We start from the raw sequence: 144179 nt of genomic DNA on the forward strand, positions 1-144179 counted from the left end.
TGTGTTTTTTGCTCTGTTTTGTTGCCCACTCCCAGGCTTAGACAGCACTGCGGAGGCGGAGCAGCGAGACGAGTCAACCAAACAGGCCCCACAGACAGTATTCAAGGAGGAGGTTGGTGATCAGCTGGTTGGTTGGTTTTCTTCCTTCTCTTTCTTATACCTTTAAGTTGGTAAGTCCTTTGAATAGTCGTGTGACATTATCATCTATATCCGGGCAGGGCCTTCATAACTAATAATAAGAAATTTAATTAATTATATAGAATGGAGCAGGTGATGTTTTACTGTTGCGAGATGTGGGAGCCGGTTGTCCCTATTGAGAATCACGGTGATTACATCTGCGACAATTGTCTGCTGCTAGAGGAACTCAAGTTCCATGTTATGGAGCTTGAGACCGAGCTTCAGACACTGCGACACATCAGGGAGGGGGAGAAGTTCCTGGACTCTATGTTTCAGGAGGTGGTCACACCTATGAAGTCAATTACTGCAGATGTAGTCCGTGGTCAGGGACAGGACGGTGTGACTACGAGTGAGGAAGGTACAGGGATCCAGGATGTAGTGTTGAAGGAGACGCAGCCCTTGTTCTTGTCCAGCAGGATCGAGGTTCTTACTCCCTGTGAGGGCGGGAGCGGGGACTGCAGGGAGGATGAGCAACCTGGCCACAGCACCGTGGTACAGGGGGCCATTCAAGTGGAGGGAGTAAAAAGAAATGTTGTAGTGGTAGGGGATAGTATCATTAGGGGGATAGATAGGGTTCTCTGCAGCCAAGAGCGGGAGTCCCGAAGGCTGTGTTGCCTGCCCGGTGCCAGGGTTAAGGACATCTCTTCTGGGCTGGAAAGAAACTTGGAGTGGGAGGGGGAGGATCCAGTTGTCGTGGTCCATGTTGGTACAAACGACGTAGATAGGACAAGGAAGACAGTTCTGTTAAAGGAGTATGAGCAGCTAGGGGTCAAATTAAAAAACAGAACCTCAAGGGTAATAATCTCTGGGTTATTACCTGAGCCACGAGCGAATATGGCTAGGATAAATAAAATTAAAGAGTTAAATGCGTGGCTCAAATACTGGTGTGGGAGAAATGGGTTTTGCTTCTAGGGACACTGGCACCAATACTGAGACAGGAGGGAGCTGTTCTGTTGGGATGGACTCCACTTGGCCAGTGCTGGGACTAGAGTCCTGGCGAATCATATAACTAGGGCTGTAGAGAGGGCTTTAAACTAATTAGTGGGGGGGAGGTTTCTAGAGAGCAAACAATAGAAATGACAACAGAGAAGCTCATAGACTTAGGTAGCAGTGGGGGAATTAAAAAACAGAATGTGTCAGGAAGGGACAGAAGGTATGGAGTAAAAAGTAATGTACTAAAAAGGGAAAAAACAGGAACTAAGTGTTACAAAACATATTTGAAAGTTCTTTATCTGAATGCACGTAGCATTCTTAACAAAACGAATGAGTTAACGGCACAAATAACGACATATGGGTATGATCTTGTGGCCATTACAGAAACATGGCTGCAGGGTGACCATGACTGGGAATTAAACATACCAGGTTATTTAACAATCAGGAAGGACAGGCAGGAAGGGAGAGGAGGTGGGGTGGCTATGTTAATAAAGGAAGGAATCACTATAATACAGAAAAATTATATTGGGTCAAAGGAGCAGGATAGTGAAACAGTTTGGGTGGAGACAAGGAATAATAAGGGGAAAAATACACTAGTGGGTGTAGTCTATAGGCCTCCGAACAGTTGCAACTCTGTTGGATGGAGTATTAATCAGGAAATAGTTGAGGCTTGTAATAAGGGAACAGCTATAATTATGGGGGATTTTAATTATCATATTAACTGGACAAATCAAATTGGGCAGAGCAGCCTTGAGGATGAGTTCATTGAGTGTATTAGGGATGGGTTTCTTGAGCAGTATGTAACTGAACCGACCAGGGGGCAAGCAACCTTAGATTTGGTCCTGTGTAATGAGACAGGATTAATTAAAAATGTCCTAGTAAAGGATCCCCTTGGAATGAGTGACCATAACATGGTTGAGTTCCATATTCAATTAGAGGGTGAGAAGGTTGGATCTCAAACAAGCGTGCTGAGCTTGAATAAAGGAGACTATGAAGATATGAGAGCAGAATTGATTAGAGTGGACTGGGAAAATAGATTAAAGGGTAAGACGGTACATGATCAGTGGTGTACATTTAAGGAGTTATTTTACAACTTCCAAAAAATATATATTCCACTGAGGAAAATAGGGTGTAAAAGAAACGATAGCCATCCGTGGCTAAGTAAAGTTATTAAGGATAGTATCTGACTAAAAACAAGGGAATATAAGGTAGCCAAATCTTGTGGGAGGATGGAAGATTGGGAAGTCTTTAAAAGACAGCAAAAAATAACTAAAAGATTGATTAAGAAAGGGAAGATAGATTATGAAAGTAAATTAGCAAAAAATATAAAAACAGATAGTAAAAGTTTCTATAGTTATATAAAAAGAAAAAGGGTGGCTAAAGTAAATGTTGGTCCCTTAGAAGATGAGACCGGGAAATTAATGGTGGGAAACATGGAGATGGCATAAACACTGAACAATTATTTTGTATCAGTCTTTACAGTAGAGGACACTAAGAATATCCCAACACTGGACAAACAGGGGGCTCTAGCGGGGGAGGAACTAAATACGATTAAAATCACTAAGGAAGTGGTACTTGGTAAAATAATGGGACTCAAGGCGGATAAATCCCCTGGACCTGATGGCTTGCATCCTAGGGTCTTGAGGGAAGTAACGGTAGGGATTGTGGATGCATTGGTAATCATTTTCCAAAACTCACTGGACTCAGCAAAGGTCCCAGCAGATTGGAAAACTGCTAATGTAACACCCTTATTTAAAAAGGGTAGTAGGCAGAAGGCTGGAAACTATAGACCTGTTAGCCTAACATCTGTGGTTGGTAAAATGTTAGAGTCCATTATTAAGGAGACAGTAACGGGACATTTGGATAAACATAATTTAATAGGACAAACTCAGCATGGTTTCATGAAGGGGAAGTCATGTTTGACAAATTTGCTGGAGTTTTTTGAGGAAGTAACATACAGGGTGGATAAAGGGGAACCAGTGGACATAGTGTATTTAGACTTCCAAAAGGCATTTGACAAGGTGCCACACAAAAGATTATTGCTCAAGATAAAAAATCACAGGATTGGGGGTAATATTCTGGCGTGGGTGGAGGATTGCCTCTCTAACAGAAAGGAGAGAGTTGGGATAAATGGTTCGTTCTCAGATTGGCAACCAGTAACTAGTGGTGTTCCGCAGGGGTCAGTGCTGGGTCCCCAACTCTTTACAATCTATATTAACGATTTGGAGGAGGGGACCGAGTGTAACATATCAAAGTTTGCAGATGATACAAAGATGGGATGGAAAGTAATGAGTGAGGAGGACATAAAAAACCTGCAAAGGGACATAGACAGGCTAAGTAACTGGGCAGAGATTTGGCAGATGGAATACAATACTGGAAAGTGTGAGGTTATGCACTTTGGCAGGAAAAATCATAGAGCAAGTTATTATCTTAATGGCAAGAAACTGGAAAGTACTGTAGTACAAAGGGATCTGGGGGTCCTGGTGCACGAAACTCAAAAAGTTAATATGCAGGTGCAGCAAGTGATCAAGAAGGCCAATGGAATGTTGGCTTTTATTGCTAGGGGGATGGAATATAAAAACAGGGAGGCATTGCTGCAGTTGTACAAGGTATTGGTGAGACCGCACCTGGAATACTGCATACAGTTTTGGTGTCCATACTTAAGAAAAGACATACTTGCTCTCGAGTCAGTACAAAGAAGGTTCACTCGGTTAATCCCGGGGATGAGGGGGTGGTCATATGAGGAGAGGTTGAGTAGATTGGGACTCTACTCATTGGAGCTCAGAAGAATGAGAGGCGATCTTATTGAAACATATAAGATTGTGAAGGGGCTTGATCGGGTGGATGCAGTGAGAATGTTCCCAATGATGGGTGAAACTAGAACTAGGGGGCATAATCTTAAAATAAGGGGCTGCTCTTTCAAAACTGAGATGAGGAGAAACTTCTTCACTCAGAGGGTGGTAGGTTTGTGGAATTTGCTGCCCCAGAAAGCTGTGGAAGCTACATCATTAAATAAATTTAAAACAGAAATAGATAGTTTCCTAGAAGTAAAGGGAATTAAGGGTTACGGAGAGTGGGCAGGAAATTGGACATGAGTCTAGGTTCGGAATGGTCATGGCCCTGTGTGTAGTGGAGTGGGCCCAGGGGCCGTGTAGCCTGGTTCTGCTCCTACTGTGTTCTAATTCTGTTAGATTTCAGGAGATGGTTTTCTTCCTGTTCCTGGCTGGGGTGGAGATCGCCTTTACAGAAGGTAAGTACTGTAGAAAATATAAGGACAGAGTGATCTCCTGGAAGAATTTCGATCGCCTAGATGGGTCAGAGAGGAATTTCCCAGATTTTTGTCTCCCAAATTGGCCATTGGGTCTTTATCTGGTTTTTCGCCTCTCCCGGGAGATCACATGGGTTCGGGTGGATGCAGAGTGATAGAAGATTTGAGGTTAGGATCAGATCAGCCATGATCTTATTGAATGTTGGCGCAAGCTCGAGGGGCCGATTGGCCTACTCCTGCTACTATTTCTTATGTTCTTATGTTCTTATAGCAGAGTCAACTGTAGTGTAGGTGTAGTACACCAATAATACCGGAGCAGTGCCAACACTAGTTTAAGGGTAGTACACCATTAATACTGGAGGAGCAGATTCAACTCTAGTTTGCGAGTAGAACTCCAATAATACTGGAGCAGTGTCAAATCTAGTGTAAGTGTAGTGCACCAATAATACTGGAGGAGCAGTTTCCACCCTAGTGTAAGTGTAGTGCACCAATAATGCAGGAGGAGCAGTTTCAACTCTAGTGTAAGCGTAGTTCACCAATTATAACGGGGGGAAAGTGTCAACACTCGTGGAAGTGCAGTGCCCGAATAATACCGGAGAAGTGTCCACTATAGTGTAATTGTAGAGCACCATTAATAGTGGTGGAGCAGTGTTAACTCTAGATTAAGTGTAGTTCAACAATAATACCGGAAGAGCAGTGTCCATTGTAGTGTAAGTGCAGTGCAGCAATAATACAGGAGGAGCAGAGTCCACTCTACTGTAAGTGAAGTGCACAATTATCCTGGTGGAGCAGTGTCAACTGTAGTGTTAGTGTAGTGCACCAGTAATACCGCAGGAGCAGTGTCAACACTAGTGGAAGTGCAGTGCAACAATAATACTGGGTGAGCAGTGTCCACTCTAGTGTTAGTGGAGGGCACCAACAATACTGGAGGAGCAGTGTCAACTCTAGTGTTTGTGGAGTGCACCAATAATAGGGGAGGAGCAGTGCCAACACTAGCGAAAGTGTAGTGCAACAATAATATCGGATGAATAGTGTCCGCTCTAGTGTAAGTGTATTGCACCAATAATACTGGAGGAGCAGTGTCAACTCTAGTGTAAGTGTATTGCACCAATAATACTGGAGGAGCAGTGTCAACTCTAGTGTAAGTGTACTGCACCAATAATACCGGAGGAGCAGTTTCAACTCTAGTGTAAGTGCAGTGCACCAAAAATAACAGAAGAGCCGTGTCAACTCTAGTGTTACTCGAGTGCACCAATAATACCGGAGGAGCAGTGCCAGCTCTAGTGTTAGTGGAGTGCACCAATAACACCGCAGGAGCAGTGTCAACTCCAGTGTAAGTGTAGTGCACCAATAATACCAGAGGCACAGTTTCAACTCTACTTTAAGTGTAGTGCACCAATAATACCGGAGTAGCAGTGTCAACTCTAGTGTAAGTGTAGTGCACCAATAATATCGGAGTAGCAGTGTCAACTCTAGTGTAAGTGTAGTGCACCAATAATACCGGAGGAGCAGTTTCAACTCTAGCGTCGGCGGGAATCTCGAGCGGCAGCAGCGGGGCTATAAAAGTCCCAGAGACCAGGTAAGGCCTCACAGCGTCGGCGGGAATCTTGAGCGACAGAGCGGGGCTATAAAAGTCCCAGAGACCAGGTAAGGCCTCACAGCGTCGGCGGGAATCTTGAGCGGCAGAGCGGGGCTATAAAAGGCTCCAGAGACCAGGTAAGGCCTCACAGTTTCGGTGGGAATCTCGAGCGGCAGAGCGGGGCTATAAAAGGCCCCAGAGACCAGGTAACGCCTCACAGAGTCGGCGGGAATGTCGAGCGGCAGATGGGGCTATAAAAGACCGCAGAGACCAGGTAAGGCCTCACAGCGTCGGCGGGAATCTTGAGCGGCAGAGCGGGGCTATAAAAGTCCCAGAGACCAGGTAAGGCCTCACAGCGTCGGCGGGAATCTCGAGCGGCAGAGCGGGGTTATAAAAGGCTCCAGAGACCAGGTAAGGCCTCACAGTTTCGGTGGGAATCTCGAGCGGCAGAGCGGGGCTATAAAAGGCCCCAGACACCAGGTAACGCCTCACAGAGTCGGCGGGAATGTCGAGCGGCAGAGCGGGGCTATAAAAGTCCCAGAGACCAGGTAAGGCCTCACAGCATCGGCGGAAATCTCGAGCGGCAGAGCGGGGCGATAAAAGTCCCAGAGACCAGGTAAGGCCTCAGAGCGTCGGCGGGAAACTCGAGCGGCAGAGCGGGGCTATAAAAGTCCCAGAGACCAGGTAAGGCCTCACAGCGTCTGCGGGAAACTCGAGCAGCAGAGCGGGGCTATAAAAGTCCCAGAGACCAGGTAAGGCCTCACAGCGTCGGCGGGAATCTCGAGCGGCAGAGCGGGGCTATAAAAGTCCCGGAGACCAGGTAAGGCCTCACAGCGTCGGCGGGAATCTCGAGCGGCAGAGCGGGGCTATAAAAGTCCCGGAGACCAGGTAAGGCCAACCAGTCTCCAGTCTGGGAACTCGGAGGGAAGGAGAGAGGTAAAATGTAATCCAAGTGTGACGTCACCAGAAAGCGGGTAAGTGATTGGTTGGTAAGTATTTCTCCCTTTTTAAGCTTAAATCTCTTTGGTTTATAGTTTCTAAGGTGTAATAGTCACCATCTAGAATCGAGGCAGAGGGTATTTAAGAATAATATTAATAATTTTAATTAATTACATAGAATGGGAGATCAGGTGATGTGTTGCTGCTGCAATATGTGGGAGCTGGTGGACACCATTGCTGCTCACGGTGATCACATTTGCAGTAAGTGCTGGCTGCTCGAGGAATTCCGGCTCCTTGTTGAAGAGCTGGAGTCCGAGCTTCCAACACTGAGACACATCAGGGAAGGGGAGAGTTACCTGGACTCTGTGTATCATGAGGTATTCACACCAATTAGATTAATTAATTCAGAAGTAGTCCGTGGCCAGGGTCGGGATGGTGTGACTAGAAGTGAGGCAGGTACGGGGATCCAGGAGGTAGTTTTGGAGGAGCCGCAGCCCTTGCAATTGTCCAACAGGTTCGAGGCTCTTACTCCCTGTGAGGATGGGAAGAGGGACTGCGGGGAGGATGAGCAACCTGGACACAACACAGTGGAGCGGGGGGCCATTCAAGTGGGGGGAGTTAAAAGAAATGTTGTAGTGGTAGGGGATACTATAGTTAGGGGGATAGATAGAGTTCTTTGCAGCCGAGAGCGAGAGTCCCGAAGGCTGTGTTGCCTGCCCGGTGCGAGGGTTAAGGACATCTCCTCTGGACTGGAGAGAAACTTGGAGAGGCAGCGGGAGGATCCAGTTGTCATGGTCCATGTTGGTACCAACGACATAGATAGGACAAGGAAGGAGGTTCTGCTGAGGGAGTTTGAGCAGCTAGGGGCCAAATAAAAAAGCAGAACCACAAGGGTAATAATCTCTGGATTATTACCTAAGCCACGAGCGAATTTTGCTAGGACAAATAAAATTAGAGAGTTAAATGCGTATCTCAAAGACTGGTGTGGGAGAAATGGGTTTTGCTTCCTGGGAGACTGGCACCAGTATTGGGGCAAGAGGGAGCTGTTCCATTGGGACGGGCTTCACTTGGCCAGTGCTGGGCCTAGAGTCGTGGCAGATCATATAACTAGGGCTGTAGAGAGGGCTTTAAACTAACTAGTGGGGGGGGGGAGGTTCCTAGAGAGCAAATAATAAAAGTGACAACAGAGAAGGTCATAGACTTAGGTAGCAGTGGGGAAATTAAAAACCAGAGCGTGTCAGGAAGGGGCAGAAGGTATGGAGTAAAAGGTAAAGTAATAAAAAGGGCAAAAGCAGGAACTAAGTGTCACAAAACATCTTTGAGCGTTCTCTATCTGAATGCACGTAGCATTCGTAACAAAATAGATGAGTTAATGGCAGAAATAATTACATATGGGTATGATCTTGTGGCCATTACAGAAACATGGCTGCAGGGTGACAATGCCTGGGAATTAAACATACCAGGTTATTTAACGATCAGGAAGGACAGGCAGGAAGGAAGGGGAGGTGGGGTGGCTATGTTAATAAAGGAAGGAATCACTGTAATACAGAGAAATGATATTGGGTCAAAAGATCAGGATAATGAAACAGTTTGGGTGGAGGTAAGGAATAATAAGGGGAAAAAAACACTAGTGGGCGTAGTCTATAGGCCTCCGAACAGTGGCAACTCTGTTGGACGGAGTATCAATCAGGAACTAGTTGAGGCTTGTAATAAGGGAACATCTATAATGATGGGGGATTTTAACTATCATATTAATTGGACAAATCAAATTGGGCAGGGCTGCCTTGAGGATGAGTTCATTGAATGTATTAGGGATGGGTTTCTTTAGCAGTATGTAACTGAACCGACCAGTGGGCAAGCAGCCTTAGATCTGGTCCTGTGTAATGAGAAAGGATTAATTAAAAATGTCCTAGTAAAGGATCCCCTTGGAATGAGTGACCATAACATGGTTGAATTCCATATTCAATTAGAGGGTGAGCAGGTTGGATCTCAAACAAGCGTGCTAAGCTTGAATAAAGGAAGCTATAAAGGTATGAGAGCGGAATTGAGTAGAGTGGATTGGGAAAATAGATTAAAGCGTAAGACGATACATGATCAGTGGTGTACATTTAAGGAGTTATTTTACAACTTCCAAAAAATATATATACCACTGAGAAGAAAAGGGTGTAAAAGAAAAGACAGCCATCCGTGGCTATGTAAAGAAATTAAGGATAGTATTCGACTAAAAACAAGGGCATATAATGTAGCCAAATCTAGTGGGAGGATAGAGGATTGGGAAAGCTTTAAAAGCCAGCAAAAAATAACAAAAAGATTGATTAAGAAAGGGAAGATAGATTATGAAAGTAAATTAGCAAAAAATATAAAAACAGATAGTAAGAGTTTTTATGGTTTTATAAAAAGAAAAAGGGTGGCTAAAGTAAATGTTGGTCCCTTAGCGGATGAGACCGTGAAATTAATGGTGGGAAATATGGAGATGGCAAAAACACTGAATGAATATTTTATATTAGTCTTTACAGTAGAAGACACGAAGAATATCCCAACACTGGACAAACAGGGGGCAAAAGGGGGGAGGAGCTAAACACGATCAAAATCACTAAGGAAGTGGTACTCGGTAAAATAATGGGACTCAAGGCGGATAAATCACCTGGACCTGATGGCTTACATCCTAGGGTCTTGAGGGAAGTGGCGGTAGGGATTGTGGATTCATTGGTAATAATTTTCCAAAACTCCCTGGACTGGGCAATTGTCCCGGCAGACGGGAAAACTGCTAATGTAACATCCTTATTTAAAAAGGGCAGTAGACAGGAGGCTGGAAACCATAGACCAGATAGCCTAACATCTGTGGTAGGTAAAATTTTGGAGTCCATTATTAAGGAGACAGTAACAGGACATTTGGATAATCATAATTTAATAGGATAAAGTCAGCATGGTTTTATGAAGTGGAATTCATGTTTGACAAATTTGCTGGAGTTCTTTGAGGAAGTAACATATAGGGTGGATAAGGGGAACCAGTGGATGTAGTGTATTTAGACTTCCAAAAGTCATTTGACAAGGTGCCACACAAAAGATTATTGCTTAAGATAAAAATCACGGGATTGGGGGTAATATTCTGGCATGGATAGAGGATTGGCTATCTAACAGAAGGCAGAGAGTTGGGATAAATGGTTCATTCTCAGACTGGCAATCAGTAATTGGTGGTGTTCTGCAGGGGTCAGTGCTGGGTCCCCAACTCTTTACAATCTATATTAACGATTTGGAGGAGGGGACCGAGTGTAACATATCAAAGTTTGCAGATGATACTAAGATGGGAGGGAAAGTAGTGAGTGAGGAGGACATAAAAAACCTGCAAGGGGCATAGACAGGCTAAGTAAGTGGGCAGAGATTTGGCAGATGGAATACAATACTGGAAAGTGTGAGGTTATGCACTTTGGCAGGAAAAATCGTAGAGCAAGTTATTATCTTAATGGCAAAAAACTGGAAAGTACTGAAGCACAAATGGATCTGGGGGTCCTGGTGCACGAAATTCAAAAGGTTAGTATGCAGGTGCAGCAAGTGATTAAGAAGGCCAATGGAATGTTGGCTTTCATTGCTAGGGGGATAGAATATAAAAATAGGGAGGTATTGCTTCAGTTGTACAAGGTATTGGTGAGACCGCATCTGGAATACTGCGTACAGTTTTGGTGTCCATACTTAAGAAAGGACATACTTGCTCTCGAGTCAGTACAAAGAAGGTTCACTCGGTTAATCCCAGGGATGAGGGGATGGACATATGAGGAGAGGTTGAGTAGATTGGGACTCTACTCATTGGTGTTCAGAAGAATGAGAGGCGATCTTATTGAAACATATAAGATTGTGAAGGGTTTGGATCGGGTGGATGCAGGGAAGATGTTCCCGATGATGGGTGAAACTAGAACTAGGGGGCATAGTCTTAGAATAAGGGGCTGCTCTTTCAAAACTGAGATGAGGAGGAACTACTTCACTCAGAGGGTGGTAGGTCCATGGAATATGCTGCCCCAAAAAGCTGTAGAAGCTACATCATTACATAAATTTAAAACAGAAATAGACAGTTCCCTAGAAGTAAAGGGAATTAAGGGTTACGGGGAGCGGGCAGTAATTTGGACATGAGTCTAGGTTCGGATCGGACATGGCCCTGTGGGTAGCGGAGCGGGCCCAGTGGCCGTGTAGCCTGATCCTGCTCCTATTTTGAGTGTCTAATTCTGTTAGATTCAGGAGATGGTTCTGTGATAGTGGATTGGCAGTTAGGATCAGATCAGCCATGATCTTATTGAATGGCGGAGCAGGCTCGAGGTGCCGACTGGCCTGCTCCTGCTCCTATTTCTTATGTTCTTATGTAAGAGTAGTGCACCAATAATACCGGAGGAGCAGTGTCAACACGAGTGTATGTTTAGTGCACCAATGATGCTGGAGGAGCAGTGTCAACTCTACTCTAAGTGTAGTGCACCAATAATACCTGAAGAGCCGTGTCAACTCTACTGTAAGTGTAGTGCACCAAAAATACCTGAAGAGCCGTGTCAACTCTAGTGTTACTCGAGTGCACCAATAATACCGGAGGAGCAGTGCCAAATCTAAGGTTAGTGGAGTGCACTAATAACATGGCAGGAGCAGTGCCAACTCTAGTGTAAGTATAGTACACCAATAATAGCAGAGGAGCAGTGTCCACTCTAGTGAAAGTGTTGTGCACCAATAATAGCGGAGGAGTCGTGTCAACTCTCGTGTAAGTGTAGTGTACCATTAATACAGGAGGTGCATTGTCCACTCTCGTGTAAGTGTAGTGCACCAATAATCCCAGAGGAGCAGTCTCAACTCTAGTGTAAGTGTAGTGCACCAACAGTACCGGAGGAGCAGTGTCAACTCTAGTGTAAGTGTAGTGTACCATTAATACCGGAGGAGTAGTGTCAACTCTCTTGTAAGTGTAGTGTACCATTAATACAGGAGGTGCATTGTCCACTCTCGTGTAAGTGTAGTGCACCAATAATCCCAGAGGAGCAGTCTCAGCTCTAGTGTAAGTGTAGTGTACCATTAATACCGCTGGAGCAATTTCAATCTCGTGTAAGTGTAGTGCACCAATAACGCAGGAGGAGCCGTATCCACCCTTGTGTAAGTGTAGTGCACAAATAATACTGGAGGAGCAGTGTCAACGCTATAGAAAGTGTAGTGCACCAATAATGCCAGCGGAGCATTGTCAACTTGACTGTAAGTGTAGTGTACCATTAATACTGGAGGAGCAATTTCAACTCTCGTGTAAGTGTAGTGCATCAATAACACAGGAGGAGCCTTATCCACTCTAGTGTAAGTGTAGTGCACCAATAATACCGGACGAGCAATGTCAATGCTAGTGAAAGTGTAGCGCAAAAGTAATACAAGAGGAGCAGTGTCAACACTAGTGAAAGTGTAGTGCACCAATAATGCCAGTAGAGCCAGGTCAACTCTAGTGTAAGTGTAATGCACCAATAATACCGACAGAGCAGCGTCAACTCTAGTGTAAGTGTAGTGCACCAATAATGCAGGAGGAGCAGAGTCCACTCTAGTGAAAGTGTAGTGCACCAATAATGCAGGAGGAGCATTGTCCACTCTCGTGTAATTGCAGTGCACCAATAATGCAGGAGGAGCAGTGTCCACTCTAGTGAAATTCTTATGGCAGGTAAATCTGGTGTAAGACCTTCTGTTACTAGCATAAGTGTTTAAATAAATAGATTTTTTTAATCAATTATTTAAACTTAAAACACCTGTAAAATAAGTTTAGGTTATTTTAGCCCATGTAAAACGTTTAAAATTATTTTTCAAAAATTTGAACATTTATTTTAAATATTTAATTAAATTGTATTTTAAATACGTAACTTTCTTAATTATTTGGTATGTCAATATATTTTTTATGTGATCCCCATTCATGCTTATGGGGATTCCGAAGGTGCAGAAACTCCATACGCAAGAATTGGGATCCCCTTCTTTCATTGGTTCGGCCGGCCCACATGATACGTGGGCCTCTACGCATGTCCCGGTGCAGAGGCCCAGGAGCACGAGTATCCGTGGATCCTGAGGCAGGAGGCAGGCGCAAATTTTAATTGCGGATCGGAGGCATTTCCCCGCGGGAAGCTCTGCCCATTCATTTCTTTTTACAATTTTTATATTAACAATCAAGTGAAGGTTCCATTTATTTACCTGACTGTTTTTCAGCTTCAAACCCACAGTCCCTTATTGCTGATGTTCAGGAGGCTTTCCAATAAATAAAAACATCAACAAAAAATAAATAAACAGCTATGTCCTGGCTCGGTTAACAATGTGGATATAAGTAAAAATCAGCCCAGTCGTTTGCTCTCCGACATTCACTCATGTTAGATAGTGAGGCCGGTAGTAAAGACATTAACTGCAGATGGGGCCTTGAACCCAATGCCTGAGATACTCAGGAATTCTGGGAATAGCACTGGAAGATCCAACCGGTCAGCAAGTGACCGGATCATCCAAAGGCACAAAGGCTGCACTCAACCCAATGGACATGGGCTCGAGGTCTGTTACTATAAATGACACATCAATCAATTGGTAATCATTAATGGATTGAGACTCGTGAAAGCATTTGGAATCGGCAATAGCTGGTAATCCAACCTAGCAAAGATTCACAACTTAATTTTATCAACAAGAGCTAATTGGAAACAAAAATTATATTCAAATGCACGTAGGCTGGTAGTTTTGCAAAGAATAATGTTTGTTTCAACGATGATATTGTCACAGTGATTTCAAGGACTACACTGATGAAAGTCTAAGGCAATCCTGTTCTCTATACTCTTCCATAACAGGCGATATGTGAAGATAAAATTCATATATATATATAAGTGGCATTGCTGTTGACCGTGCAGGTTTTCCATTGCATCAAGCATTTGGTTTGTCAAACCCATCAGGCTTCTTCTGAAGCTTGACCCGGCGAGGTTCTCATCTGACTCCCCTGCGACCATACCCCCATAAAGTTGGCAACTGTGGTGTCCCTTCCACCCTGTGTAGCGGCTGCCTGCTCATGCCCGGTGCATGCAACTGAGAGCATCCCACTTCTAAGCTAGACTCTATGTTGCGTAAGGTGACGGCCTTTGAACTGGTGCCTCTGACAGTGGTAGTCATTGATGCAGTGCATTCTTCCCCACAGTCCTCTTCTGTTCTGTCCTCCTTCTCTGGAGGAGGAGGTGGTTGATGCTCTTCTCCAACCTGCTCCACGGGGTGCGGTGGTTCCGGCTCCTGGGCGCCTGCACTGAGAAAGTTGGAAGGGTTAGCGTGGAACGCGTGTGGCTACTATAGGAGGATGTGTGTGATGAGATCATATGAAGCTCGAGAGGATCAGTTAGGGTGATTCGCGATCAAGAATAGTTGTTCATCTGCAAGGAAGTTGCAGTGGTCACACACCTCTAGGCGAGATGCCCCCGGCTCTGCCTTTGGACACAGTGTCTTCCACTTCCTTCCCGATCACGGCCAGCACGGCCTCCTCAAGGGGAGTGTTATCATTAAGTCCTGCTTCCGTTCCCCTTTCAGGTCCGGCTGTCGCCTGTTACGTAAGATTTAAACATGATAGTCAGAGTCATCATGGCACAGAAGGAGGCCATTCAGGCTATCGAGTCCGTGCCACCTCTCTGAAGTGCTATCCAGTCAGTCTCATTGTCCCGCTCTATCCCCGTAGCCCTGCAAGTTTTTTTTTCCTCAAGTGGCTATCCAGACTCCCCTGGAAAACATTGAGTGTCTCTGCCTCCGCCCCTTCGGTCGGCTGCGAGTTGCAGGTCCTCACTACTCGCTGTGTAAGAAAGTTTTTCCTCACGTCCCCCCTGTATCACTTGTCCAAAACCTTAAATCTGTTCGCCCTAGTCCTTGTACAATCAAAAAGTGGGAAAAGCATTTCCCCGTCTAGCCTATCCAAACCCGTCCTAATTTTGTACACCACGATTAAATCACCCGGCAACCTCCTTTGCTCTAATGAAAACAAATCCAGCTTCTCTAACCTGTCCTTGTAGCAAAGATATCCCATCCCCGGAACTATTCTAGGAAATCCCCACTGCACCCCCTCAAGTGTCTTTAAATCCTTCCTAAAGTGTGGTGACCAGAACTGAATGCAATACTCCAGTTGTGGCCTAACCAGCGCTTTATAAAGGTTCAGCATAATTTCTCTACTTTTGTACTCAATACCTCTGTTTATGAAGCCCGGGATCCCATATGCTTTGTTAACCAATCTCTCAATATGTCCTGCCAACTTCAGGGACCTATGCACTATAATCCTCAGTTCCCTCTGTCCCTGTACACTCTTTAAAACTGTGCCATTAAGTGTATATTGTCTTTCCCTGTTCCTTCTGCCAAAATGCATCACCTCTAACTTCTCTGTATTAAATTCCATCTGCCACTTGTCTGCCCATGCTGCTAGCATTTCCATGTCCTGTTGCAGTCGATTGATATCATCACTACTTGCTACACCCCCAAATTTGGTGTCATCGGAAAATTTAGTAATTCCGCCCTGTATTCCAATATCCAGGTCATTTATATATATCAAAAAAAGCAGCGACCCCAGCACTGACCCTCGGGGAATACCACTGTCTTCTATCCTCCAGTCTGAAAAAGAGCCATTTTCCACAACTCGCTGTTTTCTGTCCTTAAGCCAAAACCTTATACAAGCTGACACAGATCCATCTATTCCACGAGCCTCAATTATGTTAACCAGCATCTATGTGGTACTTTTTCAAACGCCTTCCTAAAATCCATGTAGACAACATCCATTGCATTCCCTTCATCGATCCTTCCTGTTACATGATCAAAAAATTCAATTAGATTAGTCAAACACAATCTGTCTTTTACAAATCCATGTTGGCTCTCCTTAATTCGCTTAAACCTCTCCAATTGACTGTTAATTTTTTCTTGGTTATTGTTCCTAAAACTTTGCCCACCACTGATGTTAAGCTGATCGGTCCGCAGTTACTAGAATTATCCTTGCAACTTTTGTTGAACAATGGTGTATCATTTGCCACTTTCCAAACCTCAGGCACCTCCCCCGCATCTAGCGAAGACTGGAAGAGAACGAATGGTAATTCTGAATGAGTGTATTGGCAGGTGGGAGTGATGCCTTTCATGGTTGAAGAACTGTAAGATGTGAGTAGTGCCTGTGAAGAATGCAATTGTGTGGAGTGTGTGAATGTTAGATTACAGTTATATGGTGGATGAAGTGTGTTCAGTTTGTGATGCTGGTGGTGGTGTTAGTTATTCAGAATTCTTTCTGATATGGGATCTTACCTTTACCACTTTTATCAAGTCATTAACTTTCATGTGGCACTGGAACCACCTCCTGGGCGATTACATCCCACATGCGCAGCATCAGCTGTCTCTCTGGTTTTCTTCCCTATTGTGGATAGATTACACCCCTCCTCCTCTCTACCTCTTCCATCAGGAACTCAAATGCAGCATAGGAGACACTCGGCACCTTTCTTCTTGCTCCATGCTCGGTGCAATTCCAACCATCGGAGTCCAACACCTTCAATGGGATTGAGTGAGTGCAGGCTACATATACAGCTCCAGGAAAATTGCATCCAATCAGTGCTTGACTGCTAAACTTACAATTGTCACTTTCAGTGCCTGCATGCAGAATCAAATCATGATAATCATCGGCCCATATTTTCCGATGCCTACGGGTGTGCACGGGCTGTTTTCACACCCGTCGGGACATCGGAAATGCCGTTTTCATGCATGCGAAGCGCTTGCGCTGAAAACTGGCATTTCCCATTTGTCAATAATGCTCTTCAACGATCGGACGCCTGCCCTAGAAAAGGGCATCTGCGGGGGGGGGGTGAGTTCCGCTTTCGGCAGAACCACCACCAGCTGAAAATTTAGGAAAGCTTATGCCTGGTTAAAGAATGTGTAAGGCCTGCTTTTACCAGCATAAGATTTGAAAAAAGTTTTTTTTTAATTCGCTCATTTATCATTTTAAAGCACTTTTAAAAAAGGTAAATTTATTTTTAGCCCCGTAAAAAACTTTAATTACTTTTTTTCAAAAAACTACATTTTTTTAAAAATATTTAATTTAATGTAATTTGAACTCATTTTAAAAACGTGATGGTGTTTCTTTAATTCATTTAATGCTTTGGTGCCTTTTTCGGGTGCTCTCCCTTCATAGATTTGAGAGGTCTGTCTGTCAAAAGTATGAAGGGAGATTCCCTTCTCCTATTGGCTGGCCTGGTGCCCGTGATCCCAGGGATGCTGGCGAATTGCATGCGTCCCTGGACGTGGGCCCTGCGCATTTTGACTTTGGAGAGGCCCAGGAGCGGAAGTGTCCAGATTTCGGGAGCCCTCAGGTAAGTTCATAGATTTTATTCTGATAGGAGGTATCGGCACGCATGAAGCCTCCTATCGGAAATCAGGGGCCTTTAATTAATCCAAAAATTGTGTGCTAAATCCTGACTTTCAAAAAAGCATTTATTATTCGCACAGCACCGGTTTAACGTCTGTTTTCATGCTGCGGCCAAACTAACTCCCTGTATAAATACGCTGTGGTGAATACACTACCGCCCAAAAATGAATTTCTACTAGAAAAGCGACTAAATTTCTAAGGAACAGATGGAACAGCATTTTCTATATTTTGTTCTTTATTATAGATTTAGCAATGAATAAATACCTCGCATTATTATTTATTAACTTTCAAAACCTTTGTAAATATCTAGCAATCAACAGAAAAACAATTGGCTCATAGGGTAAGTATAAACAGCAAGAATACACTTTCGATATAATATTGACGTTTAATAAACATAACATTGCATGTATGGTACAACTTGTCAGTCAATAATAAAAAAAGTATTTCATTGCTTCTTCAGAATCTGAGTGTGACACATTTTGTGGCGTTCTGTCCAGCTCCGGGAGTCAATCCGTTTTGACATCCACCCGCACACGAGCATTGGATTTCAGCAGTTATATTTCTCCGTCACTTTCCCTTGATATAATATCAGACAGGCTGCAGCACAGAGTTAAATATTAAAAAATACATGAATAAATATAGCATGGATGGTGGCAGCAGAAACAGACAAACTTTCTCTCTCTCCTACAGCATTCTTCAGTGACGTAATTTCAGGGAACACTTAACCATTATAAAATAAAGTGTTTCAGGAGTGGGATTACTTTCACGGGAACCAGTTAGTCAGGTGAAGAAGGAGGAGAAGAATGTGAAGGAGAGGAGATGAGGAGGAGAAACAGAAGATGAAGCAGAAGAAGAAGCAGAATGAGGAGCAAAAGGAGGAGAAGGAGGTGGAGAAGAAGGAGGAGAAGAATGCGAAGGAAAGAAGAGGAGTAGGAGGAGAATGAGAATAAGAACGATAAGAAAAGGAGAGAAGGAATAAGGTGAAGAAGAAGAAGGAGAAGGAGAAGAAAAAGGAGAAGAAAAGATGGAGTAGATGAAGAGTAAAAGGAGAAACAGGTCACAAAAGCAGAACGCTATCATTCTTTCGGTTGTGAACTGACCTGTAGTGCATTCCCTGCAGTGTAAAAAGAACAGCAAGCGAGTGGATCCCCATAAATTACTTAAAACACACTCCTTCCACTGGATAGTGCACAGCCTATATTAACATCCTATCACATGATGAACTATTTTACTCTCTCCTCATGGTTTGTGTTAGCAGAATCTGGAGATATGAAGCATCCCCGAACTGCACCAGTAGCAGCCAGAATGAAAACGTCTTTCAATTATTCTCAATTAACCCATCCTCCAACGCAACAATCGTCTAATGCCCATTAGTCTGCTGTATAGACTGAACATCTGGCTCACATGTGGCTATTCCAATAAATATATAAGTAATACAATAGCAAAATACTGCAGCTGCTAGAAATCCGAAATAACAACAGAAAATGCTGGAAAAACTCAGCAGGCCAGGCAGCATCGATGGAGAGAGACATAGAGTCAATGTTTCGGGTCGAAACCCTTCTACAGAACTGAGAATATATAATATAAAACTGAACTTGAAGAAAGGCAATTTACCAGATTTCAAATTGATTCTTTTTGTTTCGCGAGGTTCTCGAGCTGAAGACTGGACGTATATGTGAACGAATTCATTCTATCTCTGTGATTTTCATTCGAATTGAGTTGCACAATTTTCACCGATTGGTTCTTGTAGAGTGCGGAGCAGAGTTCCTCGATACAAGTGTCTGTGAGACCGTTGTTGTTCAAACTGCATTACAAAGGGACCGGATGTAACGTCGTGATTTAGAGCAAAATTGATTTTTTTATACAAGGGGCAACAGAAAGCAAAAACAGCAATAAATCTGCAACAGGACTAGGGAAAGAGATCAGATACGGAATGAATCTGACAGACAGATGCAACATTTCTACCCAGTAAAACAGATTTTACTTACTCCAGTGATTCTATTTTGCAGTCCGCTCTCCGCAATGCTTCACATAGTCCATGCACTCCTGCATCTTTCAAATTATTGTTGTTCAGGCTAAGGACAGAAAAATACAATTTAGTGATGGGGTCTGAAATGATTAGTATTTCATTATATGTAGATGGATTAGAAATTAATGGCTTTATTAAAAGAAAAAACATTAGGAGCAGATTCCCCTTTTCAATGTTTAAGCATAAACCAGCCTTTAAGAAGTACGACTGTGTTCTGGTTATGTTATTCGAAAAATAATCCAAGATGCCTCGGATAACCATTCAGCGGGCGAATGCCGAGGCAGTATCCCGCTCTGAACCCGCATTCTGGTGAGTTTCTCATGTGCCAGCTCTGCCTGTGCATTGCAGACCCGGCATCAAGTGGCGGGTAAGCCAATTGAAATACATAAGAGGGTGTTTAAAGGCATACAAATCCTGAAGGTTAAAGCTTCACAAATTGGACAGTGAAATCGTAGCTTCTACACCACTTTTGCAGCTGTCACACATTCACAGCATTGGCGAGTCATCGGAAACCAGGCACACTTACCTGACGCGATTTCTGTGCGACTGGAACTTCCTGAAAAAGTTGGGAAAATGTTAAGCAGCTGGTAAAATGCTGCTTACATGCCTTTAATATATATTTATTGGAATAGCCACATGTGAGCCAGATGTTCAGTCTATACAGCAGACTAATGGGCATTAGACGATTGTTGCGTTGGAGGATGGGTTAATTGAGAATAATTGAAAGACGTTTTCATTCTGGCTGCTACTGGTGCAGTTCGGGGATGCTTCATATCTCCAGATTCTGCTAACACAAACCATGAGGAGAGAGTAAAATAGTTCATCATGTGATAGGATGTCAATATAGGCTGTGCACTATCCAGTGGAAGGAGTGTGTTTTAAGTAATTTATGGGGATCCACTCGCTTGCTGTTCTTTTTACACTGCAGGGAATGCACTACAGGTCAGTTCACAACCGAAAGAATGATAGCGTTCTGCTTTTGTGACCTGTTTCTCCTTTTACTCTTCATCTACTCTATCTTTTCTTCTCCTTCTTCTTCTTCTCCTTCTTCTTCTTCACCTTATTCGTTCTCTCCTTTTCTTATCGTTCTTATTCTCATTCTCCTCCTACTCCTCTTCTTTCCTTCGTATTCTTCTCCTCCTTCTTCTCCACCTCCTTCTCCTCCTCCTTTTGCTCCTCATTTTGCTTCTTCTTCTGCTTCATCTTCTGTTTCTCCTCCTCATCTACTCTCCTTCACATTCTTCTCCTCCTTCTTCACCTGACTAACTGGTTCCCGTGAAAGTAATCCCACTCCTGAAACACTTTATTTTATAATGGTTAAGTGTTCCCTGAAATTACGTCACTGAAGAATGCTGTAGGAGAGAGAGAAAGTTTGTCTGTTTCTGCTGCCACCATCCATGCTATATTTATTCATTTATTTTTTAATATTTAACTCTGTGCTGCAGCCTGTCTGATATTATATCAAGGGAAAGTGACGGAGAAATATAACTGCTGAAATCCAATGCTCGTGTGCGGGTGGATGTCAAAACGGATTGACTCCCGGAGCTGGACAGAACGCCACAAAATGTGTCACACTCAGATTCTGAAGAAGCAATGAAATACGTTTTTATTATTGACTGACAAGTTGCACCATACATGCAATGTTATGTTTATTAAACGTCAATATTATATCGAAAGTGTATTCTTGCTGTTTATACTTACCCTATGAGCCAATTGTTTTTCTGTTGATTGCTAGATATTTACAAAGGTTTTGAAAGTTAATAAATAATAATGCGAGGTATTTATTCATTGCTAAATCTATAATAAAGAACAAAATATAGAAAATGCTGTTCCATCTGTTCCTTAGAAATTTAGTCGCTTTTCTAGTAGAAATTCATTTTTGGGCGGTAGTGTATTCACCACAGCGTATTTATACAGGGAGTTAGTTTGGCCGCAGTATGAAAACTGACGTTAAACCGGTGCTGTGCGAATAATAAATGCTTTTTTGAAAGTCCGGATTTAGCACACAATTTTTGGATTAATTAAAGGCCCCTGATTTCCGATAGGAGGCTTCATGCGTGCCGATACCTCCTATCAGAATAAAATCTATGAACTTACCTGAGGGCTCCCGAAATCTGGACACTTCCGCTCCTGGGCCTCTCCAAAGTCGAAATGCGCAGGGCCCACGTCCAGGGATGCATGCAATTCGCCAGCATCCCTGGGATCACGGGCGCCAGGCCAGCCAATAGGAGAAGGGAATCTCCCTTCATACTTTTGACAGACAGACCTCTCAAATCAATGAAGGGAGAGCACCCGAAAAAGGCACCAAAGCATTAAATGAATTAAAGAAACACCATCACGTTTTTAAAATGAGTTCAAATTACATTAAATTAAATATTTTTTTTAAAAATGTAGTTTTTTGAAAAAAAGTAATTAAAGTTTTTTACGGGGCTAAAAATAAATTTACCTTTTTTAAAAGTGCTTTAAAATGATAAATGAGCGATTTAAAAAAAAACTTTTTTCAAATCTTATGCTGGTAAAAGCAGGCCTTACACATTCTTTAACCAGACATAAGCTTTCCTAAATTTTCAGCTGGTGGTGGTTCTGCCGAAAGCGGAACTCACCCCCCCCCCCACCCCCCCGCAGATGCCCTTTTCTAGGGCAGGCGTCCGATCGTTGAAGAGCATTATTGACAGATGGGAAATGCCAGTTTTCAGCGCAAGCGCTTCGCATGCATGAAAACGGCATTTCCGATGTCCCTACGGGTGTGAAAACAGCCCGTGCACACCCGTAGGCATCGGAAAATATGGGCCGATGATTATCATGATTTGATTCTGCATGCAGGCACTGAAAGTGACAATTGTAAGTTTAGCAGTCAAGCACTGATTGGACGCAATTTTCCTGGAGCTGTATATGTAGCCTGCACTCATTCAATCTCATTAAAGGTGTTGGACTCCGATGGCTGGAATTGCACCGAGCATGGAGCAAGAAGGAAGGTGCCGAGTGTCTCCTATGCTGCATTTGAGTTCCTGATGGAAGAGGTAGAGAGGAGGAGGGGTGTAATCTATCCACAATAGGGAAGAAAACCAGAGAGACAGCTGATGCTGCGCATGTGGGATGTAATCGCCCAGGAGGTGGTTCCAGTGCCACATGAAAGTTAATGACTTGATAAAAGTGGTAAAGGTAAGATCCCATATCAGAAAGAATTCTGAATAACTGTAACACCACCACCAGCATCACAAACTGAACACACTTCATCCACCATATAACTGTAATCTAACATTCACACACTCCACACAATTGCATTCTTCACAGGCACTACTCACATCTTACAGTTCTTCAACCATGAAAGGCATCACTCCCACCTGCCAATACACTCATTCAGAATTACCATTCGTTCTCTTCCAGTCTTCCCTAGATGCGGGGGAGGTGCCTGAGGTTTTGGAAAGTGGCAAATGATACACCATTGTTCAACAAATGTTGCAAGGATAATTCTAGTAACTGCGGACCGATCAGCTTAACATCAGTGGTGGGCAAAGTTTTAGGAACAATAACCAAGAAAAAATTAACAGTCAATTGGAGAGGTTTAAGCGAATTAAGGAGCGCCAACATGGATTTGTAAAAGGCAGATTGTGTTTGACTAATCTAATTGAATTTTTTGATCATGTAACAGGAAGGATCGATGAAGGGAATGCAATGGATGTTGTCTACATGGATTTTAGGAAGGCGTTTGAAAAAGTACCACATAGATGCTGGTTAACATAATTGAGGCTCGTGGAATAGGTGGATCTGTGTCAGCTTGTATAAGGCTTTGGCTTAAGGACAGAAAACAGCGAGTTGTGGAAAATGGCTCTTTTTCAGACTGGAGGATAGAAGACAGTGGTATTCCCCGAGGGTCAGTGCTGGGGTCGCTGCTTTTTTTGATATATATAAATGACCTGGATATTGGAATACAGGGCGGAATTACTAAATTTTCCGATGACACCAAATTTGGGGGTGTAGCAAGTAGTGATGATGATATCAATCGACTGCAACAGGACATAGAAATGCTAGCAGCATGGGCAGACAAGTGGCAGATGGAATTTAATACAGAGAAGTTAGAGGTGATGCATTTTGGCAGAAGGAACAGGGAAAGACAATATACACTTAATGGCACAGTTTTAAAGAGTGTACAGGGACAGAGGGAACTGAGGATTATAGTGCATAGGTCCCTGAAGTTGGCAGGACATATTGAGAGATTGGTTAACAAAGCATATGGGATCCCGGGCTTCATAAACAGAGGTATTGAGTACAAAAGTAGAGAAATTATGTTGAACCTTTATAAAGCGCTGGTTAGGCCACAACTGGAGTATTGCTTTCAGTTCTGGTCACCACACTTTAGGAAGGATTTAAAGACACTTGAGAGGGTGCAGTAGGGATTTCCTAGAATAGTTCCGGGGATGGGATATCTTTGCTACAAGGACAGGTTAGAGAAGCTGGATTTGTTTTCATTAGAGCAAAGGAGGTTGCCGGGTGATTTAATCGTGGTTTACAAAATTAGGACGGGTTTGGATAGGCTAGACGGGGAAATGCTTTTCCCACTTTTTGATTGTACAAGGACTAGGGCGAACAGATTTAAGGTTTTGGACAAGCGATACAGGGGGGACGTGAGGAAAAACTTTCTTACACAGCGAGTGGTGAGGACCTGCAACTCGCAGCCGACCGAAGGGGTGGAGGCAGAGACACTTAATGTTTTCCAGGGGAGTCTGGATAGCCACTTGAGGGAAAAAAAACTTGCAGGGCTACGGGGATAGAGCGGGACAATGAGACTGACTGGATAGCACTTCAGAGAGGTGGCACGGACTCGATAGCCTGAATGGCCTCCTTCTGTGCCATGATGACTCTGACTATCATGTGTAAATCTTACGTAACAGGTGACAGCCGGATCTGAAAGGGGAACGGAAGCAGGACTTAATGATAACACTCCCCTTGAGGAGGCCGTACTGGCCGTGATCGGGAAGGAAGTGGAAGACACTGTGTCCAAAGGCAGAGCCGGGGGCATCTCGCCTAGAGGTGTGTGACCACTGCAACTTCCTTGCAGATGAACAACTATTCTTGATCGCGAATCACCCTAACTGATCCTCTCGAGCTTCATATGATCTCATCACACACATCCTCCTATAGTAGCCACACGCGTTCCACGCTAACCCTTCCAACTTTCTCAGTGCAGGCGCCCAGGAGCCGGAACCACCGCACCCCGTGGAGCAGGTTGGAGAAGAGCATCAACCACCTCCTCCTCCAGAGAAGGAGGACAGAACAGAAGAGGACTGCGGGGAAGAATGCACTGCATCAATGACTACCACTGTCAGAGGCACCAGCTCAAAGGCCGTCACCTTACGCAACATAGAGTCTAGCTTAGAAGTGGGATGCTCTCAGTTGCATGCACCGGGCACGAGCAGGCAGCCGTACACAGGGTGGAAGGGACACCACAGTTGCCAACTTTACGGGATATGGTCGCAGGGGAGTCAGATGAGAACCTCGCAGGGTCAAGCTTCAGAAGAAGCCTGATGGGTTTGACAAACCAAATGCTTGGTGCAATGGAAAACCTGCACGGTCAACAGCAATGCCACTTATATATATATATGAATTTTATCTTCACATATCGCCTGTTATGGAAGAGTATAGAGAACAGGATTGCCTTAGACTTTCATCAGTGTAGTCCTTGAAATCACTGTGACAATATCATCGTTGAAACAAACATTATTCTTTGCAAAACTACCAGCCTACGTGCATTTGAATATAATTTTTGTTTCCAATTAGCTCTTGTTGATAAAATTAAGTTGTGAATCTTTGCTAGGTTGGATTACCAGCTATTGCCGATTCCAAATGCTTTCACGAGTCTCAATCCATTAATGATTACCAATTGATTGATGTGTCATTTATAGTAACAGACCTCGAGCCCATGTCCATTGGGTTGAGTGCAGCCTTTGTGCCTTTGGATGATCCGGTTACTTGCTGACCGGTTGGATCTTCCAGTGCTATTCCCAGAATTCCTGAGTATCTCGGGCATTGGGTTCAAGGCCCCATCTGCAGTTAATGTCTTTACTACCGGCCTCACTATCTAACATGAGTGAATGTTGGAGAGCAAACGACTGGGCTGATTTTTCCTTATATCCACATTGTTAACCGAGCCAGGACATAGCTGTTTAATTATTTTTTGTTGATGTTTTTATTTATTGGAAAGCCTCCTGAACATCAGCAATAAGGGACTGTGGGTTTGAAGCTGAAAAACAGTCAGGTAAATAAATGGAACCTTCACTTGATTGTTAATATAAAAATTGTAAAAAGAAATGAATGGGCAGAGCTTCCCGCGGGGAAATGCCTCCGATCCGCAATTAAAATTTGCGCCTGCCTCCTGCCTCAGGATCCACGGATACTCGTGCTCCTGGGCCTCTGCACCGGGACATGCGTAGAGGCCCACGTATCATGTGGGCCGGCCGAACCAATGAAAGAAGGGGATCCCAATTCTTGCGTATGGAGTTTCTGCACCTTCGGAATCCCCATAAGCATGAATGGGGATCACATAAAAAATATATTGACATACCAAATAATTAAAAACGTTACGTATTTAAAATACAATTTAATTAAACATTTAAAACAAATGTTCAAATTTTTGAAAAATAATTTTAAACGTTTTACATGGGCTAAAATAACCTAAACTTATTTTACAGGTGTTTTAAGTTTAAATAATTGATTAAAAAAAATCTATTTATTTAAACACTTATGCTGGTAACAGAAGGCCTTACACCAGATTTACCTGCCATAAGAATTTCACTAGAGTGGACACTGCTCCTCCTGCATTATTGGTGCACTGCAATTACACTAGAGTGGACAATGCTCCTCCGGTATTATTGGTGCACTACACTTTCACTAGAGTGGACTCTGCTCCTCCTGCATTATTGGTGCACTACACTTACACTAGAGTTGACGCTGCTCCGTCGGTATTATTGGTGCATTACACTTACACTGGAGTTGACCTGGCTCTTTTGGAATTATTGGTGCACTACACTTTCACTAGTGTTGACACTGCTCCTCCTGTATTACTTTTGCGCTGCACTTTCACTAGCATTGACACTGCTCGTCCGGTATTATTGGTGCACTACACTTACACGAGAGTTGAAATTGCTCCTCCAGTATTAATGGTACACTACACTTACAGTCAAGTTGACAATGCTCCGCTGGCATTATTGGTGCACTACACTTTCTATAGCGTTGACACTGCTCCTCCAGTATTATTTGTGCACTACACTTACACTAGAGTTGACACTGCTCCTCCGGTATTATTGGTGCACTGCACTTTCACTAGTTTTGACACTGCTCCTCCAGTATTTTTGGTGCACTACACTTAAACTAGAGTTGAGACTGCTCTTCTGGGATTATTGGTGCACTACACTTACACGAGAGTGGACAATGCACCTCCTGTATTAATGGTACACTGCACTTACACTAGAGTTGACACTGCTCCTCCGGTATTATTGCTGCACTACACTTACACTAGAGTGGACACTGCTCCTCTGCTCTTATTGGTGTACTAGACTTACACTAGAGTTGACACTGCTCCTGCCATGTTATTAGTGCACTCCACTAACCTTAGATTTGGCACTGCTCCTCCGGTATTATTGGTGCACTCGAGTAACACTAGAGTTGACACGGCTCTTCAGGTATTTTTGGTGCACTGCACTTACAGTAGAGTTGACACTGCTCCTCCGGTATTATTGGTGCACTACACTTACACTAGAGTTAACACTGCTCCTCCGGTATTATTGGTGCACCAAACATACACTCGTGTTGACACTGCTCCTCCGGTATTATTGGTGCACTACTCTTACATAAAAACATAAGAACATAAGAAATAGGAGCAGGAGCAGGCCAGTCGGCACCTCGAGCCTGCTCCGCCATTCAATAAGATCATGGCTGATCTGATCCTAACTGCCAATCCACTATCACAGAACCATCTCCTGAATCTAACAGAATTAGAGACTCAAAATAGGAGCAGGATCAGGCTACATGGCCACTGGGTCCGCTCCGCTACCCACAGGGCCATGTCCGATCTGAACCTAGAGTCATGTCCAAATTCCTGCCCGCTCCCCGTAACCCTTAATTCCCTTTACTTCTAGGAAACTGTCTATTTCTGTTTTAAATTTATGTAATGATGTAGCTTCTGCAGCTTTTTGGGGCAGCATATTCCATGGACCTACCACCCTCTGAGTGAAGTAGTTCCTCCTCATCTCAGTTTTGAAAGAGCAGCCCCTTATTCTAAGACTATGCCCCCTAGTTCTAGTTTCACCCATCATCGGGAACATCTTCCCTGCATCCACCCGATCCAAACCCTTCACAATCTTATATGTTTCAATAAGATCGCCTCTCATTCTTCTGAACACCAATGAGTAGAGTCCCAATCTACTCAACCTCTCCTCATATGTCCATCCCCTCATCCCCGGGATTAACCGAGTGAACCCTCTTTGTACTGACTCGAGAGCAAGTATGTCCTTTCTTAAGTATGGACACCAAAACTGTACGCAGTATTCCAGGTGCGGTCTCACCAATACCTTGTACAACTGAAGCAATACCTCCCTATTTTTATATTCTATCCCCCGAGCAATGAAAGCCAACATTCCATTGGCCTTCTTAATCACTTGCTGCACCTGCATACTAACCTTTTGAATTTCGTGCACCAGGACCCCCAGATCCATTTGTGCTTCAGTACTTTCCAGTTTTTTGCCATTAAGATAATAACTTGCTCTATGATTTTTCCTGCCAAAGTGCATAACCTCATGCTTTCCAGTATTGTATTACATCTGCCAAATCTCTGCCCACTTACTTAGCCTGTCTATGTCCCCTTGCAGGTTTTTTATGTCCTCCTCACTCACTACTTTCCCTCCCATCTTAGTATCATCTCCAAACTTTGATATGTTACACTCGGTCCCCTCCTCCAAATCGTTAATATAGATTGTAAAGAGTTGGGGACCCAGCACTGACCGCTGCAGAACACCACCAATTACTGATTGCCAGTCTGAGAATGAACCATTTATCCCAACTCTCTGCCTTCTGTTAGATAGCCAATCCTCTATCCATGCCAGAATATTACCCCCAATCCCGTGATTTTTATCTTAAGCAATAATCTTTTGTGTGGCACCTTGTCAAATGCCTTTTGGAAGTCTAAATACACTACGTCCACTGGTTCCCCTTTATCCACCCTATATGTTACTTCCTCAAAGAACTCCAGCAAATTTGTCAAACATGACTTCCACTTCATAAAACCATGCTGACTTTATCCTATTAAATTATGATCATCCAAATGTCCTGTTACTGTCTCCTTAATAATGGACTCCAAAATTTTACCTACCACAGATGTTAGGCTAACTGGTCTATAGTTTCCAGCCTCCTGTCTGCTGCCCTTTTTAAATAAGGATGTTACATTAGCAGTTTTCCAGTCTGCCGGGACAATTGCCGAGTCCAGGGAGTTTTGGAAAATTATTACCAATGAATCCACAATCCCTACCGCCACTTCCCTCAAGACCCTAGGACGTAAGCCATCAGGTCCAGGTGATTTATCCGCCTTGAGTCCCATTATTTTACCGAGTACCACTCCCCCCTTTAGCCCCCTGCTTGTCCAGTGTTGGGATATTCTTTGTCTCTTCTACTGTAAAGACTAATATAAATATTCATTCAGTGTTTTTGCCATCTCCATATTTCCCACCATTAATTTCCCGGCCTCATCCGCTAAGGGACCAACATTTACTTTAGCCACCCTTTATTTTTATATAACCATAAAAACACTTGCTATCTGTTTTTATATTTTTTGCTAATTTACTTTCATAATCTATCTTCCCTTTCTTAATCAATCTTTTTGTTATTTTTTGCTGGCTTTTAAAGCTTTCCCAATCCTCTATCCTCCCACTAGATTTGGCTACCTTATATGCCCTTGTTTTTAGTCGAATACTATCCTTAATTTCTTTACATAGCCACAGATGGCTGTCTTTTCTTTTACACCCTTTTCTTCTTAGTGGTATATATATTTTTTGGAAGTTGTAAAATAACTCCTTAAATGTACACCACTGATCATGTATCGTCTTACGCTTTAATCTATTTTCCCAATCCACTCTACACAATTCCGCTCTCATACCTTCATAGTCTCCTTTATTCAAGCTTAGCACGCTTGTTTGAGATCCAACCTGCTCACCCTCTAATTGAATATGGAATTCAACCATGTTATGGTCACTCATTCCAAGGGGATCCTTTACTAGGACATTTTTAATTAATCCTGTCTCATTACACAGGACCAGATCGAAGGTTGCTTGCCCCCTGGTCGGTTCAGTTACATACTGCTAAAGTAACCCATCCCTAATACATTCAATGAACTCATCCTCAAGGCAGCCCTGCCCAATTTGATTTGTCCAATTAATATGATAGTTAAAATCCCCCATAATTATAGATGTTCCCTTATTACAAGCCTCAGCTAGTTCCTGATTGATACTCCGTCCAACAGAGTTGCCACTGTTCGGAGGCCTATAGACTACGCCCACTAGTGTTTTTTTCCCCTTATTATTCCTTACCTCCACCCAAACTGTTTCATTATCCTGATCTTTTGACCCAATATCATTTCTCTGTATTACAGTGATTCCTTCCTTTATTAACATAGCCACCCCACCTCCCCTTCCTTCCTGCCTGTCCTTCCTGATCGTTAAATAACCTGGTATGTTTAATTCCCAGGCATTGTCACCCTGCAGCCATGTTTCTGTAATGGCCACAAGATCATACCCATATGTAGTTATTTCTGCCATTAACTCATCTATTTTGTTACGAATGCTACGTGCATTCAGATAGAGAACTCTCAAAGATGTTTTGTGACACTTAGTTCCTGCTTTGCCCTTTTTATTACTTGACCTTTTACTCCATACCTTCTGCCCCTTCCAGACACGCTCTGGTTTTTAATTTCCCCACTGCTACCTAAGTCTATGACCTTCTCTGTTGTCATTTTTATTATTTGCTCTCGAAGAACCTCCCCCCCCCACTAGTTAGTTTAAAGCCCTCTCGACAGCCCTAGTTATATGATCTGCCATGACTCTCGTCCCAGCACTGGCCAAGTGAAGCCCGTCCCAACAGAACAGCTCCCTCTTGCCCCAATACTGGTGCCAGTCTCCCAGGAAGCAAAACCCATTTCTCCCACACCAGTCTTTGAGATACGCATTTAACTCTCTAATTTTATTTGTCCTAGCAAAATTCGCTCGTGGCTTAGGTAATAATCCAGAGATTATTACCCTTGTGGTTCTGCTTTTTTATTTGGCCCCTGGCTGCTCAAACTCCCTCAGCAGAACCTCCTTCCTTGTCCTATCTATGTCGTTGGTACCAACATGGACCATGACAACTGGATCCTCCCCCTCCCACTCCAAGTTTCTCTCCAGCCCAGAGGAGATGTCCTTAACCCTGGCACCGGGCAGGCAACACAGCCTTCGGGACTCTCGCTCTCGGCTGCAAAGAACTCTATCTATCCCCCTAACTATAGTATCCCCTACCACTACAACATTTCTTTTAACTCCCCCCACTTGAATGGCCCCCCGCTCCACGGTGTTGTGTCCTGGTTGCTCATCCTGCCCGCAATCCCTGTTCCCATCCTCACAGGGAGTAAGAGCCTCGAACCTGTTGGACAGGAGCAAGGGCTGCGGCTCCTCCAAAACTACCTCCTGGATCTCCGTACCTGCTTCACTTCTAGTCACACCATCCTGACCCTGGCCACGGACTACTTCTGAATTAATTAATCTAATTGGTGTGAATACCTCGTGATACACAGAGTCCAGGTAACTCTCCCCTTCCCTGATGTGTCTCAGTGTTGGAAGCTCGGACTCCAGCTCTTCAACACGGAGCCAGAATTCCTCGAGCAGCCAGCACTTACTGCAAATGTGATCACCGTGAGCATCAATTGTGTCCACCAGCTCCCACATATTGCAGCAGCAACACATCACCTGATCTCCCATTCTATGTAATTAATTAAACTTATTAATATTATTCTTAAATACCCTCTGCCTCGATTCTAGATGGTGACTATTACACCTTAGAAACTATAAACCAAAGAGATTTAAGCTTAAAAAGGGAGAAATACTTACCAACCAATCACTTACCCGCTTTCTGGTGACGTCACACTTGGATTACATTTTACCTCTCTCCTTCCCTCCGAGTTCCCAGACTGGAGACTGGTTGGCCTCACCTGGTCTCTGGGACTTTTATAGCCCCGCCCTGCCGCTCAGGATTCCCGCCGACGCTGTGAGGCCTTACCTGGTCTCCGGGACTTTTATAGCCCCGCTCTGCCGCTCGAGATTCCCGCCAATGCTGTGAGGCCTTACCTGGTCTCTGGGACTTTTATAGCCCCGCTCTGCCGCTCGAGTTTCCCGCCGACGCTGTGAGGCCTTACCTGGTCTCTGGGACTTTTATAGCCCCGCTGCTGCCGCTCGAGATTCCCGCCGACGCTAGAGTTGAAACTGCTCCTCCGGTATTATTGGTGCACTACACTTACACTAGAGTTGACACTGCTACTCCGGTATTATTGGTGCACTACACTTAAACTAGAGTTGAAACTGTGCCTCTGGTATTATTGGTGCACTACACTTACACTGGAGTTGACACTGCTCCTGCGGTGTTATTAGAGCACTCCACTAATACTAGAGCTGGCACTGCTCCTCCGGTATTATTGGTGCATTCGAGTAACACTAGAGTTGACACGGCTCTTCTGTTATTTTTGGTGCACTGCACTTTCACTAGAGTTGACACTGCTCCTCCGATATTATTGGTGCACTCCACAAACACTAGAGTTGACACTGCTCCTCCAGTATTGTTGGTGCCCTCCACTAACACTAGAGTGGACACTGCTCACCCAGTATTATTGTTGCACTGCACTTCCACTAGTGTTGACACTGCTCCTGCGGTATTACTGGTGCACTACACTAACACTGCAGTTGACACTGCTCCACCAGGATAATTGGTGCACTTCACTTACAGTAGAGTGGACTCTGCTCCTCCTGTATTATTGCTGCACTGCACTTACACTATAATGGACACTGCTTTTCTGGTATTATTGTTGAACTACACTTAATCTAGAGTTAACACTGCTCCACCACTATTAATGGTGCTCTGCAATTACACTATAGTGGATACTTCTCCGGTATTATTCGGGCACTGCACTTCCTCTAGTGTTGACACTTTCCCCCCCGTTATAATTGGTGAACTGCACTTACACTAGAGTTGAAACTGCTCCTCCTGCATTATTGGTGCACTACACTTACACTAGGGTGGCAACTGCTCCTCCAGTATTATTGGTGCACTACACTTACACTAGATTTGACACTGCTCCAGTATTATTGGAGTTCTACTCGCAAACTAGAGTTGAATCTGCTCCTCCAGTATTAATGGTGTACTACCCTTAAACTAGTGTTGGCACTGCTCCGGTATTATTGGTGTACTACACCTACACTACAGTTGACTCTGCTATAAGAACATAAGAACATAAGAAATAGGAGCAGGAGTAGGCCAATCGGCCCCTCGAGCCTGCTCCACCATTCAATAAGATCATGGCTGATCTGATCCTAACCTCAAATCTTCTATCGCACAGCATCCACCCGAACCCATGTGATCTCCCGGGAGAGGCAAAAAACCAGATAAAGACCCAATGGCCAATTTGGGAGAAAAAAATCTGGGAAATTCCTCTCTGACCCATCTAGGCGATCGAAATTCATCCAGGAGATCACTCTGTCCTTATATTTTCTACAGTACTTACCTTCTGTAAAGGCGATCTCCACCCCAGCCAGGAACAGGAATAAAACCATCTCCTGAAATCTAACATAGAATTAGAACACAGTAGGAGCAGAACCAGGCTACACGGCCCCAGGGCCCACTCCACTACACACAGGGCCATGACCATTCCGAACCTAGACTCATGTCCAATTTCCTGCCCGCTCCCCGTAACCCTTAATTCCCTTTACTTCTAGGAAACTATCTATTTCTGTTTTAAATTTATTTAATGATGTAGCTTCCACAGCTTTCTGGGGCAGCAAATTCCACAAACCTACCACTCTCTGAGTGAAGAAGTTTCTCCTCATCTCAGTTTTGAAAGAGCAGCCCCTTATTTTAAGATTATGCCCCCTAGTTCTAGTTTCACCCATCATTGGGAACATCCTCACTGCATCCACCCGATCAAGCCCCTTCACAATTTTATATGTTTCAATAAGATCGCCTCTCATTCTTCTGAACTCCAATGAGTAGAGTCCCAATCTACTCAACCTTTCCTCATATGACCACCCCCTCATCCCCGGGATTAACCGAGTGAACCTTCTTTGTACTGACTCGTGAGCAAGTATGTCGTTTCTTAAGTATGGACACCAAAACTGTATGCAGTATTCCAGGTGCGGTCTCACCAATACCTTGTACAACTGCAGCAATACCTCCCTGTTTTTATATTCCATCCCCATAGCAATAAAAGCCAACATTCCATTGGCCTTCTTGATCACTTGCTGCACCTGCATACTAATTTTTTGAGTTTCGTGCACCAGGACCCCCAGATCCCTTTGTACTACAGTACTTTCCAGTTTCTTGCCATTAAGATAATAACTTGCTCTATGATTTTTCCTGCCAAAGTGCATAACCTCAGACTTTCCAGTATTGTATTCCATCTGCCAAATCTCTGCCCACTTACTTAACCTGTCTATGTCCCTTTGCAGGTTTTTTATGTCCTCCTCACTCATTACTTTCCATCCCATCTTTGTATCATCTGCAAACTTTGATATGTTACACTCGGTCCCCTCCTCCAAATCGTTAATATAGATTGTAAAGAGTTGGGGACCCAGCACTGACCCCTGCGGAACACCACTAGTTACTGGTTGCCAATCTGAGAACGCACCATTTATCCCAACTCTCTGCTTTCTGTTAGAGAGGCAATCCTCCACACACGCCAGAATATTACCCCCAATCCCGTGATTTTTTACCTTGAGCAATAATCTTTTGTGTGGCACCTTGTCAAATGCCTTTTGGAAGTCTAAATACAATATGTCCACTGGTTCCCCTTTATCCCCCCTGTATGTTACTTCCTCAAAAAACTCCAGCAAATTTGTCAAACATGACTTCCCCTTCATGAAACCATGCTGAGTTTGTCCTATTAAATTATGTTTATCCAAATGTCCCGTTACTGTCTCCTTAATAATGGACTCTAACATTTTACCAACCACAGATGTTAGGCTAACAGGTCTATAGTTTCCAGCCTTCTGCCTACTACCCTTTTTAAATAAGGGTGTTACATTAGCAGTTTTCCAATCTGCCGGGACCTTTGCTGAGTCCAGTGAGTTTTGGAAAATTATTACCAATGCATCCACAATCCCTACCGCTACTTCCCTCAAGACCCTAGGATGCAAGCCATCAGGTCCAGGGGATTTGTCCGCCTTGAGTCCCATTATTTTACCAAGTACCACTTCCTTAGTGATTTTAATCGTATTTAGTTCCTCCCCCGCTAGAGCCCCCTGTTTGTCCAGTGTTGGGATATTCTTAGTGTCCTCTACTGTAAAGACTGATACAAAATAATTGTTCAGTGTTTATGCCATCTCCATGTTTCCCACCATTAATTTCCCGGTCTCATCCTCTAAGGGACCAACATTTACTTTAGCCATCCTTTTTCTTTTTATATAACTATAGAAACTTTTGCTATCTGTTTTAATATTTTTTGCTAATTTACTTTCATAATCTATCTTCCCTTTCTTAATCAATCTTTTAGTTATTTTTTGCTGTCTTTTAAAGACTTCCCAATCTTCCATCCTCCCACTAGATTTGGCTACCTTATATTCCCTTGTTTTTAGTCGGATACTATCCTTAATTACTTTACTTAGCCACGGATGGCTATCTTTTCTTTTACACCCTATTTTCCTCAGTGGAATATATATTTTTTGGAAGTTGTAAAATAACTCCTTAAATGTACACCACTGATCATGTACCATCTTACCCTTTAATCTATTTTCCCAGTCCATTCTAATCAATTCTGCTCTCATACCTTCATAGTCTCCTTTATTCAAGCTCAGCACGCTTGTTTGAGGTCCAGCCTTCTCACCCTCTAATTGAATATGGAACTCAACCATGTTATGGTCACTCATTCCAAGGGGATCCTTTACTAGGACATTTTTAATTAATCCTGTCTCATTACACAGGACCAAATCTAAGGTTGCTTGCCCCCTGGTCGGTTCAGTTACATACTGCTCAAGAAACCCATCCCTAATACACTCAATGAACTCATCCTCAAGGCTGCTCTGCCCAATTTGATTTGTCCAGTTAATATGATAATTAAAATCCCCCATAATTATAGCTGTTCCCTTATTACAAGCCTCAACTATTTCCTGATTAATACTCCATCCAACAGAGTTGCAACTGTTCGGAGGCCTATAGACTACACCCACTAGTGTATTTTTCCCCTTATTATTCCTTGTCTCCACCCAAACTGTTTCACTATCCTGCTCCTTTGACCCAATATCATTTCTCTGTATTATAGTGATTCCTTCCTTTATTAACATAGCCACCCCACCTCCTCTCCCTTCCTGCCTGTCCTTCCTGATTGTTAAATAACCTGGTATGTTTAATTCCCAGTCATGGTCACCCTGCAGCCATGTTTCTGTAATGGCCACAAGATCATACCCATATGTCGTTATTTGTGCCGTTAATTCATTCGTTTTGTTACGAATGCTACGTGCATTCAGATAAAGAACTTTCAAATATGTTTTGGAACACTTAGTTCCTGTTTTTTCCCTTTTTAGTACATTACTTTTTACTCCATACCTTCTGTCCCTTCCTGACACATTCTGTTTTTTAATTCCCCCACTGCTACCTAAGTCTATGAGCTTCTCTGTTGTCATTTCTATTGTTTGCTCTCTAGAAACCTCCCCCCCACTAATTAGTTTAAAGCCCTCTCTACAGCCCTAGTTATATGATTCGCCAGGACTCTAGTCCCAGCACTGGCCAAGTGGAGTCCATCCCAACAGAACAGCTCCCTCCTGTCCCAGTATTGGTGCCAGTGTCCCAAGAAGCAAAACCCATTTCTCCCACACCAGTATTTGTGCCATGCATTTAACTCTTTAATTTTATTTATCCTAGCCATATTCGCTCGTGGCTCAGGTGATAACCCAGAGATTATTACCCTTGAGGTTCTGTTTTTTAATTTGACCCCTAGCTGCTCATACTCCTTTAAAAGAACCGTCTTCCTTGTCCTATCTACGTCGTTTGTACCAACATGGACCATGACAACTAGATCCTCCCCCTCCCACTCCAAGTTTCTTTCCAGCCCAGAAGAGATGTCCTTAACCCTGGCACCGGGCAGGCAACACAGCCTTCGGGACTCCCACTCTTGACTGCAGAGAACCCTATCTATCCCCCTAATGATACTATCCCCTACCACTACAACATTTCTTTTTACTCCCTCCACTTGAATGGCCCCCTGTACCACGGTGCTGTGGCCAGGTTGCTCATCCTCCCTGCAGTCCCCACTCCCGCCCTCACAGGGAGTAAGAACCTCGATCCTGCTGGACAAGAACAAGGGCTGCGTCTCCTTCAACACTACATCCTGGATCCCTGTACCTTCCTCACTCGTAGTCACACCGTCCTGTCCCTGACCACGGACTACATCTGCAGTAATTGACTTCATAGGTGTGACCATCTCCTGAAACATAGAGTCCAGGAACTTCTCCCCCTCCCTGATGTGTCGCAGTGTCTGAAGCTCGGTCTCAAGCTCCATAACATGGAACTTGAGTTCCTCTAGCAGCAAACACTTGTCACAGATGTAATCACCGTGAGTCTCAATAGGGACCACCGGCTCCCACATCTCGCAACAGTAACACATCACCTGCTCCATTCTATGTAATTAATTAAATTTCTTATTATTAGTTATGAAGGCCCTGCCCGGATATAGATGATAATGTCACACGACTATTCAAAGGACTTACCAACTTAAAGGTATAAAAAAGAGAAGGAAGAAAACCAACCAACCAGCTGATCACCAACCTCCTCCTTGAATACTGTCTGTGGGGCCTGTTTGGTTGAATCGTCTCGCTGCTCCGCCTCCGCAGTGCTGTCTAAGCCTGGGAGTGGGGAACAAAACAGAGCAAAAAACACACCCTCACCTCCCACATATCCGAACTCTCCCACTTAGCAAAACTACAGCACCACTCAATGCACAAAGCACTCCGTGCACTGCACTAGCTCCTCCCCTTTTATACCCGGATTCTACTTCCGGTTTAAACAGCCCAAGAGTTTAAAATACCCTTAAAAAATTAAACTTACTTCAAATAATTGCATTCTTAACACACTAAAATTCACAAAATACACTTAAATGTTTTTTTTCCCACTTAGCAAAACTCCAGCACCACTCAATGCACAAAGCACTCCGTGCACTGCACTAGCCCCTCCCCTTTTATACCCGGATTCTACTTCCGGTTTAAACTGCCCAAGAGTTTAAAAAACCCTTAAAAAATTAAACTAACTTCAAATAATTGACTTCTTAACACACTAAAATTCACAAAATACACTTAAATGATTTTTCTCCCACTTAGCAAAGCTCCAGCACCACTCAATGCACAAAGCACTCCGTGCACTGCCCTAGCCCCTCCCCTTTTATACCCGGATTCTTCTTCCGGTTTAAACTGCCCAAGAGTTTAAAAAAACCCTTAAAAAATTAAGGCTCCTCCGGTTTTATTCGTGCACTACACTTACACCAGAGTGGACACTGTTCCTCCGGTGTTATGGTTGCACTAAACTTTCAACAGATTTGACGCTGCTGCTCCGGTTTTATTGGTGCACTACACTTACACTGGAGGCGATCTTCCACCTCGATTACCAGTGGTAGTTTACAGTTACACTAGATGCTCCTTTGGTTCTCTTGTACCATGCACATACATTAGATGTGGCCGTGCTCCAACGGTACTAGTGGTGCTCTGCAATTAAACTAGATCTGACCATACTCTTCTTGTACGAGTGGCATCCTTACACTTATACGGGAGTTCATCATGCTCCTGTACTACTAGTGGTTCTTCTAGTTGCACAAGAGGCGATCATGGTCCTCTGCTACTATTCATAGCCTTTCCTTACACTAGAGCTGGAAATTCTTCAAATGTACTCGTGCTAGCCAACACTTAAACTAGCAGTGGTAGTGCTCATCCAATATTAGTCGGACCACTAAATGTAAACTAGAAGTGATCATGCTCGTCCGGTACTAGTCAGACAGTACACTTGATGTAACAGTTCTCCAGTACTAGTGGTACCTTGCACTAGAAGTAGCATTTCTCCAGTATTAGTGGTACCCTACACTAGATGTGATCGTTCTCCAGTAGTCGTGGTACCCTACACTAGCTGTAGCAGTTCTCTGGTACTAGTGATGCACTACACTGGATGTAGCAGTTTCTGGTACTAGTGGTCCCCTAAAAATATGTAACAGTTGCCCAGTGCTAGTGGTACCCTGCACTAGATGTAACAGTTCTCCGTTACCAGTGCTACCCTACACTAGATGTAGCAGTTCTCTGGTACTAGTGGTACACTATACTAGATGTAACTGTTCTCCGGTACTAGTGGTAGCCTACACTAGATGGAGCTGTTCACCGGTACTAGTGGTATGTTGCACTAGTTGTAACAGTTCTTCAGTAGTTGTGGTACCCTACACTAGATGTAACTGTTCTCAGTTATTAGTGGTACCCTACACTAGCTGTAACAGTTCTTCAGTAGTTGTGGTACCCTACACTAGATGTAACAGTTCTCAGTTACTAGTGGTACCCTACATGTATACTAGAGTTGACCATGCTTCTCGGGTACCAGTATTACCCACTTAAAGTGATGTGACCGTTCTCTTCTGGTACTACTTGTACCCTGCACATTCACTCCAACTTACCATACTGCTCTGGTAGGTGTAAGCTACATGAGCGATGAACATGTTGTTCCTGTACTAGTGGTACACCACACTTACACTAAAGGTGACTATACTCGTCCAGTGCTAGTTGTCTCCTACGCTTAAAATGTATTACAAAGTATTTGCAGCAGGGAAACAGGCGTTCAGGTCCATCAGGTCCATGCTGGTATTTTTGCTCCACACGAGCCTCATCCCGTTTTCATCTAACCCCATCAACATATCCTTCTATTTCTTTCTCCCTCATAAGATTATTTAGCTTCCCCTTAAATGCATCTGTACTCTTCTCCTCAACTACGCCATGAGGTGGCGAGTTCCACACCTAACCGCTCCCTGGTTAAATACGTTTATCCTTAATTTCCTATTAAATTTATTAGTGACCATCTTATAACTATGGCCCTTATTTCTGTTCTCACCTGTACGTGGAAATATCTTCTCTACGTCTCCCCTATCAAACCCTTTCATAATCTTTAAGAACTCTATAAGGTCACCCCTCGGTCTTCTCTGTTCTAGAGAAAAGAGCACCAGCCTATTGAATCTTTCCTGCTAGGTGAGTCCTGGTATAATTTTTTTTATATTTTGCACTTTTTCAAGTGTCGGTATAACTTTTTTATAATATGGAGACCGGAATGTACACAATACTTCAAGTGTGGTCTAATCAAGTCCTGAACAATTCTAAGATAACTTCTCTGTTTTCAAATAATATCCAGCTAGACAGGAACCCCAGTGCTTTCTTTGCTTTTATGGTCTTATTCTCCGTATCGCTACTTACACTGATTTGTGTATCTGAACACGTAGGTCCCTGTGTTCCACTACCACATTTAGGGACTTATTTTCCAAGGAGTATGTGTCCTCCTTATTCTTCCTATGAAAATGTATCACCTCACATTTATCTATATTAAAGTTCATTTACCAATTACATACCAATTCTCCAAGTTTATTAAGGTGGTCCTGTATTTTGTCGCAGCACTCATCAGTATTAACTTCACCCCCCTCCCAATTTGGTGCCATCCGTAAGTTTTGAAATTGTATTTCCGAATCCCAAGTCCAAATCTTTTATTGAAGTGGTGAACAACAGTGGCCCCTGCATCGATCCTTGTGGATCATCATTCCCACCATTTACCATTCTAAGTAACTACCTTTTACCTCTACTCTCTGTGCTCTATTTTGGAGACAGCTTGCTGTCCATTCTGCTACTTGTCCTCTGACTCCATGTTCTGATCTTAATCATGAGTCTACCATGCAGTACCTTATCAAAGGCTTTTTGGAAATCCATATATAGTACACCTACTGCATATCTCTTATCTACTCTTTCTTTTACTTCGTCAAAGAATTCCATAACGTTGGTCAAGTGTGCCTTTCCCTTTTGGAATTTATGCTGACTACTCTTTATATTTTCAGTTTCTATATGATTTTCTATTACATCTTTAATAAGGATTCCATGACCTTTACTATCACCAGCGTTAAGATAAATGGTCTATGTCCAAGATATGTTCTATCTCTTTTTTTACATGTAGAAATCCCATTAGCTGTCCGCCAGTTCCCTGACACGATTCCCTGTACTAATTATTTTCAATATATAGGTAGTAGTGCATCTGTTAGCTATTTCAAAACTTATTTTAACGTGTGTGGATGCAATCCATCCAGACCAGCGGTTTTATCCTCCCTAAGTTTGATTAGTTTATTAATTATCTCCCCCTTTCTATCTAAAATGTCTTCATATTTTTTTGATCAATGTCATGTCCACCATGATAATCTCTCTGGTAACTAATGAGGCAAAGTCGTTGGCCTAAAAATTCGTCTCGGGCAGTGGCAAAAGAATGGGCACTACCGAATTGGTCACCTGGTATACGCGGCGCCTGATATTCAGTTCCATTGACTGAAATAGAACTGAATATCAGGTGCTGTGTATATCTGGCGGCCAATCCGATACCACCCGCTTTGCGCCACCACCTGAGATGAATTTCCAGCCCAATTATTTAATATTTCTGTTGCCATTACCTATGGTTATTTATGTGTATGTAGAATACATTACAATTGCATTTTATATTCCTTGATAATTTAATTTCGTAGTTTCTCTTTGTCTTTCTAGCTTTTTTTTGACTTATTTCCTAAGCTTTTCAAATTTTCATCTTCCCTTTTGCCATCCTCTCATTCTTTATCTATATTCTTAGTTTATGCCATTTGCTTTAGTTTCAGTTTTGCTCTTACTTATTTATTCATTCATGGTGTGTCGTTACTGTTAGTTTGTTTTTGCTTTTTAGAGTGATATATTTCTCCTGGACACTATTGATCACAGTTTTAAATGTTTTCCACTGATGTTCTATTTCTATGTTTGTCAGTAAATTTTTACAGTTTTTTGTCCCTCGTTCCATTCTCGTCCCCTTAAAATCAGTTGTTTCCGAAGATTTTATTTCCTTCTGAATCTTTATTTTGAATCTTTTTATATTGTGATGGCTATTGCCTAGATGTTCCCCTCCCCTCACCGCTCTTATCTATTCTGGTGCATTCCCCATCAGTGGTCCCTCTCATTTTAGACTTTTTATATACTGTGTAAAAACGGAGCCCTGCACACATTGAAAAAAAACCTCCATTCCCTGTATCCCTTTCACTACCTCTTATTGCCAGTTTATAGGGATTAGTTAAAATATCCCATGATTATTATTCTATGTCCTTTACTCATTTCACATATTGCTTACTATTTATTACTCCAACTCCTTTGGCTCTCAGTATACTCCTATTAGCGTGATCGATCTCTTGTCTTTTATTGTAGTCAATACAGATTCTGTTTCTAACCTCTTAGTTGCATCCCTTGTGTCTATTGCAATTATGTTATTTCTACTTATTGGAGCTACCCCATGCCCTTCTTCCTTCCCTTTCCTTTCTGATTATGTTATAGCCAGCAATATTTAATTGACAGTCCTGTTCTTTATCTAGTGATGTTTCAGTTATTCCTACCACATCTGGTTCCTCGCTATTGATTATTGCCTCCAGTCCCTCGTTTTATTTTGGATGCTGTGTACATTGCTGTACAGTTCGTCTTTAAGAGCTGTTCCTTATACTTTATTGTAACAGTCCATTTATACTTGGGCTTTATAACTGTAATTGTTTTCTGACCGTTTGTGTTAACGTGTTCCTTACCTTGGTCTGACATTTATTCTCCTCTCTTATGTCTCTTGCCTTCAGACTAATGTTACTTTCACCAGATTCCTCATAAGAACATACATAAGAACATAAAAAATGCAGCAGCCTGTATCCTTATCCATACAAGTAGAAAGTACATTGTACCTTTTAGAAAAGAACAAGTGTCTTTCTGACATCCATCACATTTGGCCTCTCGAGTTTGCTCCGCCATTCAATAAGATCATGGCTGACCAGATCTTGGCCTCAACTCCACTTCCCTGCCCGATCCCCATAACCATTCCCTCCATCACCATTCAAAAATCTGTCTATCTCTACTTTAAATGTATTCAATGACCAAGCCACCAGAGCTCTCCGGGGAAGAGAATTCCAAAGCTTCATGACTCTCCGTCTTAGTAGTTTAAAGTCCTATCGACAAAGCTGGGACACTGGTAACATGTACATTCAGTTGGATTCTGTCACATCGGTAGAGATCCTTCCTATCCCTGTGCTGATGTCAGAGTTCCATGAATGGGACCCTTCCATCCTGCACCAGACTTTCTGATATGTATTCGACTTCCTGATCTACCTATCCATAAGAACATAAGAAATATGAGCAGGAGTGGGCCATTCGGCCCCTCAAACCTGCTCTGTCATTCAATAAGATCATGGCTGATCTGCCTCAACTCCACTTCCCTGCAATATCCCCGTATCTCTTGATTCCCTTAATATCGAAAAATCTATCGATCTCTGTCTTGAATATACTCAACGTCTGTGCTTCCACAGCCCTCTGGGGTAGAGAATTCCAAAGATTCACCACCCTCTGAGTGAAGACATTTCTCCTCATCTCAGTCCTAAATGGCTGACCCCCTTATTCTGAGACTGTGGCCCCTGGTTCTAAACTCTGCAACCAGTGGAAGCCTCCTCCCTGCATCTACCTTATCGAGCCCTGTTAGAACTCTGTATGTTTCAATAAGATCACCTCTTATTCTTCTAAACTCTCGAGAATATAGGCCTAGTCTGCTCAATTTCTCCTCATAGGACAAACCCCCCATCCCAGGAATCAGTCAGGTGAACCGTCGTTGCACTCCCTCTATGGCAAATAAATCCCTCCTTAGGAAAGAGAACAAAATTGTAAACAATACTCCAGGTGTGGTCTATGTCAATTAGCAAATGTCTCAGGTCGTAATCCTGATATAACATCCGTGAGGTCCTGTTTTTTAAATTCAGTTTCAAACTTCTTATATTCCCTTAGCAGGACCTTCACCATTTCTTCCATATTTTTTAAAAATTCGTTCACGGACAAGGTCAGCATTAATTGCTCATCCCTAGTTATTCTTGAGAAGGAGGTGCTGAGCTGCCTTCTAGAAATGATGCAGTCAGTGTGGTGAAGGTAATGCCGGGTGATCAGTCCGCTTTGTTGTCAGTATACTCCTTTGCAGCGGTTTGATACATGTTAAGCCATTCCAGAGGGCAGTTCATGGTCAAGCACATTGCTTTGGGTTTGGAGTCACATATAGGCCAGGTAAGGACGGCAGATATCCTTCACTAAAGGACATTAGTGAACCAGATGGGTTTTTACAACAATCCGGTAGTTTGGTGGTCACCATTACTGATACTACGATTTTTATTTAAATAACTGAATTTAAATTCTCGAGTAGCCATGCCAATCATGGACCACGACAATGGGATCTGCCCCCTCCCTTTCTAAGTTCCTCTCCAGTTGCTCTGAGATATCGTTACCTGTGCACCAGGTAACCAACATACCCTTCTTGACTGCAGAGGCTACCAGCTCTCCCCACGATTATCATATGCCATGTAACTGCAAACGTTTTACTTTGCCCATCCACCCCCCCTAGACTGCCTCCTGCTCTACTTTGCAGTGGTTTGCATTCTGGACGTCCATCCCGCAGCCTGTATCCTTATCCTCACAAGTAGCAAGTACATTGTACCTGTTAGACAAGGACAAGTGACTTTATGACCTCCATCTCTATTTCCCCTTAGGCCTCCTTACCCTGCTGACTAACAGTCGCATCTCCTCTTTCTGCCCCTGTACTTTCCTCTGAGTTGTGAGTGCACACTGGAGAAAAATATTCAAGAATCCCTTCCCTTCCCTTATATGCCGGAGCATCTCTAACTCGCACACCAGCTCAAAGACTCTGAGGCAAAAGCATTTACTGCAGGCCCAGATTCGGGTCAGTCTTGCTGTCCACATATCACAGTCCCGATACAAAACCTGAACTACCATTTCTAGTTTATATTTATTTATCAGTAATATTTTAGTTCTAGATATAATACATTAACTTGAGATCTAGATTACATTTAGATATTTTGAATTTATCTTGATTTTGGATGAATTTGTAGCTAATTAACCTTGTTTCTTTGTTAAGTAGCTTCTTTATTTAATTACTTCCGCAACTCCTATTTATTATATATCAGCTATTACAGTATATTTCTATATATTAAATTTTAATTTCTGAAATTTGTAACCCTTGAATGTTGCTAATCCTCCACTTAGTTAATTTGAACCACTTCGATCTGATTAATTAGTTGAACACTGTTTTAAATTAAATAATAAATTAAACACATGACTTGATTATAAATAAACGAATCACTTTGCTGTAATTTCTCGGGTTCCACTGCTCCTTTGAAGTCACATTTTCAAATTCAGAATCTTTCTTGCATCACAGAGACCTCACATCACAGTCACTTCTCCTGCTTCGCTAGCGCTTCTTGCCATGAGTTATCATCTGCTCCTATGTCCCCTGCACATCACAGGCCATCCTGACTGTAACACATGTCATGGCTCCTTCATCGTTGGTGAGTCAAAATCCTGTAATTAACTTCTCAGCACAATCCAAATAGCTTCTTCAGCACAAGGATTACAGCGGTTCAAAAAGGCCAAATAGATATATATCTGGGGTAGATGGAGACGACAGATTGAAATAAAAAGGATCGAGTGATCAACAATAGACCAGTTTTCAATATGGAGATGAGTGAGCAGAAATAATGGAATATTGAAGAGAAGCATTAGGTGGCTGCTGGCCCGATATTGTAGGTACGATTTCTCTAGTCAGGAACTGCATTCGGTGAAGCTAATATAAGATGGATTCTGTAGGTTATGGGGAATTATGCACGTATTTAGTGTGATGTTGGAGTAGTTTGAATAACTTTGATGTATCTTTGTGAGGGATGTGGAATCAGGCTTGCAGCAGGATGGAGAATGACGTAGGGACGTTAACCAGACATTGAAGAGGTGGAAGGGAACTGACAGTGAGAATCGTAAGCAATTAGGAAGGCAAATGGTATGTTGGCTTTCATTGCAAGAGGATTTGAGTACAGGAGCAAGGATGACTTACTACAGTTATACAGGGCCTTGGTGAGACCACACCTGGAGTACTGTGTGCAGTTTTGATCTTCTTACCTAAGAAACGATATACTTGCCATAGAGGGGGTGCAGCGAAGGTTCACCAGACTGATTCCTGGGATGGCAGGACTGTCGTACGAAGAGAGATTGAGTCGACTAGGCTTGTATGCACTAGAGCTTAGAAGAATGAGAGGGGATCTCATTGAAACGTAAAAGATTCTGACAGGGCTAGATAGACTGGATGCAGGGATGATTTATCCCCTGGTTGGGGGGGGGGTCAAGATCAAGGGGCCACAGTCTCATGACACGGGGTAGGACATTTAGGACCGAGATGAGGAGACATTTCTTCACTCAGAGGGTGGTGAACCTTTGGAATTCTCTACCGCAGAAAGCTGTGGAGTCCAATCACTGAATTTATTTAAGAAGGAGATAGATAGATTTCTAGACACAAAAGGCATCAAGGGGTATGGGGAGAGAGCGCAAATATGGTATTGAGATAGAGGATCAGCCATGATCGTATTGAATGGTGGAGCAGGCTCGAAGGGCCGAATGGTCGACTCCTGCTGCTATTTTTCGATGTTTCTATTTATGAAGATCCGGAAGGCAGGGGCAGAATCTAGCAATGTGCAGGAGGAAAGCAAGGCAAAGGGGAGAATTAGGATGGTAGCAGTTGGAGAAGGAAGGAATTCAGGAGCAGGATAATTGGGAAACCAGACATGAAGCACTGGAAGGAGAAGCTCGAAGGGAAAAAAGCGTCTTGCATTGAATTAGCGTCTTTCACGACCTCGGGACATCCCAAAGCTCTTTCCAGCCAATGAAATACAATTGTAGTGTAGTAACTGTTGTAATGAAGGAAATGTGGCAGCCAATTTGCGCACAGGAAGCTCCCACAAACAGCAATAATGTAATGAACAGAAAACTGATTTTTTTTGTTATGTCGATTGAAGGATAAATAGTGTCCAAAACTCTGGGGATAACTATACTGCTCCTCTTCAAAATAGTGCCATAAGATATTTTACGTCCATCTGAGAGAGCAGACAGGGCCTCGGATGATCCTCTCATCCGAAAGACGGCAAGGCCTACAGTGCAGCACTCGATTAGCACTGCACTGAAGTACCAGCCTAGATTTTTGTGCTCAAGTCTCATGGAGTTGGAGTTGACCGCACAACCTTCTGACTCCGACGCGCGAGTGCTCCCCACTGAGCCACAGATGCCACTAAGGAAGGAGGAAGGGGAATCAGACACAGAGGAGTCGGGATATATATCACTATGTTTTAATCTTCATGTTAAAAGCAAATGATAATTAGGAAAATAATTTAAATTTCAGAGTTTTTCCGTCTCATAATGAATCCGCTGTGCGATATTTTTTTAAAGAATAAAATGAAAAGGTGAATTTACAATACCACGAATAAAAGTCAACTGGCAAATGATTCAAAGAGTTTGCTTGCTTACCGCACACATTTTCAGTCAGTGAAACCTGAAGCCTGATACTCATGGGGGTGAACGCCATGATGATCGAGGCCCAGACTCTTACTTATTAACTTGAGACTATCGCCCGGATTTTATAATCTTTGCTATGTTTCTAAAAAATGACCTTCAGTGGAAATTAACCTGTTAGCAATCATGTGACGGGAATTATAGAACTCCACTGCAATCCAGATCAGGAGTGAAAAGCCTAATACCAAGATTAATAGTGCCAGGATCAGCATGAATTAAATGCATGCAGCGTTAGAATCGGTTCAAACAAACAGCTAATGTTCGAAAGGAAGGTAATACCAATCTTTAACGTGTTAACTCAGAGAGCTCACTGTGCCCTTCCCTCTGGTGTTTGATTCCAATAAACTAACAGCAATATTTGTCCCTTGCTATCTTTGCCCTTTTATACTCTGATAATAAACAGGTTTTATGTTGAGCAATGTCATCGAATTTATGACATTGAACTGGTTCCTACTACAGAATCCAATTTTTCTGTGGGATCTTCAGAATCGCAGTTGGAAGAGATGAATTTAGTCATTGTTACCACACCAAGAATCTTTGACTTTGGTTAAAAGATTAAATTCATCACAAGGATTCAAACAGAATGAGAACGTATGTGATTCTGATCGAGTCCAGCACCAGAGAACAGGGCGGGGAGGGATTGTACTGATCAGGCTGAAGGTCGTGTTTATGAGTGTGATATATAACTGATCTTTACCCAGGGTGTTTGCAATAACCTGCAGAAAGCACAACGCTAACTTACCCAGACTCTCTGGAATCAGAATCAGGAGCCGCAGCACAAGGTGAGGACGCAGAATATACTGAGCACAATTATAGTGTTTCAATGTAACTGAACTGATCCATCACCATTTATTTGTGCAGGTGGTCAATGATATTGAAAAGATGAAGTATCAATAATGGATCAGGTAAGAAATTATGTTTTTTTTTAGGAATTGACTACTTGCCATAGAGTCATCTAATATAATAAAACTAACAAATGTAATCTCACACACTAACATTCTGCCTTTGTAACTAGCATTGAAATGTATTTCCACTTGATGAAACGCTTATGAACAAACAACAACAGCAACAACTTGTATTTATATAGCGCCTTTAAAGTAGTAAAACGCGCTGCACAGGAGTATTTTAAGACAACAAATTTGACACCAATCCACGTAAGGATAAATTAGTGCAGGTGACCAAAAACTTATTCAAAGAGGTAGGTTTTGAGGTGCGACTTAAAAGGTAGAAAGAAAGGTAGAGAAGTGGAGAGGTTTAGGGACGGAATTCCAGATCTTAGAGCCTCGGCAACAGAAGGCACGACCACAAATGTTTGAGCCATTATAATCAGGGATGCTCAAGAGGGCAGAATTTGAGGAGCGCAGATAATTCGGGGGTGTTGTGGTGCAGCAGGATGTTACAGAGATAGGAAGGGGCGAGGCCATGGAGGGATATGAAAACAAGGATGAGAATTTTGAAATCGAGGCGCTGCTTAACCTGGAGCCAATGTAGGTCAGCGAGCACATGTGTGATGGGTGAAGGGGACTTGCTGCAAGAGTTAGAGATCGAGACTTTGCACCATGCTACATATCCTCTCAGCCGCTCCCCTCGTGTTTTAAGACCTTTTACAATAAGGTGACAAACCAACTCTTGTAATAGAGGTACCCGTTCACTTACACTAGTGGTGACCAAGCTCCTCTCCTACTAGTGGTACCCCTACACTTACACTAGTGGTGACCAAGTTCCTCTTTTACTAGTGGTATGCCTTCACTTACACTGGAGGTGACAAAGCTCCTCTTGTATTAGTGGTGCCCCTACATTTACACTAGTGGTGACCAAGCTCCTCTTTTACTAGTGTTACCCCGTCACTTACACTAGCGGTGACAAAGCTCCTCTTGTATTAGTGGAACCCCTCCACTTACATTAGAGGTGACAAGGCTCCTCTTACTCCAGTGGTAACCCATCACTTAAACTAGAGGTGACCGGTCTACTCTTGTACTAATGGTACCATTTCACTTAAACTAGATGTGACCAAACTCCTCTTCTACTAGTTGTACGCCCTCATTTACACTCGTGCTGACCAAGCACCTCTTGTACTTGTGGTCCCCCTACAATTAAACTAGAGGTGACCAAGCTACACTTGTAGGAGTGGTATCTGACAGTATCACAAGAGGTGACCATTCTCCTCCAGTGTAGTGGGACCATTCACTTACACTAGATGTGACCATCTCCTCTGATATTAATGCACAGGATCACTTACACTACATGTGAAATTGCTCTGCTACACTTACACTAGTCGTGACCAAGCTCCTCTTGTATGTGTGGTCCCCTACACTTAAACTAAATGTGACCAAGCTCCTCTTGTTATAGGGTACCCCTTCACTTACACTGGAGTTGAACAAGCTCCTCCGATACCACTGGTACCCGGCACTATCACAAGAGGTGTTCATTCTCCTCTGGTATTGTGGGTCCGTACACTTGCACTAGAGGTGACCAACCTCCTCTTGTACTAGAGGTACCCATACACTTACACTTATGGTGACCAAGCTTTACTTGTACTAGTGATAACGGTACAGTTACACTAGAGGTGACCAAGCTCCTCTTGTACTAGTGGTGTGCCTACACTTACACTAAAGATGACCAAGCTCCTCTTGTACGAGCCATCCCCGTACACTTACACTGAAGGTGAATAAGCTCCTCCGGTACCTCTGTTACCCAACACTATCACAGGAGATGTCAGTTCACCCCCGGTATAGTGGGACCATACACTTTAACTAGAGTTGATCATAGAAACATATAAACATAGAAGACAGGAGCAGGAGTAGGCCATTCGGCCCCTCGTGCCTGTTCCACCATTTAATGAGATCATGGATAACCTCGCCTTTAGCCACATTATACTGCATCCACCATGCATCTGCCCAATTACCCAACCTGTCCAAATCATACTGGAGTTTCTCTGCAAACTCCTCAAAGCACACATGCCCACCCAGCTTTGTGTCGTCTGCAAATTTGGAGATATTACATATAGTTCCCTCGTCTAGATCATTAATATATATTGTGAATAGCTGGGGTCCTAGCACCGATCCCTGCGGTACCCCACTAGTCACTGCCTGCCACTTGGAAAAAGACCTGTTTATTCCAAATCTTTGCTTCCTGTGTGCCAACCAGTTCTCTATCCAAGTCAGTACCTTATCCCCAATCCCATGTGCTTTAACTTTGCATGCCAATCTCTTATGCGGGACGCTTTTGAAAGCCTTCTGAAAGTCCAAATACACCACATCCACTGGTTCTCCCTTATCTATTCTACCAGTTACATCCTCAAAAAATTCCAGTAGAATAGTCAAGCATGATTTACCTTTTGTAAATCCATGTTGACTTTGCCCGATCCTGTCACTGTTTTCCAAGTGCTCTGCTATTACATCTTATATAATGGACTCTAGCATTTTCCCCACTACCGATGTCAGGCTTACCGGTCTGTAATTCCCCGCTTTTCTCTACCATCGTTTTTAAATAGTGGGATCACATTAGCTACCCTCCAATCCATGGGAACTATTTAGGAGTCTATAGAATTTTGGAGGTTGACCAGCAATGCATCTAGTATTTCTAGGGCCACTTCCTTAAGTACCATAGGATGTAAATTATCAGGCCCTAGAGATTTATCGGCCTTCAATCCTGTCAATTTCACTAACACCATTTCTCTACAAATACTGATTTTATTCAATTCCTCCCTCTCATTAGACCCTATGTTCCCCGAAATCTCTGGAATGTCATTTGTGTCCTACTTTGTGAAGACAGAAACAAAGTATGTATTTAATTGGTCAGTCATTTCTTTGTTCCCCATTATAAATTCCCCTCATTCTGACTGGAAGGGACCTATGCTTGACTTCACCAATCTTTTTCTCATCACATATCTATAGAAGCTTTTACAGTCTGTTTTTATGTTTCCTGCAAGCTCACTCTCATATTCTATTTTCCCCCTCTTAATTAATCCCTTTGTCCTCCTTTGCTGAATCATAAACTTCTCCCAATCCTCAGTTTTGCAGCTTTTTCTGGCCAACTTATATTCCCTCTCCTTGGATCTTATGCAATCCCTAATTTGCCTCATTAGCCATGGTTGACTCACCTTTTTTGTTTTATTTTTATGGCAAAAAAGGGATGACCAAATTCTGTAGTTCATCCATGCGGTCTCTGAATATTTGCCATTGCCTATCCACCATCAACCCTTTGAATGACATTCCCCAATCAATCCTACGCAACTCGTGCCTCAGGCCATCGTAGTTTCCTTTATTTAAATTTAGGACCCTAGTCTCTGAGTGAACTACTTCATTCTCCATCTTAATGAAGAATTCGATCATATTATGATTGCTCCGACCCAAGGGGCCTTGTACAACAAATTTCTAATTAACCCTTTCTCATTACATAATACCCAGTCTAAGATGGCCTGATCTCCAGTTGGTTCCTCGAGATATTGGTCCAGGAAACCATCCTGTATACACTCTAGGAATTCCTCCTCCACAGTATTGTTACTAATTTGGTTAGCCCAATGTATATGCAGATTAAAGTAATCCTTGATAACTGATGTGCTCTTATTGCACGTGCCTCTAATTTCCCATTTAATGCCATGCCCAACCTCAACATTACTGTTTTTGGGTCTGTATAAAACTCCCACTAATGCTTCCATATTATTGTGTTAATCGCCTCTTTAACCAGCAATGCTACCCCACCTCCCTTTCCGTTTTGCCTGTTAATCCTGAATATTGAATACCACTGGATGTTGAATTCACAGCCTTGGTCACCCTGGAGTCACATCTCCGCAATTGCAATTACCCCTCTTGTACTAATGGTACCCCTACACTTACACTAGGAGTGATCAGGTTCCTCTTGTACTAATGGTACCCCTACACCGACACTAGAGGTGACCAAGCTCCTCTTGTACTAATGGTATCCCTACACTTACACTTGAGGTGACTAAGCTCCTCTTGTATGTGTCAACTCCCTACACTTACACTAATGGTAACCAAGCTCCTCTTGTTCTAGTTGTACCACTTCACTTACAATAGATGTGACCAAGCTGGCCTTGTACAAGCGGTCCCGGTACACTTACACTAGAGTTGGCCAAGCTCCTATTGTACTATTGGTACCCCTTCACTTACACTAGTGGTGACCAAGCTCCTCTTGTACGAGTGGTAGCACTACAATTACTCTAGTGGTGACCAAACTCCTCTTGTACAAATGGTCCCCCTACACTTACACTAGAGGTGACTAACCTCCACTTGTACAAGTGGCACCTGTACACTTACACTAGTGGTGACCAAGCTCCTCTTGTACATGTGGTCCCCCTACACTTACACTAAAGGTGACCAAGCTCCTCTTGTACTAGTGGTCCCCCTACATTTACACTAGAGGTGTCATAGAGTCATAGGGCTAGATTTTCAGTATAGACAGTTTTGGGGCGCTAACCTTAGCGCCCGCCCGAAGTTAGCGCCCGCCCCAAAGTAGCGCCCCGTTGCTGGAAATTCAGTGGCTTCGCCCTAAGAGGTTGGTGGAGTGCTAAAAGAGGCGTTCCACTACTATCTTTAGGCGCTAAGCCGGCGGTGCAGAGCGCAGCGCCTGAGCTCGGGCGCAGCGCACGGCAGACACTCTGGTGCCAGTGAGCTCTTAAAGGGGAAGGGTGCATGTGTTTTTGTAGTAGTAGTAGCAGTAGTAGTAGTAGTAGTAGTAGTAGTAGGATGAGGACGAGGACGAGGAGGAGGAGGAGGAGGAGGAAAGCATAAATACACCGTTCACAACAACACACTGGATCCTTCCACACAACAAATGCAGACTGCCGTTTATAGTGCAGGAGGAGTGCCCTTTAATTTGCGCTCCCCAGGGTGTGTTGCGTTCCATTTTACAAACGCTCTGGACGCCAGCCGCAGAATGGGGCGGTCCGACTGAAGTTTGGATTCGGGGCGGCCAAAGGGCGCTGCACGAGGATGTGACGTCATTTTCTGCGCGCGCATCCGGGTGGCCGCTAAACTTTGCGCCGGCGCTAACGGGCAACTTAATTTGGGGCGGGGCGCAAACTGCGCTGCGCCCGGGCGCTACACGAAGAGCGCCCGAAAATCACTTCTCTTAAGGCGCTAACTGCTGGCGCAAGCAACTGAAAATCTAGCCCATAGAGTCATAGGCCTAGAAATTGAGTTGATGCCGCGCCAGGGCTTTTGCACCGGAAATTTAGCGCCGGCACTAATTCCCTTGTGCGCGCCAAAAATTCAGTAGCGCCGCGCCCAGATGGCTGCCGGCGCTACTGGCGTGCGTGAGTGCCTCCCAATGGGCGCTGAGTGCCGAATTGCGGCGCTAATCCGGCGCTGCGGCACCCGATGCGGTGCGGCAGGCTGGGTAAGTGCAGGCCTCCTCCTCCCGTTAAGGAGGCGCTGCCTTCACCCGATTACTGGCCGTTTGATTTTTTCAAAAATGAGCCCGGCACCTCGGACAAGTGCCGGGCTTGCAGGCCAGATGCATCTGTTCCGCGGGGGGGGTGTGGAGGAGTCCGGGGAGGGAGGTGCGGGCAGGCGGCCGGCGGGAAAGCGTCCGGCCGCCGCGCGACCTTAATGCGCCGGTGCTAACTTGTGTAAGACTCGGTTGCCAGAGTCTTAGTTGCGGCTGCCACGGGCGAGGCGGCCGCAACTGAATTTCGGCGCTGGGGCCCGTCGGCATGGCAACCGGGACGCTGCGCACACCGATGATGTCATCGGTGCCGGTGCAGCGCTACCGGTGCAACGCTGCTTTAGGGCCCCAGGGAATTTTTCAACTGGCCATAACTCTGGCGATAGTCCCTCTAGCATCTCAAAAGCGGCGCTAAGGCTAGTGAATTTCTAGGCCATAGAGTTTTACAGCACAGAAAGAGGCCCTTCTGCCCATCGAGGTGACCAATCTCCTCTTGTACAAGTGGCACCTATACATTTACTCTAGTGTTGACCAAGCTCGTCTTATTCTAATTGTACCCCTTAACTCACACTAGATGTGACCAAGCTCGTTTTGTACGAGTGGTTCCTGTACACTTACACTAGAGTTGACAAGCTCCTCTTGTACTATTGGTCCCCCTACACTTACACTAGTGGTGACCAAGCTCCTCTTGTACTAATGGTACCCATTCACTTACACTAGAGGCGACCAAGCTTCTCTCATACCAGTGATATCCGACACTATCACAAGAGGTGCCCGTTATCCTCCAGTATAGTGGGACCGTCCACTTACACTAGAGGTGACCATCTCCTCCCGTATTAATGCACAGATTCCCTTAAACTACAGGTGATAGTGTTTCAGCTGCACTAGTGGTAACCCTAAATGTACATTAGATTTGATGAAGCTGTTCCAATACAAGTGGTCCCCTACACTTACACTACAGGTGACCGTGCTCCTCCAGTATTAGTGGTACCCCAATATTTAAATAGAGTTTCTCTGGTAAGGACCCACAACAGAGTGAGCACAATTATATCATGTTAATGCCGCAGAACTGATCCAGTGTTGTTCATTTGTGCAGGAGGTCATTGATAATTAAAAAATGAGGTACCAATAATGGATCTGGTAAATAATTAATTTGTTAGTACCGAAACATGCATATTGGAGGCATGTATTTTACTAACCCCAAGCAGGTGGCTGATCCCCTCAGCTGAGGAGATTAGAGGGTGATTTGTCAGACTTGATAATTGGTTGATGGAATAAAATGCTTTGGGAACGGACAGAGTAGTTGGAATCAGATTCTCCCAGTGACTGGGGGTGGGGTTCTAGAACAAGGCAGCAGAGGCATAAGATTAACTGTAAGATATTTAGGATAGAGAGTTGGATTCTGTTTAAACAGAGGGATGTCAGGCTGTACAATGCACTATTATAGTTAATGATTGAAGCAGAAAGCACGTCAACATTTAAGAATACATTACACGTGTGGTTGAAGGAATAAAAAGATTTGGGAACGGGGCGGTTTCATGGGATGAAGACTACCAGTTGTGTGGAGAATAAAGACCAACACGCACTGTTTGGACTGAATGGCCTGTTTCTCTTCAGTAATGTCTATTTAGTTCTATGTAACATACTTCACACCCCGTGTAAAAAAAATCTGCAAACTGACTAGCAGCACTCTCGAACGAATGTGCAATTTGTCACAAAACGTGTAAAAATGTTTGATTGACTGTAAGGACAGCACGATGCACACGTGAATGGCGGTGGCTGAATTGTGGTCCTTGAAATATGTGAAATGGTGTTTCAGACTTACATGGATAAAATTAATTTTGGCGCTCTGTGTGAAATATAAATGCATGAGTGATTTTTTTGAAGGTGGCAGTTCCTATTATAAATATTTGTCATGGAGACACGGTGAAAAGTGCGTGCAGGAATAAGATGTGTGTGTTGGTGTATGAGTTTGTGTGTGTACAGGTGTATGTGTATTTGTATGTGTGGGTGTTTGTATACGTCTGTTTGTTTTGTCTTCTGTGTAATGTGTCTGCTTGTGTTTTGTGTGTGTATATGTGTGCTGAATGTGTTGTGTGCATATGTTGTGTGTAGATTTGTGTTTTGTGTCTCTTTTGAATGTGTATGTGAGTTTTGTGTGTTTTGTGTGTCTATGTCTGTGTTGTATGTATGTGTTTATGTTTGCGTGTGTGTGTTTTGTGTGTGTATGTCTGTGTTGTATGGGGATGTGTTTATGTGTTGTGAGTGAGCGTGTGTGTATATGTATATGCGTGTTTTGTGTGTAATATGTGTGGATATGGCGTGTGTGTTTTGTATGTGTTTGGTGTTGGTGTTGCGTGTGTCTTTGTTGTGTTTGTGTTTGGGTGCATGTATGTGTGTTTTTGTGTTTGTGTGTTTGTGCCTGTTCATATTTAACAGAGACAATCTTCATCAAGATAATTCTACTGACACTTAACAGGGCAAGCAGAGAAGGTTTTATCGCTTAATGATTTTAAAAATATTTGTCACAATCTTCAGCCATACTGAGACAGTTCTTTTCATAGAGCAGGATATACAACTATTGAAGTTGGCGGATGCGTCTGTGTTGATTCCGATCCAGCATGAATATCACTCATTGAGCGTGACACTGAAATTAGGACAGAGAAACATCAGTGAAAGGTAATACATTATTCGATAATAACAGGCAAAGTTGCACCAGATCCTGGTGAAATCTATTCGCATCTACTTCATATTTGTGTGGTGCTTGCGACAGTCATAGAAACATAAGAAATAGGAGCAGGAGTAGGTCATTCGGCACTCGAGCCTGCTCCGCCATTCAATAAAATCATGGCTGATGTTGAATCTCAACTCCGTCTTCCCGCACTATCCCCATATCTGTTGATTCTCGAAATTCTAACGATCTCTTGTCTTGAATAGACTAAACAACTGAGCATCAACAGCCCTCTGTGGTAGATAATTCCAATGATTCACAACCCTCTGAGTGAAGAAATTTCTCCTCATCTCAGTCCTAAATGTCCGACCCCTTATTGTGAGTGTTGCAAGAATGTTAGTGGAATAGCTAGGAATTTTCATTTCTTGCCTCTGTATCCCATCGGGGGCAATCGTATGCTTCCTGTCATTATATCAACAAAGTTGCAAACATGGCTCCAAATGGAGAGCAACGTCTCATCCAGAAACAATTATCTCTCTCATTCTTTCTTTGTACTGACGCAGCCCATTTTTGGCATTCAGAACCTGGGTGGATCAGTTTCATCGGTTTATCACTGATAATCTCATAAAAGCTAGTAATATGCGTTATTGTATGCAACAGGTACAAGTTTGCACCCAGCTATCGACGTGATGCACATAGAACAGGTTATAAGGCAAAAAATGCGGATTGCTTTTGCAGAAGTGTGGAATAATGGGAATATTGCTGATCACCCTGTCCTTTGAAATCACCACCCATATGGCGATGGTGAAAATCTCCAAATGTTGTCCTGATCTAGATTTTGAGAGGAGCAGGAGGCAGTTGCAAGAAACGCATCTAGGATGTTGTTGCATCTCTTTCATTGGTCGAGCCACTGCTTATGTTCCTAACCTGAGCCTATAATCATTTTATAATATGCAAATAAAACTATTATTGTCTCTATTACACATTTTGTTGCCAATAGCAACAACGTGCCACCCACGTTGAGAATTTATTTCAGTGAAACCAAGATTAGATCATTATTATCAATGTACACTTTGATCAGTAGTTGGAACATGCAGAATAAGCTCATATCAATCCACCACTCCCTCAATCTGCGCAATAAACAATGAACTTCCTTTTCCCTACATTTTTAACATAGTATAATAACCAATTTAACCAGCATTTCTTTCTGAATCTGTGTGGCAGAAATAAAAGGACACCGAGCCACTTAAGAGTGACAAAAATAAACTTTCGGTAGGGTAAGGACAAACTTGGGCAGAGCACATTGCATTCGATCAGTTGGTTGGTCCAAAACCGGCTACTCCGTCTATTTCTTCCTGTTCATTTCGATCTAATGAGGCTGATTTTATTACTTAACGATAGTGTAAAATGGACACTATCTAATGGGCCTCTCATTACACATCTCTCCCGATTTTCCTTATCGTTAAATAAAATTGAACGAGGTGTATGACCAACATCCAATTGTCAAATATCGCCCGTTTACCAGTATCGCCAAATGTTAAAATTAACCCGTAAAATTGGGTGGGGCATATAAAGGTAGTCCCGTTTAACCAAACAGTAGGGCATTTAAACTGGTACCTTAGCTTTGCATGGGTGCGCATAGGTCTACTGCAGTCAGAATCGCCTCCTTGAAGGAACTCTACAGTTGCCGCCTCACCCAACCTTAATCAAACCTGGCAGGCCAAGTCTCACAGGACATCTCAAGCACATGATCATCGTCTCAATAAATTTGGAAACTTTATTTGGATTTAAGTAGTCTCTCTCTCTCCAATTCATGTTATGTCCTTTGTGATCAAATTGTGATCACTGGTACTATGTGATAGTGCCTCCGCCTCTTTCTCGACCTGTCTGCAGCCTTTGACATGGTTGAACCTGAAATGAGCTTCCAACCACAGATCCGTACCATAACTGAGACTGCATAAATCCAACTCTCTAACATCGCCCATCTCCACCCCTGCCTCAACTCATCTGCTGCTGAATCCCGCCTCCATGCCTTTGTTACCTCTAGTCTTCACTGTTCGAACACATGGTCTGAGGAGCGAGTTGGGTAGGATTGAGTGGGGAATGGCGCTCAAAGGGTTGACGGTGGATAGGAAATGGCAAACATTAAAAGACCGAATGGATGAGCTACAGAATTTGTTCATCCCAGTTTGGCATAAAAATAAATCAAAAAAGGTGACTCAACCGTGGCTAACAAGGGAAATTAGGGATAGCATAAGATCCAAGGAGAGGACATATAAATTGGCTAGAAAAAGCAATAATCCTGAGGATTGGGAGCAGTTTAGGAGTCAACAAAGGAGGACAAAGGGATTAATTAAGAAAGGGAAAATAGAATATGAGAGTAAGCTATCAGGGAACATAAAAACTGACTGTAAAAGCTTTTATAGATATGTGAAGAGAAAAAGATTAGTGAAGTCAAGCGTAGGTCCCTTACAGTCAGAATCAGGGGAATTTATAATGGGAAACAAGGAAATGGCGGACCAACTAAATACATACTTTGGTTCTGTCTTCACAAAGGAGGACACAAATGACCTCCCAGTGATGCCGGGGAACATAGGGTCTGATGAAAGAGAGGAACTGAAAGAAATCAGTATTTGTAGGAAAATGGTGTTAGAAAAATTGATGGGACTGAAGGCCGATAAATCCCCAGGGCCTGATGGTCTACATCCCAGGGTACTTAAGGAAGTGGCCCTAGAGATAGTAGATGCATTACTGGTCATCTTCCAGAACTCGATAGACTCTGGAACGGTACCCATGGATTGGAGGGTAGTTAATGTTACCCCACTATTCAAAAAAGATGGTAGAGAAAAAGCGGGGAATTATAGACCGGTAAGCCTGACATCGGTAGTGGGGAAAATGCTAGAGTCTATTATAAAAGATGCAATAGCAGAGCACTTGGAAAGCAGTGACAGGATCGGACAAAGTCAACATGGATTTACATCATGCATGACTAATCTACTGGAATTTTTTGAGGATGTAACTGGTAAAATAGATAAGGGAGAACCAGTGGATGTGGTGTATTTGGACTTTCAGAAGGCTTTCGATAAGCTCCCACACAAGAGATTAGCGTGCAAAATTAAGGCACATGGGATTGGGGGCACGGTATTGACTTGGATAGAGAACTGGTTGGCGGACAGAAAGCAAAGAGTTGGAATAAACGGGTCGTTTTCTGAGTGGCAGGCAGTGACTAGTGGGGTACCGCAAGGATCGGTCCTAGGACCCCAGCTGTTCACAATATATATTAATGATCTGGATGAGGGAATTGGATGTAATATCTCCAAATTTGCAGACGACACAAAGCTGGGTGGGAGGGTAAGCTGTGAGGAGGATGTCGGGAAACTCCAGTACGATTTGGACAGGTTGGGTGATTGGGCAGAAACATGGCAAATGCACTATAATGTGGATAAATGTGAGGTTATCCACTTTGGTGGCAAAAACAGGAAGGCAGATTATTACTTGAATGGCAATAGATTGGGAGAAGGGGAAGTGCAAAGAGACCTGGGTGTCCTTGCGCACTAGTCGCTGAAGGTAAGCATGCAGGTGCAGCAGGCGGTTAAGAAGGCAAATGGTATGTTGGCCTTCGTAGCAAGAGGGTTCGAGTACAGGAACAATGATGTCTTTCTACAGTTGTACACGGCATTGGTGAGACCGCACCTTGAGTATTGTGTGCAGTTTTGGTCACCTTACCTGAGGAAGGACGTTCTTGCCATGGAGGGAGTGCAGCGAAGATTCACCAGGCTGATACCTGGGATGGCAGGAATGACGTATGAGGAGAGAGTGTGTCGATTGGGCTTATACTCACTGGAGTTTAGAAGATTGAGAGGGGATCTCATCGAAACCTATAAAATTCTGTCAGGTCTGGACAGACTAGATGCAGGAAGGATGTTTCTGATGGCCGGGGAGACCAGAACCAGGGGTCAGAGTCTAAGGATAAGGGGTAAGCCATTTAGGACTGAAATGAGGAGTAATTTCTTCACCCAGAGAGTGGTGAACCTGTGGAATTATCTGCCACAGAGGGCGGTGGAGGCTAGTTCATTCAATATATTCAAGAAAGAGTTGGATATATTTCTTGAGGCTAAAGGGATCAAGGGATATGGGGAAAAGGCAGGGACAGGGTACTGAATTTGGATGATCAGCCATGATCACATTGAATGGCGGAGCAGGCTCGAAGGGCCGAATGGCCTACTCCTGCTCCTATCATCTATGTTTCTATGTTTCTTTGTTTCCAGGTTGGCCTTCCAAGTTCTCCCCTCCATAAACTTGAGCTTAATCAGAACTATGCTGCCCATATCTTAACTCGTACCAAGCCCCCTGTGCTCGCTGACCTACATTGGCTCCCAGTCAAGCAACGCCTCCAATTTTCTTTTCTCATCCTTGTTTTCAAATCCCTCCATGGCCTCGCCCCACCCTATCGCTGTATTCTCCTCCAGCTCCACATCCCCTGAAATATCTAATTCTGGCCTCTTGCGCATCCCTGATTTTAATCACTCAACCATTGGTGGCCATGCATTCAGCTGCCTAGGCCCTAAGCTTTGGAATCAGCTCTCTAGACCTCTGCGCCCCTCTACCTATCTTTCATTCTTCAGGAGTCTCCTTAAAATCTACCTCTTTGACCAAGCCTTTGGTCATTTTTTCCCCTTTTTATGGGATGTGGGCGTCGCTGGCAAGGCCAGCATTTATTGCCCATCCCTAATTGACATTGAGAAGGTGATGGTGAACCACCTTCTTGAAGCGGTGCAGTCTGTGTGGTGAAGGAGCTCCCACAGTGCAGTTAGGGAGGGAGTTCCAAAATTTTGACCCAGCAATGATGAAGGATCGGCGATATACTTCCAAGTCAGGGTGGTGTGTGACTTGGAGGGGAACTTGCAGGTGCTGGTGTTCCCATGCGCCTGCTGCCCTTGTCCTTTTAGGTGGTAGAGGTCACGGGTTTGGGAGGTGCTGCCCTAATTTCTCCTGTTATGTGCCTTAGGACGTTTTATAGCATTAAAGGCATTATATAAATACACGTTTTTGTTGTTGTACATAAATCTAACCCATCTTTGTGCTGGAGATTTCGGCCTAGAAATTCAGTGCCCTTAGCACCGATTTTGCGGCGCTAGAGGGCCTAGCGCTGCAATTGGCGCCGGTTCCTAAATTGCCTGGGGCCCTTCCGCGGCAGTAGACCGGTAGCGCTGCGCCGGCACCGATGACGTCATCGGTGTGCGCAGCGTCCCGGTTGCCGTGGTAACCCGGCCCCAAGCCGAAATTCAGTTGCGGCCGCCTCGCCAGTGGCAGCCGCAACTAAGACTCCGGCAAACAAGTGCTGCCGGAGTCTGCGCCGGCGCTTTAAGGAGGCGCGGCGGACGGCCGCTTTCCCGCCGGCCGCCTGCCCGCAGCTCCCTCCCCGGACTTCTCCCCCCCCCCGGAACAGATGCAAGCCCGGCACTTGTCCGAGGTGCCGGGCTCATTTTTGAGGAGATTTGCGCGGGCCGCGGCCGGGTGCAGGCAGCTCCTCCTTAATGGAAGGAGGAGGCCTGCACTTCCCGAGCCTGCCGCACCGCAGCGGGCGCCGCAGCACCGGAATAGCGCTGCAATGCGGCGCGTTGCGCCAGTTTTCAGGCGCTAAAACCCTTCAGTAGCGCCGGCAGACGTTTGGGCGCGGCGCTACTGAATTTTTGGCGCGCGCAAAGGGACTTAGCGCCGGCGCTAACTTCCGGCGCTAAAGCCCTGGCGCAGCGCAAACTCAATTTCTAGGCTTTGATCTTTGCTTCTACACATAATTAAATCGATGACCTTTTCTCTTCTTCCTGGCTCCTTTTCAAACTAAATCATCAATGATCTTTTATTTTCCCTCGAATATCCTTCCCTTTTTTTACCAATATAGACATTTGTCCAATATTTGCGGTCGGAGGCTTCCCAAATTCATCTGGTGGTCCGGGAGGTTCGTAGATTTGCACTGCTGGTCCACTCTCGGTATGCGCGAGTACAACCCCACACATCCCAGGAGTGCATGCGGGTCACAAGCACCTCTGGGATCAAGTGGGTCAGCGCAACCAATAAATGAAGGGAATCCCCATTCATAATTAAGGGGATTTTGTTTGTGCGGAACCTCCATAAATATGAATGGGGATTACTGAAAAAACTTCACGAACACATGAGATAAATTTTAGAAAGTAATTAAAATTAATAAAAATGGGTTTTAATTAAAAATTTTAAACAAAAATGTATATTTTTGGAAAACAAAATTATGTTTTAACAGGTCTAAAAATAAACCTAGCTTATTGGACAAGGTTTTTAATGTATAAATGAGTGATATCATTTTATTTATCTATTTTTAAAAGCTCTTCCGCTGCTAAAAGCAGGCCATACCCCTGCTTTTACCAGGCGTCAGAATGTCAAGGGCATTCACTGTGCAGAGTTTGGGCAAATAGACCAACTCTCTGTCCGCGGTGGTCTTTCTCCCGGGGATGCTGATATATCTGTCAACAGAAATCTTTAAGCGTATGTGCAGTGCATGCCTAAATCCGCCACTTGTGCGCCCCTACGGGCACATTCACACTTCGTACGCACCCGTAGGGGCCGCAAAATATGACCCAATATTTCCCCAGCCAAGTCCTGGTATATTAAATTTCCAACTACTAAAGTTTGTTCCTTCCCAGTTGTCTTCCTTATTTCCTCCACTGCTTCAGCTTAAAACTTTCACCCTCACCTTGGAGTCAATACCCTACCCCCAGCAATAGCTGCCTCTGTAAATATCTATTAACTCTACTTAAACTGATCTGCGACCTCCCTTTCATTTCTATTATCTTTTGTCACTTGTGGCTCAATAGAGAAACTGCCACATCACCTGCTTTTCTCCTGATATTGTCTCTTCTAAGCATTAAACAACGTTCAAGAAATGAGGTCGATTGATTGAACCATTCCATCATGGCCGCGTGAAGCTAATCATGTCCAATCTATCAGCCCCGTAAATACATTCCAGGTCACAGACTTTATTTGTCAGACATTTTGCATGAATCCAAGTAAAGCTCCATTGTTTTTAATCTCACGTTTATGTTATTAACATTCAAGATTTTTTTTCTCCAAACTTTGGGATCAAATTTAGTAAACGTTAATTTATGTTTTCACTGGCACACCTCAACGTTTGCTCCATTCGGTATGGGGCTTTATCTCCAACACCCACCACTACCACCCCCGCAGCTCATTGAAACATTCCCCCTCCACTCTTTCTATGCTGCCTGCCAACACCTTTTCGCCCACGTTGCTTTAGGTGGAGCCCAGTATCCTGTATAAACCACTACCCAACCCCTCACTCCCATTTGAATGGTGAACTAAATTCTCGATTCTCTACGCCTTAGCTTTAACCACGAGTTGGCCTGCCTGATTACACCAGTCTCTCTTCACTTACACTTGGCAAGCATAATGTTAATGACATCGCTCTAAATTTAGTATGATGGAGCACAGTCAATACGAGCACATAATAAGGATTGTAAAAATATGGAACGTGTGAAGTTTTTGAAGTATTTATTAAAACCTCTCCAGCCCGGTTACATCCAGTGAGATCTGGTTTACGAGCATTATTGCTGAATATCTGAATCTTTGTTTTAAAACAAGAAGATTTCCCATGTGGAGACATCATGGCTGAGAAACAAAAATGGACATCCTGGCGACCAAAAAGATTGTTCGATCGCACTCGTCAAAATGAAAAGGGCGATGTAAACACCAAACCCGATGATGTCAGTGAAGGGTGGCACACGCGACCAGGCCATCAAAAGCATGACACTCCAGGAGGAATGGCTCAAAATCGATTTCATTTATTCGGAAAGAACAAGAGGCATAAAGAAAAGGAGGACAAGCAGAATATCCCTGCAGGAACTGACAGGAGCACCATGACAGCTGGTGCCACGGTTAAAGGTCTCAACACAGAAATGGACCCAAGGGTTCCCACTGGGACCGCATCTCAGACCAACACACTTACAAAGGTCAGTCCTGTCAGTATCAAGCCTGGACTATTCCCACAGAACCAAGAGGAATATGCTGTTACAGAATCACCGCTCAGCACAGATACTTCCAGTGACATCAGCCCCACACACAAAGTGAATGAAGATCTACAGCCGGGGCTGCAAGAAAATGAAGCCAGCGGATATGACAGAGTCACGCACACATCCGGTGAGATTACTCTTTGTGTTGAACTGATATATCCGCCAGTATTTAAATTTAATCCAGTGATCTTCAAACTGTGTTTTAAGTCTCTTCTCATTCTGTTGTGGCTTCCTACTTATCTGAGATTGTTAACATTTTTATTATAGCCAATGATGTAAATTATCCTCTAAATGGCACATGAAGCACTTTCGTGAAAACCCGGAACATGAGATCTGTCAAGAAATTCTGGACAGATCCAACGCATTCCTGTGAAAAGGGCATTTGCAGGTGGAGAGTTGGGCTATTTGCCCAAATCCTGCGCAGCGAATGTCTGTGAAATTCTTACGCCTGGTAAAAGCTTAAGTTTAAATGAACATTAAAAAAAATTTCAATCATTTAAACATTAAACAACCTGTGCCATAAGGTAATGTTATTTTTCGCCCAGTTAACACGTTAATGTTTTTTCAATTACATTTTTGTTTTAATTATATGGCATTATAATATATTTTAAATATGTTATTTTTTATTTATCTGACATGTAGATGTATTTTTTTGGTTATTTCCATAATAATTTCCATACTTCATAATTCACTCTTGTATCTCTACCAAATCTTACACTCAATCTTTGTCCGGCAGCAACTGTTCTTCTGAGATAAATGCCCAGCATTTGCGGTCGGAGGATTCCCGTGGGGAAATTCATTCAATTTTAAATAAAATGCCTGCATACCTGGTGGTCTGGAAGGTACGGAGACTCGCGGTCCTGGGCCTCTCCAAGTACCCGCAGGTAGATGCCCACATATCATAAGCACCCCGGGATCACGTGGGCTGGCCAAACGAATGAAAGAAAGGGATCCCCATTCTTGCTTATGGGGCTTCCTTATGTACATTACGCAATACCTATAACCATGAATGTAAATACCCCAAAAAATACATCTACATGTCAGATAAATATAAAATTACATATTTAAAATATATTATAATGCCATTTAATTAAAACAAATATGTAATTGAAAAAAATTAACGTTTTAACTGGGCGAAAAATAACATTACCTTATGGCACAGGTTTTACAATTTTTAAATGATTGGAAGTTTTTTTAATGTTCATTTGAACTTAAGCTTTTACCAGCCGTAAGAATTTCACAGGCATTCGCTGGGCAGGATTTGGGCAAATAGCCCAAATCTCCACCTGTGAATGCCCTTTTCACAGGGATGCATTGGATCTGTCCAGAATTTCTTGAAAGATCACATGTTCCGGGTGTTCACGAATGCGCTTCATGTGCGAAAACCTGGAAATTGTTCAGAACTTACAGGCACGTTCACATCTTGCACGAAGGCATAGTGGCCGCAAATTATGGTCATTAAATCTATGACGCCTTGGGTTCTCTTATCGAAGAATGGACATACATGGTTTAGAGGCGGTGCAACAATGGTTCAATAGATTGATCCCTGGGATGAGAAGGCTGTCCTATGATGGTGATTGTGTAGATTAGTTATATACTCTCTAGAGTTTAGAAAAATGAGAGGTGATATAATTGAAGCATGCAAGATTCTGAAAGGGATTGATAGGGTAGATGCTGAGAGGTTGTTTTCACTGGCTGGAGAGTCTTGAACCAGGGGGCATCATATCAGGATTAGGGGTCAGCCATTTAAGACCGACATGAGGAGGAATTTCTTCACTCAGAGGGTTGTGAATCTTCGGGATTCTCTTCCTGAAATGCCTGTGAATGCGGAGTCGTTGATTATATTCAAGGCTCAGATCGATAAGCTTTAGGACTCTATGGGGATCGGGTGGTAAAGTGGAGTAGAGGTCGAAGATCAGCCATGATCTTATTGAATGGCAGAGCAGGCTCGAAGGGCTACTCCTGCTCCTAATTCTTACGTTCTTGTGTAATTATAGGTCTTGCTGAGCTCAAAGTTTCGCCAGTTTGTCTGTGCTGCTAACTCATAGAAATCCTCTGTTAGACCTGGTAAATCTGGAATAAAATGCTAATATCCGTAATGGTGACCATGTAACTACCGGACTTTTTAAAAATACCATCTGGTTCACTAATGTCCTTGAGGGAACGAAATCTGCCATCCTTACCCGGTCTGGCCTCCAGCCACACAGCAATGTGGTTGGCTCTTAACTGTCCTCTGTAATGGCCTAGCAAGCCAGTCAAGGACAATTAGGGATGGGCAATAAATGCCGGCCTAGCCAGCGACGCCCACACCACGTGAACGAATATTTAAATAAAATCAACTTTATTGAAAAAAAGTGTCAGCCACATCTATCTCTCAAACCTCCTGTGCGTGCCTTGCCAAAACTGTTCCTTAACTTCTGCACATATATCACTTACGGAATAAAGAGCTGATTATGTAAAGCGTGACATTTGGATTATATATCTGAGAATGTGTTCTGGAGAAACAATTGAACTTCTATTTCCTGGAATGCTTTCAAAATCACGACGAAGTTGAGTATGTTACCGATTTATGCATGTACATAGAATCATCGAATCATAGAATCCTTATATGAGGAAGGATATTCTTGGCATGGAGGGAGTGCAACGAAGTTTCACCAGACTGATATCTGGGATTGCAGGAATAACCTATGAGGAGAGATTGGTTCGATTGGGCTTATATTCGCTGGATTTTAGAAGAATGAGTGTTGATCTCCTTGAAACTTATAACATTCTAACAGGACTGGACAGACTAGATGCAGGAAGGATGTTCACGATAGTGGGGAGTCCAGAACCAGGGTTCACAGTCTAAGGGTAGGGGGTAAGCCATTTAGGACAGAGATGAGGAGAAATTTCTTCACCCAGAGAGTGGTGAACCTGTGGAATTCTCTACCAGAAAAGGCAGTTGTGGCCAATTCATTAAATATATTCAAGAAGGAGTTAAATATATTTCTTAAGGCTAAAGGGATCAAGGGACATGGGGAGAAAGCAGGGACAGGGCACTGAGTTTTGATGATCAGCCATGATCTCATTAAATGATGGAGCAAGCTCGAGGGGCCGAATGGCCTACTCCTGCTCGTATCTTCTATGTTTCTATAGAATGGTTACCGCCCAGAAGTAGGCCATGCGGCCCGTTGAGCCCGTGCTGGCTCTCTGCAAGTGCACTTCATCTAATCCCACCCCTCCACCCTTTCTCCATAGCCCTGCATTTTTTCCCCTTCAGGTACTTATCCAATTCCCTTTGGAAAGCCACGATTGAATCTGCACTCCACCAGGCAGTACGTTCAAGATCCTAACCACTCACAGTGTAAAAAGATTTTTCTCATTTCGCCTTTGATTCTACTGCCAATCACCTCAATTCTGTGTCCTCTGGCTCTCCACCCTTCTGCCAATGGGGACAGTTTCTCTCTATCTGCTCTGTGGAGATACTTCATGATTTTGAACATCTCTATCAAATCTCCTCCCAACCATCTCTGCTTGAAGGAGAACAGCCCCAGCTTCTCCAGTCTATCCACGGAACTAAAGTCCCTCATCTCTGGAACCATTCTTGCAAATATTTTATGCACCCTCTCTCAGGCCTTCACATCCTTCCTAAAGTGCATTGCCTAGAAAAGGACACAGTACTCCAGTTGAGGCTAAACTAGTGGTTTATAAATTTTCATCATAATCTCCTTGCTTTTGTACTCTATGCCTTTTTTATGAAGCCCAGGATCCCGTATGCATTTATTCTCTGCTTTCTCAACCTGCCCTGCCACCTTGAACGATTTGTGCACATACACCCACAGGTCCCTCTGTTCATGCACCCTGTTTAGAATTGTACCATTTAGTTTATATTGCCTCTCCTCGTTCTTCCTAGCAAAATGAATGACTTCACACTTTTCTGCATTAAATTTCATCTGCCATGCGTCCACCCATTCCACCAGCCTGTCCACGTCCTCTTGAAATAATTCACTACCCTCATCACTGTTCACTTTTATTCATCAGAAAATTTTGAAATTTTGCCCTGTACACCGAAGTCCAAGTCATTAATATATATTAAGAAATCCAGTGGTCCTAGTACAGACCCAATGGGAACGCCACTGTGTACCATCCTCTAGTCTGATAAGCAACCGCTCACCACTGCACTCTGTTTCCTGTCACTTAGCCAATTTCGTATCCATGCTGCCACTGTCCCTTTTATTTCATGGTCTTCCACTTTGATGTCAAGCCTATTATGTGGCAGTTTATCAAACGCCTTTTGAATGTCCATGTACACCATATCAACCTCATTGCCTTCATCAGCCCTCTCTGTTACCACATCAAAACTCAATCAAGTTAGCTGAACACGATTTGCCTTTAACAAATCCGTGCGGGCTTTCCTTAATTAATTCACACTTGTCAAAGTGACTGTTAATTTTGCCTCGGATTATCTTTTCTAAAAGCTTCCTTACTACCGAGGTTAAATGACTGGCCTGTAGTTGCTGGGTTTATCCGTACAAATGTTTTTGACAAGGGTGTAACATTGATATTTTCCAGTCCTCTGGCACCACCCCCATATCCAAGGAGGATTCGAAGATTATGGGCCGTACCTCCACATATTCCACCTTTCCTTCCCTCAGCATCTTAGGATGAATCCCATCGGGGGCTGACACCTTATGTTCTTAAGTTCCACTCTATAGTTCTTGCAAATCTCTTTAATTTCCCTGCAAATTTCCTCATCTACATACACCACCACTAGTTGTCAGCCTATAGAATACATCTAGTATTCTATATATATTCCATGATCATATAGGTTCTGAGTGTTTCTGTTGATTATTCCCTACACAGCCAGATGTTGACCCAAGGTTTGGGGAGGGCATGGGCAAAAGTGATTTTCATTCTCTGATTCTACAGTAGTTTACATATATTCCTTTTTATTTCCATCATTGAGGAGCTGGGCTGAGTTCTGAAACTGTGAAATGTCAACATCTTAGAATAATCCAGAAATGAAAAACAAATATCTTAAATTATACTTAATTAAGAAATAATTGCCTTTCTTCCTTAGCTCTCGATATAAATCCTTAACGTCATTAACATAAGTAGAAAAAAAGTACTCGAGAAAATAATGGGACTAAAAACCAACAATTCCCCTGGACCGGATGGCCTACATCCTAAGGTTCTAAAGAGGTTGCTGAAGTGATAGTGGATGCATTGGTTTTGATCTTCCAAAAATCCCTAGATTCTGGAATGGTTCCAGCGGATTGGAAGGTCGGAAATGTAACACCGCTATTCAAGAAAGGAGGGAGAGCAAAAAACAGGGAACTAGAGACCAGTTAGCCTGACGTCAGTCGTCGGGAAAACGCTGGAATCCATTGTTAAGGAAGTGGTATCAAGTCACTTAGAAAATCATAACATGATTAGGCAGAGTCAACATGGTTTTATGAAAGGGAAATCGTGTTTGACAAATTTATTAGAGTCTTTTGAGGATGTAACTAGCAGGGTAGATAAAGGGGAACCAGTGAATGTAGTATATTTGGATTTCCAAAATACATTCGATAAGGTTATTATACAAGATTAGTGATCATGGTGTTGGGAGTAATATAGAGGCATGGATAGATGATTGGTTAACTGACGGAAAACAGAGAGTAAGGATAAGCAGATCTTTTTTCAAGTTGGCAGGCTGTAACTAGTGCGGTGCTGCAAGGATCAGTGTTGGGGCCTCGGCTATTTACAATCTATATTAATGAGCTAGATGAATGGACCGAGTGTAATGTAGCCAAAAATCTGATGATACAACGCTATGTGGGACATTAAGCTGTGAGGAGAACGCAAAAAGACTGCAAAGGGATATAGATAGTGAGTGGGCAGTAAGTTGGCAGATGGAGTATAATGTAGGGAAATGTGAGGTTATTCAGTTTGGTAGGAAGAATAGAAAAACTGAATATTTTATAAATGGTGAGAAACTTTCAAATATTGGTGTTCAGAGAGATTTGGGTATCCTCGTGCAAGAAACACAGAAAGCTAGCATGCATGTACAGCAAGCAATAAGGAAGGCAAATGGCATGTTGGCCTTTACTGCAAGGGGGTTGGAGTATAAGAGTAATGAAGTCTTGCTACAATTGTACAGGGCCTTGATGAGGCCACACCTGGAGAACTGTGCACAGTTTCGGTCTCTTTATCTATGGAAGGATATACTTGTCTTGGAGGTGGTGCAACAAAGGTTCACTAGATTGATTCCTGGGATGAGAGCCCGATGATGAGAGAGTGTGCAGAGTGGACCTATACTCTATGGAGTTTAGACGAATGAGAGGTGATGTCATTGAAACATGCAAGATTCTGAAGGGAATTGGAAGGGTAGATGCTGAGAGGTTGTTTCCCCTGGCTGGAGTGTCTTGAACTAGGGGCATAATCTCAGGATAAGGGCTAGGCCACTTAAGACTGAGATGAGGAGGAATTTCTTCACTCAGAGGGCTGTGAGTCTTTGGGATTCTCTGCCCCAGAAGGCTGTGAATGTTGAGTCTTAAATATGATCAAGGCTGAGCTAGATAGAATTTTGGGCTCATGGGGAATGAAGGGATATGGAGATCGGGTGGGAAAGTGGAGTTGAGGTCCATGATCAGCCATGCTCTTACTGAATGGCTCAGCAGGCTCCAGGGACCGTATGGCCTACTGCTGCTCTTATTTTTTATGTTCTTATGTTCGTAAGTTCTTATCTAATTTAAGTTCAGCCAGCTTTTCTAGTACCTCCGCTTTATGAATTTTATCCCATCCAGTTTCTGAACTGCCTTGTCTTTCACTTTGACTTCGGCAATATCTTCTTCCTTGGTAAAGACAGAAGCTAAGTACTCATTTAATACCTCTGCCATGCCTTCTGCCTCCCCAAATTATAGTTCGTGCACCTCTCTGTAATTTCACTGCAAATTTGCTCCTCTATATCCTTCCCACTTGTTGGTGACCCATACAATACAGCTAGTATTATATATATATTCCATGATCATATAGATTCTGAGTGGTTCTCTTAATTATTCCCTACACAGCCAAATGTTGACCCAATGTTTGGGGAGGGCATGGGCAAAAATGATTTTGATTCTCTGATTCTACAGTAGTTAACCTATATTCCTTTTTATTTCCACCATTGAGGAGCTGGGCTGAGTTCTGAAACGGAGAAATGTCACCACCTCAGAATAACCCAGAAATGAAAAACAAATCTCTTAAATTGAGAAATAATTGGCACAATATTATTTTTTAAATAATCACATTCTTTCTCCTTTATCTCTCGATAGTAGATGCTGAGGCTCAAATTCAGGAACTTCTGGCAAGTTTCAGAGACATTGAACTCCGTAAAATCACAGAATTCTACCGTCAGAGATTGGAAGACGCTATTGAAGAATTTATTGATGGTGTTGGTATGGCGTTACTGAATGAAAACCTAATTAATAATCAAGAATATCAGGTAGACTGGAATAGCAGAATGGAATATTTCCCGATTAAAACTCTAACATAAAATATAATTCAGAGTCAATGTTTCTTTACAATTTACTTCCCTGATTTGGGGTCCACTGAAATTGTTCATTGCTGAACAAAACTCATGTAATCTGATAATTAATTATTTAACAGAAAATGCATGTTCGGGTTAATACAATCTGCTGCAGTATTGCATGTTTACCAAAGGTCTTTTCTTTCACAATGAATAGAATTTCATAATAATAGCACTTTCCATTAATGCTTCAGTCAACTTTTATTCGTCAAGATTAATTATAATTCCCAGGTATGCTGTCAAACTTACAGTAAACTGAAAATATTTGAAGTACACATATCTGTAAAATTTTGAATTAAGATACTGGTTAGTTTTTCTCAGCAATCTCAAAGAGTATCATCATTTCCGGTTTAAATTTATTTCTAAAATGTAATCAAATGAACGACAAACACTCAAGCCACGTGACTGTTTTCCTTAGAAGCTACACCACTGCAATAGCATGAAGATTCATCCGAGGAGGCTAGTCTGCGCTTCCAACGAAGCCTTCCACATGTATCAATCGTCCAAATTTTGCACATCTAATGGGCTCCCAAAAATTCATTATTCGCTACATTGCTACCAGAGACCATTCCAAGATTTAGTTGCCCTTTGTGCAAAGTGTTTCCTGCTATCAGTCAGGAACTTGCCTACTAAGTGTGCACATGTGCCCCCTTGTCGTTCGGTCGCATATTGTCTTACAATAGTGACCATGATTTATATGTTCTATTCCACTTATATTTTATTCATCACAAAATTCCTTTTCATTCGCCTCTTTTGAAAGCTGTAGAATGCGGTGTTTATCGAACTCTGATATTTGGAATTAGCCCGGTTGCCCTTTGTTATATTACTCCGGGTCCAGAATGTTACCCCTGGGCGTCAATAATCAGAAATGAATCCAGTACTCAAAAAGTTGTTTAACCAGAAGGCCTTTCAACTTCAGCATGATAGACTCAGAATTATTAGCTAAAGATTTCGCCAAATAACTTACCATTTTACTTGCTTCATTGATGACTGATAAGCAACATATCATCATGGAAGAATGGATTTTATACATTGGCAATTATTTCTAATTCAGTCACGGGATGTGGGCTTCACTGGTAAGGCCAGCATTTATTGCCCATCCCTGAATTCCCTTGCAAAGGTGGTGGTGAGCCACTTCCTTGAACCGCTGCAGTCCATGATACTTCTTTATGATACTGTAGCGATTTGGTACAACTGAGTGGCTTGCTAAGCTATTTGAAAGGGCAACTAAGAGTCAACCACATTGCTGTGGGTCTGGAGTCACATACAGACCAGACCAGAACGGCCGATGTCCTTCCATAAAGGACAATTTTTATGACAATCTAGTAGTTTCATAGTCACCATTGCAGAAACTGGCTTTTTATTTAATGAACTGAATTTGAATTCCCTAGATGCCATTTTGTGATTTGAACTCACGTCTCCACATCATTAATCCAGGCTTTTGGATTATTGTCCAGTAACATAAACCACTGTGCTCCCGTACCCCTGACTCCATTATCGTTGGACAATTACTTACTGGGAAAGCAGTTTCCTGATATGTGGTTCCAAGGGATACGATTCCATTCTAGGTGCTGTACATCTACCTGGCCAAGTGTTGAGATTATTATGACTCCCAGATCCTTCAGCCTCTCCTCATGCCAGTTACCCTCCGCTCATTGAATATTGTCAATTTGTCAAACTCGCTGCAGCTTGTGGCTCTTTTCTCCAGAAAAGGGACGGCTGAGTGGCGACCTAATAGTATGCGGACCTTGCTACCACACTGGGTAATTGAGCCGAAGAGTGTTGATGGATTTAACGGGCAGCTAGACGAGGGGAAAGGATCAGAAATATAAGCTAATATGTTGAGATGAACTAGGGTGGGAGGAAACTCGTGTGGAGCAATACCTTCAGCATGGAGCAATTGGGCCGAATGGCCTGTTTGCGTGCTGTAAACTCTATGTAATTCTATATAAACATGTTAAATTTCAGCTGCCATTATTCTACCCAGCTGAAGATTTTTCCAATGTTCTTCTGTAGTTCAATTACTGCCTCATCCATTTCGAATTAATTCCTAATTAAACTTTCATCACCCCGCATGCTAATCTGGAGGAGCAGATGGCCAGCCCATTAGAGAACCAGCCCAATTTTCATCCTATTGACATTATGCATTGTGATTACATCTCTGTTTCTCGTAAGGCATTCCATGCCCTAACGACTCTCTCTATCTAACAACATAAACAAAATATCCCACACTCGCCCATGATTTTAGATATAAAAGTAATCCATTTGTAGGTACCTAGTTTTGATTTTTCCTTCTTTTGAATAGTGGTTCAATGTTAGCTTGTTTCAAATGCGGTAGACCCTCTCGAAGTGAATAACTTCCTCGTTGGCTGCCAATATTTTAGAGATTTAATTCCCATTATACAATGCGGTGTATAATATCCATTCTTTGGGACTATTGTTTTTATTTCGCTCTATCTAGTAGTTGGATATGACTAGCAAGTGCTGTTTAAAAAACCAAATACATTTTCAGGACTCCATTTGATGAGTTCATTGCACTATCGCTTTGTCAAGTATATATGTATATGTATGCCTATCCATCTATCTTTCTAGCTTTCTATCTATCTATCTATCCCTGTCTGTCTGTCTGTCTATAGAGTCATAGAGCACAGAAAGAGGCCCTTCGGCCCATCGCATCTGCGCCGGCCATCAAGCCCTGTCTAATGTAATCCCATTTTCCAGCATTTGGTCCGTAGCCTTGTATGCTATGGCATTTCAAGTGCTCATCCAAATGCTTATTAAATATTGTGAGGGTTCCTGCCTCTACCACCCTTTCAGGCAGTGAGTTCCAGATTCCAACCACCCTCTGGCTGAAAAAGTTTTTCCTCAAATCCCTTCTAAACCTCCTGCACCTTACCTTGAATCTATGCCCCCTTCTTATTGACCCCTCCACTAAGGGGAAATGTTCCTTACTATCTACCCTATCTATGCCTCTCATTATTTTGTTCACCTCAATCAGGTCTCCCCTCAGCCTTCTCTGCTCCAAGGAAAACAACCCCAGCCTGTCCAGTCGTTCTTCATAGCTGAAGCGCTCCAGCCCAGGTAACATCCTGGTAAATCTCCTCTGCACCCTCTCCAAAGCAATCACATCCTTCCTATAGTGTGGCGACCAGAACTGCATGCAATACTCCAGCTGTGGCCTTACCAGTGTTTTATACAGCTCCATCTTAAGCTCCCTGCTCTTATATTCTATGCTTGTGGCGACACGCCACCACTGGACATAATTCGCTCACGACGGCACAGACAGTCTAAGCAGAAGCCCCCAGCCGGGGGCCCTTTCCTCCAGCAACTTGTTTCCCGCAGGGACAGGCTGCCGGGAGCACTTCCTGTCTGGGAAGTATTTAAGTGGATGCGCGGGCTTTTCTAGTTCCTGTTTGCCATGTGGTCAGAATAAAGAAGCTGTGTTTTCAATAGCTCTGTCTCGACTCCCACGTTTGCCGCGGTATCTCAACACTGGTGACCCCGACGCTCAGGACGAATCCTAAGCTAGCATGGCGGATACAAACGTAGTCACGGTTAAATTACCTGACTTTTGGGAGAACCTCGCCGAAGCCTGGTTCGTTCAAGCTGAGTCCAGATTCCGGGTGAAAGGCATTACAGTCGACGCCACGAAGTACGACTACCTCGTCGCCTCGCTCACCTACGCTACAGTCCCCAAGGTTTGGGCAGCGCTGCAGAATCCACCAACGGAGGGCAAGTACGAGCATCTGAAGGCTGCGCTACTTAAAAAATTTCAAACGTCCTCTTACCAGCGCCACTGCCAACTCCTGGACCTCCCCGGCCTTGGTGACGCTTCACCATCAGACCTGCTTTCCCACATGCTGTCCCTCTCAGACGACAAAAATCCCGGCGCCCTTTTTCACACGCTTTTCATTCGGCAGCTCCCCGCCAGCATCCGCCCGCTCCTTGTGGAGTCTGACTCCACGGACCTGAATGAGATAGCCGAAAAGGCCGACCGGCTGCTCTCTGCACAGGCCGCTCGCGACGTCACACCCGACCTCACGGCAACGACCACGCGGTCTTCCCGGGCCGCTAGGCCCGACCGCCCTACCACTCCGGGTCACTGCTACTACCACACCCGTTTTGGCGCTAGGGCTCAACGCTGCACGCCACCGTGTTCCTTCAAACCCCCCCCGCACCGGCCCCCGCGATGGCCGCGGGGCAGAAGGAGCCCCTACTGTACGTCACTGACGACAGAACCAACCGCCGATTTCTGTGCGACACAGGGGCCCAGCACAGCATCAACCCCTCCTCCGCCCTCGAGATCCAACACGGCACACGGGGTATCACACTGGCTGCAGCCAACGGCTCTGAAATCCGCACATATGGCACCCACATGGTCACGCTCGACCTCGCGGGCCGCCGCTACCACTGGGAGTTCCTGACAGCCAAGGTCCTCTGCCCACTCATCGGCGCCAACTTCCTACGCGCCCACGGCCTCCTTGTCGACATTCCGAGGCACCGCCTCGTCGACATCAACACTATGGCCCCCATCCCCGGCGCCTTTATCCCGGCCCGTTCGGCCGGCCCGACGACCTACTGCCTCGCCAGAGCCACGGACGACTACTCGGCACTCCTAGCTGAGTTTCCCGCCCTCACTAACCCGACCTTTTTGGCCAAAGCCGCCAAGCACGGTGTGGAACACTATATCCCCACCACCGGCCCCCCAGTTTCTGCCCACGCCCGCAGACTCAACCCGGCCAAGCTGGAAATCGCGCGGGCCGAGTTTACCAACATGGAACAACTCGGCATCATCCGCCGCTCCAGCAGCCCTTGGGCCTCGCCCCTCCACATCGCCCCCAAGCCCGGCGGAGGCTGGCGCCCTTGCGGGGTCTACTGCCGCCTCAACGACGCCACCACCCCCGATCGGTACCCGGTGCCACACATCCAGGACTTCTCGGCCCGACTGGCCGGACGCACCGTCTTTTCCAAAGTCGACCTGGTGCGCGGTTACCACCAAGTCCCCGTACACCCCGCGGACATCCCCAAAACGGCCGTCATCACCCCATTTGGCCTGTTCGAGTTCCTGAGGATGCCCTTCGGCCCCAAGAATGCAGCACAGGCTTTCCAGCGCCTTATGGACTCAGTCCTCCGGGACCTGAACTTCCTATTCGTCTATCTAGACGACATTCTCGTGGCCAGCTCCTCCAAACAGGAACACCTCGAACACCTTCGCATCCTGTTCGGGCGCCTAGCCCAGCACTGGCTCATCCTCAGCCCGGCGAAGTGCCAATTCGGCCTAACCGAGATCGATTTTCTCAGTCACCACATCACCCCTGCCGGGGCCGTCCCCCTGCCCAACAAGGTGCAGGCCGTCCAGCAATTCCCCCGCCCCACAACCATCAAGGGCCTCCAGGAGTTCCTCGGGATGGTGAACTTCTACAACAGGTTCATCCCCAGAGTCGCAGCCCTTATGAAGCCCCTATACGACTCCCTCCGAGGGAAATCCGGCAAGATGGACGTAGCCTGGACCACTGACACGGCAGCCGCCTTCGACGCCACCAAAAATGCGCTCGCCGACGCCACTCTGCTCGCGCACCCGAGGGCCGATGCCCGGGTCGCGCTCACCACCGATGCCTCTGACCACGCAGTCGGGGCCGTGTTCGAGCAGTGGGTCAATGGCGCATGGCAGCCACTTGCCTTCTACAGCCGCCCACTGCGCCCCCCGGAGGTCAAATACTCCACTTTCGACCGCGAGCTTCTCGCACTCCACCTGTCGGTCTGCCATTTCAGGTTCCTCCTGGAAGGCCGCCCCTTCACCGCGTATGTGGACCACAAGCCACTCACATACGCGATGGCCAAGCACACCGAACCCTGGTCCGCTAGGCAGCAACGCCAGCTCGCGGCCGTCTCCGAGTTTACTACGGACATTCAGCACGTCTCCGGTAGAGACAACGTGGTCGCTGACTGCCTTTCCCGTCCCGCCGTCTGTGCGAATCACCTCGCGGTCGACTACGCACAACTAGCAGCGGCCCAGCTCACGGACCCAGACCTCCTCTCGGCGGCTACCAGCCTGCCAGGGCTACGCCTAGCCAAGGTCGCGCACGGGCCCGAAGCCACGGCAGTCACGTGCGATGTCTTACTCGGCCAACCCAGGCCGGTCGTCCCTGAGACCTGGCGCCGCCGCGTCTTTGACGCGCTCCACGGGCTCTCTCACCCGGGTTCCCGCGCATCCGTCAAACTCCTCTCCAAGTGCTTCGTCTGGCGCGGCCTTAGCAGAGATGTTCGGACTTGGGCCACCTCCTGCCTCGCCTGCCAACGGGCTAAGGTACAGCTGCAAACCAAAGCACCCCTGGGAGACTTCGAGGTACCCAGCCGCCGCTTCAACCACGTACACGTCGACATCGTCAGTCCCCTGCCGCCATCGCAAGGCCAAACTTATCTCCTCACGATGGTCGACCGCTACACACGCTGGCCTGAGGCAGTGCCGCAGACCTCCACCACCACAGCCGCCATCGCCAGGGCGTTCCTTAACACCTGGGTTGCGAGGTTCGGCGTACCGGCCGACATAACCTCCGACAGAGGCGCCCAGTTCACCTCCGAACTCTGGACGGCCACAGCACGCAACCTTGGGGTGACACTCCACCACACCACGGCATACCACCCGCAGGCCAACGGACTTTGTGAACGCTTCCACAGGTCACTCAAGGCCTCACTCCGCGCCGGCCTGCAGGACAGTACCTGGACTGACCGCCTACCGTGGGTGCTACTCGGCCTATGCACCGCGGTCAAGGAAGACCTCCAGTCCTCGGCAGCGGAGTTAGTCTACAGACAACCGCTGCGCATCCCAGGCGAATTCCTTCCGGAGCCGACCAAGCATTGGTCTGCCGAACAGCAGCGGCTCGACTCTTTCTCTTCCGCTCAGCAGTTCGCCCCACTTCCGGTCAACCGACACGGCGAACTCGCACCTCACGTCCCACCAAATTTACAGCAGGCGCGCTTCGTCTTCGTGCGACACGACGCGCACCGCGGGCCCCTGCGACCCCCGTACGACGGTCCGTACGAGGTACTACAAACCGGGGACAAGGTATTCAAGCTGCGACTCGGCGACAGGGTCGAGACAGTCTCCATCGACCGGCTCAAACCAGCACACACAGAACCAGGGGAACAGGTCCCCGTGGCCCAGCCTCCAGCCAGAGGCCGTCCCCCCGGCAAGCCAGCACAGCCGGCGGCGAACCGCCCGACCCAACCAACCAGACCAGCGACCACTCAGAGCCGCTGCGGCAGAACCATTAGACCACCGTCACGACTCGTCCACTCCTCCTAAGTGGATTCTGGGGGGAGCTCTGTGGCGACACGCCACCACTGGACATAATCCGCTCACGGCGGCACAGACAGTCTAAGCAGAAGCCCCCAGCCAGGGGCCCTTTCCTCCAGCAACTTGTTTCCCGCAGGGACAGGCTGCCGGGAGCACTTCCTGTCTGGGAAGTATTTAAGTGGATGTGCGGGCTTTTCTAGTTCCTGTTTGCCATGTGGTCAGAATAAAGAAGCTGTGTTTTCAATAGCTCTGTCTCGACTCCCACGTTTGCCGCGGTATCTCAACATGCTCGGCTAATGAAGGCAAGTATCCCATGTGCCTTTATAACCACTTTACCCACCGGTTCTGCTGCCTTCAGGGATCTATGTATATGCACACCAAGGTCCCTCTGATCCTCTGTCTTTCCTAGGGTCTTACCATTCATTCCCTTGCCTTGCTAGTCAATCCAAAATGCATCACCTCACATTATCAGGGTTAAATTCCATTTGCCACTGTTCCGCCCATCTGATCAACCCATCTATATCGTCCTGTAGCCTGAGGCTTCCCTCCTCACTATTTACCACCTGCGAACTTACTGATCATACCCTTTACATTCACATCCACATCATTAATGTAGACCACAAACAGCAAGGGACCCAGCACCGATCCCTGCAGTACCCCACTGGACACAGGGTTCCAGTCACAAAAACAACATTCCACCATCACCCTCTGCCTTCTTCCACAAAGCCACTTTTGGATCCAATGTGCCAAGGCAACCTGGATCTATCTATCGATCTATCTATCTATCTATCTATCTATCTATCTATCTATCTATCTATCTATCTACCTGTCATTTATCTATCTATTTGTCCAACTCTCTCTCTCTCCTAATCTATCTATCTAGTTGGATGTGTCTTTAAACCATGTAACCTAATAATGCAAAAAAAGCAAACAAACCTACACATGCAAGTAATGTAAAATATTAACAAAAATGCTGGAAACAATACATTTTGAATTGATTTAATCGAGCTGGTTGAATAATTCCTGGCATATCTGCACATAGATGCTGACTCAACTGCTGATTGTTTTGAGCATATTTTGCTCGCAATAAAAATAATCGCCGTTTTCCATTGCGGATCATGTCTCCATGTGAACCAATTACACATAATTATATAGAATGAACAACATAGATACAGATCAGGTGGCTCAACTGGTCCATGCGGGGTCTAAGATTCACACAAGCATCATCCCGCCTTACTTCACCTAACTCTAGCAATATATCCTATTCCTGTTCCGCACTTGTGTTTATTTAGCTTCCTCTTAAATGCATCGATGCTATTCGCCTCAACTATGCTGGTGGTAGCGAGTTCCTCTTTGTAACTACTCGCTGGGTAAAGAAGTTTCTCCTGAATCCCTATAGGATTTATTGTGATTATCTTATATATATATGGCCTCTTGTGGTCTTCCCCACAAGTGTAAACATCTTAAGAACATAAGAAATAGGAGAAAGAGCACGCCAATCGGCCCCTCGAGCCTGCTCCACCATTCAATAAGATCATGGCTGATCTGATCCTAACCTGAAATTTTCTATCACTCTCCATCCCACCCGAACCCATGTGATCTCCCGGGAGAGGCGAAAAACCACAAAAAAAACCAATGGCCAATTTGGGAGAAAAAATCTGGGAAATTCCTCTCCGAACCATCTAGGCGATCGAAACTCTTCCAGGAGATCAGTCTGTCCCTATATTTTCTACAGTACTTACCTTCTGTAAAGGCGATCTCCACCCCAGCCAGGAACAGGAATAAAACCATCTCCTGAAATCTAACACAGAATTAGAACACAAGAAGTAGGAGCAGAAACAGGCTACACGGCCCCTGGGCCCACTCCACTACCCACAGGGACATGACCATTCCGAACGTAGACTCATGTCCAATTTCCTGCCCGCTCCTCATAATCCTTAATTCCCTTTACTTCTAGGAAACTATCTATTTCTGTTTTAAATTTATTTAATGATGTAGCTTCCACAGCTTTCTGGGGCAGCAAATTTCACAAACATACCACCCTCTGAGTGAAGAAGTTTCTCCTCATCTCAGTTTGGAAAGAGCAGCCCCTTATTTTAAGATTATGCCCCCTAGTTCTAGTTTCACCCATCATTGGGAACATCCTCACCGCATCCACCCGATCAAGCCCCTTCACATTCTTATATGTTTCAATAAGATCGCCTCTCATTCTTCTGAACTCCAATGAGTATAGTCCCAATCTGCTCAACCTCTCCTCATATGAACACCCCCTCATCCCCGGGATTAACCGAGTGAACCTTCTTTGTACTGACTCGAGAGCAAGTATGTCTTTTCTTAAGTATGGACACCAAAACTGTATGCAGTATTCCAGGTGCGGTCTCACCAATACCTTGTATAACTGCAGCAATACCTCCCTATTTTTATATTTTAGACCCCTAGCAATAAAACCCAACATTCCATTGGCCTTCTTGATCACTTGCTGCACCTGCATACTAACTTTTTGAGTTTCGTGAACCAGGACCCCCAGATCCCTTTGTACTACAGTACTTTCCAGTTTCTTGCCATTAAGATAATAACTTGCTCTATGATTTTTCCTGCCAAAGTGCATAACCTCACACTTTCCAGTACCTGTGACCTGTCTATGTCACTTTGCAGGTTTTTTATGTCCTCCTCACTCACTACTTTCCCCCCCATCTTTGTATCATCTGCAAACTTTGATATGTTACACTCGGTCCCCTCCTTCAAATCGTTAATATAGATTGTAAAGTGTTGGGGACCCAGCACTGACCCCTGCGGAACACCACTAGTTACTGATTGTCAGTCTGAGAATGAACCATTTATCCCAACTCTCTCCTTTCTGTTAGAGTGCCAATCCTCCACCCACGCCAGAATATTACCCCCAATCCCGTGATTTTTTATCTTGAGCAATAATCTTTTGTGTGGCACCTTGTCAAATGCCTTTTGCAAGTCTAAATACACTATGTCCACTGGTTCTCCTTTATCCACCCTGTATGTTACTTCCCCAAAGAACTCAAGCAAATTTGTCAAACATGACTTCCCCTTCATGAAACCATGCTGAGTTTGTCCTATTAAATTATGTTTATCCAAACGTCCCGTTATTGTCTCCTTAATAATGTACTCTAACATTTTACCAACCACAGATGTTAGGCTAACAGGTCTATAGTTTCCAGCCTTCTGCCTGCTACCCTTTTTAAATAAGGGTGTTACATTATCAGGTTTCCAATCTGCCGGGACCTTTGCTGAGTCCAGGGAGTTTTGGAAAATAATTACCAATGCATCCACAATCCCTACCGCCACTTCCCTCAAGGCCCTAGGATGTAAGCCATCAGGCCCAGGGGATTTATCCGGCTTGAGTCCCATTATTATACCAAGTACCACTTCCTTAGTGATTTTAATCGTATTTAGCTCCCCTCCCTCTAGAGCCCCCTGTTTGTCCAGTGTTCGGATATTCTTAGTGTCCTCTACCGTAAAGACTGATACAAAATATTTGTTCAGCGTTTTTGCCACCTCCACGTTTCCCACCATTAATTTCCCGGTCTCATCCTCTAAGGGACCAACATTTACTTTAGCCACCCTTTTTCTTTTTATATAACTATAGAAACTTTTGCTATCTGTTTTTATATTTTTTGCTAATTTACTTTCATAATCTATCTTCCCTTTCTTAATCAATCTTTTAGTTATTTTTTGCTGTCTTTTAAAGACTTCCCAATCTTCTATCCTCCCACTAGATTTGGCTACCTTATATGCCCTTGTATTTAGTCGGATACTATCCTTAATTACTTTACTTAGCCATGGATGGCTATATTTTCTTTTACACCCTTTTTTCCTCAGTGGAATATATATTTTTTGGAAGTTGTAAAATAACTCCTTAAATGAACACCACTGATCATGTACCGTCATACCCTTTAATCTATTTTCCCTGTCCACTCTAATCAATTCCGCTCTCATACCTTCATAGTCTCCTTTATTCAAGCTCAGCACGCTTGTTTGAGATCCAACCTTCTCACCCTCTACTTGAATATGGAATACAACCATGTTATGGTCACTCATTCCAAGGGGATCCTTTGCCAGGACATTTTTAATTAATCCTGTCTCATTACACAGGACCAAATCTAAGGTTGCTTGCCCCTTGGTCGGTTCAGTTACATACTGCTCAAGGAACCCATCCCTAATACACTCAATGAACTCATCCTCAAGGCTGCTCTGCCCAATTTGATTTGTCCAGTTAATATGATAGTTAAAATCCCCCATAATTATAGCTGTTCCCTGATTACAAGCCTCAACTATTTCCTGATTAATACTCCGTCCAACAGAGTTGCAACTGTTCGGAGGCCGATAGACTACACCCACTAGTGTTTTTCCTCTTATTATTCCTTATCTCTACCCAAACTGTTTCACTATCCTGCTCCTTTGACCCAATATCATTTCTCTGTATTATAGTGATTCCTTCCTTTATTAACATAGCCACCCCACCTCTCCTCCCTTCCTGCCTGTCCTTCCTGATTGTTAAATAACCTGGTATGTTTAATTCCCAGTCATGGTCACCCTGCAGCCATATTTCTGTAATGGCCACAAGATCATACCCATATGTAGTTACATGTGCCGTTAACTCATTCATTTTGTTACGAATGCTACGTGCATTCAGATAAAGAACTTTCAAATACGTTTTGTGTCACTTCGTTCCTGTTTTTTCCCCTTTTGCTACTTTATCTTTTACTCCATACCTTCTGTCCCTTCCTGACACGTTCTGTTTTTTAATTTCCCCACTGCTACCTAAGTATATGACCTTCTCCGTTGTCATTTCTGTTATTTGCTCTCTAGAATCCTCCCCCCAACTAATTAGTTTAAAGCCCTCTCTACAGCCCTAGTTATATGATTCGCCAGGACTCTAGTCCCAGCACTGGCCAAGTGGAGTCCGTCCCAATGGAACAGCTCCCTCCTGTCCCAGTACTGGTGCCAGTGTCCCAAGAAGCAAAACCCATTTCTCCCACACCAGTCTTTGAGCCATGCATTTAAAACTTTAATTTTATTGATCCTAGCCAAATTCGCTCGTGGTTCAGCTAATAATCCAGAGATTATTACCCTTGAGGTTCTGTTTTTTGATATGACCCCTAGCTGCTCATACTCCTTTAACAGAACCTTCTTCCTTGTCCTATCTACGTCGTTTGTACCAACATGGACCACGACAACTGGATCCTCCTCCTCTGTCTCCAAGTATCTTTCCAGCTCAGAAGAGATGTCCTTAACCCTGGCAGGCAACACAGCCTTCGGGACTCCCGCTCTTGACTGCAGACAACCCTATCTATCCCCCTAATGATACTATCCCCTACCACTACAACATTTCTTTTTACTCCCTCCACATGAATGGCCTCCTGTACCACGGTGCTGTGGCCAGGTTGCTCATCCACCCTGCAGTCTCGATCCTGCTTGAAAAGAGCAAGGGCTGCGGCTCCTTCAACACTACATCCTGGATCCCTGTACCTTCCTCACTCGTAGTCACACCGTCCTGACCCTGACCACGGACTGCATCTGCAGTAATTAATTTCATAGGTGTGACCACCTCCTGAAACATAGAGTCCAGGAACTTCTCCCCCTCCCTGATGTGTCGCAGTGTCTGAAGCGCGGTCTCAAGTTCTTTAACATGGAGGTTGAGTTCCTCTAGCAGCAAACACTTATCGCAAATATAATAACAGTGAGCCTCAATGGGTCCACCAGCTCCCACATTTCGCAACATTGACACATCACCTGTTCACCCATATCTGTGTAATTAATTAAATTTCTTATTATTAGTTTTGAAGACCCTCTGCCCCGATATAGATGATAATATTACACCACTATTTAATAGGACTTACCAACTTAAAGGTATAGAAGAGAAGGCAGAGAACCTACAAACCAGCTGATCACCAACCTCCCTCATGGAAGCTGTCTGGGGGACCTGTCCGGTTGAATTGTCTCGCTGCTCCGCGTCTGCAGTATTGGATTAGCCTGAGAGAGGGAAGCAAAGCAGAGCAAAAAGCATCCCCTCACCTCCCACTTGCCCGAACTCTGCCACTTACCAAATTCTGCTTACACTCAATGCGACCGCACTCAGCGCTACCGCACTAAGCCCGCCCCTTTTTATACCCGGATTCTACTTCCGGTTTAAACTCCCCAACAGCTTAATTTACTCTAAAAAATTTAACTTACTTCAAATAATTAACTTTCTTACTCAGTAAAATTCAGTAAATGCACTTAAAAGACTTTTTCTGCCACTTACCAACGTCTGCTTAAACTCAATGCGATTGCACTCAGCCTGCAGCACTAAGCCCGCCCCATTTTATACCCGGATTCTATTTCCGGTTTAAACTCCCCAACAGCTTAATTTACTCTAAAAAATTTAACTTACTTCAAATAATTCACTTTTTTACTCACTAAAATTCAGTAAATGCACTTAAAAGACTTTTTCTGCCACTTACCAAAGTCTGGTTAAACTCAATGCGATCTTCCCTAGGTTTACCCTATCAAAACTTTCGTGTAAATCACTGTTTTGTTTGGGTTTTTACATGGCTTTAGGAACCTGTCTCGCCACTTTTAGAGATTTGTGTATATGTACACCTAGATCACTTTTCTCCTTTACCCTTTTAGACTCTTATTTTCTAAGGGGTATTTTTGGTACTTATTCTTCCTAGCAATATGCGCCACCTCAAACTACTCTACATTGCAATTACTTCGCCAATTGCACGCCCATTGTGCAAGTTTATTAATGCCATGTTGTATTCTGTCACAATCTTCCTCGTTATTAACTACACACTTCAATTTATTGTCATGCAAAAATTTTGAAATTGTAGTTCTGATTCCGCATCCAAATCAATTGCACTGGATATATTTTTCTTACAAATTTTATGCACGATTGATATAAAACAGTGCAAGAATTTGGGTTGAAATTTTCTGCATTTTATTACCAGCACATCCGGGAGCTAGTGGGAACAGATAGTGGAAAAGAAGCTTCCAATTTCCTTTTCAATAAAGTCTTCGAAAGTGGAGCTAAAGCAGCCAGAGCAATGTGGGAAATATTTGTGAAGATGCAGTGTACGAAGCCAAAGCTGAGAGGAATACTGAAAGAAATACAAGAAAAAGGTATCAGGTGGTACACTTTCACTGCAGTTCAGTATAAATATATGTTTCCCTTAATACTGCATGTACTATTCCATTGATAGTAAATAGGAATCATACATTTCTCAATAGGTTGCAATTTACTAAAAGAAGCAAGCTGGAGCCAAGTTGCATCAAAAGTGCCACCTTATTTGGAAGGTACGTGGTGTTTTAAACATTTCATAATCTATTGAACCGCTTTTCACTTGCTAGCACGTGAAGTCCCAAAGCATTATTACCCCTCTGAAACTGACAGCAACTTCAGGATTTAGCGCATGTGTGTCTAAATGTGGAAAAGTTGCGGTCAGTCATTCACTGCTCTGTGGCTGGGCTGTGGACGACCCACCACTCCCCATAGCCAGCAATCAGTGAAATCAGTGAAACTGATGAAAACTTGGCTTTCCTGCATTAATATCGCTGTTAAATACACCATTAATTGTTAGGCCTTTTGGAATAGGTGTAACTGAGATTTTAGCAGTGTATTGACGGCTGAACAAACTTTTTGGCCCTGAAAAACTAATTTTAATTTTATGGAATGTCAAACTTCTCCATTGTGATAAAATTACAATTTTAAAAAAACTTTAATTTGTTTTAATGCTTGTTCCTGATATTTCAGCTTTTACCTTATCCCCATGTGAGAGGCCCAATCTTTGCTTCGGTCTCTACAACATTTTTAAAAAGTCCAGATAAAAGCAACTTCTCATTTCCTGGTTTCCTGTCTATGAGAATTCTGCAACGTGATTGGCTGCTCAGACAGCTTGTTGACCTCACAGGAGCATCGCACAAGGGATTCCCAGTAGAGTGCGTTGAAATCACTTGAACATCGAAAAAGGCAAACTTCTCGCCGCAGCGATTGCGGGAGCAATAGGGGCAATATTTATGCAAATGCAGAGTCCGAAGCCAAAACTGACAGAATTACTGAAAGAAATTCCAGCTGACCGCAAATTCCACGCCATTGCTTCTGAACAGCGTAGGCTCAGTCAATGATTCCCTGAAGACTTTGTAATTGTAAGATCCAATTATTATTAATTAAATATGGAATGCCATCGAACCTTGGCTAAACTAATGATGCGTGCAGGATGCATCATGTTAGCTATTTAAAAAAAATCTTCAATGAATTCATAAAGAAAGAGTCAGGTAGAAATTTATAGAGAAGCTGTATTTCATGCTACAGCTCAAATACTGGTAGAGGGGTCTTCAAGTCAGATATGGGCTTTTGCTCCATATTACTTAATACCTTTGGTTAACATAACAATCTATCAATCGCATATTTCAAAATAACAAACACCCAGCATCAATTGCCATTTGCAGAAGTGAGATCCAATCATCTACCGCCTTTTGCGTGTAAAAGTCCTTCCTAAATTCACTCCTGAAAGGCCTATCTCTAATATTTAGACTATGTCCCCTAGTCCTAGAATCCCAAACCAGCGGAAATTGTTTCTCTCTATCTACACTATCAGTTCCCCTTAATACCTTGAAAACTTACATCAAATCACCCCTTAACCTTCTAAATTCCAGGGAATACAACCCTAATTGTTGTAGTTTCTCCTCATAATTTAACCCTTGGAGTCCAGATTTCATTCTGGTAAATGCACGTTACACTCCCTCCAAGGGCAATATATCCTTCCTAAGGTGTGGTGCCCAGTACCGAACACAATAGTCCAGGTGTGTTCTAATGAAGGCTTTGCATAGCTATAGCCTAACTTCTACCTCTTTGTATTCTAGACCTCTAAATATAAAGCGCAGCATTCCATTAGCCTATTCGATTAATTTCTAAACCGGTCCATTTTAACGATCTATATACATAGACCCCTCAGTATCTTTTGATTTCGACTGCTTTTAACTTTATACCGTTTAGAAAATACACGGATCTAACCTTTAAAGCCCAAAGTGGATGACCTCACACTTGCTTACATTGAAATGCATTTGCTACAGCTTTGCCCATTCACTTCATCTATTAATATCGCTTTGTAATTTGATGCTACCAACTACAATGGTTACAATGCTGCACATCTTTGTGTCATCAGCAAAAATGGCTTTCTATCCCATCATCTACTTCATTAATAAGTACAGTGAATAGTTGAGGCGCCAACACAGATCCCTGTCAGACGCCACTAGTCACATGCTGCCAATTAGAGTACCTGCACATTATTCATTCTCTCCATCTCCTGCCACCCAGCCAATATCCTAGCCATATCAATAACTTGTCTTCAATTCCATGATCTTCAATTTTAGCTAACAATCTCTTATGAGGGACTTTATCAAATGCCTTCTGGAAGTATACATAAATAACATCCATAGACATTCCACTGTCCACTTCTTTAGTCACCGCTTCAAAAAATGCAATCAGGTTCGTCAGGCATGAAATACCCTTTACAAATCCGTGCTGGCTATCTGATCAGCTAAAAATGTTCAAGTTCTTCAGCCACCATATCGTTAATTATAGACACTAGCGATTTCCCGACAACAGATGTTAGACGTAGTGGTCTATGATTCGATGGTTTCTCTCTTTCCCTCACCTTTCTTAAATAGCAGAGTGACGTGCAATTTCCCAATCTAAAGGACACGTTCCTTAATTGAGAGAACATTAAAAGGTAATAGTTAGGGCATCTGCAAAGTGCTCACCAACTACCTTTAAGACCCTGGGATGGAAACCATCTGGTCCTGGAGATTTGTCAGTCTTTACTGCCGTTATTTTCTTTATTACTATTATTTTGCTTACGTTAATATTGTTGAGTCCCCGTCCCTGATTCCATATCAATTTCTTTGGGAGTTTCAGCATCTGTTGTTAATACTGACACATGTCCACCATTTCCTTATTTCATTTACAATATCACTATTAATAGCTCTCAAGGTGCCCACATTGCTCCTGGCCATCTCTTTTTTCCTAATATAATTGTAAAAAATATTTGTGTTGATTTTGATATCCCTTGCAAGTGTCTTTTCAAAATCCCTTTTTGTAGCTCTGTTTGTCATCTTTCGTTGCTCTTTAGATCTCTCTCATTCGCCAGACTCTCTGATATGTTTTGCATTTATGTACCATTTATCTTTTAGTTTTAAGTTGTCCCTTATCTTTTTTGTCGTCCATTGCTGTTTTATTGGCTCTTGCCCCCCAGGGGTATAACCTGGTTCTGTACCGCGCTAATTTATTTTATGAACACCTCCCACTGATCTTCTGTCATTTTACCCATTAACAGATTTGCCCCGTTCACTGTGGACAGGCTCGGTCTCATCCTGTTGAAATCAGCCTTACCGACATCTAGAATCTTAGTAGCTGTTTTGCGTTTCTCTCTTTCAAACGCTACATTGAACTCGATCATATTATGACGGATATCATATAAATTTTCACGCACTGTTACGCTGTTAACTAAATCCGGTCCATTATTCATTATTAAATCTTACAAGGCCTGCCCTCTTCCTGGTACAAGAGTCGTGTGGTTAAATAAAAGAAGCATGTACAAGAACAGATGCAGTTAAAATAGATTACTTAAATTCATCAGGAATTGTCTAAAAGAACATTAGAGTGTACAATAGTAGTGAGAACACTAAGTTGGCTGTAATGTTAAATTGCTATCTACAGCAATCTTTTCAAGGGGCCTGCCATTCAGGATCTGATATTAATCAACAATCAACAGATGGTCAAGAATGTCAGTCTGCGAACAACGTGGCAATAGTGGGCTCAATATGATAGATTTGATAGTTATGATTACAATAGAAAAGATATTAAGTGCAATAGAAATATTTAGCTTGAGAAATGCACATTTTGAGAAGACGATGGTTGAGACTGGTCAGCACATTCAAGGCAATACACCTGGGCATTCTGTATACAATCTACAGAACATGGGGCCAACAGTAACATAGGGAAAATAAGATGGAAGTAATGCAGTGTATTTGGGCAAATAGATACATTGCTCCCTAATGTGAAAAAACTATTGGCAGCAGGTGGGCCTATAAGAACATAAAATGATTAATACAAAGGGTCGGAAGACATTGTAAAGGAAATACAATTCTGAGGCGGATGGATAATTGGCTGAACCAGGAAACATAAAGGGTAGTTGTGCTTTTGGGGCAGTGAAGATTGAGATGGAATTATTTAACAACATAAGATGCTTAAGCTACGGATCAATTAGATTTCAAGAACATTTTAGAGGTTACTATAAATCTAGTACCGGGAGAAGAGTATCAGGTTAAGTTTGAACAGTATACTCATATGGAATGGACAGCTATTGAGTCCATTAATTTAATTGGTGTGAACATGCTTAGCGAATACTTGGAGAGATATTTGAGGAAGTATGTATTGAGTCGCAATTGATTTATCGGAACTAAGCTTGTTGGCATTAGAAATACAAGAATTTGTCTGAGCAGCTCTGCTTCAAAGAGGAGAAAGTCACCCAGATTCCCAGCTCCGAATGTATCCAATGTCCCCTACTGGAAAGATTGAGATGCCGCTGTGAAACCTCTCCCTCCCAAGACATATTAGATATCTGAGTCACCCAGATGACCTCATGAAGAATGAAGGTTGAGAGAGGTGGAGAGGAGATCTGTCAGTGCGGTCAGCTGGCAGTATTAGGACAATAACACTGGGGAAGCGAAATGTCTCTTACTTGTTAGTTGTGCTTGAAATCATGTATTGTACGCACATTTGAATATTCTTTTGAAAAATTATGTAAAATATTTTAGTACTGTATTTAAGCTGCTTTTTTTTCGTTTGGGAATGTTTGTTTTCAAGAGATTCACAATCACCACAAAGAAATTCTCTGCGAACAATGTGAGAAGCCGATTGAGGCCAAAGGTAGAAAGGAAGACATGGTTTCACTTGACAACTACACAGATTTACAAATTATTTCTTCTCCTCGTCAACGGTCACTTGTAGAACACGAACTGCTGTCGAGAGGCCAAGAGCACGAAAAGTGGCAAAAGTTGAACGTTAAACAATTGCTGGAGAAAGTTCAGATTGATCAATTATTCAGAAGCAGTTTCAGCCGAACGAGTCTGTCTGGAACCTCGGTAGTAACAGGAGTGGCCGGAATCGGTAAAACCACCATGGTGCGAAAGATTGTCCATAACTGGGCCACAGGCAAAATCTATCAACAGTTCAACTTTGTCTTTCTTTTCAAATTTCGGGACTTGAATACTATAATAAAGAGAACGAGTCTGAACCATATGGTTCTGGATTTATATCCTTATTTTCAAAAGGACCTTCACAATATCTGGAAAGAACCAAATAATATATTGATAATATTCGATGGTCTGGATGAATTTAATGAGATGATTGATTTCAGTGATCAAAAAAGAAACACGGTCACTGAGTATCACTGTTTCAATCCCGAGTGTCTTTGTGAAGTGTCCGATATTGTCCGGTGCCTGGTCCAGGAGAAAGTGCTGAAGGGCTGTTCAGTGCTGATCACCAGCCGACCCACTGCCCTGGAGTCATTGGACAAAGCAGGCGTCAGTCTCTGGGCAGAGATCTTGGGGTTCTTTAAAGAAGAAAGAAGAGAATATTTTAAGAGATTTTTTCAAAACGAAGAACTTGCTGCTGAAGTATTTGCTTATGTTGAGCACAATGAAATCCTATACACCTTGTGCTTTAATCCTTGCTACTGTTGCATCATCTGTTCTACACTCCGACCTCTTTTTGAACAGCATAAAAGAAACGAGATACAACTGCCTGAAACAATCTCTAATCTGTTTTCAAACTACATTTCTGGCCTTTTGAAACGGTGGGGCTGCGATATAAAGGACCGACGTGAACTTTTATTGAAGATTGGTGCGATGGCTTATGAAGGAGTGTGCAAGAGAAAACTGATATTTTATGATAATGATTTCAGTCGCCACGGTCTCCAGCCTTCACAGTTCACCTCTGGCTTTATGATGGAAATCCTTGAGGAAGATTCCTCTGCCAAGGATGTTGTCCACACCTTCGCTCACCTCACCATCCAAGAGTTTCTCGCGGCTCTGTCCATCCTTCTGAACCCACCTGCACAAGGTATAAAACACATTCTGAATAACGCCTACAGTAACAGTGACGGTCGGTTTGAGATATTTCTGCGTTTCCTCATTGGGCTCTCCTCGCCTTCGTCAGCTCAGAAGCTCCAGGATGATTTGGGTTCCTTTCCTGAAAGTTCAAGCAAAGAGGTCAAAGGCTGGCTGAGGGCACAGCTGGAAGAAGAGTTCAAAAATGTGCACAGTGCGGAGAACAAAAGAACACTCCTGAACACATTCTATCTCCTGTATGAATCACAGGACACGCAGCTCATGCGAGACCTACTTGGATCAATGAAGAAATCTGAATTTAGCGGTGTTACACTGAACATGATGGACTGCAGAATACTGGCGACAGTCCTGGAACCCTGTGAGACGATCGAGGAACTGAACCTAGTTTACTGCGGCATTGAAATTGAACACATCCAGAGGCTTCTCCCAGTGTTAAACAAATGCAAAAAGCTCAGGTATTTTGTTTCAATTCCAGAAAAACCTAATGGCCTAGAAATTCATCTCGAGCGGTGGTGCAAAACGGGCGGCATCGGATTTTCCGCCCGTCAGGCGCAGCGCCTGATATTCAGTCCCATGGCAGTCAATCGCCCGATAATCAGTTCAATTTGCTTCAATAAAACTGAACACTGGGCGTGTCGTATAACGGCCGGAAAGTGCAATTCTGCATCTTTTGCGTCCTGCCCATGTCGAATTGCCCCCTAATCGCTGTATTTCCTTCGTGCTATCTCCCTGAACAAGGCTAATGCATAAACTGGAGTGTAATTATTGAAATGTATTGAGCTAAACCATATTAGGCGCAGTCTGTACTTTGCACGTTCGGGGAACATTTTTCCATGAAGTCAACCACGAGTTATTTCCAGAGAATGTATTTAGTGATTGTCATCATATGTTACAAGTCTTGCACATGGCGTGCACTTTTCTGTAATTACACCGATTTCATGCAAAACTTTCCTGGAGCCATTTGCCCCCTTCACAATTTGCTGACAACATCCCTGTTGTTTTAAAGCAGTATGCCCGCCCTCTGCCCTTAAGTACCACTAACACTACCAGAGACCTGCTGCAATATATCCTAACATGTATGTAAATTCGTAAATTACTGATTGTATTGTTAGAGCGCCAATACACTGTGCTCTCATTACCATATTCCTCTGTCCACTATCTTAGCAGCAGCGTTAAGCTGTTTATTCAAATATTTGATATGTTTATTAAAATAATAGAGAAGGTAAATTTTTTGTTGCACAATTCAAGTAGGTCCAATTAGCATCTGGCTGCTTACTCTGGGATTTATGTTATGCTGACACTTGGGGTATGCAAATCGAGAGCTAGCGAATCGGCAGCCAGTTTGACATTTCATCTGATTGTCTTTTCCATTGACTTTTTGAAAAGAAAAGCAGACGGAGCATAAAATGACTGTGGATTCGCTAGCACCGGTGTTATGCAATGGTCCAAGAGACATTTCTGCCTTTCAATGCCTGAAATAGAAAGTATTTCAGTCCCGAGCGCTGTGACCCCTCACCTTGATCAGCACAGACATATACAAGTTAAAGGGTGCAATAAAAGGGTGCAGGGGCAGAGAAATCTGTGGGTTTTACATAAACGAAAGTTTCAAGGTGGCAGGGCAAACTGATAGGGCTGTTAAAATGTATACGCAAAGCTTGGATTCATAAATAGCGGCACGAGGGTAAAAGCAAGGAAGTTATAATATTTCTTTTTACAAATCACTGTATCGACCTCAGGTGGAGTATTGTGTCCAATTCCTTTGTTAATTCGATCACGGGATGTGGGCGTCGCTGGAAAGGCCAGCATTTATTGCCCATTCCTAGTTGCCCTTGAGAAGGTGGTGGTGAGCCGCCTTCTTGAACTGCTGCAGTCCATGTGGTGAAGGTACTCCCACTGAGCTGTTAGGGAGGCAGTTCCAGGATTTTTACTCAGCGACGATGAAGGAACGGCAATTTAGTTCAAAGTCAGGATGATGTGTGACTTTGAGAGGATCTTAGAAGTGGTGCTGTTCCCAGGCGTATGCTGCCATTGTCCTTCTAGAAAGTAGAGGTTGCGGGTTTGGGAGGTGCTGCCAAAGAAGCCTTGGCGAGTTGCTGCAGTGCATCTTGTAGATGATACACACTGCAGACACGGTGCACCGGTGGTGGAGGGAGTGAATGTTTAAGGCAGTGGATGGGGTGCCAATCAACCGGGCTGCTTTGTCTTGGATGGTGTCGAGATTCTTGAGTGTTGTTGGAGCTGAACTCATCCAGGCAAGTGGAGAGTATTCCATCACACTCCTTACTTGTGCCTTGTAGATGGTGAATAGTCTTTGGGGAGTCAGGAGATGAGACACTCGCCACGGAATTCCCAGCCTCTGATGTGCTCTTGTTGCCACAGTATTTATGTGGCTGGTCCAGTTAATTTTCTGGTCAATGGTGACCCCAAGATATTGATGGTGGGGTTTCGGCGATGGTAATGCCGTTGAATATCAAGAGGCGGTAGTTAGACGCTTGGTTGTTGGAGATAGTCAGTGTCTGGTGTGGGGCAAATGTTACCTGCCACTTATCAGCGCAAGCCTGAATATTGTCCAATTCTTGATGCATCCGGGCATGGACTGCTGCATTATGTGAGGAGTTGCGAATGGCACTGAACACTGTGCAGTCATCAACAAACATCCGATTTCTGACCATATGATGATGGGAAGGTCATTGATGAAGCAGATAAGATGGTTGGGACTAGGACACTGCCCTGAGGAACTCCTGCAGCGATGTCCTGGGGCTGTAATGATTGACTTCCAACCACCACTACCATCTGCATTTGTGCTAGGTATGACTCCAGCCGTTAGAAACATAGAAACATAGAGATAGGAACAGGAGTAGGCCATTCGGCCCTTCGAGCCTGCTCCGCCATTCAATGAGATCATGGCTGATCTTCGTCTGAGATCATAGCTGATCTTACCAGTTCAGTACCCCGTCCCCGCCTTTTCTCCATAAACCTTAATCCCCTTAGCCTTCAGAAATATATCCAATTCTCTCTTGAAAATATTTATTGAATTAGCCTTCACAGCCCTCTGTGGCAGGGAATTCCACAGGCTCACCACTCTTTGAGTGAAGAAATTCTTCCTCATCTCTGTTTTAAATGATTTGCCCGCTATTTTTAGACTGTGGCCCCTGGTTCTGTGCTCCCCGGCCATTGGAAACATTCTCTCTGAATTCAGCCTGTCCAGGCCTGCCATAATTTTATATGTTCCGATGAGATCCCCTCTCAATCTTCTAAACTCCAGTGAGTACAAGCCCAAACTATTTAATCTCTCTTCGTAGGTCATTCCCGCCATTCCAGGTATCAGCCTGGTGAATCGCCGTTGCACTCTTTCCATGGCAAGAACATCCTTCCGCAGATGGGGCGACCAAAACTGTACACAATACTCCAGATGCGGTCTCACCAGCACCTTGTACAGCTGTAGTAAGGTATCCCTATTCCTATACTCGAACCCCCTTGATATTACCATTTGCCTTCTTAATCGCCTGTTGCACCTGCATGCTCTCCTTCAGTGACTGGTGCACAAGAACACCCAGGTCCCTCTGCACTTCCCCATCTCCCAATCTATTGCCATTTAGATAATAATCTACCCTCCTGTTTTTACCCCCAAAGTGGATAACCTCGCATTCATCCACATTATAGTGCATCTGCCACGTATCCGCCCATTCCCCCAACCTGTCCAAATCGCACTGTAGCCTCCTGACATCCTCATCAGAGCCCACCCCTCCTCCTAGTTTAGTGTCGTCAGCGAATTTGGAAATATTGCATCCAATTCCCTGATCCAGATCATTTATATATATTGTGAACAGCTGGGGTCCCAGGACAGATCCTTGCGGCACCCCGCTGGTCACTGCCTGCCACTCCGAAAACGAGCCGTTTATTCCAACTCTCTGTTTTCTATCCGCCAGCCAGTTCTCTATCCGCGTTAATACTTTGCCCCCAATCCCATGAGCCTTAATTTTGCATGATAATCTTTTGTGTGGAACCTTATCGAAGGCTTTCTGGAAGTCAAGGTACACCACATCCACTGGCTCTCCCCCATCTATTTTACCAGTTACTTCCTCAAAAAATTCCAGCAGATTAGTCAAACACGATTTACCCTTTGTAAATCCACGTTGACTCTGTCCGATCCTTTCCCCATTTGTCAAGTGCTCCGCTATTTTACCCTTAATAATGGACTCTAGCATTTTGCCCACAACCGATGTAAGGCTTACTGGTCTATAATTCCCTGCTTTCTCTCTACCCCCCTTTTTAAATATTGGGGTAACATTAGCTACCCTCCAATCCACGGGTACTGTTCCCGAATCAATGGAGTTCCGGAAGATGATCCTTAGAGCATCTGCTATCTCCAGGGCCACCTCCTTAAGTACCCTAGGATGTACTTTATCAGGCCCCGGGGATTTGTCGGCCTTCAGTCCCCTCAACTTAACCAACACCATATCCCTAGAGATACTAATTTCTGTCAGCTCCTCCCTCTCATTAGTCCCTATGTTTGCCGATATTCCTGGGAGGTTATTTGTGTCCTCCTTTGTGAATACAGAACCAAAGTATGAGTTTAATTGGTCTGCCATTTCCTTATTCTCCATTATATATTCTCCCGAATCGGACTGCAAGGGACCGACTTGGGATTTTACCAGTCTTTTCCTCCTGATATACCGATAAAAGCTTTTGCAGTCTGTCTTTATGTTTGCTGCAAGTTTACTTTCGTATTCTATTTTCCCCTTCCTGATTAATCCCTTTGTCCTCTTTTGCTGTATCCTGTACTGCCCCCAATCTTCCGGTCTGGTGCTTTTTTTTGCCAGTTGATATGCCCTTTTTTTTGATTTTATGCTGTCCCTAATTTCCCTCGTTATCCACGGTTGAGTCACCTTTTTAGGTTTATTTTTATGCCAAACCGGTATAAACATGTTCTGGAATTCTTCCATTCTATCTTTGCATGCTTGCCATTGTCTATCCACTGTCAATCCCCCCAGAAACACCACCCAATCAATCTTACCCAATTCCCGTCTCATACCCTCGTAATTCCCTTTATTTAAGTTCTGGACCTTAGTCTCTGATTCAATTTCCTCACTCTCCATCTCGACTGAGTGCTCGATCATATTATGATCGCTCTGACCCAAGGGGCCTCGTACAAGAAGATTGCTGATAAGTCCCTTCTCATTGCACAATACCCAGTCTAAAATGGCCTGATCTCGAGTCGGCTCCTCGACATATTGGTCCAGATAACCGTCCCGAAAACATTCCAGGAATTCCTCCTCCTCAGAATTTTTACTAATTTGGGTAGTCCAATCAATATGTAAATTAAAGTCACCCATGATGACAGCTGTGCTCTTATCGCACGCTTCTCTAATTTCCCTTTTTATGCCTTCCCTCACCTCCATATTACTATTTGGAGGCCTATATATCACACCCACTAACGTTTTCCTCCCCTTGCTATTTCTCATTTCTACCCATACAGATTCCGTTTCATCCGAGTTAATATCCTTCCTTTCCATTGCATTAATCTCCTCCTTTACCAGCAATGCTACCCCACCTCCCCTACCTTTTTGCCGATCCTTCCTAAATATTGTATATCCCTGGATGTTAAGTTCCCAGCCTTGCCCACCCTGCAGCCACGTTTCTGTAATCCCAATCAAATCATACTTGTTTACCTCTATTTCCACAACTAATTCATCCACCTTGTTCCTAATGCTTCTAGGGAGTTCTCCTCGTGATTCCCATTGACTTCAGTTTTGCTAGGGCTCCTTGATGCCACACTCGGTTGAAGAAACATAGAAACATAGAAGAAAGGAGCAGGAGTATGCCAGTCGGCCCCTCCAGGCTGTTCCAACAAAAAATGAGACCATGGCTGAAAATCCAATTTCAGTCCCCTGTCCCAGCTTTCTCCCCATATCCCTTGATCCCCTTAGCCTTAAGAAATATATCTAACTCCTTCTTGAATATATTTAATAAGTTGGCCTCAACTGCCTTCTGTGATAGAGAATACCACAGGTTCACCACTCTCTGGGTGAAGAAATTCCTCCTCACCTCAGTCCTAAATGGCTTACCCCTTATACTTAGACTCTGAACCCTGGTTCTGGACTCCTCCGCCATCAGGAACACACTTTTTTTAAAAATTTTAATTCATTGATGGGATGTGGGTGTTGTTGGCTAGGCCTGCATTTAGTGCCCATCCCCAATTGCCCTTGAGAAGATGGTGGTGAGCCACCTTCTTGAACCGCTGCAGTCCATATGGTGTAGGTACACCCACAATGCTGGTAGGAAGGGAATTCCAGGATTTTGGCCCAGCGAGAGAGAAGGAACAGCGATACAGTTCCAAGTCAGGATGGTGTGTGGCTTGGAGGGGAACTTGTAGGTGGTGATGTCCCCATGCGTCTGCTGCCCTTGTCCTTCTAAGTGGTAGAGGTCGCGGGTTTGGAAGGTGCTGTTGAAGGAGCTTTGGCGAGTTGCTGCAGTGCATCTTGTAGATGGTACACGCTGCAGCCACAGTGCGCCGGTGGTGGAGGGAGTGAATGTTGAAGGTGGTGGATGGAGTGCCAATCAAGCGGGCTACTTTATCCTGAATGGTGTCGAGCTTCTTGAGTATTGTTGGAGCTGCACTCTTCCTGCATCTTTTCTGTCTAGTCCGGTTAGAATTTAATAAGTTTCAAAGAGATCGCCTCTCATTCTTCTAAACTCTAGCGAATATAAGCCTAATCGACCCAATCTCTCTTCATAAGCCATTCCTGCCAAGTATCAGTCTGGTGACTCTTCGCTTCACTCCCTCCATGGCAAGAACATCCTTCCTCAGATAAGGCGATCAAAACTACACACAGTTCTCAAGGTGTGGTCTTACCAAGGCCCTGTACAACTGCAGCAAGACATCCTTGCTCCTGTACTCGAATCCTCTCGCTACGAAGGCCAGCATACCATTTGCCTCCTTAACCACCTGCTACACCTGCATGCTTACCTTCAACGACTGGTGAACAAGGACATCCAGGTCTCGTTGCACTTACCCTTTTGCCAATCTATTGCCGTTCAGATAATAACCTGTCTTCCTGTATTTGCCACAAAAGTTGATAACCTGGCATTTATCCACGTTATACTGCATCTGCCATGCTTCTGCCCAATCACCCAACCTGTCCAAATCGTACTGGAGTTTCTCTGCATCCTCCTCATAGGACACACTCCCACCCAGCTTTGTGTCATCTGCAAACTTGGAGATATTACATCTAGTTCCCTCGTCTAGATCATTAATATATATTATGAATTGCTGGGATCCTAGCACTGATCCCTGCGCTAGCCCACTAGTCACAGCCTGCCACTCGGAAAAAGAGCTGTTTATTCCAAATCTTTGCTTCCTGTCTGCCAATCAAATGCTGCCTTGATATCGAGGGCAGTCACTCTCACCACCCCTCTGGAATTCAGCTCTTTTGTCCTTGTTTGGACCATGGCTGTAATGCAGTCAGGTGCAGAGTGGTCCTGGCGGAACCCAAATTGGGTATCAGTGAGCAGATTATTGGTGAGTAAGTGCTGCTTGCTAGCACTGTCGTTGACACCTTCCATCACTTTGCTGATGATTGAGAGTAGACTGATGGGGCGGTAATGGACCCACTTGGATTGGCCTATTTTTTGTGGGCAGGGAATACCTGGGCAGTTTTCCACATTGTCAGATAGATGCCAATGTTATAGCTGTACTGGAACAGCTTGGCTAGAGGTGCAGCTAGTTCTGGTGCACAGGTCTTCAGCGCAATAGCTGGGATGTTTTCGGGGCCCATAGTCTTTGCTGTACCCGATGCACTCAGCCATTTCTTGATCTTACGTGGAGTGAATCAAATTGGCTGAACACTGGCATCTGTGATTAATTTCTACCCTTCTTATTCTTTATTTTCATCTATTTACTATTTTAGATTACACTGCACAATTATTCTATTGAGGTGTCAGTTACTCCCTGCTATATGAGTCATGAGACCATTTGATGCTGCCCTAAGGCTGACACTTTAGATAGTTTTGGAACTGCAATCTTTCGAAAAGACATCAAACCGAGGCACCATCTGCCCTCTCAGATGGACACATAATATCCTATGGCAACAGTCAACAAAAAAAACAGATGAGATTCTCCGTTGTCCTGGCCAAAACTTATCCCTCATACACCTCCTTTCAATTCCTCGCTGTTTGTGGCACTTTACTTTGTGCAAATTGGCTGCCGAGCTTCCTTCGTTAATAAGTGATACACTTCAACAAATACTTCATTGACTCTAAAGTGCTTTTGGACGTCCTGAGTTTGTGAAAGACGCTATGTAAATGCATGTTCTTTCTTTCTTTCTTTCTTTCTTTCTTTCTTTCACAGGAAAGTCACGCCTTGCAATGACGTTGAGATTTTTTAATTTTCGTTGCTATGTAGATTAGCAATCGGCCTTGGCCCCAGGGTAACGATCAGCAGAAGTTTTCTGATAATTATTTTAGCTCTGGAATTAACCTATGCTTTCACATGAATCTTCTTCAGTCTTTATTAGCAGAAAATCATCCTAAAGACAGACCTCGATTTACGTTTAAACAAGCATGTGTGTTTCATACAGAAAATAGATTGAATAAATTTTAAAAAACTGACACAATCATACAAACGCACATGCCAAATATTGATGCATACAAAAGGTTATATTGTAACTCAGCCTGCCCAATATCCATTCATTGATTTAAATAGATAAGGAGCTTTTCTGTATTCAGCGTAGATGTTGCTTTATACCCAGCCACTAACGGTGACCATCTGCCCTAGAAAATCCCCTTAACCTGTAATCGAAAGCTGACTACATTTGCAGTAATTTGTGGCAATTTTCCAAGAATATGCTTCCGGAGAGAGGTCTAACAGCCAATGGCATGCTTATAGGAAAATCCCTGTGCACTACTTGGCACTTTCCCTCCAGTGATGGTAATGGACTGAACATCGTGAGCGTTCAAATTGCTATTCTGCGATAAATTCTCGCTATGTGCAAGGCTTACTAGAGGGTGCTCTTTTATTCAATTTCCTAACTCAACATTCGCATGCATTTGCCTAGAAATTGTAAATTGGTGTTTTCCCCGCCCATTTTCAATTTCATCCCCAATATTTGGAATTTACCACTACTAGCACAAACAGACAGGTGCCATAAGAACGTGCAGACCGCGCCATTTTGATTCATTCTCGGGATGTAAGCGTTCAAGGCAAGTGTCAGCATTTGTTGTCCATCACTGGTACAACTGAATATCTTGCTCGGATACTTCGGAAGGCAGTTGAGAGTCAACCACTTCGTTGGGGGACTGGCTGGCCATTACACACAAGCGCATGATATTCAGTCCTATTGCAGTCAATAGAATTGAATATCAGGCACAGCGTATAATGGGCGAGCAATCCGATACCGCCCATTTTGCGCCATCGCCTGAGATGAACTAACAGTTCGCTGAATTATTATACTGGGCCTCTTGGATTAGTTGCCCAATAGAATACCTATTAAATTGTAATATCCAAAAACACATTAAAAGCGGGATCTCCTCCAAATGTTTTACCTTCAATAAAATCACGAATTTCTGATCTATCTATGTATTATGATAAAGTTGTTATTTCAAATTCTGGTCTCTAAACTGCAATTTTCTGCTTTTAGCTTGAAAGACAATTATTTTAAAGATTCAGGAATGCACGCACTATGTGAAACATTGTCGAGAGCGGACTGTAAAATAGAAACATTGAAGTAAGTAAAATTCTGCTGGATTTATTAGAAATATTGCACCAGTAATTCAGACTCATGCCGTATCTGATTCCTTCCCCTAGCCCTGTTTCCGAGTTATTGCTATTTTTTCTTTCTATTGCACCTGGTTAAAAAAAAATCGCTATTTTGTTCCAAGTCATGTCGTTACATCCGGTCCCTTTGTAACGCAGATTGGCCAACAACACTCTCACAGATGCTTGTATCGAGGACCTCCACTTGGCATTCAACAAGAACCAATCACTGAAATTGTTGCAACTCTATTCAGATGAAAAGGTCGGCGAAAGAATAAATAAGTTCACAGATAAATCCTATCGTCAGCTCGAGAAACTTGCGAAAAAAAGAAAGAATCCAATTAAAATCTGGTAATTTGCATGTCTTTATATATTTACTGGAATAGCGACATTTGTGCTGGAATTTCAAGGTATACCACAGAGTAAAGGGCATTAGACGATTGTTGTGTTGAACAATGGGTTAATTGAGAATAATTGAAAGATGTTTTCATCCTGGCTGCTGACGGTGCAGTCCAGTTTTGACACACATTCCCAGATTCTGCTAGTACAAAGTATGATGGAGAAAATAAAATAACGCTAATCACGTGATAGGAAGTTAATATATGATGGGCACTATCCAGTGGAAAAAAATTGTTTGAAGTAATATATGGAGCACCACATGTTGGTTATTATTAAAGTGCAGGAAATGCACTACAGCTCAGTGAACACCCAAAGAACGAACGTTTGCCATATAAAAGAACATAAGAACATAAGAAATGGGAGCAGGAGTGGGCTATTTGTCCGCTCGAGACTGCTGTGCCATTCAATAAGATCATGGCTGATTTTCTACCTCAACTCCACTTTCCTGAACTATTCCCATATCCCTTGATTCCATTAATATTCTAAAATCTATCGATCTCTGTCTTGAATATACTCAACGACTAAGCCTCCACAGCCCTCTGGGGTAGAGAATTCCAAAGATTCACCACCCTCTGAGTGAAGAAATTTCCCCTCATCTCAGTCCTAAATGGCCATGCCCTTATTCTGAGATTGTGATCCCTGGTTCTCGACACCACAGCCAGGGGAAATATCCTCCCTGCATCTACCCTGTCAAGTCCCATAAGCATTTTGTATAGTTGTAGAGTCATAACGGCAAGTAAGGAGGCCATTTGGCCCATCGAGTCTGTACCGGCTCGCTGTAGTGCAATGCATTTAGTTCCATTTCTCTGTACTATCTGTTGAGTCTGTGTGTCCCAGTTATGCTTATTATAAATCACTGGACACAGACAACAAGAATAACTTTAACAGGTCTTTACTATTCGGAGGTCAGGGCTGAACTGCCCAGCATATCACTACACAACGTTTATATACCGGTGTGGTCACCACCGGTATTACAGTATACAGCAGCCAAGAGAAAGTAGTACATCTCTTAAGGTAGTTCTCTTAAGGTGGAACAGGTTACATACACCACAATCCTCCCATTTTAGCTTAACAGTGTATATCCCCATTTAACATAACATAATAACATATATATATATACATATATATATATACAACTTCATGCAAAACAGTTCAAAGATTCAGTCTCTGAGGAGGCCTCCTGATCCGAGTTGGATAACGCCTTTCAGGGGTCTCTGATTCTCGTTGCTGGGGTGACTCATCTAGTTGATCTCTTATGGATTGGACATCATCATCAGGTACATTCACTTCTGAGGTAGATGCTTCAGGTTCACTAACTTCTTCCACGGTTGTCTCTGCCATAACCATGGGTTCGACCCTTGTTCTCGATTCTATCAGTTGGTCAGCATGACGTCGTATTACATTTTCACCAATATATACCGTGTACATCAGGGGTCCTTGTCTGGCCCGAATTGTTCCAGATTGCCATTTCTCATTTTTATAGTCCCGGGCTAACACTGGCTGTCCTATTTCGAAACTCCGAGTGGTCTTGTTATTTATATGCTGGAACTGTTTGTTTTCGACTTCCCTCCGCACATTTGGTTTTAACAAGTCCAACCTGGACCGCTACCTCCTGTTATAGAACATCATGGCAGGACTTTGGTTTGTCACTGCATGAGTGGCGTTTCGATATGCCAGTAGGAAATTGTCCACCTTGTGTTGTAGTGGAATCTGATCTTCGCTCATGGCCTTTATTGCTTTTTTGAACGTTTGTACAAATCTCTCGGCCAACCCGTTTGTAGCCGGATGATATGGGGCAGAGGTATAATGTTTCACCCCATTCTTCTTCATGAATTTCTGGAATTCTTCTGACACGAACTGCGGTCCATTGTCTGAACATATTTGTTCTGGCAATCCATTTCTTGCAAATATCGTTCTTAGCACTGCGATCGTCTTTTCCGAGGTAGTGGTAGTCATCTTAATCACTTCTGGCCATTTAGAATGTGCGTCCACCGCAATTAAAAACATGGAATCCATGAATGGACCAGCAAAGTCAATATGTACACGTTGCCATGGGGTTGAAGGCCATTCCCATGGATGCAGCGGTGCATTCAGAGGTGCATTTTGAACTTTTTGGCACCCTGAGCAGCTTTTCGTCAGACCCTCTATCTGTTGGTCGATACCCGGCCACCACACATAAGCCCTAGCAAGGCTTTTCATCTTGACTCCCCCCAGATGACCTTCATGCTGTTCCTTTAGAACTCTCTCTCTTAACTTAGGAGGAATAATCACCCTTGTTCCATACATCAATGTTCCTTGACAGACGGACAGCTGTTCTCGTCTTGCTGAGAATGCCGGTAACAGTGGATCACCATGTGCTGGCCATCCCTTCACTGTCAATTCGTAGACCCGGGACAGTGTCGGGTCGTTCCTGGTTTCTCTTTCAATACTTGCATTGGTGACTGGTAAACATTCGATGATGGTCGAGTGAAATAACTCAACAGGGTCAACCGTCGGTGCCTCCTCCGCTGTAGGTATTGGCAGGCGCGACAGCCCATCAGCATTACCATGCTGCTTTGTACCTTTGAATTCAATCTGATATTGATGTGCCCCTAGGAAAAGGGACCATCTCTGGAGCCTCTGTGCTGTCATCACCGAAACACCCTTCTTAGGGTTAAAAATGGATACCAACGGCTGGTGGTCTGTCAGTAGCATAAACTTTTGGCCCTGCAGGTAATGATTAAACTTCTTTACTCCCCACACAAGGCTGAGAGCCTCCCTATCTATCTGAGCATAGTTGCGCTCAGCGGAGGTCAATGATCTGGATTCGAACGCGACTGGCCTCTCCAAGCCATTTGGCAACTTGTGTGAGAGTACTGCCCCAATACCATATGGAGAAGCATCACAAGCCAAACGAATAGGCAGCATTGGGTTGAAGTGAGCCAACACTTCCTCTGAGGTGATCAATGCCTTGCTTTTGTGAAAGGCCCTCTTACAGTCCTCGCTCCACTTCCATGGTACTCCCTTCTGCAAAAGAGCATTCAGCGGGTGCAGCACCGTGGATAAATTTGGCAGAAGCTTATGGTAATAGTTAATCAACCCTAGGAACGACCTCAACTGGGATACATTATCCGGAGTGGGAGCCTTCACAACAGCTTCTATCTTGTCAGGAGACTTATGAAGCCCCTCCTGGTCAATGACATGACCACAGTACGAGATCCGCTTCTGAAAGAACTCACATTTCTGGCGATTAACTCGAAGTCCATATTCTTTCAATCTGGTGAGCACCAGTTCCAAATTTGCAAGATGTTCCTCATCATCATCTCCTGTAATCAGAATATCGTCCAGGTAACATTGTGTGCCTGGAATTCCCTGTAATACCTGCTCCATGGCCCTCTGCCAAATTGCTGGAGCCGATGCCACTCCAAAAACCAGTCTATTATACCGATACAAGCCTCTATGCGTGTTGATCGTGAGATACTGGCGTGACTCTTCCTCAACTTCCATCTGTAAGTACGCCTGCGCCAGGTCTATCTTGGTGAAGTGTTTCCCACCAGACAACGAAGTGAAGATATCCTCAATCCGCGGAAGCGGATATTGCACCGTGTGAAGCATCGGATTAACAGTGATCTTGAAATCTCCACGGATGCGAACCTTCCCCGGTTCCCCCAGCTTGTTGCTCGATGAACGCTTCATGACGGGAACAATGGGCGTGGCCCACTCACTCCAATCCACCTTAGACAGTACTCCTGAACGTTCTAGCCCTTCCAGCTCAGCTTCCACAGCAGGTCGTATCGCATAAGGTACCGGTCTGGCTTTGAAAAATTTCGGGTTTGCATGTTCTTCAACCTTGATGGTTGCCGTAATTCCTCTCAGTGTTCCCAGTCCCTGTTGGAACACCTCTTTAGCATCGTCCAATATGCTGGACAATCGTTTAGGTTTGACATCTTTTTTACCGGAATCTACCGTTAGTGCTTTTAAGGAATGCCAGTCCATATTTATTCTCCTGATCCACTCCCGTCCCAGTAGTGGTGGACCTCCCTCAGGTAGCACATATAAGGCCATTCCGCGGCTTTCTTTGCCCTTGTGGACCACCTTTACCTTTATCTTTCCGATGGGGTATACTCTTTGCCCCGTGTATGTTTTCAATACAATCTCCGTATCCCATAGGGGAATACGTGGGAATAACCTTTTGTAATCTTGCTTATTCATGACCGTCAATGCCGATCCAGTGTCCAATTCCATCTTCACTTGGACTCCTGCTATCTGAAGTGTGACCCAGATAGTTTGGAGGTCTGCTTCATTACCCACATTGTGTACTCTTAGACAACCTAGTTCCTTACTGCTGGAGTCTGAATCTGATTTCTGTTCATCCGAACTGTTCTCTGTCACCTTGTGTACCTTTCTGCACTTTTCCTGCGGTGACTTTTTGTTGCTGGTCTTCTTTCCTGACCGGCATACTTTAGCTATGTGACCAAGCCTGCCACATTTTCTGCATTCCTGATTTTTGAACCAGCACTGGTTCTGATCGTGCGTTGTCTTTCCACAATGATAACACTTTACTGCACCCAAGGCCATTTGATTGGTGCTGAGTTCCGATGACCTTAGCTGCATTTCCGCAGGGCCTCTTGCTGCGGCTTCATGCGATGCTGCACTAGTGACAGCTTTATCAAGCGTAAGATCATTCTCCTCTAGCAGTCGCTTTTGTGTTCCTTCTTTTAATAATCCACACACAAATTTATCTCTCAGCGCATCTGCTAGTCCTGTTCCAAACTGACAGTACTTTGATAGCTTACGCAGTTCAATTAAGAATTCAGCATTGCTTTCTTCTTTCAGCTGCGTTCTTCTGTAAAATTTAAATCGTTCCGCTGTCAGCAGCGGCATGGGGTTTAAATGATTTTTTCAGGACAGTAACAATATTCGCGAAAGTCTGATCCGCCGGTTTATCTGGTGATACAAGGTGCTTCAATAGCCCGTACGTCTTCGCACCCATTGAGTTTAATAAGGTTAGTGCTTTCTTATCATCTGGTACCTCATTTGATTTACAATAAACTTCCATGCGTCCTACATATGTGGCCCAATCTTCGACATCGCTATCAAAAGCATTGATGTTACCATGTTTAGGCATCCTTGCAAGTTTCTTTAAATTTTCTTTTTCCCAAAATGGCGGCTTCCCGCGTTTGTCTTCTTCCCCCGCCTACTAAAATGGCGGCTACCCGCGCTTGGCGGTTTTTCCCGCGCTGGTCTTCTTCCCCCGCCGACTACAATGGCGGCTTCCCACGTTTGCCTTCTTCCCCCGCTGGCTGCAATGGCGATTGCCGTGCTGCTGCCGTTCTCGCCTCCCCAGCGGTTCTCAATTCCCCGACGCTGCTTTTTGCTCCCCCGCGGTTCCCATGGGCATTCATGCTTCCCCTGCTGTTGCACCTCTCAGCCCCGCTTGCAGGCCGGTCCTTTACACCGGCTGCGGTTGAGTTCTCCGCGGTTCTCGTGGCCTTAACGCTGCCCCAGTCACTGCGCCTCTCGGCCCCGATTGCAGCCCGGCCCTTTTCACCAGCCGCAGTCGAGTTCTCCGCCCTTTTTCCTCCGTTTTCCCTCCCCTACTCCAAAGCCAACGCGGCCGACTTTCTGCTCGTGTCGCTGATCGGCTTACCCACCACCGTGGTAGAAGGGATGGTCACTGCCTGTCGCTGATGGAGGGCTTCATGGTCAGAATTTTTCTTTTTAACCCGGGTTCTCGATGCCTCCCGTGCGATGTGGTGCTCAGCAGGATGATGAGGGCGGATGCCTCTTCTCGACGCCCGTTCTGAGGACGAAGCTACCTAGGATGTAAAACTGCCGCAGGGTAAGATCGGACTCATCGCCACTGTTGAGTCTGTGTGTCCCAGTTATGCTTATTATAAATCACTGGACACAGACAACAAGAATAACTTTAACAGGTCTTTACTATTCGGAGGTCAGGGCTGAACTGCCCAGTAAATCACTACACAACGTTTATATACCGGTGTGGTCACCACCGGTATTACAGTATACAGCAGCCAAGAGAAAGTAGTACATCTCTTAAGGTAGTTCTCTTAAGGTGGAACAGGGTACATACACCACACTATCCCCGTAGCCTTGCACGTTTATTTCCCTCAATTGCCTATCCAGTCGCCCCTTGAAAACATTGAGTGTCTCCACTTCCATCGGTAGCGAAATCTAGGTCATCACCACTCACTGCGTAAAAACGTTTTTCCACACATACACCCTGTATCATTTGCCCAAAACGTTAAATCTGTGTCACCTAGTCCTTCTACCATCATCTAGTGGGAACAGCCATTCCCCATCTAGCCTGTGCAAACCCTCATAAACTTGTACACCTCTATCAAATCATCCTTCGAACTCCTTTGCTATAATGAAAACAAATCCAGCATCTCCAAACTGTCCTTGTCGCTAAGATCCCCCATCACTGGAACCATTCTGGTAAATCACCTCTGCACCTTCTCAAGCTGTCTTCACATCCTTCCTAAAGTGTGGTGACCAGAACTGGACGCAATACTCCAGTTGTGGCCTAACCAGCGCTTTATAAAGGGTCAGCATAGCTTCTCTACTTTTGTACTCAATACCTCTATTTATGAAGCCCAAGATCCCATATGCTTTGTTAACTACTCTCTCAATATGTCCCGCCACATTCAGGGACCTATGCACATTAACTCCCAGGTCCCTCTATCCCTGCACACTCTTTAAAGCTGTGCCATTAAGGGTATATTGCCTCTGCCTGTTCATTCTGACGCATTACCTCACACTTCTCTGTATTACATTCCATCTACCACTTGTCTGCCCATTCTGCTAGCCTTTCTATGTCCTGTTGTAGCCAATTGATATCATCATCACTGCTTGCCACTCCGCAAGTGTGGTATCATCGGCAAATTTAGAAATTCTACTCTGTATTCCAATATGCAGGTCATTTATATGTATCAGTAATAGATGTGGTCCCAGCAGTGACCCTTGGGAAACACCACTGTCTACCTTCCTCCAGTCTGAAAAGCAGACATTTACCACAACTCGCTTTTTTCTGTCCACAAGCCATTTCCTTATCCAAGCTGCTGCTGATCCACCTATTCCACGAGCCTCAATTTTGTTAACCAACCTTCTATGTGCTACTTTGTCAAACGCTTTCCGAATATATATGTAGACAACATCCATTGCAGTCCCTTCATCAATCTCCCTCAAAATATTCAATTAGATTAGTCAAACACGATCTTTCTTTTACAAACCCGTGTTGGCTCTCCTTAATTACCTTAATCCTCTCCAAATGCCCGTTAATTTTTTCATTGGTTATTGTTTATAACACTTTACCCACCACTGATGTTAAACTGACCGGCCTGTAGTTACTAGGATTGTCCTTACACCCTTTCTTGAACATTGGTGTCACATTTGCCACTTTCCAATCCTCAGGCATCTCCCCTGCATCTAGGGAAGATTGGAAAATTATGGCAAGCTCTTCCGCTATCTCCTCCCCCAATTCCCTTATCAACCTGGGATGTACACCATCTGGACCAGGCGACTTGGCCACTCTAAGCATACCCAGTCTTTCCAGTAAATACTGTCTATCAATTTTCACCCCTGTCATTGCTTCTACCTTTTCCACTTCTACCGATATTTTTCAGCATCCACCTCCTTAGTAAACCTCGATACAAAGTACTCATTGAGCATTCTAGACTTGTCCTGCACCTTTAAGCATATGTCACCTTCTTTGCCTCTAATAGGCCCCAACACGCCTCTTCCTACCAATTACTGTTTACATGCGATGGAAGATGTTTGGGTTCCCTTTATTTTAACTGTCATTCTACTCTCATATTTTCTCTTCGACAATTTTATTTTCATCTTCATATTCCCTCTCAACTTACTCTATTTGGTCTGGTTCTCCCTTCAAGAATTCACCTGACATTCATTATACGCCCTCTATTTTGTTTCATCATCTTCTCTATCTCCCTCATCATCCAAGGAGCCCTTGCTTTGGTTAGCTTCCCCTTCCCTCTTGTTGGAATGTACCTAGCCTGTACTTGGACATCACCTCCTTAAAGATCACCCATTGTTCCCTTATAGTTTTCCCTGTGAGTCTTTGGTTCCATTTTACCCTAGCTAGATCCTTTCACATCCCATTGAAGTTAGCCCTATTCCAGTTTAGAAGTTCCACTCTAGATTGTTCGTTGCTCCTCATTATTGCTAATCTAAATCTTATGAAACGATGATCAAACCATACCCAAGTGTTTTCCCACAGGCCTGGCCTACCTCTTTCCCCATCACCAGGTCCAGCAACGCCTCCTTCCTATTTGGGCCAAAAACATATTGTTCAAGGAAACCCGGTGCTCGAGTTGCTGTCTCTGGTGACACTACCCCCACATGTGGTCGTCCAGGTTACACAAAGCATCCAGGAGTTCCCACATGGCACAGGATGAGCACTCCACGGGACTGTGCTGCCCTGTCCTGTCCCTATTTACTAGACTAAGAACTAACCTAGCAGCAATAAACTTAAAACTTTACAGAAATCACTCCCCAGCTACTCACCAATCAACTCTTTTCCTCTATTTAATAGGCTATTTACTAACTTAGCAGAAATAAACTTATAAACTTAAAAAAATACACTCATCAGCCTCTCGCCAATCAGCTCCTTCCCTTATGCCAATGTCACCTTTTTTACTCTGACATCACTTTTTCAAAAACTGCCTCTGTGGAGTTCCTGCCTCTCATTTTAACTGCTCCGCTCTCGCTGTGCTCCCACCAGGTCTGCTCCTCCCGGTCTCAGGCCCCTGCTGCTCGGGACTGCTCCTTTTAACTGCTCTGCTCTATCTGTGCTCCCACCAGGTCTGCTCCTCCCGGTCTCAGGCCCCTGCTGCTCGGGACTGCTCCTTTTAACTGCTCTGCTCTCGCTGTGCTCCCACCAGGTCTGCTTCTCCCGGTCTCAGGCCCCTGCTGCTCGGGACTGCTCCTTTTAACTGCTCCGCTCTCGCTGTGCTCCCACCAGGTCTGCTCCTCCCGGTCTCAGGCCCCTGCTGCTCGGGACTGCTCCTTTTAACTGCTCTGCTCTCGCTGTGCTCCCACCAGGTCTGCTCCTCCCGGTCTCGGGCTCCTGCTGCTCGGGACTGCTCCTTTTAACTGCTCTGCTCTATCGGTGCTCCCACCAGGTCTGCTCCTCCCGGTCTCGGGCCCCTGCTGCTCGGGACTGCTCCTTTTAACTGCTCTGCTCTATCTGTGCTCCCTCCAGGTCTGCTCCTCCCGGTCTCAGGCCCCTGCTGCTCGGGACTGCTCCTTTTAACTGCTCCGCTCTATCGGTGCTCCCTCCAGGTCTGCTCCTCCCAGTGTCGGGCTCCTGCTGCTCGGGACTGCTCCTTTTAACTGCTCCGCTCTCGCTGTGCTCCCACCAGGTCTGCTTCTCCCGGTCTCGGGTCCCTGCTGCTCGGGACTGCTCCTTTTAACTGCTCCGCTCTCGCTGTGCTCCCACCAGGTCTGCTTCTCCCGGTGTCAGGCTCCTGCTGCTCGGGACTGCTCCTTTTAACTGCTCTGCTCTATCGGTGCTCCCTCCAGGTCTGCTTCTCCCGGTGTCAGGCTCCTGCTGCTCGGGACTGCTCCTTTTAACTGCTCTGCTCTATCGGTGCTCCCTCCAGGTCTGCTTCTCCCGGTGTCAGGCTCCTGCCGCTCAGGACTGATTCTTTTATCTGCTCCGCTCTCGCTGTGCTCCCACCAGGTCTGCTCCTTTTGGTCTCTCAACGTTTCAATGAGATCTGTTTCTGTGACCAGTTTTTGATGTTGTTCTTCATCTTCATCTTCCTCTTATTTTTCTCCTTCGCATTCTTCTTCACCTTCCTTTCTGCTATTTCCTATTCGTCTTCTTCTCCATCTTCTTCTTCTTTTTCCTCTTCTCCTACTTCTCCTTCTCCTTGTTATTATTCTCTTTCTGCTCCTTCTCCTTCTTCCTTTTCTGTTATTTTTCTTCTTCCTCCCTTTCTCCTTCACCTTTATTTTGTCTTTTTCCTTTCCCTTCTCTTCCTATCCTTATTCGTATTCTTCTGTTTATTCGGCTCCTCCTTCTTACACTTCTTCCTATCTCCCGCTCGCTCTATCTATCTATCTTTACCAGTACAAGCAAGGTGTGAAATGCCAGCAGTTTCCCTTTTCACTTCATTTGCAGTGTTCGGCATCTGCAATTATTGTAACCTTTGCTGAGCACTGATCATTTCCATTACTCTCATTCATCCTCTACCGATTGAGGGTCAGCATAGAAATTGATAAAAAAAAAGATATTAGCTGATCAATGCCTTATGGGATCCGGTGAAAATAATCCATCTGCTGAACCACTTTATTTTAAAGGGGTTAAGGGCTCCTTGAAATTACCAGATTGAGCAATGCCATGGGAGAGGTTAAACTTTTGTCTGCTTATGCCGTCAACATCCATGCTATATTTATTAATTTTTAAAAACATGTTTAACTCTTTGTTGCAGCAAAATAGACGAACATCCTGAAGAAATATAGCTGCAGTAATCCAGCATTTGTGTGCGGGTGGATGTTGTATGGGATCGACTACCGGAGATGGGCACAGCGCTCCAAATGTGTTATGTTACAACTCTGGAGAAGCAAAATTATACATTTTATTATTACTGAATGGTAATTGTTCAATACATGCAATATCATGTTTGTTGAAACCCAATGAAATATTGAAAATGTATTCTTGCAGATCATACTTAAACTACGAACTAGTTTTGTTTCTGTTGATGGCTAGATAGTTCCCACTGTACTGAAAGTTAATAAACATTACATCGAGACAGTTATACATTACTCATTACACAAGGAAGGACAAAGTATAAAAATGTTCTTCCATTTGTTCCTTCGAAATTTAGTCACTTTATGGGTATGAATACAGTTTGGGTAGTAGCACAAAACCAGCGGTTTTGTATATACCACGCCCTATATACATATTTCCTTTGGCAAAAATAAACCTGACTATAAAATGGAGTGTTTTTTATGGGCGATCACCCGTTTTGGTCTAAAAGCAAAGACGAATTTGTTCCCCGAGGTCTATTGTTGGCATTGGTGAAGGCAGAGACATTGGGGTAGAAGTTTGCCTTTTAAAGCAGTGCAAGATGGCGCTATCACGTGGGCCACCTGTCATAGCCACCGCCCCATGTTCAGTCTCATTGAAGTCAGTTGAAAAGAATTTCGGTCTGTGTGTACAACGGGCAGCCAGTGTGGTACCGCCCGTTATGCGATATTACTGAGATGAATTTCTACTCCTTCGATTATTGGAAGATGTTCCACTTTGTATCATTAACTCATGAAATCCTAGCCTGTGATTTTCGCTCGATTAAATTGAAAGGTCGCAAAATGGTGGTTTGGGGTTGCAAAATTTCCAGTCCATTCCAACCAGAATCTATTTATATTTTTAGGTTTTCTATGTATGTAAAAAATCTTCTTCCTGTTGGATTTTTATTAATTTTGGATTAATTAAGTTACATTGCAGTACAAGAGATGCACAAATTATTTTTCCTGAACGAACTGTCTGCTGGTCTGATCTGTTCAGCTGGTGGCTGCATCTCCATTGAGAGCATTGAGCACTAGCTGTGCAACCTGTGGGGTGAAATTGTAAAACGGCGGGACGCTTAACTGGCGGTATCATATTGGTGATCTGTTATATGCCCCGACTGACATTTAGATCCATAGATCTAGAAATTCATCTCGGGCGGTGTCACAAAACTAGTGGTATCGGATAAAACGCCCGTTATAGCAGTGCCTGATATTCCATTCCATTGACTTTAATATATCTGAATATCGGTGTGTTGTATACAGTTGGCAAAAACTGATTCTGACTGTTTTACATCCCCGCCCATATCTCATTCCACCCCCATTATTTCAAACGGTCAACAGTAATACCACTAATATTTTCGACGTTTACAGTCACATGTCGCCTGTTATTGGAGAGTATAATCATCAGGATAGCCTTTGACTTCCATCAGCGTAGCCTTTGAAATTGCTGTGACAATATCATCGTTGAATCTAACGTTATTCTTTGCAAAGTTACCAACTTACGTGCACTTGAATACTATTTTCGTTTTCAAGTAACTATTCTTGACAAAATAGATTTTTGAATCTTCACGAGGTTGGATTACGATCTATTAACGATTCCCTAACATTTCACTAGGTCGAATCCATTCATTTTTACCAATCGATTGATGTTTCATTGAAAGATCTCGAGCCCATATAATTTGAGTTTACTGCAGCACCTGTGCCTGTGGCAACTCCGGTCACTTGCTGAGTGGTTGGATCTTTCAGTGCAATTCCCAGAATTCCTGAGTAATTCTGGTGTTGTGGTTAAGGCCCCATCTGCAGTTAATTTCTGTGCTACCGGACTCACTGTCTGACAGGAGCCAATATCTGAGAGGGGATGATTCAGACTGAGTTGTCCTTGTAACCACACTGAAAACCGAGGCAGGAAATGGCTGTTCCATTATTTTTAATGTATTTATTTATTTATTTAGTGGAATGCCTTGTAAGAACAATGACTTTTCAGAGTTCTTGGAAAAAGCACAAATAGGCAGCATCCAGTATGTTTGGGCAATAGATCAAGATTTATTAAGCTTACAGCAGAATATACTTAACAGCAGGCGATAGTTCAATGAGTAGCTCACAGCCCTAGGTCACTGGAGCCTCTCTGACACAGGTGCCATCATCTTCGGCCTGTTCCTTTGTTCCCACAGTAGATCTGTGTAAAGTTGTTCTTTGAGTATCGAGGTTTTAACCCATTTCTTATCAAAAGTTCGTTTGGCCAGTGTCCATATATGGACTTTAACAACGTAACCTTTTTTAATTGGTGCTCATGGTCAAAATACGATTGTCATTCAGAATAAGGTTAGCATTTGGGCCACGCTCGGCCCAGTATTTTTCCCAAAACTTTACCAGGTTCATCGTTATCTTGTTTAAACGTTCTTCACCACCTTGGAATTTACCTTATCTATCTTATTTCTAGCATCCCTGGTACAAGCAGTACAAGGCGTTTCAAGACCAAGGGGCCCGTTTCACTAGTCTTGACGGTGTCCAGGCTATCTCAATTTAATCTAACAGATGGATACCTTAACTCCCATGATCTCTCTCATATTATGTTCCTTATACTAATTAACTTTTACTTACCTTTACATTTAGTTTTGGTAAGCGAACTCTAATTCCTACTTTGCATTATAATATGGTTATTTAACAATTTAACCTTCACTCACAGCCTGTGGCTGTTTGTTATCAGAGCTTAGTCAAAACTACTTCTGACTGTCCTAGCGGCTCCATTCGAAAAAGCCTTAATATATCAGTTACAAGTTAATATGGCTCATACCCAGGAGTAATTATGGGTAAGATTAGTTGGTCAATGTTGGCACTTACCTTTATGCAAATATGATTCTCATCTACTAAGGACCTCTAAATACCAATCTTTCATACAGCCACCTGAATATCAGCAATATTTTTAAATAAGGGATTGTGGTTTAGAAGCTGAAAACAACAGTCAGGTAAAAATATGAAACGATTTGCTGATTGTTCAAGTAAAAATTGTAAAAAAAACATTCACTTCAAACTAATCCCACGAGCAGACCCATCAGCTCCTGTTCCGGGAGACAAAGTAAAGGGTCACCTTTTTCTGACACACTGCTTGTGTCCAGTAAAGGCAGGTCCTTTTGCTAATGTTCCTGCCCTGGGAATCAAAAGGTATCGACCCATCATTGTGTGAAACAAAAAGGCTAAAGCAGCGAGTACTTGTGGCTGAGTCCCACCTGTGACACTATCCCATAATAAACCCCCCCTGTGAAACTACAGCTTGTGAAACTCCCCGCTGTGAAATTCCCCACTGTGAACCTCACCCCTCTAAAACACATCTGGGAAACTCCCTGCTGTGAAATTCCTCCATTTGAATTTTACCCCTGTGGAAATCCCCCCTGTGAAACACCCCCATGTAAAACTTCCCCCTGTGAAACTACACCTGTGAAACAACTCTCCTGTAACAATTTCCACCCGTGAAACTTCCCACCCGAGAAAATCCCCACTGTGAAACTCCCCCTTGTGAAACTCCCCCCAGTGAAATTCAGCTGTGATACGAACCAATGTGATACTCCTCCTGTGAACTACCTCTCCTGAGAAAGTCCACACCCATCCAACCCCCCACTCGTGAAAAGTCACCCTGTGAAATGCCCTCCTGTGAAACTCCCCACTGTGAAATTCCCCCCTGTGAAAATACCCCCTGTGAAACTCACGTGTGAAACTTCCTCCCCTGTGAAACTCCCCCTGTGAAACTCCCTCCTGTGGCACTCCCCACTATGAAGCTCACCTGTGAAACACCTCCCCTTTGAACAACCCCTGTGAAACACCCCCTTTCAAAGTCACCCCATGAAACTCACCCGAGTGAAAAACAATCCCCAATGGAGCTCCCCCCACCCTGTGAAACTCACCTGTGAATCACCTCGCCTGTGAAACGCCCACTTGTGGACTCATCCCTATGAAACTCAGCTGCTAAACACATCCCCTGTGAAAATCCCCACCCATGAAATACCCCCCTGTGAAACATCCCCCCCAGTGAAACTCAACCGTGTGAAACTCCCCCGTGAACACCAACTGTGTATAGCCCCTGTGAAACTACCCCCTGTGAAACACCCCCCATGCAACTCTCCCCTTTGAAACTCCCCTTGGGAAACACTTCTCCTGTGAAATTGGTCACCCATGACATTTCCCATGCGTGAAATGCCCCCCCATGATAGTCCCCCTGGGAATTTCACTCCTGTGAAACTCTCCACCCGTGTAATTTCCCACTCATGAAAATTCCCCCTGTGTGGTTCCACACTGTGAACCTCTCCACTGTGAAATTCCCCCATGAACCAAATCTACTGTGAAAGTCCCCAGCCATTAAATTTCCCTCCTGTGAAATGCGATCCTCTGGATAGCCCCTGTGAAACTCACCCTTGTGAAACTCCCCCATTTCAAACTCACCCTGTGAAACAGTTCTCATGACAAAATCCCCAACCGTGAACATTTCCACCCATGAAATTCCCCCTGTGCCAATACCCTAATTGAAACTCCCCCTTGTGAAACATCCCGCTTGTGAAATTCAATCCCCTGTGAAACACTCCCCTTTGAATCACGCCCCTGTGAAACTACGCCCTCTGAAATTCACCTGTGAAACACCTTGGCCTAGAAATTGGGTTCTGGTCTTGCCAGGGCTGCAGCGCCAGAAAGTTTGCGCCAGCGGTAATGCGGCAGCGCCCGACGAAAATTCGGGTGCGCCGGGCCCAGACGGCGGTGGGCGCTAAAACCCTCCTTTAGCGCCTCAAAACGGGCGTGAACTTGGGTTTCCCGGCGCTAATCCCCCGCTGCGGCACCCGATGCGGTGCGGCAGGTGGGGGAACTGCAGGCCTCCTCCTGTTAAGGAGGAGCTGCCTGCAGCCGACAACTGTCCGGCGGATTGACCCGACATCTGAGCCCGGCACCTCGGGGAAGTGCCGGGCTCGCATGAGACACTGATCAGGGCCGCGGGGGGGGAATGCAGGAGTCCGGGAAGGGAGGTGCGGGCAGGCGGCCGCCGGGAACGCGGCCGGCCGCCGCTCCACCTTTATGCGCCGGCGCACACTGGGGGAAGACTCTGTTGCCAGAGTCTTAGTTGCGCCTGCCACGGGCGAGGCGGGCGCAACTGAATTTCGGCTTGTGGCCGGGTTACCACGGCAACCGGGACGCTGCGCACACCGATGACGTCATCGGTGCCGGCGCAGCGCTACTGGTCTACCGCCGCGGAAGGGCCCCAGGCAATTTAGGAACCGGCGCCAATTGCAGCGCTAGGCCCTCTAGCGCCGCAAAATTGGCGCTAAGGGCACTGAATTTCTAGGCCCTTACCTTTTAACGTCCTCGCTGTGAAACGCCTCCCTTTGAAACTCCCCACCCGTGAAAATTACCCTTGTGAAACTCCCCGTTAAAAACCTCTCCTGTGAAACTCCGCCCTGTGAAACTCCCCCCTGTGAAACACACCCCTGTGAAATTCCCCCCTGTGAAACGTCCCATGTGAACCAACTCACCTGTGGAAGTCCCCAGCAATGAAACTTCCCACCCATGTAATGCAATCATTTGTCACTCCAATCTGTGAATCTCCCCCCTGTGAAACTCCCCCCTGTGAAACTCACCCCTTTGAAAAAGACCCTGTGAAACATCTCACTTTGAAAGTCATGACTGTGAAACTTTCCACCCATGAAATGCGCCCTTGGACAATCCCCACGTTGAAACACCCACCATGTGAAACCTCCCTCTTGTCAAATTCCCTACCCTTTGAAATTCTCCCCTTTGAAACGCCCCCTGTGAATCACCCCCTGTGAAATTCATATGTGAAACACTTCCCCTGTCAATGTACCCCTCTAAAACTTTCCTCTGTGCATCTCCCCACTCTGAAATTCCACATCACAAACTGCCCGTATGAAAATATCGCCACAGTGAAACTCCCCACCCATGGGAAGCTGCCCGTGAAACTAACACTCATGAAGCTCCAGCTTGTGAAACACCCCGTGAAATCATCCCTGTGAACTACCCCAGTGAACCTCCCCACTGTGAACCACACACCTCACCATCGTGTGAAACTCTCGCCTATAAAACATCCACTGTGAAACACCACTCCTGTGAAACATGCACACGTGAAACTTATCAAACATGAAACGCTGGCTGTGACACTCCCCTCTGTGAAACTCCCCCCGTGAAACCCACCTGTGAAACACCATCACTGTGAAACTCCCTTCATTGGAAACACCCTCCTGTGAAAGTCCCCCTCTTTGAAAGGACTCGTTTTGAAATTACCTCTGTTAAACTCCCTCGCATTGAAACTGCACCTGTGGAACACCTCTCTTGTGAAAAACCCCAGCCGTGAATATCAGCATTAGTAAAGTCGCCCCGTGAATCTCCCCGCTGTGAAACACATCTCTGTGAAAATCCCCCCTCAGATATCCCCATGTGAAAATCCCTCCTGTGAAACTTCCCCCTGTGAAACTCCCCCCTGTGAAAGATCCGATTGTGAAACTCCACCCTGTGAAACTCCCCTCTGTGAAACTCCCCCCTCTCAAATTCCCCTGTGTAACACCCCCCTGTGAAAAACATCTATGTGGAAATCCCCACTCTGAGCTTCCCCCTGTAAGAATTACTCCTGTGAAACTCCCACCTGTGAAACTATTCCCTTTGAAACATCTCCCTTTGAATCTCCCCCCTATATAACTCCCACCCGTGAAATTCACCTGTGAAACATGGCCCTTGTGAACATCTCCCCCGTTAAATCCTCCCTGTGAATCTCCCCACTGTGAAACTCCCCCTTGTCGGAAACACTCCCCTCCCGTGAAACTCCCTCTTGTGAATCTTCCCCCTTGAAACTCCCTACTGTGAAAATTCCTCTTGTGAAACTGACCCACGAGAAAATCCCCTATGAAACTCCCTGCTGAGAAACTGCCCCCGTGAAAATCCCCCCTGTGAAACTCCACACTGTGAAACTCCCCCTGGGAAACACCCCCCTGTGCAACTCCCTGCAGTGAAACACCACCCTGTGAAACTCCCCCTTTGAAAAACCCCTATGTGAAATATGCCTTTGTGAAACACCCCCTTTTTAAATCCCCCCTGTGAAACTCCCCCTGTGAAATTCCATCTGTGAAACTCCCCCTTGTGAAACGCTGCTTCTGAAACTCCCCCCTGTGAAACTCCCTCTGTGAAACAGACCTCTGTGAAAATCCCGCCTCACTCCCACCTCTGAAATTCCCCCCTGTGAAATTCACCCCTGTGAAACTCCTCTCTGTGAAACTCCCCCTGTGAAACTCCCCCCATCAGAAACTCTCGCTGGGGAAAGCCAGCCTGAGAACCTCACCCTTGTGAAATTCCGTCTGTGAAACTCCCCTTGTGAAACTCCCCACTGTGAACCTCCCCACTGTGAAACTCCCCCGTGAATCAGCCCATGTGAAAATCCCATTTGTGAAACTCCCCCCTGTGGAACTCTCCCTGTGAACCTCACCGCTGTGAAACTCGCCCCTGTGAAAAACCCCTTGAGAAATTCGCTGCTCTGAAAATATCCCCAGTGTAAGTCCCACACCTGTGAAAGTGACACTTGTGAAACTCCTTCGTGTGAAACTCCCCAATCAGAAACTCTGCCCGGTGAAAGTCCCCCCTGTGAACATCACCCTTGTAAAATTCCCTCTGTGAATCTCCACCCTGTGAAATTCCCCCCTTTGAATCACCCCCTGCAAAAATCCCAATTGTGAAACACCCCCCTGTGGAACTCTCCCTGTGAAACTTACACGTGTGAAAATCCCCCCTGTGAAACGTCCCCCTCTGAAAATCTCCCCTGTGAAAGTCACCCTTGTGAAATTCCCCCTCATAAACTCCACCCTGTGAAACTCCCCCCTGTGAAACTCCCCCCTGTGAAATTCACTCTGTGAAACACCCCTCCGTGAAACTCCCCCTGTGAAACTCCCTGCTCTGAAAATCCCCCCTCTGAAAGTCCCCCTGTGAAACGCACCCCTGTGAAATGTCCGCCTATAAAACTCACCCCATGAAACTCCCTACACGTGAAACGCGTCCCCCCATGTGAAATTCCCCCTGGGAAAATGACCCCTGTGAAACTTCCGCCTGTGGGACACCCGCTATAAAACTCACCTGAGAATGCCATCCCCTGTGAAACTCCCCCCTGTGAAACTCACCCCTTTGAAACAGACCCTGTGAAACATCTCACTTTAAAAGTCAGAACTGTTAAACTTTCCACCCGTGAAATGTGCCCTTGGACAATCCCCACTTTGAACCACCCACCGTGTGAAACCTCCCTCTTGTGAAATTCCCTACCCTTTGAAACTCCTCCCCTTTGAAACGCCCCCTGTGGAACTGCCCCTGTGATTCACCCCCTCTGAAATTCATATGTGAAACACATCCCCTGTGAATGTACCCCTCTAAAACTTCCCTCTGTGCATCTCCCCACTCTGAAATTCCACATCACAAACTGCCCATATGAAACTACCGCCACTGTGAAACTCCCCACCCATGTGATGCTGCCCGTGAAACTAACACTCATGAAACTCCAGCTTGTGAAACACCCCGTGAAATCACCCCTGTGAACTACCCCAGTGAACCTCCCCACTGTGAACCGCACATCTCACCGTCGTGTGAAACTCCCGCCTATAAAACATCCACTGTGAAACACCACTCCTGAGAAACATGCACACATGAAACTTACCAACCGTGAAACGCCGGCTGTGACACTCCCCTCTGTGAAACTCCCCCCTGTGAAACACACCTGCGAAACACCATCACTGTGAAACTTCCTTCATGGGAAACACCCTCCTGTGAAACTCCCCCTCTATGAAAGGACTCGTTTTGAAATTACCTCTGTGAAACTCCCTCGCATTGAAACAGCACCTGTGGAACACCCCTCCTGTGAAAAACCCCACCCGTGAATATCAGCATTAGTAAAGTCCCCCTGTGAAACTCCCCCCTGTGAAACACATCTCTGTGAAAATACCCCCTCAGATATCCCCAAGTGAAAATCCCTCCTGTGAAACTTCCCCCTGTGAAACTCCCTCTTGTGAAAGTTCCGATTGTGAAACTCCCCCCTGTGAAACTCCCCTCTGTGAAACTCCCCCCTCTGAAATTCCCCTGTGAAACCCCCCCCTGTGAAACACACCCCTGTGAAAATCCCCCCTAACTCCCGCCTCTGAAATTCCCCCCTGTGAAATTCACCCCTGTGAAACTCCACTCTGTGAAACTCCCCCATCAGAAACTCTCGCTGGGGAAAGCCACCCTGAGAATCTCACCCTTGTGAAATTCCGTCTGTGAAACTCCCCTTGTGAAACTCCCCACTGTGAACCTCCCCACTGTGAAACTACCCCGTGAAACAGCCCATGTGAAAATCCCATTTGTGAAACTCCCCCCTGTGGAACTCCCCCTGTGAACCTCACCGCTGTGAAACTCACCCCTGTGAAAAACCCCCCTGAGAAACTCGCTGCTCTGAAAATCTCCCCAGTGTAAGTCCCACACCTGTGAAAGTGACACTTGTGAAACTCCTCCCTGTGAAACTCCCCAATCAGAAACTCTCCCCGGTGAAAGTCCCCCCTGTGAACATCACCCTTGTAAAATTCCCTCTGTGAATCTCCACCCTGTGAAACTCCCCTCTGTGAATCACCCCCTGCGAAAATCCCAATTGTGAAACACCCCCCTGTGGAACTCCCCCTGTGAAACTTACACGTGTGAAAATGCCCCCTGGAGAATCTTCCCCTCTGAAAATCTCCCCTGTGAAAGTCACCCTTGTGAAATTCCCCCTCTTAAACTCCGCCCTGTGAAACTCCCCCCTGTGAAACTCCCCCCTGTGAATTTCGCTCTGTGAAACACCCCTCCGTGAAACTCCACCCTGTGAAACTCACCCCTGTGAAAATCACCCCTGTGAAACTCGCCCTGCGAAACACCCCTCCGTGAAAATCCACCCTGTGAAACTCCCCCCGCTGAAAGTCCCCCCTGTGAAACTCACCCCTGTGAATCTCCCCACTGTGAAACTCCCCCTGTGAAACTCCCCGCTCTGAAAATCCCCCCTCTGAAAGTCCCCCCTGTGAAACTCACCCCTGTGAAATGGCCGCCTGTGAAACTCCCCCCGTGAAACTCCCTACACGTGAAACGCGTCCCCCCCACGTGAAACTCCCCCTGGGAAAATGACCCCTGTGAAACTTCTGCTTGTGGGACACCCGCTATAAAACTCACCTGAGAATGCCAACCCCTGTGAAACTCCCCCCTGTGAAACTCACCCCTTTGAAACAGACCCTGTGAAACATCTCACTTTAAAAGTCAGAACTGTTAAACTTTCCACCCGTGAAATGCGCCCTTGGACAATCCCCACTTTGAACCACCCACCGTGTGAAACCTCCCTCTTGTGAAATTCCCTACCCTTTGAAACTCCTCCCCTTTGAAACGCCCCCTGTGGAACTGCCCCTGTGAATCACCCCCTCTGAAATTCATATGTGATACACCTCCCCTGTGAATGTACCCCTCTAAAACTTCCCTCTCTGCATCTCCCCACTCTGAAATTCCACATCTCAAATTGCCCGTATGAAACTACCGCCACTGTGAAACTCCCCACCCATATGATGCTGCACGTGAAACTACCACTCATGAAACTCCAGCTTGTGAAACGCCCCGTGAAATCACCCCTGTGAACTACCCCAGTGAACCTCCCAACTGTGAACCGCACACCCCACCTGTTAAGTCTGTGTGTTCCAGTTGTATTAAGATTAATTACTGACACAGACTACAAGAATAAAGTTCAACAGGTCTTTACTAGTTGGAGGTCAGGACTATACTAAATACAATATCACTACACAATACTTATATACCGGTGGTCACCACCGGTATTACGTATACAGCAGCCAGAGAAAGTAGTACATCTCTTAAGGTGGAACAGGCTTAAGTTCTCTTAAGGTGGAACAGGTTACATACACCACAATCCTCCCTTTTTAGCTTAACAATCATATCCCCATTTAACATAACATCATAACATATATACATATATAACTTCAGGTATAAACAGTTCAAAGGTTCAGTCTCTCAGGAGGCCTTCTGATTCGGTCTGGATACCGCCTTTCAGTGGTCTCTGATTCTTGTTGCTGAGGTGACTCTTCTTGTTGGTTTCCTATGTATTGGACGTCATCATCGGGTACAGTCCCTGCCGAGGTAGATGCTTCAGGTTCATTAACGTCTTCCACAGTTGTCTCTGTCGCAACCATGGGTTCGACCCTTGCTCTTGATTCTACCAGTTGATCCGCATGACGCCTTATCACATTGTTACCAATATCTACTGTGTACATCAGAGGTCCTTGTCTGGCCCAAATTGTTCCGGACTGCCATTTTTCGCTTCCATAGCCCCTTGCCAACACTGGTTGTCCTACTTCGAAACTTCGAGTGGACTTGTTATTAATATGCCGGAACTGTTTGTTTTCCACTTCCCTCCGCACATTTGGTTTTAACAAGTCCAACCTGGACCGCAACCTCCTGTTATAAAACATCATGGCAGGACTTTGGTTAGTCACTGCATGAGCGGCGTTTCGATATGCCATTAGGAAATTGTCCACCTTGTGTTGTAACGGAATCTGATCATCGTTCATGGCCTTTATTGCCTTTTTGAATGTTTGGACAAATCTCTCGGCCAACCCATTCGTCGCCGGATGATATTGGGCAGAGGTATAATGTTTCACCCCATTCTTCTTTAAGAGTTTTTGGAATTCTTCCGACACAAACTGTGGTCCGTTGTCCGAACATATCTGTTCTGGCAATCCGTTCCTTGCGAATATTGTTCTTAACACCGCAATTGTCTTTTCTGAAGTAGTGGTATTCATCTTGATCACTTCTGGCCATTTGGAATGTGCGTCCACCGCAATTAGGAACATGGAATCCATGAATGGACCAGCAAAGTCAATATGTACACGTTGCCATGGGGCTGAAGGCCATTCCCATGGGTGTAGCGGTGCGATCAGAGGTGCATTTTGCACTTTTTGGCACCCAGCGCAGCTTTTTGTCAACTCCTCTATCTGTTGGTCAATGCCCGGCCACCATACATAAGCCCTAACAAGACTTTTCATCTTAACTCCCCCCAGATGACCTTCATGCAGTTCCTTTAGAACTCTTTCCCGTAACTTGGGAGGAATAATCACTCTTGTCCCGTACATCAAAGTACCATGGCAGATAGACAGCTGGTCTCGCCTTGCCGAGAATGCCAGTAACAGAGGATCACCATGTGTTGGCCATCCCTTCACTGTCACCTCGTAAACTCGGGACAGTGTCGGGTCGTTCCTGGTTTCTCTTTCAATACTTGCATTGGTGACTGGTAAACACTCGATGATGGTCGAATGAAATAACTCAACAGGGTCAACTTTCGTCGTCTCTTCTGCTTCAGGTAGTGGCAGGTGCAACAGCCCATCAGCATTGCCATGCTGCTTTGTACCTTTGAATTCTATTTGATATTGATGTGCCCCTAGGAAAAGGGACAATCTCTGGAGTCGCTGTGCTGTCATCACCGAAACACCCTTCTTAGGGTTAAAAATGGATACCAATGGCTGATGGTCTGTTAGAAGTGTGAATTTTTGGCCCTGCAGGTAATGATTAAACTTCTTCACTCCCCATACAAGGCTGAGAGCCTCCCTATCGATCTGCGCATAGTTGCGCTCAGCGGAGGTCAATGATCTGGATGCAAATGCGACTGGCCTTCCGTGCCATTTGGCAACTTGTGTGAGAGTACTGCCCCAATACCATATGGAGAAGCATCACAAGCCAACCGAATAGGCAGTGTCGGGTTGAAGTGAGCCAACACTTCCTCTGAGGTGATCAATTCTTTGCTTTTGCGAAATGCCTTCTTACAGTTTTCGCTCCATTCCCATGGTACTCCCTTCTGTAAAAGAGCGTTCAGTGGGTGCAGTACCGTGGATAGATTCGGTAGAAACTTATGGTAATAGTTAATCAATCCCAGAAACGACCTCAACTGAGAGACATTATCCGGAGCGGGAGCCTTTACAACTGCCTTTATCTTGTCAGGAGACTTATGAAGCCCCTCCCGGTCAATGACATGACCACAGTACGAGATCCGCTTCTGAAAGAACTCACATTTCTGCCGATTAACTCTAAGTCCATGCTCTTTCAGTCTGTTGAGCACCAGTTCCAAGTTTGCGAGGTTTTCTTCATCACCATCACCTGTAATCAGAATATCGTCCAGGTAACATTGTGTGCCTGGAATTCCCTGTAATACCTGCTCCATGGCCCTCTGCCAAATTGCCGGAGCCGATGCCACTCCAAAAACCAGCCTATTATACCGGTACAAACCTCTATGCGTGTTGATCGTGAGGTACTGGCGTGACTCTTCATCAACCTCCATCTGCAAGTACGCCTGCGCCAGGTCTATCTTGGTGAAGTGTTTCCCGCCAGACAACGAAGCAAAAATATCCTCAATCCGCGGAAGCGGATACTGCACCGTGTGAAGCACCGGATTAATGGTGATCTTGAAATCTCCACAGATGCGAACCTTCCCTGGTTCTCCTGGCTTGTTGCTCGAAGGACGTTTCATAACGGGAACAATGGGCGTAGCCCACTCACTCCAATCTACCTTAGACAGTACACCTGAACATTCTAGCGCTTCCACTTCCGCTTCTACAGTAGGTCGTATTGCGTAGGGTACTGGTCTGGCTTTGAAAAATTTTGGTTGTGCATGTTCATCAATCTTGATGTTTGCCGTAATTCCTTTCAGTGTTCCCAGTCCTTGCTGGAACACTTCTTTAGCATCATCCAATATTTTGGACAATCGTTTAGGTTTGACCTCTGTTTCCCCGGAATCTACCGTTAGTGCTTTTAAGGAGTGCCAGTCCATATTCATTTTCCTAATCCACTCCCGTCCCAGTAGTGGTGGACCTCCTTCAGGTAGCACATATAAGTCCATTACTTGGCTTTCTTCGCCCTTGTGGACCACTTTTACCTCTATCTTTCCGATGGGGTACACTCTTTGCCCCGTGTATGTTTTCAATATAATCTCCATATCCCGTAGGGGAATATGTTGGAATAACCTTTTGTAATCTTTCTTATTCATGACCGTCAATGCCGATCCAGTGTCCAATTCCATCTTTACTTGGACTCCTGCTATCTGAAGAGTGACCCAAATTGTCTGGAGATCTGCATCCTTACCAATGTTGTGTACTCTTAAGCTACCCAGTTCATTACTGCTAGCGTCTGAATCTGACTTCTGTTCGTTCGAACTGGTCTTTGTCACCTTGTGCACCTTTATGTATTTTCCTTGCGGTGACTTTTTGTTGCTGGTCTTCTTTCCTGACCGGCATACTTTAGCTATGTGGCCAAGCCTGCCACACGTTCTGCATTCTTGGTTTTTAAACCAACACTGGTTCTGATCGTGTGTTGTCTTTCCACAACGATAACATTTTTCAGTACTCAAAGCCAATTTATTTGTACTGTGTTCCGGTGACCGTAGCTGCATTACTGCCGTGCCTCTCGCTGCGGCTTCGTGTGCTGCTGCCATAGTGACCGCTTTCTCAAGCGTCAGCTCATTCTCCTCGAGCAGTCGCTTTTGTGTATCTTCTTTTACTAATCCACACACAAATTTATCTCTTAGCGCGTCTGTTAGTCCCGTTCCAAACTGACAGTACTTTGCTAGCTTACACAATTCCATTAAATATTCAGCATTGCTTTCATCCTTCAGCTGCCTTCTGCTGTAAAATTTAAATCGTTCCGCTAGCATCAGCAGCGTGGGGTTTAGATGATTTTTCAGGACAGTAACAATCTCCTCGAACGTCTTATCCACCGGTTCGTCTGGTGATAAAAGGTGTTTCAATTGCCCGTATGTCTTCGCACCCATTAAGTTCAATAAAGTTAGTGCTTTCTCTGCATCTGGGATTTTATTTGCTTTACAATAATTTTGTATGCGTTCTACATACATGGCCCAATCTTCGATGTCGCCATCAAAGGTACCAATGTTCCCATGTTTAGGCATCGTTGCAATTTATTTTATCCCAAGATGGTGGCTTCCCGCTCTTGTCTTCATCCTCCGCCTACAAAATGGCGGTTTTCCCGCGCTTGGCTGCAATGGCATTTGGCGTGCCGCTGCTGCTCCCCTTTCCCAGCGGTTAGTAACTCCCCCGACGCTGTCTCCGCTTCACCGCGGCTCCCTTGGGCATTCACGCTTCCCCGATGTCACGCCTCGCAGCCCTTCTTGCAGCCCGGTTATTAGCACCGGCTGCGTTCGCCTTCACCGTGGCTCTCGCGCCTTCAGTCGCCCCAGACGCTGCGCCTTTTTGGCCCGAAAGCGGCCCGGCCCTTATCACCAGCCGCGATCGATGTTCCCGCGCTGCACCTTTCGGCCCGAATGCGGCCCGGCCCTTATCTCCAGTCGCGATCGATCTCACCGCCCTTATTCCTCCGTCTTCCTCCCCCCGTCTGTACAGCCAACGCGGCCGACTTTCTGTTCGCGTCGCTGACCGGCTTACCCACTACCGAGGTAGAAAGAAGATAGCTGACTGCCGCTGATGGAGGCTTCGAGTTCAGGATGTCTTCTGCACTCCGGATTCTCGATGCCTGCCGCGCGACGTGCCTTCCAGCAGGGTGATGAGGGTGGATGCCTCTCTTCGACGCCCGTTCTGTGGACGAAGCCGCCGTGGATATAAACTGCCGCAGGGTAAGAATCGGACTCGTCGCCACTGTTAAGTCTGTGTGTTCCAGTTGTATTAAGATTAATTACTGACACAGACTACAAGAATAAAGTTCAACAGGCCTTTACTAGTTGGAGGTCAGGACTATACTAAATACAATATCACTACACAATACTTATATACCGGTGGTCACCACCGGTATTACGTATACAGCAGCCAGAGAAAGTAGTACATCTCTTAAGGTGGAACAGGCTTAAGTTCCCTTAAGGTGGAACAGGTTACATACACCACACCACCGTCGTGTGAAACTCTCGCCTATAAAACATCCACTGTGAAACACCACTCCTGTGAAACATGCACACGTGAAACTTACCAATCGTGAAACGCCGGCTGTGACACTCCCCTCTGTGAAACTCCCCCCTGTGAAACCCACCTGTGAAACACCATCACTGTGAAACTTCCTTCATGGGAAACACCCTCCTGTGAAAGTCCCCCTCTATGAAAGGACTCGTTTTGAAATTACCTCTGTGAAACTCCCTCGCATTGAAACTGCACCTGTGGAACACCCCTCCCGTGAAAAACCCCACCCGTGAATATCAGCATTAGTAAAGTCGCCCCGTGAAACTACCCCCTGTGAAACACATCTCTGTGAAAATCCCCCCTCAGATATCCTCATGTGAAAATCCCTCCTGTGAAACTTCCCCCGGTGAAACTCCCCCCTGTGAAAGTTCTGATTGTGAAACTCCCCCCTGTGAAACTCCCCTCTGTGAAACTCCCCCCTCTGAAATTCCCCTGTGTAACTCCACCCCTGTGAAAAACATCTCTGTGTAAATCCCCACTCTGAGTTTCCCCCTGTAAGAATTACTCCTGTGAGACTCCCACCTGTGAAACTACTCCCTTTGAAACATCTCCCTTTGAAACCCCCCCCCTATATAACTCCCACCCGTGAAATTCACCTGTGGAGCATGGCCCTTGTGAAAAACTCCCCCGTGAAATCCCGCCTGTGAAAATTCCCACTGTGAAGCTCCCCCTTGTCGGAAACACTCCCCTCCCGTGAAACTCCCTCTTGTGAATCTTCCCCCTTGAAACTCCCTACTGTGAAACTTCCTCCTGTGAATCTGACGCATGTGAAAATCCCCTATGAAACTCCGTGCTGAGAAGCACCCCCCGTGAAAATCCCCTCTGTGAAACTCCACACTGTGAAACACCCCCTGTGAAACACCCCCCTGTGCAACACCCTGCTGTGAAACACCACCCTGTGAAAATCCCCCTGTGAAAAACCCCTATGTGAAATATGCCTTTGTGAAACTCCCCCCTTTTTAAATCCCCCGTGAAACTCCCCACTGAGAAATTCCGTCTGTGAAACTCCCCCTTGTGAAACGCCCCTTCTGAAACTCCCCCCTGTGAAACTCCCCCCTGTGAAACACACCTCTGTGAAAATCCCACCTAAGTCCCGCCTCTGAAATTCCCCCCTGTGAAATTCACCCCTGTGAAACTCCACTCTGAAACTCCCCCTGTGAAACTCCCCCATCAGAAACTCTCGCTGGGGAAAGCCACCCTGAGAACCTCACCATTGTGAAATTCCGTCTGCGAAACTCCCCTTGTGAAACTCCCCACTGTGAACCTCCCCACTGTGAAACTCCCCCGTGAATCAGCCCATGTGAAAATCTCATTTGTGAAACTTCCCCCTGTGGAACTCCCCCTGTGAACCTCACCGCTGTGAAACTCACCCCTGTGAAAACCCCCCCTGAGAAACTCGCTGCTCTGAAAAACTCCCCAGTGTAAGTCCCACACCTGTGAAAATGACACTTGTGAAACTCCTCCCTGTGAAACCCGCCAATCAGAAACTCTCCCCGGTGAAAGTCCCCCCTGTGAACATCACCTTTGTAAAATTCCCTCTGTGACTCTCCACCCTGTGAAACTCCCCCCTGTGAATCACCCTCTGCGAAAATCCCAATTGTGCAATACACCCCTGTGGAACTCCCCCTGTGAAAGTTGCACGAGTGAAAATCCCCCCTGTGAAACTTCCCCCTCTGAAAATCTCCCCTGTGAAAGTCACCCTTGTGAAATTCCCCCTCTTAAAATCCGCCCTGTGAAACTCCCCCTGTGAAACACCCCCCTGTGAAACTCCCCACTGTGAAATTCGCTCTGTGAAACAGCCCTCAGTGAAACTCCACCCTGTGAAACTTCCCCCTGTGAAAATCACCCCTGCGAAACTCGCTCTGCGAAAAACCCCTCCATGAAAATCAACCCTGTGAAACTCCCCCCTCTGAAAGTCCCCACTGTGAAACTCACCCCTGTGAAACTCCCCACTGTGAAACTCCCCCTGTGAAACTCCCCGCTCTGAAAATCCCCCCTCTGAAAGTCCCCCCTGTGAAACTCACCCCTGTGAAATGGCCGCCTGTGAAACTCCCCCCGTGAAACTCCCTACACGTGAAACGCATCCCCCCCACGTGAAGCTCCCCCTGGGAAACTGCCACCTGTGAAACTTCCGCCTGTGGGACACCCGCTATGAAACTCACCTGAGAATGTGATCCCCTGTGAACCTCCCCCCTGTGAAACTCCTGCGTTTCCAAATCCTCTCCCCCCGGGAAACTACCCCTTGTGAATTTCACCTGTAATAAACCTCCCCTATGAAAATCCCATCTGTGAAACTCCCCGTTGTGGAACTGCGTCCTGTGAAGCTCTCCCCTGTGAAAGTCCCCCCTGTGAAACAACTCCCCTGTGAAATTCTCCACCCACAAATCTCCCCACCTCTGTAAATTCCCTCTGGGACACCCCCCCACTGTGTAACACACTCCTTTGAATTTCCCCCCTTTTAAACTCCCCATGTGAACAAACTCACCTGTGAAAGTCCCCACCCATGAAACTTCCCACCCGTGTATGCGATCATGTACCGACCTTCTACCGACCATGGAGCACATATACCAGAAACGCTGTCTACGGAGGTCACGGTCCATCATCAAAGACCCTACCCAACCCAGCCACAGTCTGTTCACCCTCCTGCCATCTGGAAGATGCTACAGATGCATTCACACCCGTACGACCAGATTTAGGAACAGCTTCATTCCCAGGGCTGTCATCCTACTGAACTCCACAAATAAACTCTAAAGCCTGCACATCTGCCAATACACTTTATTATGGTTATATTTATGTTAATATACTACAAGCCAAATGTATGTTGAATGTTTAAATGTCTTAATCCAAATGTACACTCTCGGGAGCCGCAAGCCTACATTTCGTTGTACTGCACTTGTGCACTAACAATGACAATAAAAGTTGATTTGATTTGATTTGATGTGTGAAACTCCCCCCTGTGAAACTCTCCCCTTTGAATCTGACCCTGTGAAACATCTCTCCTGTGAAAGTCCCAGCCATGAAACTTTCCACCCGTTAAATGCCCACTTGGACAATGCCCACTTTGAAAACCACGCTGTGTGAAGCCTCCCTCTTGTGAAATTCTCCTCCCTGTGAAATTCATTTGTGAAACACCACCCCTGTGATAGTACCCCCTGTGAAACTCCCCTCTTTGCATCTCCCCACTCTGAAATTCCCCATCTCAGACTCCCCCTATGAAACTACCTCCATTGTGAAATTACCCACCCTTGAGAATCAGCCCATGAAACTCCCACTTGGGAAACTCCAGCTTGTGAAACACCCGTGAAATCCCCCCTGTGAACTAACCCAGTGCACCTATCTGCTGTGAACATCCCATCCGCCTTGTGAAACTCTTGCCTATAAAATATCCCCAGTGAAACACCACTCCTGTGAAACAGGCACCCGTGAATCTTAACAATAGTGAAACACCGCCCGTGAATCTACTCCCTGTGAACCACTCCCCCCACGTGAAACTCAGCTGTGAAACACCTTGGCTGTGAAACATCCTTCATAGGAAACGCCCTCCTGTGAAACTCCCCCTCTATGAAACACCTCCCTTTGAAATTCTCCCTGTGAAACTCCCTCCCATTGAAAATGCACCTGTGAAACACCTCTCCTGTGAAAATCCCCACCCGTGAATATCACCATTAGCGAAGTCCCCCTGTGAAACTCCCCCCTGTGAATCTCTCCCTTTGAAACTGACCCTGTGAAATATCTCTCCTGTGGAAGTCCCAACCGTGAAACACATCTCTGTGAAAATCCCCCCTCTGATATACCCCCTGTGAAAACCCCTCCTGTGAAACTTTCCCCTGTGAAACTCCCTCCTGTCAATAGGCCCTCTGTGAAACTCCCCTCTGTGAAACTTCCCCCTGTGAAACTCCCCGCTGTGAAACTACCCCTGTGAAAGTTCTTATTGTGAAACTCCCCCCTGTGAAACACCCCTCGGTGAAATTTCTCCCTCTAAAAGTCCCCCTGTGTAACGCCCCCCTGTGAAACACATCTCTGGAAATCCCCCCTCTGAATTTTCCTGTGAGCATCCCTCCTGTGAAACTCCCACCTGTGAAACTACCCCCTTTGAAACTTCTCCCATTTAAACTCCCCCCTGTTAAACAACCACCCGTGAAACTCACCTGTGAAACACCTCCCATGTGAAACACTCCACCGTGAAATCCCCCCTGTGAAACTCACCTGTGAAACACGTTCACTGTGAAACTTCTCCCTTTCAATGGTCCCCCTTTGAAACTCCACCTGTGAAACACCTCTCCAGTGAAACTTTTCACCCGTGAAACAACCACCTGTAACACTGGTCCCTGTGCAACACCCATCTGAGAAACTCACTGCTGTGAAACTCCCCTTTTTTGAAACAACCCCTTTGAAAATCTGCCTATGACACTCCCCGCTGTGAACCACCCACTGTGAAACTCCCATTTTTGAAACTCCCCACATGGAATCCCCCTTGTGAAGCTCCCCTTTTGAAACTCACCCCTTTGTAACTCACTGCCCTGTGAAACTCACCGCCCTTGTGAAACTCCCCCATGTGAATATCCCCTCTGTGAAACACCCACTGTGAAATATCCCACTGTGAATCTCCCTCCTGTGAAACTCCCTCCTGTGAATCTCCACCCCTGTGAATCGCCCTCCTGTGAAACTCACCCCCTGTGAATCTCCCAACCTGTGACACTACCTCCTGTGAAACCCGCCTCTCTGAAAGTCCCCCCCGTGATTCCCCCTCCTGTAAAACTCCCTCCTGTGAATCTCCCCCCTCTGAATCTACCCCCCTGTAAATCTCACTCATGTGAAACTCACCCCCATGAAACTCCCTCCTGTGAATCTCCCCCCTGTGAATCACGCCCTTTGACAATACCACTTGTGAAACTCCCCCCTGTGGAAATCCGACCTGTGAAACTCCCCCTTGTGATACTCACTCCTGTGAAAATCCCCTCTGTGCAACCCCCCACTCTGAAAATCTCCCCAGTTTAAGTCTCCTATCTGAAAGTCACCCTTGTGAAACTATCCACTCTTAAACTCCCCCCGGTCAAACTCCCCCCTGTGAAACTCCCCCCTTTGAATCTGACCCTATGATAAATCTCTCCTGTGAAAGTCCCAGCCATGAAACTTTCCACCCGTTAAATGCCCCCTTGCACAATCCCCACTTTGAAAGCACCGCTGTGTGAAGCCTCCCTCTAGTGAAATTCTCCTCCCTGTGAAATTCATCTGTGAAACACCGCCCCTGTGAAAGTACCCCCTGTGAAACTCCCCTCTGTGATTCTCCCCACTCTGAAATTCCCCATCTCAAACTCCCCCTATGAAACTACCTCCGGTGTGAAATTCCCCACCCTTGAGAATCAGCCCATGAAACTCCCACTCGGGAAACTCCAGCTTGTGAAACACACGTGAAATCCCCCCTGTGAACTTACCCAGTGAACCTACCTGCTGTGAACACCCCCTCCGCCTTGTGAAACTCTTGCCTATAAAATATCCACAGTGAAACACCACTCCTGTGAAACAGGCACCCGTGAATCTTAACAATAGTGAAATGCCGCCCGTGAATCTACTCCCTGTGAACCCCCCCCCGCGTGAAACTCAGCTGTGAAACACCTTGGCTGTGAAACATCCTTCATAGGAAACGCCCTCCTGTGAAACTCCCCCTCAATGAAACACCTCCCTTTGAAATTCTCCCTGTGAAACTCCCTCCCATTGAAAATGCACCTGTGAAACACCTCTCCTGTGAAAATCCCCACCCGTGAATATCACCATTAGCGAAGTCCCCCTGTGAAACTCCCCCCTGTGAATCTCTCCCATTGAAACTTTCCCTATGAAATATCTCTCCTGTGGAAGTCCCAACCGTGAAACACATCTCTGTGAAAATCACCCCTGTGATATACCCCCTGTGAAAATCCCTCCTGTGAAACTTTCCCCTGTGAAACTCCCTCCTGTGAATATGCCCTCTGTGAAACTCCCCTCTGTGAGATTTCCCCCTGTGAATCTCCCGCTGTGAAACTACCCCTTGTGAAACCCCCTCAGTGAAATTTCCCCCTCTGAAAGTCCCCCTGTGTTACGTGCCCCTGTGGATCACATCTCTGTGGAAATCCACCCTCGGAATTTCCCTGTGAGCATCCCTCCTGTGAAACTCCCACCTGTGAAACTACCCCCTTTGAAGCTTCTCCCATTTAAACTCACCCCTGTGAAACAACCACCCGTGAAACTCACCTGTGAAACACCTCCAATGTGAAACACTCCCCCGTGAAATCTCCCCTGTGAAACTCACCTGTGAAACATCTTCACTGTGAAACTTCCCCCTTTCAATGGTCCCCCTTTGAAACTCCACCTGTGAAACTCCTCTCCAGTGAAACTTCCCACCTGTGAAACAGCCACCTGTAACACTGGTCCCTGTGCAACACCCATCTGAGAATCTCACTGCTGTAAAACACCCCCTTGTGAAAAAACCCCCTTTGAAATTCCCCCTATTAAACTCCCCCCTGTCAACCACCCACTGCGAAACCCCCCCTTTTGAAACTCTCCGCATGGAACTCCCCCTTGTGAAGCTCCCCCTTTGAAACTCACCCCTTTGTAACGAACCCCCCTGTGAAACTCCCCCCTTGTGAAACTCCCCCATGTGAATATCCCCTCTGTGAAATACCCACTGTGAAATATCCTACTGTGAATCTCCCGCCTGTGAAACTCCCACTGCATGAATCTCCCCACCTGTGAAACTACCTCCTGTGATACTCCCCTCTCTGAAAGTTCCCCCCGTGAATCCCCTTCCTGTGAAGCTCCCTCCTGTGAATCTCCCCCCCTGTGAAACGCCCTCCTGTGAAACTCACCCCCTGTGAATCTCCCCACCTGTGATAATACCTTCTGTGAAACTCGACTCTCTGAAAGACCCCCCCGTGATTCCCCCTCCTGTGAAACTCCCTCCTGTGAATCTCCCCCCTGTGAATCTCCCCCCCGTGAATCTCACTCATGTGAAACTCACACCCATGAAACTCACTCCTGTGAATCTCCACCCGATGAATCACCCCCTGTGAAAATTCCACTTGTGAAACTCCCCCCTGTGGCACTCCAACCTGTGAAACACCCCCCTGTGATACTCACCCCTGTGAAAATCCCCCCTGTGCAACCCCCCCTCTGAAAATCTCCCCGGTGTAAGTCCCCCCTGTGAAAGTCACCCTTGTGAAACTCCCCACTCTTAAACGCCGCCCTGTGAACCCCCCCCCCCCCGGTGAAACGCACCCCTGCGAAAAACCCCACTCTGAAACTCGCTCTGTGAAACTCCCCCGGTGAAATGCCCCCCTGTGAAACACCTGTGATGAAATATTCCATTCATCACTGCCTGTGACTGTGGTTGGTTTCAGGTTCCCCCTTACCATTGTATTGCCTGTGACTGTGGTTGGTTTCAGGTTTCTCCTCACCATTGTATTGTGTATTGGAATGTATGGAATGTGTTGTGTGTAGGGCTCCGCCCATACCTGGCCTCTATGTAAGCCAGCTCAGTCTGGCCTCACAGCCAGTACTGCAGACCTCCAGGGAAGATACCTCTCTCCACTGCGTGTTATCTTCTAAGTTAATAAAAGCCTTGTTTTGTTTCGCTAACATCGAGTCTCGGGATAATTGAGGCACATCAATTTTATTAACTTATTTTTCAACACAATGGATCAACTCCTGAAACCCGAACGTTTGGATTTGGATCAGCATGCTCCGGACGCATCAGCACGCTTCGGACACTGGTTTATGTGTATGGAATTCTTCCTGGACAATTCCGCAGCCGTCAAGGACGCTACGGACGCTGCGAGTATGAAACTCGGAATTCTGCGGAATTGGGTAAGCCACCGGGTTTACCCCCTCATCCAAGACGCCGACACCTACCTGGCCACCTGCGACATCTTAAAGGTGCATTACCAGCAGACTACGAATGAGGTGTATGCTAGGCATCTGCTCGCCACTCGCGCACAGCGACCTGGGGAATCGGTGGAGGAGTTCCTAGGCACCCTGAAAATGCTTGGCAAAGACTGCAAGTGCCGAGATGTAAAAGCCGCAGTGTACACCGACGAGCTTGTTCGTGATGCCTTTATCACAGGCCTCAGCTCCACTTACATCCGGCAAAGACTGCTGGAAAAAACGGGATTGGACCTGAAACAGGCTGCGGACACCGCGCGATCCCTGGATGTGGCCCAGAGAAACTCGGACGCCTACTCTTCAGCCTGCGCCGCCCACGCCGCCACGTGTGCACCAAGGGCGCCGCCATCTTGGAAGGCATCTTCCCCGCCCGGCAGCCCGACACCGTCGGGGCCCCGCTCTCCCCCCAGAAGCCCTACGACAGCCGCGACGCGTCGGGGACCCAACTGCTACTTCTGCGGGCAGCCAAAGCACACCAGAAACCTGTGCCCGGCGAAAGGCACCACCTGCTTTAAGTGCGGTAAGAAGGGGCACTTTGGGAAGGTGTGCAGAGGGAACCCTGCTGGAAAACCAAAACCCGCCACCGCCGCGTGTGCGCCGTGGGAGCGGCCATCTTGGACGCCATCTTGCCCGACCTCGTGGGGTCCGCCATCTTGTGAGCAGACAGCGCGGACGCCATCTTGTCTCGATCAGGGCCCTACAGTGGCATCGGTCACAGTGGACCAGACCAGGCCCCACCCGCTATCCAAATCAATGGTGGACATCGAGGTAAATGGGTGCAGGGTTAAATGTTTAATTGACAGTGGAAGCACAGAGAGTTTTATCCACCCGGAACTGGCACGACAACTCTCCCTAAAGGTGGTCCCTACTCGGGGTACCATCTCTATGGCTGATAAAACCCAGACATCGACCACTCTGGGTTACTGCACGGTACAATTGTCCGTTAACGGGACTGTATACGATAATTTTAAAGTATTAATCATGAAGAATCTATGCGCGAGCGTGATCTTGGGCCTGGATTTCCAGTGCAACCACCAAAGCATCACGCTCAAGTATGGTGGGTCCCAGCCGCCCCTCACAGTGTGCGGCCTGGCTACCCTGAAGGTAAAGCCACCTTCGCTATTCGCGAACCTTACCCCTAACTGCCGGCCAATAGCGACCAAAAGCAGGAGGTACAGCTGGGAGGACAGGCGGTTTATCGCAACCGAGGTAGACAGGCTCCTGAAAGAGCGCATTATTGAATGCAGCAATAGCCCGTGGCGCGCCCAAGTGGTAGTGGTAAGAGGTAGCGAGAAGAAACGGATGGTGATCGACTATAGCCAAACGATCAACAGGTACACCCAACAAGACGCCTACCCGCTACCCCGCATATCAGAAATGGTGAACCAAATCGCCCAATACCGGGTGTTCTCCACCATCGACCTCAAGTCAGCATACCACCAGCTCCCTATCAGACCAGAGGACCGCCCGTACACCGCCTTCGAGGCGAACGGACGCCTCTACCAATTCCTCAGAGTCCCCTTTGGGGTGACGAACGGGGTCTCGGTCTTCCAGAGGGAGATGGATCGCATGGTCGATGACCACCACTTGCAGGCAACCTTCCCCTACCTCGACAACGTCACCATCTGCGGTCACAACCAGCAGGATCACGACTCGAACCTCGAGAGGTTCCTGAAAACCGCACAAAAACTCAACCTCACCTACAACGAGGACAAGTGCATTTTCAACACCACGCGCCTCTGCATACTAGGCAGCGTGGTGGAGAATGGGGAAATCGGACCAGACCCCGACCGATTGCGCCCCCTACGGGAGCTGCCCCTGCCCAACACTCCCAAAGCCCTGAAAAGGTGCCTGGGGTTATTTTCTTATTATTCCCAATGGGTCCCCAACTACTCCGACAAAGCCCGCCCCCTCTTGAAAGCATCCTCTTTTCCACTCTCTGCTGAGGCCCACGCCACCTTCAAAAGCATTAAGCAGGATATTGAGCGGGCCACGCTACAGGCAGTGGACGAGAACACTCCATTTCAAGTGGAAAGTGATGCGTCTGACTTTGCCTTGGCGGCCACCCTCAACCAGGCGGGGCGGCCCGTAGCTTTCTTCTCGAGGACCCTCCAAGGGCCCGAGATCAGACACTCCTCCGTGGAAAAGGAGGCCCAAGCCATCGTGGAGGCAGTGCGCCACTGGCGCCACTCCCTAGCCGGCAAACGCTTCACCCTACTTACCGACCAGCGGTCGGTAGCATTTATGTTCAATAATAAACAGAGGGGGAAGATCAAAAATGACAAGATTCTTAGGTGGCGGATCGAGCTCTCCACCTTCGAGTATGACATCATTTACCGGCCAGGGGCCCTTAACGAATCCCCAGATGCCCTCTCACGAGGGATGTGTGCCAGCGCCACCGGGGATCGGCTGCAGACCCTCCACAACGACCTCTGCCACCCAGGGGTCACGCGGCTGTTCCACTTCATAAAGTCCCGCAACTTACCCTACTCGATTGAGGAAGTTCGGTCTCTGACCAGGAACTGCCGCACTTGCGCTGAGTGCAAGCCTCGGTTCTACCGCCCTGACAGAGCCCACTTAATCAAAGCTACACGGCCCTTTGAGCGGCTCAGCTTAGATTTCAAGGGCCCCCTCCCGTCCGTCGACCGCAATGTTTACTTCCTGAACATTGTGGACGAATACTTCCGGTTCCCATTCGCCTTCCCCTGCCCAGGCATGACCAGCGCCACGGTCATTAAATGCCTCAACAGCCTGTTCTGCCTGTTCGGTATGCCGAGCTACATCCACACGGATAGGGGGGCGTCCTTCATGAGTGAAGAGCTACGCCAGTACATGCTGTCCAGGGGTATCGCCATGAGCCGTACCACCAGCTACAACCCCCGGGGTAATGGTCAAGTGGAGCGAGAGAACAGGACAGTATGGAAAGCAGTCACTCTAGCTCTAAGGACCAAGGGCCTCCCTATCTCCCGCTGGCAGGAAGTCCTCTCAGATGTGCTCCATTCGATACGGTCGCTATTGTGTACTGCCACTAATGCCACGCCTCATGAACGAATGTTTAGCTTCCCCCGGAAATCCACCTCAGGCGTATCCATGCCATCATGGCTCTCCACCCCGGGTCCGGTATTCGTGCGAAGGCATGTGAGGGGCCATAAGACGGACCCTCTCGTGGAGCCAGTGCACCTACTCCACGCCAACCCCCAATACGCGTATGTCCGGCACGCCGACAGAAGGGAGGACACCGTGTCAATAAAAGACGTCGCCCCAGCCGGTAACGACAACAACCACGGCAATAGCAGCAACAACGACCACAGCAACTCTTACCCACCCACTACTCTTTCATCACCCCCGGAAGAACATCGACCAACGGCACCCCCACCAACTACCCCTTCAACAACCCTGGCGGCACCCCCGGCAGAGACCCAGGAGGCCACCGGGGACACCCAGCCGACACCCGCGACACCACAACAGCCACGTCGGTCGCAGAGGACTACCAAACCCCCGAACAGACTAAATCTATAGAAGGGGTGAATGTGATGAAATATTCCATTCATCACTGCCTGTGACTGTGGTTGGTTTCAGGTTCCCCCTTACCATTGTATTGCCTGTGACTGTGGTTGGTTTCAGGTTTCTCCTCACCATTGAATTGTGTATTGGAATGTGTGGAATGTGTTGTGTGTAGGGCTCCGCCCATACCTTGCCTCTATGTAAGCCAGCTCAGTCTGGCCTCACAGCCAGTACTGCAGACCTCCAGGGAAGGTACCTCTCTCCACTGCGTGTTATCTTCTAAGTTAATAAAAGCCTTGTTTTGTTTCGCTAACATCGAGTCTCGGGATTATTGAGGCACATCAACACCCCCCTGTGAAACTCGCTCTGTGAATCACCTCTCCATGAAACTCCACCCGTGAAACTCCACCCTCTGAAACTCCCACTCTCTGAAAGTCCACATTGTGAAACTCACCACTGTGAAATTGCCGTCTGTGAAACTCCCCCCGTGAAACTTCCTCCTGTAAAATGCATCCCTTTGAAATTTCACACTGTGATACGCCAACCTGTGAAACACAACACTGTGAAACTCCCTACAAGTGAAACTCCCCGTGTGAAACTTCCCACTGTGAAACTGCACTTTATGAAATTCCCTACACATGAAACACCCCCGACAAACTCGCCGCTGTGAAACTCCACCCTGTGAAACTCCCTACACGTGAAACGCAACCCCCCCCCCGTGAAACTCCCCGATGAGAAACTGCCCCCATGTGAAACTCCCTCCTGTGGGACTCACCGCTATGAAACTCACCTGAGAATGTCATCCCCTGTGAATCTCCCTCCTGTGAAACTCACCCCCATGAAGCTCCCTCCTGTGAATCTCCTCACTGTGAATCACCCCCTGTGAAAATCCCAGTTGTGAAACTCCCCTTTGTGGAACTCCTCCCTGTGACATTCCTCCCTGTGAAACTCACCACTGTGAATATCCCACCTGTGTAACTCCCCCCTCTGAAAATCTCCCCGGTGTAAGTCACCACTGTGAAAGTCACCATTGTGAAACTCCCCACTCTTAAACTCTGCCCTGTGAAACTCCCCACTGTGAAACGCCCTCTGTGGAACACCCCCTGTGAAACTCGGTCTGTGAAAAACCCATCCGTGAAAATCCACCCTGTGAAACTCCCCCCTCTGAATGTCCCCCTGTTAAACTCGACCCTGTGAAACTCCCTACATGTGAAACACCCCCAGGAAACTCGCCCCTGTGAAACTCCACCCTGTTAAACTACCTACACGTGAAACGCGCCCCCCAGTGAAAGTCCCCCCTGTGAAACTGCCCCCTGTGAAATTCCCTCCTGTGGGACTCCCCGCTATGAAACTCAACTGAGAATGTCATCCCCTGTGAAACTCCCCTCTGTGAAACTCCCTCCTGTGAATCTCCCCCCCCGTGAATCACCCGGCTTTCCAACTTCCCCCCCACCGGTGAAACTACCACTTGTGACATTCACCTGTAATAAACCTCCCCTATGAAACTCCCATTTGTGAAACTCCCCATTGTGGAACTGCATCCTGTTAAGCTCTGCCCTGTGAAACTACCCCCTGTGTGAAACACCCCAGTGAAATCCCCCCTGTGAAAGTCCCCATGATAACCAAGTCACCTCTGAAAGTCCCAACCCAAGAAACTTCCCACCCGTGTAAAGCGATCATGTGTCACCCACCCCTGTGAACCTCCCCCTGTGAAACTCCCCCCGTGAAACTCCCCCTTTGAAACTGACCCAGTGAAAAATCTGTCCTCTGAAAGTCCCAGCTGAAACTGTCAGCCCGTTAAATGCCCCCTCGACCAATCTACACTTTGAACACCCCGCTGTGTGAAACTCCCTCCTGGGAAAATCCCTACTGTGAAACTCTACCCCCAGTGAAACTCCCCCCTGTGAAACTGCCCCCAGTGAAACATCCACCTGTTGGACTCCCTGCTATGGAACTCACCTGAGAATGTCATCCCCTGTGAACCTCCCCTCTGTGAAACTCCCGCCTTTCCAGCTCCCCCCGTGAAACTACCCCCTATGAATTTCCCATGCAATAAACCTCCCCTATGAAAATCCCATCTATGAAACTCCCCGTTGTGGAACTGCGTCCTGTGAAGCTCTCCCCTGTGAAAGTCCCCGCTGTGAAACAACTCTCCTGTGAAACTCTCCACCCGCAAAACTCCCAGTCCATGTAAATTCCCTCTGGGAAACTCCCCTGTGTAACACACCCCTGTGAAATTTCCCCCTGTGAAACTCCCCATGTGAACCAAGTCGCCTGTGCAAGTCCCCACCCATGAAACTTCCCACCCGTGTAATGCGATCATGAGTCTTTCCCCCCTGTGAACTCCCCCCTGTGAAACTCCCCACTTTGAATCTGACCCTGTGAAATATCTCTCCTGTTAAAGTCCCAGCCATGAAACTTTCCACCCGTTAAATGCCCCCTTGGACAATCACCACTTTGAAAACCCCGCTGTGTGAAGCCTCCCACTTGTGAAATTCTCCTCTATGTGAAATTCATCTGTGAAACACCGCCCCTGTGAATGTACCCCCTATGAAACTCCCCTCTTTGCATCTCCCCACTCTGAAATTCCCCATCTCAGACTCCCCCCTATGAAACTACCTCCAGTGTGAAACTCCCACCCGTGAGAATCAGCCCATGAAACTCCCACTCGGGAAACCCCAGCTTGTGAAACACCCGTGAAATCCCCCTTGTTAACTACCCCAGTGAACCTACCTGCTGTGAACACCCCCTCCGCCTTGTGAAACTCTTGCCTATAAAATATCCCCTTTGAAACACCACTCCTGTGAATCAGGCACCCGTGAAACTCAACAATAGTGAAAGGCCGCCCGTCAATATACTGCCTGTCACAAACCCGCACCCCCCCCCGTGAAACTCACCTGTGAAACACCTTGGCTGTGAAATATCCTTCATAGGAAACACCCTCCTGTGAAACTCCCCCTCTATGAAACACCTCCCTTTGAAATTCCCCCTGTGAAACTCCCTCCCATTGAAAATGCACCTGTGAAACACCTCTCCTGTGTGAAAATACTCACCCGTGAATATCACCATTAGTGAAGTCCCCCAGTGAAACTCCACCCTGTGAATCTCTCCCTTTGAAACTGACCCTGTGAAATATCTCTCCTGTGGAAGTCCCAACCGTGAAACACATCTCTGTGAAAATCCCCCCTCTGATATACCCCCTGTGAAAATCCCTCCTGCGAAACTTTCCCCTGTGAAACTCCCTCCTGTGAATATGCCCTCTGTGAAACTTCCCTCTGTGAAACTTCCCCCTGTGAAACTCCCCGCTGTGAAACTCCCCCTGTGAAAGTTCTTATTGTGAAACTCCCCCCTGTGAAACCCCCCTCGGTGAAATTTCCCCCTCTGAAAGTCCCCCTGTGTAACGCCCCCCTGTGAAACACATCTCTGGAAATCCCCCCTCGGAATTTCCCTGTGAGCATCCCTCCTTTGAAACTCCCACCTGTGAAGCTACCCCCTTTGAAACTTCTCCCATTTTAACTCCCCCCTGTTAAACCCCCACCCGTGAAACTCACCTGTGAAACACCTCCCATGTGAAACACTCCCCCGTGAAATCCCCCCTGTGAAACTCACCTGTGAAACACCTTCACTGTGAATCTTCTCCCTTTCAATGATCCCCCTTTGAAACTCCACCTATGAAACACCTCTCCAGTGAAACTTCCCGCCCATGAAACAGCCACCTGTAACACTGGTCCCTGTGCAACAACCATCTGAGAAACT

General features: G+C 45.4%; 1 protein-coding gene across 7 annotated transcripts; it reads left to right on the forward strand.

The window, feature by feature from the left end:
• The first annotated feature begins 47892 nt into the window (after window positions 1-47892).
• Window positions 47893-113267, forward strand: LOC147092440 (NACHT, LRR and PYD domains-containing protein 3-like). Of its 7 annotated transcripts, none has more exons than XM_085975920.1 (11): window positions 47893-47999; window positions 48079-48122; window positions 56195-56304; window positions 63929-64483; window positions 71634-71803; window positions 86150-86321; window positions 86430-86495; window positions 91066-92785; window positions 101969-102055; window positions 102244-102435; window positions 112941-113267. In XM_085975920.1, exons 4-11 carry the CDS (start codon window positions 63952-63954, stop codon window positions 112969-112971), a joined length of 2970 nt encoding a protein of 989 aa, XP_085832046.1. In that variant the 5' UTR covers window positions 47893-47999; window positions 48079-48122; window positions 56195-56304; window positions 63929-63951; the 3' UTR covers window positions 112972-113267. The 7 variants fall into 7 exon arrangements, with proteins under 7 accessions (XP_085832046.1, XP_085832050.1, XP_085832047.1 ...); XM_085975924.1 differs by having other exon boundaries at window positions 71637-71803; XM_085975921.1 differs by having other exon boundaries at window positions 63932-64483.
• The last annotated feature ends 30912 nt before the right edge of the window (window positions 113268-144179 follow it).

Source organism: Somniosus microcephalus, unplaced genomic scaffold (assembly GCF_052327205.1).
Source record: "Somniosus microcephalus isolate GS21.2 unplaced genomic scaffold, FLI_Smic_1.0 unresolved_chr2, whole genome shotgun sequence".
NCBI lineage: Eukaryota > Metazoa > Chordata > Chondrichthyes > Squaliformes > Somniosidae > Somniosus > Somniosus microcephalus.

Excerpts from the sequence above, each read along its gene's own strand:
- LOC147092440 (XM_085975920.1), top strand. The coding sequence starts at position 63,952 with ATGGCTGAGAAACAAAAATGGACATCCTGGCGACCAAAAAGATTGTTC. Across the intron at positions 86,496-91,065 it reads AGTGCCACCTTATTTGGAAG|AGATTCACAATCACCACAAA; the intron begins GTACGTGGTGTT and ends TTTGTTTTCAAG. Across the intron at positions 102,436-112,940 it reads AAGAATCCAATTAAAATCTG|CAAAATAGACGAACATCCTG; the intron begins GTAATTTGCATG and ends TCTTTGTTGCAG.